Genomic DNA, 107,721 nt, shown 5'->3' with positions numbered 1-107,721 from the left:
CAATCTTAATTTTGATTAATAAAAAGACATTTTAGGAGTTAAACATATCTTCCGAGTAAAAATTATCATTCCATATTTTGCTTCCATTGTTGTTAAAGTACAGAGAGGCGGGTTGATAGACTTATAGACCAGAGTCTATTTTTGAAATTCAATTGTAAACGTAGCATACTATTTTCTAAAGCCCGAGTTTCTGAGGTATTCGAAACTTACGGAAGTTGTGAATTGCATTTTTTTTTCTGGCTTGTCGAGACTTACGGAAGTTGTGAATTGGTGAGTTGTGAATTATTTTTCTGCCTCATCGATGCGAATATAAAGATATAGAATAGATAGTGAACTGGCAATCGGTACTATCTCAATTTAGACAACTTTACAGGATGAAGAAAAATATTGTTTGCGTCAATTGTATAGCATTTCATTTATGAAATAAAAATACGTATTTTTAAATATTTTTAATTCACATACACTACGTATTTTTATACCAGATGCTATATAAATTACGCAAACAATGTTTTCTTCATAGTGTTAAGTTGTCAAAATTGAGATAACACCGGTTGCCAGTTCACAGTCGATATCTAAAAGGTAATCTTTAATTGCAGTACCGAATTGACAAGCGAGAAAATTATGACGTATTAATACGTTACAAAAGTTGATAATACAATTCTCGACTTCCGCAAGTCTCGAATGGCTCTGAAAGTTGAATTTTATAAAATGCTATATATTCACTATGGAATCTTAAAAATAGATTGTCAACAGTTATTTTGCATTAGTCTAAGTTTTAGAACTTTTGACGTGACATGAAAGAAACACGAAATTGATTTTAAGACTTTAATGATTATTCATTAAATGGTTATCACTAATTACAGGTCTCCTTTCACAGCATGAGTTATTTTTATTTTCCCGATGTTTGAGAACGGTTATACGCTCCATGGTCACGGGTGGACCGGCCAACGTCACCTGACAGGTTTAAGAAACTACATATCTGTCTATAAGACACATAACAGCGCAAAAGGGTAGACATTATATGTTTGTTCTTAAAGCCATCTGCAGCTAGGTAATCAACCCGTGACTATAAAGTGTGTAATCGTTTCGAAATATCGGGAAAATAGAAACAACTCATACCGTGGTAGAAACCCGTTTAAATACAGGTTTTTACAGCTTTTAGTATGGAATATGAGTCTATCACTTTTGTTACTTAGCCATCTCTCTACTTTTAAGTATAATCTTTCCAGTAAGTACGAATCCAATGTGCATTTAAGATCTCATCATTCCTAAATTGCTTTAAATAAACACATTGTCACTGTTCCCTCGTTTACCTTGAGACCATCATGCTCAATTTTTGTTAAAGTATAAAAAAAACGTCACGTTTTACGTATTATTTTGTAATATATTTTTTAATTTAGTATTTTTTACTAAATAAGTTTATGAAACTTCTGCCGATGTCGTGAAACTTCGCCTACATTGTAAATATTTTTTATTTCATTTTTTAAATATTTAATTAAATGAAAATGATCTTCGTAGGTTTATTTAGGTTTTTTTGTAGTTGTAAGTTTCTCTGTGTCATCAATATGTGCCAATGAGCCAAATTGAAGGAAAAAAACACTCAATTTTACCTATTCATACATTGTCAACAAATTTAAATGTAGTGATAATTCGCGTAATTGATAGATCGGTAGACGTAAATTAGGGTACAAAACCGTGCTTCCTTATATGCATTCTTAATATAATATAAATAAAAGCTATAATATTGTAAGATCAGAAATTTTAAGGGACCATTACTTCGGATTAGAGTACAAATTTTTCTCTTTAAAAAATTATTCAACATGTAATATCAAATATTTTTTTTTGAATTACTAAAAAGAAAAATTAAAAAAAATTTGGGGCCGCCATAAATTAGGAATTTAGTTATAACAAAATTTTCTTATAACTTTAATAAAGCATACGACGTTACGTACCTAAAATTTTAATCAATAAGTTTCAAGTAAGTAATGCATGTAAAATCGGCACAATGTTTTCAAAATCCATGATATTCATACTTCCTTGTGCCTTTAAACAGTAGAGTTAAGATATAGGGAACATTGTTTGTAAAGCTTCAACTTTTAGCTCTGATGATCGACTAGAGAATTAAGTTTGTAAATACATTCTATCATTATCGTAATGAAATGCATTTCTTTGTAAGATTCTAAAGTTTTGAGGAGAAATTTTAAATATTTTCCCCGTAACTGACAATAAAGGAATAAATTTAATTATTTTTTTTTTTCACTTTAGATACATGTTATCACAGAATTTCGACCCGAAACCCAATACTAGTAATGGTTTGACGTGTATTTTTTAAATAAATCAATAGTTATAGGATCGATGACCATCCAGACATAATGCCTGTACATAACCCCGAATGCTACTTCCATCGTCATTGTCAATATTGCCATTTAATTTTTTATTTTATGTACCGCAGTCAAATCGATAACTATTTCCCAAAAAAAAGGCAATTTTTGGATTCCTACAATGTAATACAATTATAAATTAGTTATCGTTGTCAATTTAATGTTAACGATAATAAGAATAAAATATACCAACGGATTTTTATCGGATATTACAATGTTTGACGTAACTTCACTTATGCCATTCTTCCATGAAGGGTGCGAAATAACGTTCGAGAAATCGCGTAGTTGAACGTGTCATTATGTTTTTTTTTTCATCGAATGAAAAAGTTAGGTGTAACGAAGATGCACCACAGTCCATCGTCAAGTTCGAATTTGAAAAACCTTTTCTTTGAATGACTTTGAAACCTTTTGAATGAATGAATGAAATGAAAATTCTAATAAGAAAGACACTCCTTTCCGAGCTAGTGAGGTGAAAATAGAATTTCATTCATTCAATTTATAGAATTTTGGTTGAAATATAATGTTCCCTTTTTGTGTTTAAATAAAGGTAACCCGAAAATTTGTATGATTCCACAATGGTAAGTAAATTTCAAGTTTTCGTTGTACTGACCACAAAAGCAACATTTTAGCCGAAAAATAAAGTGTTCATGTTTTTATTTTACAACCCATTATAAAATGACATCGATAACCCAGAAACAAAAACCATGTTACATGGTATAATTAAAGATATTTTTTTTTCAACTACCGTCATATTATGGCTATTGGTTTTTATATAATGATTGTTTTCTTCCCTATCTATACAAGAACGTTTCATAAATATTTATATCGTTTATAGTTAAGTGTCCATTTAATTTACTTCTTATATTTGTTTTGTGTTTTTCTTTCTTGGTTCAAATTCACTATTTCTTTGAAATTTTCTATCAGTGACTCGTTTGTGACTATGTGAATGTTTTAGTGTTTCTTGTTTTTTAAATCGAACAGAATAAATATTTATAAGATCGTGGAAACAAGTAAGTTTATATTTCCTTATTAATCTATCTGGCGGGTGGCAGTAAAAATACCCATAAACAACTGGGTTGTTATTCCAGAAATTATTATTAGGAAATAAGTCCCAATTTATAAAAAATATATTTATTTTAAAAGAACAAAATTACAATTGAAGTCGTAGGGCACACTCCCCTGGAAGAATAAGAATTTGAGACGCAGTAGAGCTTTTTGTGAAAGAGTTCATCCAGGGAACTAGTGCCACCTTACCTACTTCTGCCGCCAAGCAGCAATTTGAGCGTTACTACTTTCCAGTTTTGAAGAATAGAGGTGCTGGTGAAATTACAGGCACATGGGACTTGTCAACTCAAGTCGAAAGGTGAAGGGCGCAGTGCCGGTACCCATCAGATCTTTGCGCTTTAAAGCTCAGAGTGGCGTTGCAACTGTTATGGACAGGCGTGTCGCTTATCGCCAGACTCACGACTTGTTCGTAATAAAAACAAATAGAAGTTCTAGGAAATGGAAATTAAACTATTAAATATGGTCATTGGTCAGCCATGACATGGCCATGACCTATTTGATTAGGTATTTGTTCACATAAATTTGTTATTATATTTAATTCGATATATTCATCACTCCCTTACATTTTTACCATCTAAGTATAGAGAAGCTATATTTTATACAAAAGTATAACTTCTCCATACTTTCTTTTCACCATGGTTTTGGCCTTCGTGAATGGTAATTTTGTAGAAATACAACAGCGTTTTCAAAATCTTATTTTAGGATCTTATAAGTTGCCCCGTACATGAATTTGTGACTTTATGGAGACAACTGTCAATAAAAATACATAACTTTGTAGAAAAAAACCGACCTGAAAAGTACGTGGAATTACATCTAATTGCCAAGTTTTATTGAAATCGGTTATCGGAAAGTGCGCGCAACCTTACTCATCCCCTAGTTTGCCACCCTTGAAGGTGGAATATTTTCTTCAAATTTAAATGAGACCACTCCTGAGGTACCCCCTTTCCAACAAAACTAGAATCATCAAAATCGGTTCACAAATTTTGGAGTTATCTCGTAACAAACTTACAAAAAAAAAACAATCGAATTGAGAACCTAAAGAAAAAGTCGGTTAAGAAATTTGTGCGTTGCGTTACAAAGTTGATTACATTACGCAAGGAAATAGTCTCGTATTAATAATGCGTGTATGAATAGTGATTCATTTTTCATGATAAAAATTAAAAATTTCAATTTATTTCATGTACTTTGTATTAATGGAAATAAAAATGTATAATAAATTAAACGATCAATTAAAAAATGAACGACGTGATAAAATTTTGTATAAAGTTCTAAAGCAATTTCTGCTAAATAAATGTTTTTGCTCCTTGGAAGAATATTTTAATGATTGGATATTATTGTATTTAATAAAATTAATAGGTTAGTAGGTAATTATATTGAATAATTATATTAGATTAAAACTTCGGTCTGTATGTCTTCATACATTGCCACGCCCTTCTGGGTTTCATATGTTTGATGCCTGTACATAGAATATTACATGTGAATTGCAATAAAGAAAATGAATGAATGAATGAATGAATTATTTTCATGACTGTCGTGTGCTAAAACCACTTTTGATGTATAATTACATCTGGCTTTATTATATCTAGGAAGGTACGATGTACGAGGGTTATTTCCAATTACAACGTGAAACCTCACAACTTTATATTAGTTTGTCATCATAAATTTTGTGTAAAATCTACAAAACCTCCAGCCAGTGGCCGAAGTGTACCCCCGTGGCGATATCACTCTCAGCTGGGTGGCTGCCGCGGCCGCCATGCTCGTGGTCACCGCGACAACCATCGCCGGCAACGCCGTGGTGCTTGTGGCGGTGTGGCGTGCGCGACGTGCGCCCGCGCATTATCCGTTGGCCAGCCTGGCTGCGGCCGATTTATTAGTCGGATTGTCAGTCCTGCCCGTAGCCGCTGCGAGGGAGCTTATCGTTTTTAATTTACGCAAGTATCAATTGGGTTATAAAATTATAATCACTCGTTTAAACGTCGAAAAAAAAAACATTGTGCCCATCCATACATATAGGAGAGAAGTCACAAAATGTTGTATGATTCAGGGTCAACCGTGACCATGGGACCTTTAAATGGACCGAAACGTTGGTTTGTTTGAAAAAAAAAACAAATATGTCTATATTATAAGTATATTATAATGGCTTAATACAACAACACAACACCACACAAAAAACAGTTCATATACAAATAATTATTTGACATATAATTACAATTAAAATTAAAATAAACATACATAGTAGTTAGTCCGGTATGGTCTGTGTTACAGCGTCTAGTCATGCCAACACGGGACTTAACTCAGCATGTGCTGCAGTAACATACCACAAATACGTGATTTAGATTCGAAAAAATAGTTTCATTTCCATATATATGTACTTGATTATGTACTAGCATGAAACTTTGGGAGTAGACCCTTCGTTGAACAGGAAGCGGAAGTAAGAAAAAATAAAGGAAGTAGGTAGGCATATTTATTAGTTTACCACTAATAACATCGCAAAAGAAAAAAAAGAAAAACATAATGAAATCTTTCAAACGTAAAATATAATTAAATTATTACAAAATAAAAAATAAAAATAAAATTAAAACACAACTATTCACATAAAAAAAGGACACTTACTGTAAAAATACTTTATGTGGTGCCAGCTGCGGTAACAAGAGGGTCTAACTCAGTATTTGCTAAATAAATAAATATTAGACAACATCACATACATTGCCCTGATCCCAAAGTAAGTAACTAAAGAACTTGTATTATGGAAACCGCAAACACTTAGACCCAAGACAATATAGAAAAGTTAAGTTTCTGCATTGACCCGGCCCGGAGTCGATCCCAGGACACAGAGATGGCGACACCATGAGAACCGGAACAAGCCACTCGACTACGAAGGTTGATAAAAAAACGCGCAATATTCTCATATTAATTCTAAAATCTTATTATTAACCGTATTTAAGGAACTGAGGCCCGGCGCCAACAGTGGAGGGACTGCTCGGCAGGGAATCCTTCGGCATTCCTACATGCAAGCGTACACTGACGGCAATTATGCCGCGGTGTCCTTAACAAGCCGCGGAATCTCTTATGTACGACGCGGCGTCCTTAAGCATGCTGACGTATCCTTAGGCATGCGGAAGCATTCCGTTGCGACATCTTGCTCGTTGTTGAAGAAGTCGTCCCATGGCTTTTCGCCTCGCATACGTAAATATTTATAAAGTAACGTTTAATTTCCCAGCGTGGGCGTTGTGCGCTTGCTGGAGCACGCTGGACGTGCTCTGCTGCACGGCATCGATTCTGTCCATATGCGCGTTGGGCTGGGAGCGCTGGTATGGCATTACCGCGCCGCTTGCCCGAGCTAGAAGAAATCGACGTGCTAAGGTCGTGTATAGTAAATTTATTCTTTCTTGGTTACTCAAGTTGTGCATTTACAACAAGTGCTTCAGTTTACTACTACTGTCTGTTGGAAGGATTTTTATTATGACAAACTAGAGGAGGAATTTCACTAAAAATAAATTAATATCATGGTAGTAGAACATCATAACATTTTTTACAATTTATACAGCGACGTCTCTTGTCAACCTCTGGTAGCTGTAAAGATATCTCACAGATTTCTCACAGATGGCGCTACGGTATAAATCCATTATAACAAAAAATATCGATCTTTGATATTTCAAACCAAATATGACCACGGTAAAAAGGGTGGTTAGCTAGACGAGGAATTCTCGGATGCAATTCCCTATAGAATCAATATCAAAGTAAGGAAATTTTCCTTGTAATAAAATTAAAAAAAAAACACTTGTCTGTCACTTTTACAATTCGTGAATATTTTAGGTATCAGCGCTGCTTGTGTGGCCGGTTTCGACTGTAATTGCTCTACCAGCTGCGTTTATACCTTCGCCAAGGCACTACTTTCTTGGAGAGGCGCCCAAGGCCTGCACCGTTAACACCAATGTCGGGTATGTTACATATAGTTCCCGTTAACTGTACTTTTAACATATTTCATAACTGTAAATAATTAATGTCTTAGCAGACAAAATTATTAATTAATTTAGTTATAGTCAGTTATAGTCAGTGTCGTTACAGGGTTCCTGTGCTGGAAACTTTTGTTTTCAAAGACTTTGAGTCAAATAATCTTTATTTCATAGGCATTTCGTAGGTAAGCAAATTACACTTGAAATCGTCATACTGATTAACTCTACTGCTCATTCGTAACAGATTTTCCTGAGAAGAATGAGCAAGAAGCTCTAGGGGCTGCTCTTTGTTAATATACATTTCAATACATTTATCATTACAATATTTAATTTAAACATCTTATAGACCACCTGCAAGAGCTAAACGGGTCACTACCACGGATTTTTGTCATTCAAGTACGCAGAAGCTGCATAAATAACCTTTCGTAAAAAGGTTTTGTTTCACAATAGTTTTAAATTTCTTAACTGGCATATTTTGAATATCAATCGGAATCTTATTACAGAAGCGTATAGATTGCTCCATAAATGAATTTGAGACTTTATAAATACGACTGTCAAGAGCAGTTAGTTTATTTTTATTCCTCGAATTAATGTTATGTCTGTCACTATTTAAAAAAAAAATTCCTAACATGAATAACATTTTCATATATGTACTGTGGCATTAGGTTTTATGTAACTCCTTTGGCAATCCACATGAAACAATGAGTAAATTAATTATGAATTATGAAAGTAAATTTACCTTTCCAAATAAAGAAAAAAACAATACCAAGTCAGCTAAACCTAATTATGTGTCGTAGCTATTTTCAAAAGAGCCTGAAAAAACCTTTGTCGATGATTTTATTGCAGCTACGTCTTCGCCAGCGTATCCTTCTCGTTCTACATTCCGGCAACGATCATGATGTACCTTTACGCTTACATCCTTCGGTCTCTAGCAGTGCCCATACCGATTCGAGCCCATAGAGGACCTACGTCCAGTAAACAGGTGGTAAGCGTATATTAACTGACTGGTAGCGAATTGTGTACAAGTATAAATTCCTTCCTTCCTTCTTTTATTCATATAATTCCAGTACCACCTCTCTCTCTAGACAGCATGTAAAGTTAGTATCGTCTTCGAAAGGAGAGGCTCTCATGAAGAAGTTTCATTTTGCTGCTATTCAGTCTGATTTGATTAATGGCATGAGGTCAATGGAGAGAGCGATGCTCGGTATTTCCCTACGTGATAGAATCAGAAATGACGAAATCCGTAGGAGAACCAAGGTAACCGACATAGCTCGAAGAATTGCTCAGCTGAAGTGGCAGTGGGCGGGGCACATAGCTAGGACAACCGGTGGCCGTTGGGGCGGAAAGGTTCGCTCAGTGGGTAGGCCCCCCACCAGGTGGACCGACGATCTGGTAAAGGTCGCGGGAAACCGATGGATGCGGGCAGCGCAGGACCTAACGTCGTGGAGATCGTTGGAGGAGGCCTATGCCCAGCAGTGGGCGTTGTATGGCTGAATGATGAGTCTGATTCTTTCCTATACCACGTCGATCTGGTGGAAGCATCTTCATTCACGTAGTTTCGCTTATGTACTCCGCTCTTCTCTGTCCGCTTAGTTCAAAATTGTAATATTCTGTTATACTGCGTTATTTGTATAACAATAAAAAATATATTTGTATAACAATAAAAAAATATATACCCTGCCTTTGTAGGCAGGGTATATATTTTTTCCTGACTCGGTTCTTCTTGCAGGCAAATAACAATGCGCAAAACCAAAAGGAAATGGCAATGGCTACCCCGATACCGAAGCAGAAAACTTCAACAGTTCAGAAATTAACCACGTAAGTGCTCATTATCACTTCATTAAATAAGTGGGATAAGCTAAGCGGTAAGGGGAGCTTTACTGTGGTCCGATTTTTAACGGTAAGGGTACTGGATAAATCACAGGCACTTGAGACTTGTCAACTTATAACTGTCAGCTCAGAGCGGCACTACAACTGTTATGGACAGGCGTGGAGTCCGGGGAGGCTCGAGGTTAATGTTCCCACGAGCCCCCTCAACACCCCAGGCTTCCACCAAGGTTCGCGCGCTAAAGAGTGGGGAATCGATACATTGTGTTGACTATCCATTCTAAATAAATACGCAGTAAGGGCCGGGCACTGGTGTGGGACGCCACACTTGCCCCATCCCATCTCCAGTACAACAGCAAGAGGGCTGGCTCCGCAGCTGAACTGTAATAAGTACTAGGATCCCGGCTCCGACTACCTATTTACAGCCTTTGGAGTCGAAACCCTTGGCCCGATTGGATTGGACTTGGATGGAAAATTAATAGACTGTCTGGGAAACCCAAGGGCCGGCAGATACCTTGCTCAACGCTTTAGCATAGCCAAACAATTTTATTCATATAATTTAAAACTCCTAGCTTTACTTTCTAGTATCAGCTTTTATTATACCTTACCTGTATGTTATCAAAATAAAAATATCATAATAATACTTATTAAGTAGTGAAGAAAACTGATATCATTTGTAAGAAATAGTGAAATAAATTTCTGTATGAATTTTTCAGATTTATGACCCCAAAGCGCAATCATTTAGCAGTTCCTAATGCGCCAGGACAGGAACATATACCGTCACCATTGAAAACTTCAAATTCACCGTAAGTACCTCGTAGTGAGGTAACCAGACCATTACTGTACCATTTGTAGAGCTCCTTGTGAAAGAAGTCATTCTCCCTACCTATTTCTGCCGTCAAGCAGCAATGTGAACACTATTGTGTTCCGCTTTTGAAAGGTACGGTTAATTGGTTAAATTGCAGGGAAATGGTATTTGTCAGCTTATGTCTCAAGGTGACGCGCGCAGTGCGGTCCCTCTCAGATCTTTACAATACAATACAATACAAATAAATATCCTTTGTTGTGTGTTATTTACATTGACTTACAATTATATGGACGTCGGGTCTGCGCTAAAAAGTGTCCGAACTTATAGGGCGTTAAAATCGTATACAGAGCGTCATTCACAGTTTAGTCTTCGTTTGTTCGACTGACAGCGAAGCAAGCAAAATTAGACAGTACTGCGATGACATTACAATTTAAATTCAACGTTTTAGCTTTTTCATATTCCTTTACATGTCACTACGTTTAAATAGGTTGACTTGGGACATTTTTTCGTGGTTTTTGTATTAGACCCGTCGTCCATTTATTTGTAAGTCAATGGTTATTTATGTCAAAACATAAATAACGTGTTCATCTTCTCTGTTCTGTATTAGAGGAGGAATAATCCCTCGACAACGCAGAGCCACCCGCACGATTGTAATGCTGATGTCTCTGTTCCTCATTTGCTGGACGCCTTTCTTCGTCATGTTGCCTGTTGGTGAGAGTGATAAAACTAACTACATATGACATAATAACGTTATAAAGAGAATTTTTACTTTATGCTCCAGTAAATTCTGAGTATTACATACCTCTATAGCTAACATTGTACTTGATCGCTATAATCTTGTTTATATTTGTGAAACTTTGGATCTAAATTATTGTTAGTGATGTTTTGTATCAAATTCACTTTTTATTTTCATTATTAACTGGCTTCTTGATTCGACGATCCTTTTTTTTGTTAAATAAGCATTGACTTACAATTATATGGACGCCGGGTCCGCGCTAAAAAGTGTCCGAACTTATAGGGCGTTAAAATCGTATACAGAGCGTCATTCACGCCTTAGTCTTCATTTGTTCGATTGACAGCGAAGAAAGCAAAATTAGACAGTACTGCGATGACATTACAATTTAAATTCAACGTTTTAGCTTTTTCATATTCCTTTACATGTCACTACGTTTAAATAGGTTGACTTGGGACATTTTTTTCGTGGTTTTTGTATTAGACCCGTCGTCCATTTTTTTGTAAGTCAATGTAAATAAGTAACTAAGTAGTGGTGCCATTCGAATTTAAAGAAAATATTCCACAAATTAGGAGTTTCTTAATTCTTTGTTTTTTTCAACTGATGTTCAGTTAATAAATTGTAATTTAGTGCGTATTGTGTACTGCATCCGATTCTTTTTCTTTCTGAATCTGAGAACAAATCTAAAAAACCCGGACCCACTTCGGATGTCGCTTGTGCACTAAGTCTTATTCGAATCCGAGAAAATACGGATATCACTGGTGCACCAAGAAATAAAATGATCTCTGTGACATTTCGGATCGTCATTTCTCGGATTGGGAGCTAATATGAATTGGAGGTTGTATGCAAGGCGCAAACGTTCCTAGAAGTGGAATATTTTTCTTAAATTTGAATGGGACTTTACCTACTGAGGTACACTTCTTCTCTTGAAGTGGGTTAGAAAAATACAAAATGAAACTAATAAATATTATATCATATCAAACACTGTGTCATCTTTAGTAGATAGTAGTCAAATGCCATACTTGACTGTTGCCACCAACGTTATTTTCTTTTTAATGTAATTTTATCACCCCCCAAAAATGTTACTTATTGTTTTGAGTGATAGGTACCTTTAGGTACCTATATATTCGTCTGTTTAAAGGTAAAACCACATTAGTGACATGTACCACTAAAAATCTTTAATTTATATAGCTTTGGTAAGAAAATCACTATCTTTCTGCACGTGAAACTCAATAACGAAAAAGCTATAAACTTAATGAAAGTTTTATCTGTAGAAAGACGGTGAATTTCTTACAACTGGTACATAATTTTGGAATTTTTTGTCGAAAATGTCACTTATGTGGTTTTACGTTTAAGCAGACAAAGGTACATCACCTATCACTCAGAACAATAGGTAACATTTTTGGGGGGTGATAAAATTACATAAAAAAGAAAATAATGTAGGTGGCAACAGTCAAATATAGCATTTGACTAGTACCGAAGATGACACAGTGTTTGTTAGAAAATCCTGATTCCAATTATTGCAGATTCCCTCTGCGAGTGCGTGCGTGACGTAGCCTGGCAATGGTGTACATGGCTTGGGTACGCGAACTCCTCTCTCAACCCCCTGGTCTATGCAGCAGCCTCCCCTAGCGTCAGACGGGCGATACGAGCCTCCCTCACGACTAGCAGCTCTTCAAGAACCACTGACGTCAATACGAGGACTGACGTGCCGATGATTTCTAGGAGAATTTAAAAAGGTATGACTTCCGTGAGCCTCTTGGGATACCTTACGTGCATTGCTTTAGGTACTATAGAGTTGTGGTGTTATTCTTATAAAGTGTTATTTGTATATCAAGTATACTTAAATACAGTGTGATATAAATATCACTGTCCATTTTTTTCCTGTGCATAACATTTAGTAATAGAACACATTAGTGAAATAAAAAAAAGCCCATTTTTTTATGTTAATATTTCCCAACAATTTCTAACGCGTGGTTACCTCAAAATAGTAAATAAAATTAAACGATCGGTACCAAGTTGTCTAGACGCCTAGGCGCCAGCACGTCTTGTCGCGCGACGACAGGCCTGCGCTAATTCATCGCGCGCGTTAGTGTAATACTTGGTTGTCTGTAAAATACATAAACTCGAGCGCTGACTCCGCTAACTGCCCCACACCGTTTTCGTTGCTATAGCAACGGCGACAGACGCTGATATATAAAACTTGGAGACGTAACTTATTTATTTGTTAAGTATTTGAAAAAAAACCCGCACATGTATTTTTATTCCCATTATACAGTAGGCTCCTTTAAAATGACGCATGCGCCGCGTCGACGGTGAATCGGCAAATGTGGTTAAAAACACGATCGCACAAAGACGACTCCGCGTTAAATAAGTTTGTTGACAACAAAAAAAATCCACTTTACATATACACACACAGACAAAAGATTGTGTCGGAGCTTAAAATTATGGTTTAACATTAAAGATACACTCCGATGGTAATTTGTAGTTCAGAGTGGTTACATTCGGTGACTCTTAGCAGCGATGTCAACGCGATGCAAACGACGCAAAACAAAACAATGTGCATAAACCTATACAGATTTGTCGTATTTATAATTCACCATAAGCACCTGTACGCGATGCAATGCAATTTGTATCGATGCAGTCGCGCCTTTGTATCGATGCAATCGCCTATGAACTGTAAGTGCAGCGATGCAGTTTCGTGTAGTGTGTAACCATTCTAAGTGTCGTATTCCAGAACTCTACTCAATGCTCAAGTCAGGATTGCACTGGAAACACAAGCACTGGAAATACGACCCTAATGGCATGGACTTGAGTGTGATTTCGAGTGCTTTAAACCATACTCAAATCCTGACTTGAGCATTGAGTAGAGTTCCAGAATACGACCCTAATTTACACTTTAGATCCTTTAGGGTATTAAAAGTTAAACAACTTTTTATTCCTATTTAAGTAAATAGGTAAATTTTATTTAAACACATTCATATTAATATGTGTACATTTCTTTGGTATGACAACTACCCATTTACGATAAGTTTTACAATAAAATTATTATGTTCAAAAACAGTTCAATAATAAAAATTGCACATGGAAAATACTGTTCAAAGAATGTAAGATAAAAATGGAAATTATTTAAGTTAAGATTAAATTAAATTAACAACAACAAATAACAATTTTAAATTATTTACAACTTAAAATAAAATTTGAAATAATCTACAACATAACAACGACCTATAACTAGCTTGTGCAAGATATGTAATTCTACATCATTTATCGTGGAATTGAATAACATTTGACACTGACTTGTACCATGGGACTAGGTACTCACTATATTATTATAATACGAAGAAACAACTACATTTTTTTTACGATTAAATATTTCGAACGTATTTTTGAATTATGCCATTCGACCACTAAATTTGCCGATTCGGCCTGTATTTTGATTATCATTATAATGATTATGTTATCACGTTTATATATTTGAGAAAAAGTTATTAACTACTCGTATATTATTGGTTTTAGGATCACCTGGTCTGAACTGGCTTCACAAAAATTCTTCGTACAACAAAACGTGTTGGAAATATAGGCGTAACACCACAGCCGCTTTATGTTATAGGTTTATAAGCCAACTTATCTCGTGGTAATGAGTTGGCTAGAAAAAACCTCGGAAATTAAAGGAAGAAAAGACCGGAGATAAAAGAGACGATCCGTGAGAGGAAAAGGTTAAAAAATGATGGGATATGTCTTAAAACGGAATATCAGAATAATGACGCATTATGCCAAACAAGATGGTGTACATTAAAATGGCGGCTAGTGTCTTAAAATGGCGACTGTTGCAATAATGGCGGCGATGTATACAGGCGGACGGGAGATGGTGCTAGCGCCTCCAAAAAAGTCTTTTGCGTCCGGGGAACAGTTTTTACAAGTGCAGATACCGTTTAAACAGTAGCCAGGTTCGTCTTCTTCTGAGACACACTCCTGAAAAGAAATAAAGATGTTTTAGTTAATTGCTAGTATTAAGTTTTTTTAGATGAATTTGAAATGTAAATATTGTATAACTGGACTGTGTGTAATATTAATATGTATTGTAATATTTGTTATAATAAACAGTGGTCTTCTGTGAGTCCTTGTTTAATTACAACGTGTCTGGTTAAATTTACTAGGGAAGAAAGGTCGCGGAAAACACATTATCATCTTTGTTATTCGAACTAAGAGGCTACGACTATATCTCGAAATTTCTATAGTGAATATGTGGTTTAAGTAAACACATTTAGATACACAAGTAGTGTAGTACAAAATTAAATATATCGAGTTCTCTTGGGTTGTCGCGATTGTTTTTTTTTATAATATCAAGTGGTGGGACGAACAAGACGTGCGCCTGATGGTAAACTACACGCCTGTCCATGACAGTTGCAGTGCCACTCAGCTCTTTAAATTACAAAGATCTGAGGTACACTGCCATAGCGCCCGTCACCCTGTGACGTAAGTTGACAAGTCCCATGTGCCTGTAATTACACCCTTACCCTTCAAAACCGGAACACAGTAATGCTGACATTACTGCTTGGCGGCAGAAATAGGTAAGGCGGCAGTACTTCCCTGGACGAACTCTTTCACAAGGAGCTCTACTAAAAACATTTTTAGTATTACATTTTCATTTTCTACGTGACACATTAAACTATTTTTCGGATGTACATTGCTTATATTTTATTTTTATTGAATACCATGATTTTACTGCAATGATATTTATATATTTTTTGTGAAAACATAAAGATTAAATAAATACAAAGAAAAATTCTTTTGATTGGCTGGATTCGAACCATCACCTGTTTGCCATACCGGCGCTAACTCGCTTATATTTCTTTTTACAGACCACAAACCATATAAAACGTTTCGAGTCCTTTACAGGTCCCATGGTCACGATCTGTCAGCCATCAGGGACCTATAAAGGGCCTGAAAAGTTGATTTGTTTGCTAAATAAACATATGCCATTTAGATACGAAAGAATAGCTTCATTGTTAAAAATAAAAGAAGGCAATTAAGAGGCCTAGAGGCTCACAGTTATTTCGCTCTATATATTGATATACCTTAGCATTGCCATACAGAGGGGGAACGCTGCCAGCATTTTGGGGACCCTGTCGCGGGGACCCAATAACACTCTAGTTTTCGATGGTTAATATATTAGATTAACCAAATTTTTAAAGTTCCTTACTTAAACCAGGTACTAAAAAAGAGACTTATGGAGAGACTTCGGTGTTCGCCTATACATCACGATAGGTCTATTCAGAAATTAGATGAGCTATTGACATGAAATTTGGCAAGCTTCTTATTGTTGATATTATTATCGGCGAATGATTTATGGAGAAATTTCCCAACTTCAATAATAAAATGACGCCATTCAAAAAGTAAAATTGTTGAGAAACAAACTAAATTAAATAAAAAATTACATATGATTTTCATATCAAATAGAAATGACATGTTTCACATCAACCTACACACGTTATTTTTTTAATCAATCTCGACATTTCGGAAACCATCACTCTTACCTACACGGAACACGGAATAAGCTAGTCAGAAAAATATTGGTTCATACGACATGGTATAAATGGTTCGTACGACACAGGTCGGCAACGAATCTGCTTCGGCGATGAAGCGGTCGTGTCGACGGCGAATCGGCTACGCACGCACGATTTTTTGCTTTAAATCGATTTTTTGGATCTTAGCGGATCATATGCCTTTGAATCGATCCACAGACCGGATCGTATGCTCTTGAATCGATCTCATGAAAATCGATTCAAAATTAATTTGGATAAAAAAAAAAGACGTTCAGATGGCGCAGAACTAGCGAGACTCGCCAAATATTGTACACTTATTGTACTTAGATGTTGCCAAAATGCTTTTCTTGCAGGCCAATATAAAATAGGGGTTCAGAGACTACTTTGTTTCAATTATGAATACGACCCAGACGATTCGATTCGTCTAAATGAAATGAATCGATACAAATATCGCTAGATCGTATGCATTTGAATCGATCTTCATAAAAATCGAAACGTAATGTGCATCCCTAGAATCGGCTTAATACAACAAGTATGGTAAAATATAAAGCCTATTGATAAGTGAGGTTCTTTACGTCACTTAATTATTTTAAGGGTGTAAGTATTTGTAGATTTTTTAACGGATAAGTAATAAGAAATAATTCAAACTGATTTATATTTTACTATAACAAATTCAGGTGCTTTGTTTACCTCATCCACTACACAGTCCTGACCAGGCCTCTTCCTCTGCCAACATCGCTCAGGCGTACCAGTTGCGCGTGCACTGTAGGCGCATTGACAAACACCACCTAAGCATAAAGCAGCGCCAGGAGATCTTGCCTCCGGTTTTCCCGATAACGCATCGCACTGGACATCGTATTCGCATGCCTCTCCCAGATGATGCACAGCTGTAAAATAATAACAATACAAGAAGTTAGAATAAAACCAGTATTGTACGACATAGTTTCTGTACTAAGAGTGTATCACATACTAAGCCATACAGAGTGTAAGCCATACAGGGTGTAAGCCATACAGTTAATTATGACTTATTATCTCATTAGGAACACAACGTAATATATTTGAAAAATTATTTGTATAATTTAGATCCTATTGAATCTAATCTGTACCAAATTTCATTTCAGATTCATGATAATACTATAGAATAAAGCATAAATCATCATGGGTCGGGATCACGACCCCGAAATGATGTAAGGTACAACAAAGAATTACGACCAAACCTAGGATACGCTTGGGCTGTAAAACCATACAATTGTTTTAGTACTGTGGTAGGACTTGGGGTAATGAGTGTACGTGAATATGAACATGATTTTCGTCCTTTCTAACTAACATTCTCTCTATCTTCATTCTAATAAATATTCTAAGTTGTTGTATAAGCATGCTTGTACAAGAAAGCGAACATCCCTTTGCTTCGTCAACAGAAATATATTAATTTTAAAGAGAAAAAATACTACAAAAGCAATAAAATAAATTAACTTCTTACGCCACTACATGGAGCATCAAAGGAAGACTAACATGAGGAATCTGTGTTCATCTATTCAAGTTTATAATGACGTATACAAGGAGTATATGACGTCGGCGTCAAAACGGTTTAAACAATCACTCTAGAATAGTTTAATATGCAAAGGGGGCCATATTTTCAGAAACTCATCACTATGTGGCTAATTTCATGCTGAAATATTGACTTGTTTTCGGTAGCAACTATGGATGCAAGATTTTTTGCTTTGAATCGATTTTTTATTGTAATGTATCATATGCCTTTGAATCGATCAACAGATCGGATCGCGTGCTCTTGAATCGATCTCGAAAATTAATTTCGAACAAAAAAAAATTTTGACACTGTTTTTGGCTTCGTCGTTTACGACTTTCATTTAGAGTGATACTAGCCAGTGAGAAATGACATTTAGATTGCACAAAATTAGCGATAACCACTAAATAATGTAGAATTAATGTACGGACAACGGCACACCAGACTACACATTTTTGTTCGAAAATCGCCTCCAGTGCAACGAAACAAGATACGTCAATGTGTAGCTTGATGTGCTGGGGTGTGTACATTAAGTCTACATTATTTAGTACATAGATGTTGCCAAACTGCTTTTCTTGCAGGCCAATAAACAATAGAGGTTCATAAAGAGACTGTTTTGTTTAAATTATGAACATGATCTAGGTGACTCGATTCGCCCGATTCGATATTGTTGGATCGATTTACTTAAAAATCGTATGGAAAGGAATCGATACAAAAAATCGCTAGATCGTAAACACTTGAATCGGTCTTCATAAAAAACGAATCGTAAAGTACATCCCAAGTTGCAACCAAGTGTAACGTACGACACACTGAAATAACAAATGCAATTGAAATAAACAGGATGTTTTTAAAATAATAATGTAACCTGTTTCCATTTGAGCCTACTAAGTAGCAGCAATGATAGCAGCAAAAAGTTTAAGTAATTAATTTAATCATGTTGCGCTTGATTCCATCAAGAATTCTGATAAGCTCGCTTGTTTAAAGTTCTTTTTCACCTCACTAGCTCGGAAAGGCTTTCTCATTATAAATCTGCGCGTAAAATCGTTTATGCGCTAGCGTGGAAAAGGTTTTTCGAATTCGAACTTGACGATATTGACTGTGGTGCACCTTTTTTAATATAAATCCGTTGGTATATTTTATTCTTAATAATTATTGACATTAAATTGACAACGATAACTAATTTTGTTTATTAAAACTGATTTGTTATAGTCCAACTGTTTTTTTACATCTACCATTTTCCTCACTATAGGGAGGTGAAAAGTTGTGTGTTTCGCTCGGCAGCAAAGTTGTTTAACGTCTCGTGTCTTGAAACCCTCGCTACGCTCAGAATTCTACTTTTCATTACATTTTTTTTTCGCTTGCTCATGTTTCAATACAACAACTTTACAGCTTTGCATAACAAATAACTATTTGTGTGTATACAAAAGATATCACTTTTTAGATGTGACACTAAAATTAAATTATAGTCCATGAATTGCATGCTGAAGCTAGAAACGGGAATAAAATAAAAATCAGGTCAAGAGATGCCTTAGTAACTACTCTGTTTAAAGTACCGTACTTACACCGTATTTCGGTATATTTCCTTGGCTTATGTTGAAAAAGAAAAGACAAGTTATGGTCAAACCCCACTTATCATCAGCGCTGCAAAGCGACTTATACACCAGAAGCAATTTTACACACAGTGGCGGATTTGTCCCAAGTCCCAGTAGGCCCGGGCCTAAGGAGACCAGATTTTAGGGGCGGCCAATTGTGAGAAAAAATTCACTGATGATAACAAGAAATAACTCAAAGTACCTAAAAATATTCTAAGGGCTCACGCACATTATAGCGGGCCGCACTGCACCTCATAGTATAACAATGTTCTTTCTAAATCACTTTCTTACATTTTATATATATAAATAAAACCTAAAACCGTTTTAAATGTTTTATTTAAATCTGAAACCTCTGAAAATATTAAAAACTAGCAGCTATTACAGTTAATTAAATTTCTGAATAGATTTCGATAAAAGTTGGCAATAAAGTTAATTCATTATGTAGTCTACCGGTATATGATGAGTGCTGAAAAAGCGGCGGCTGGTACTGACTACGTGGACTGGGGCCTAGGGTGGCCACGACTGCAAATCCGCCACTGCGTACGCAATGAGAAGACCTGCTTTTAGTTTAGACACGACGCTCATTCGTGCCGATAAGGTGGTCTCTGATTTAAACATTGTTAGTTTATAAATACATAAGCTGTCAAATATTGAATATATACATACCTTCAACGCAAATCTTGCTGTCGTTGTGGGCAACCCAGTTTTTGCGGCATTGGCATGTTCCTTGGCACTCTAGACCTGCCCCGGCGCACTGCAGCTGGTCTTCACAGGGCCCGCCAAGTCCAGAATCTCGGACGCATCTGGAAGATTTAGTATATTTTTATTTTATGATATTTAACGGACTCAAGGCCGTTCAAGAGGTAGCTCAAAACAGAGAAATTTTGGGGATTGATAGGGATCCTATAGGCGTTTGTAATTTATTTATTTCTCCTAATTATGTGATTTAGTCGGCGTCGGTTAAATAGTTTCAGCTAAGTTTAATGTATGTATTGCTTGTGATACAAAACTGGGGTAATATCGTTGAGATAATGGTAGCTCGAATAACCGTCTCCTAACAATTACGAAAAAAAAATTACGTAATTTCACGGATTCCTAATAAAGAAAACTGCTGCTCTACTGCCACTAGACTAGCAGTGGCGAAAGGTCCATTTAACGCAATTTTTAAATTTTTTTTTTAACGATACAAGCGTACATATCGTCGCGTCAATAAAAGGTCGAAGCGACACGCCTGTTCATAACAGTTGCAGTGCCACGCAATGCTTTAAATCACAAAGAGGGACACTGCCACTACGTATGTCACCTTGAGACATAAGTTGACATGCCCTGTGTACCTGTAAATTCACCAACACCCTTCAAAATAGAAACGAAATAATGCGTAATTCATAGCTTGGCGGCAGATATAGGTAAGGCAGTACTTACTGGACGAACTCATTCACAAGAAGCTCTACGGCTACTGACTTTAATTCGGCAAGGCATTGACTTACAATTATATGGACGTCGGGTCCGCGCTAAAAAGTGTCCGAACTTATAGGGCGTTAAAATCGTATACAGAGCGTCATTCACGCTTTAGTCTTCGTTTGTTCGACTGACAGCGAAGCAAGAAAAATTAGACAATACTGCGATGACATTACAATTTAAATTCAACGATTTAGCTTTTTCATATTCCTTTACATGTCACTACGTTTAAATAGGTTGACTTGGGACATTTTTTTCGTGGTTTTTGTATTAGACCCGTCGTCCATTTATTTGTAAGTCAATGCGGCAAGGTCAAAAAAATTCTTCCCTAACTTAGTACTACATATTTGAAAGGGACATTGATTGCAATGCAGCATTTGCTGCATACTTTCAACCTGGGTTTTCCTTTTTCAAATATCCACTTTTCGTCACTGGTGCAAGGTATATAATTATTTTGACGGCCTCTGTGGTCGAGTGGCTTGCACACCGGTTTTCATTGTGTCGCCATCTCTGAGGTCCCGGCTTCGATCCCTGGCCGGGTCAGTGTAGAAAACTAACTTTTGTATATTGTCGCCGGTCTGGGTGTTTGTGGTACCGTTCGTTGTTTCCGATTTCCATAACACAAATGCTTTAGCTACTTACTTTGGGATCAGAGCAACGTATGTTGTCTAATATTTATTTACTTATTGTAATAATACCTAGTGCCATTGTCTCTCGGGCTTGATTGCAATGGACAAGTGCAGTATCCTCGCACGCAATAAGCCACTTGTTCCGGTCCAGTTTCGCCAAGGTAACAGTTTTGATCCACCGTGCATCTCTCACCCACCACTGAAAGGAAAGGGAGATGTGTTAGGTTATTAGAGCTCTAAAATTGAACCATATGTCACGTTAGCAATAAAAAAGTGACTGTTCTTGACAGTAGTCTCCACAAACGTCGGAAATTCATTTACAGATAAGAATATTAAATGAGTTATAGTGATATTGAAAAGTGGATAATTTCATTAAGTATTAATCCAAAGGCTATTATTACAGCTTTTATGTGCTTGAGTTCCATCATATTGTCGATTTTTTTGTTGACCGCAAACTAAAACGTGACAATTTTTGAGATATTATCATAAAAAACCATACCCCAGTTTTAGAATATGGAAACCGTTTAATGATATTTGAACTACGCATCGTTAGGGTAAGTTCCGATAAGTCGAAAACGTTAACTAATTTTAACTGTTCAAAAAAGAATTTTGTCCTGTATCATTTGACCATTTGCCATTTAGCTGCGTTCTAGTTAGTGGACGGCAGTCTTTGTGCGGCCTGATAATCGAACTTTACTTGAGTATTCATATTCGCGGCTTGATGAGGAGTATTTGGGTTGGCACTCCCAGTAAAACTATTGTCGACTGTACAAGGGACTGTTCTGGGTTAAGTTTCTGAAATTAATTTTATTAATCCGGTACTTATAGCACGAGACATCGTTTGAGATCAGGTTATTTGTGTGACTGTTTAGCATATATGATCGTCTTTTAGTTTTTTTTTTCAAATTTCCACTTCTATCATGCCCTGAAAGATGAATTTAGATTTCTGAAATGGGAGAGGTGGTACTCGTTCCCAATAGCACAGCCGACCGGGTTCAGGGACTAAGTTTGAAGAACCGGCTAAATAACTTTCTGCACTTATACTGAAAGCCACGCCACAAAAATCACGTCTTTAAGAGTGGAGTGGAGCGATTTATAGGCGATTGCATCGATACAAACGCGCGGCTGCATCGATACAAACGCGCGGCTGTACCGATACAAACGCGCGATTGCATAGCCGCCTAAAGTCGAGTGTAGACGATTAGCTACTGTATCGCTACTGCATTTTCTTTAAAAAAGAATCATGATGACAATTAGTTTATGTTATTGTGGATGCATGTAAATTTCAAGATTGAATTTATTGATTTATAGGCAATACACTGTGTGGTTTCAGTGCATCAAAATTTGAATCGGAATTAGACCTACGGGTTTTTTAAAAATAATTATAATAGTGACTACTTACGTGCGGTTTCGAAACAGCGAACATCCCAATGGGCCGTGGGAACACAGCGGCAGACGCCATGCTTACACTCCGACTGTGTGCCTAAAATCGCTTGGCACTGGATATTGTGGGTACACTCCTCGCCGAAGTTAGCCTCTGCAATAAAAATACACTTTTTATTCCGTTTTATACATAGACATCTAGGGTTAGATCCCGTATGTGTGTCTTATTTGGGATAGACCATAAAAAAGTGAAACGCTGAAAGTCAAAGCGCAAGCGATTGCCCCTGTAATACCTACATTCGAATGTAACGTAATTTACATTGTTTATTTTATAATGTTAAATAGCATGTATATTATTAAAATGATAATTTGACAGGTGAAAAACCATAAACAACCTAATGTTTTACGAGTCTGAAAACTTACAGCGAATGTTAATGAACGAATTTATTTTTCGAACACGTTTTGAGGGTTGTTATAAAGCCGTTAATTGGTTACCGCCCAGGGTTGCTTATACGGAACAATTTGCTTTCTCTTGTAGGTGGAGCATTGTCTCAATCGTAGTCGGTGTTAAAAAAAAACTGTCCACCAGGGATTGCCAAATTCATTTAGTTTGTGCCATAAGTGTTGTTTTAGGTTTTATATTTTAATTGTTATTTGTTACTACCAGCTATTTAAGCATCATTAATCCAAGGTAATTATTATTAAATACAATTGATTGGAGTATGACCATTATTAATACAAAAGTCGAAAAAAAAAATATTTCGATCCCGCTGGATTTGAACCAGCGTCTTCCAGCAAACCGTGTCAGAAGCATCGAGCATATCGAGTATGATCGATTAAAAAAATGGCGACTGGCAGCGGCGATGGAAGGGCATTCAGGTGGTGTCATTGCGAGGTTGCGGAGCGAGCACAAGGGTGATTTGGAGTGCTTTCGAGTGATAATAGTAAAAGTGTGTTGTCAAACGTTGTATTATTTTAAAAACATTTACATTTGTGTGTATTTGTAAATTTTTGGTACGTTCTTAATCATTTCGGGTTTTGGCAGAATAAGCCGGGGCTATGTATTCCGTAGTTCTCTGAGTTAGATCTCCATTTCCTTTTCGTAACATTCAGAGTCAAATAAAATGTTTTTATTTCTATTTGTTTGCGAAGTACTTTTGTAGCTATGTTTACACTCATCGTTGAAACAATGAAACACAATACATCATGCTAAAATCTCTTTGTTTAACGCAAAGTACATTGCACTTTTTGCTTTCATATAACTGAACAAACATTTACCAGACTGTGATTATCAAACAACACTCTAATCCCTTAATCTTTTAACTAATTTAAACTGTGTCATAACACAGTTCAAAAACATTAAATAAAATAATTAATTCAGAAGTAGATGATTCTCATATGGGGTATAGCGGCAGATGTATAAATCTTACTTGTGTTGCAAAAACGAGCGATTCGTTCTGTATATCGTTTAGAGTCTTGGGCTTCTGTCAGAGAAAAGTTTTAGGAGACTGGTATCATGACTGAGGCATCACAGAACATTTACTCAAATGTCTTGTGTGCCATTAAAACATACACATAATTTCGTTAAGAAAGAAGATGTCCTTAATATTAACCTCAGAACTAAGTCCAAAACACATGGTACCACGATTTCGTTTAACTAAGGGTTTCTTTCCATACATCTTTATCTAATACGTAGTCTTCTATTTGTAATATTTAAAAAAAAAAGTTAAAATGGTTTTAATGTAAGTTTTAAACTTAAGAAATGATAATCTTAATATTAAGTATCATTTTCACCCACAACGGGCGCCAGTCACTCGTAGTCGAAATCACAAAATTTTTTTTCCATCTATAGATTTAATTAGCTCTTATGTAAAAAATAAATAAATTTATCAATTAAGAAATTTTCAAATTCTAACTTCTCATTTCAATTCATAATTTTGAGTGAAGCAAAAATCTTTTTCACACTTTAAGTAATTCAGCCTAAATTGTTTTTGTTTTTGTTAATTGTAACTTCATGACTTCTCAATATTGTCCCCAATATCAATTTCAAGTTTCAATTCAAGCAGTATGGCGCTCACTTAAACTGGAAGCTGCATAAGGAGAAGCAGGTGTAAAAATTTTGTTTACATTCTATTGTGTAAAGTAGTTCAAAATAATATTACACTATTTCATTACTATACACCTTGTTAAAATCTCTAGAAAACTCCATACTTTCGGACCCTGTTAGTCGGATAATAACAGATGGAGTAAAACGACCGCCAATAAGTGGTTACAGAAACGTGGTACGTCCTGTTGTGACATGGATAGACGACATCGACAAAATCCCGAGCTGAAGACAATAGCAGGCTTTACACAGACACTCTATCGCGCGGGATTAGCAACCGTGCGCGATTGAGCGCGCATGTAAAGATGTTGGAAGGAAAAAGGAAAGACGATTAGCCTTTACACGGACGCTCTATCCGTTGTAACAAAAAAGAATATGAGCAATCGCGCGCGAAAGAACGTTAGTTTAACAAAAAGTAAGAGAATGGACACTCTTCGCCCCTCCCTAGATTTAGATACCGCACCACGTCCCGCACATTGACGGTCACATTGACTCAACGACAGCAAGGCCGTCGGCGAGCCATTTTCGCGTCAAGACGGGTTTGATATTTGAATATAGTTTTAATTTATTCATCACGAAACTTGTACGTTAATATATAACATCATTGTACGTTACTATTTATAATGGTCGTGAATTGTGCTGTGTACGGCTTGTACGAGAAAGTGATGGGTAACCCTGTCACTTCATGCACATATTTGCGCGTGTGCAGATAGCGCCATGCTGTATGTAGTAGTAGTAGGTAAGTGACTTTCGACCGTTGTATGGAGTGTCCGGGGTGTGCTACGGGAGAACAATAGCCCAAGTCAAGGCGGATCGAAGCATTTTTTTTTTGAGTTTGTATGACTACAACAATCTAATCAAGTATCTTCACATAAAAATATATTTTTAATAATTATTTAGATCATTTTCGCACTAGGTCCGATTCATATCAGTTCCGAATCCAAGAAATATCACAGGCATCATTTTATCTCTAGGTACACCTAGTATTTTCTCGCATTCGAATCGGACCAGTGCATAAGCGACATCCGAAGTACTAACTGCCTCTGTGACCGAACGGTTACCATCGACTGCATATTTGTATAGTCTACATTTATTTCTCTCGTGAATTTAGGTGTAATTTATGGTTGTCTATGTGTGTGTCCATGGCACCCGCGACACAGGGTTTCCCTATTGCGGTTTTCTAGATTTGATACCGTCAATCTGTCTGATAACCGCTTAATTGTTTCAATAACCTACAATTTGTCCCAATCTCGCTGAGGCTTCCAATCTTGACGTTCGTGGAATCATCGCACTAAACGACAGACCCATATCCACACAAAACTTGATTTATGAATTTTAAGAAGTCGTACCGTGGTAACAAACTTTAGTTGATAATAAGCTCCCTTATAACTTTCAACAACCAACAAGTTTTAAAAGCAGTAGAGCACCATGTCAAGGTTCGTAGAAGTTCGTGCAGGGAAGTACTGTCACCTACGTACGTCCCATTTCTGCCGCCAAGCATGTCATGTGAGCATGCGTTCCAGTTTTGAATGCTAAGGGTACTGGTGAAAGTACAGACCTGGGTTTTGTTGAGGCTGTTACGCATCAGCGGATGCTGATTTTATACATAGCGATTGATGTACATCCTTTCTGAATGTATATGACAAACCTTTCTATTTTCTTTGGTATTGTAATAAAATATGTATTACTTCCATGATTTGGTGACATTTATAAGAATAGAATCAATCTTCATGAAAAATCGTTGTGGAATTTTATCAAAGTTATATTTTAATAACAACAGCAGACCTGCGTTTTCGGCTTTCAGTTTTTTTCTGGAAGTTTTGTGAATTATTCCAGCGTGTCGTTTACATTTTGTCACTACTAGAACAATAGCAAAGAATGTCAGCATCGATGAATGCGGATGCTGGTGCGGATGCGGATATCGTAATTTATACAGATTATCCGATTATCATATCAAATAAAAAACAATTTTCAAAATCAGTCCGCAAGTGACGGAGAATTGGTGACAATGGGACCACCTCGTCCCTTTCAACCAAAGAATTTTCAATATCGGTCCACAATTGACGGAGAAATCGATGAACATACATACAATCATAAAATTCAAATTGTACAACTGTATCAATCGACGTTACGTCCATTTTTGTGTAAAAAATCACGAAAAACAAACCTATACAGCTGTTGAAAATCTCCAACTATTAACAACATACTTTTCACAAAAAAATCACTAAATTCCCTGCATAACAGAAATTCGTAATTGATTGGGAAGCCAGTTCTCAGAACTTGATATACTGCACTAAAGCTTTAGGCGTAAGCTTATTAACAACCCCCTTTCCTCCCGCCTCCCTTCCGTGTTCAAAGCTCAAAGTTCTGTCAAAGCGAGGATAGTATAAAATAAAAGAATGTTTAAAATTTGCCATTTCTGTCACGAGTAGTTTCGATGGCAGGTAAATTCGGGGAAATCTTTTATGATACGAAAGTCCAATACGTTACACTTAAATTCACAATACCGTAACAATTTAGATTTATATTTTTTTATACCTACAGTCGTTTTCAAAAAATCCTATGTTTTGTATCTTGCGTAAAGTTTCGCAATGAAAATACAATAAGTAGGTATGTTACTTCCAAACACAAATATCATAATGCAAACAATGTAGAGTTACCAAAAATGGGAGGCGACTCGGCATTGATAATTTTAAGTCCCCAGTTGTTTATTACAGTGCAAATAGATTACCGGATTTCTACCTAGTTTTGATATATCTAAAATGCTACACATTCATTTTGTGGTGAAAATTGCATTACCTAACTGCCGCTCTAATGGGTCATGATCCATATAATAAACTTCTTCGTAATCAAGGTACGACAGTCAGTTCTGCCACAATGCTCCAGGATGGGCAACTGCAGGGCGAAGTGCCTTGGAGTGCCGAGCTGCTCAGGTCTTCAGCAAACCCAGTAGGGTGCTGAGATTCTTGAAAGAGCTTGGGTGGCACGAGTAGCACCCTGCACCCAGCACACGCAAAATGGGCGCCTGGATGTTGAGTTGTGGGCATCCGTTATACCATATTTTTAGTAAACTTTTAACAATGAACTTTACCAGAATGTTGCTACTGACAAAAATACCTTCGTACCAATGTATGATCCCAAACAGAATTGACATGAACTGGTTTCTTATTTCCCATTATAATCTGGTAATCCTTTTATAAAAGACTACAAATAAATATTCAGACATTTTAAGAAAATCTCAGAAACGAGCTTTTGAAAATGTTCAACAAATTCTCTACAAATACGCCATGTCCATAAAATGCAATATGAGCTTTGCACCTAGGCGGTCGTCATGGAAATGGCCTGGGCTTCAATCAAGCCTCCCCCCTTCCTCCCTCAAAACCCCCCTTTTCCAACAATTTCATCGTCCATACTATTCACCTACCTTCACTGCTAGTGACACCCCCCTCACCCCATTTACTTTGAAGCATCACTTTGGTGTAAACTCCCCCGTATCGCTTTATGAAATTTGGTCGTCCCCCACCTGGATGCACCTACATCCGCCTCTCTTTGAGTGAACTCTATCGCTGTATCTATATGCTTACCTCCCCATGACCCATCTACCTCTCTTGGTACAGCGTGCATTCCGTTTCAGAGTTTAATTTGTGTTCCAGATACTATGTACTCCTATTCAAACAGGTTTCCAATTAACTGAGAACTTTCCCGTATTTTCAGACTGCAGTAGAGTATTTCGTTGAGTTTGCAGGAAATCATTTTGCTTTATGAACTATCGTTGCTCTTCAAAGCAACGTAGTTTGAAAATTGGAATGGTAAATTGAATGAAAAATAAGAACGTCAAGATCTGAAGCTGTAGAGAGCGCTTGTCGGCTTAAGCAATTGCTTTTCTTGCGTAAAATGCATTTATATATTAAGCATTTGCGCTATTTTGATTAAGCAGATATTGTCAACGATTGTAAATTAATCATTCTTCGAAACTTTATTTATGTTACCAAATTCCCCTGTCTTTTTACCGACTGAAAAAAAGTAGGAGGTTCTTATTTAGACTATATTTTTTGTGTGTGTGTGTGTTACGCGATTTCTCAGATTACCGCATTTGTAACCGATTTCGATGTTTATTTTTTTATATAGATTTTAAGACTTTCGTGGTTATTCACTAAATGATTATCACTAATATCAGGTTTCTTACCACGGTATGGCTTTTTTTTTATTTTCCCGATATTTCGGAACGGTTGCACGCTCCATGGTTACGGGTTGACTATTTGATTTTTTTTTGTTGGAAACAGGATACCTCAGTGTCGGTTTCATGTAAATTTGTAGAAAATATTCCACCTCTAAGGTTCGCAAATTGGTGGCGATTTCGCGCACTTTCCGGTGGCAAATACATGTTTTTCTACGAACTTTTGAGGTCGGTTTTTTTATATAAAAGAAGCTATAATTATGATAATAATTTTTTCATTTGCTCGTGTTGCTTGACACTCGAACTTGGACGTGAAGATTTGTCTTTAATGATTGAACAATAAATAACACATTTGACAAAACTAGCCCCAAGAACATGGTCGCTATGAACTATCAAAATTTACCCGCCCTTTTAATGGACAACCCTACATGTAGACATTTGGTCACTTAGTCTCATTATTTATTTGCGCGCTAGTGTTTTCGCACGTATAGAATATGTTGACATCCGCTTCTTCAGTCCCTTCGAGATCATGGACGTTGCATTATATCCGAAACGTCGAGGTAATTAAAAGATATTTCAAGCATGATTGAAACCCGAACTAAAAATCAAATAATGTGTGAAAATCGTGGAAGTTTAAATCTAAGTTCTTAATTTCAAACAAACCAAGAGTGCGTACTGAAACTTAGACATTACTAGTCGCATGGTCACGGCTGGCTGAAATGGTGTTAGTCGTCAACCAGATACGTGGAATGGAACCACCCTATTCTGAGCTATAGTTAAATTGGTTGGCATAATTACTTGATGACAAATACCATCGCACTCAACCGTGACCGTAGACCCGCAAAGAGCTCGACACGTTGGTTGTATTTAAAAAAAAGCAATGTAATCTTCGTCCAATAGACAGGCTTTATTCACAGTGCGTTCTCACCTTTTAAACACGATTTATGAGTGCTGTTCACGGCTGTATAGACGTAACCTTCCTTGCAGACGCAGTAGGTGCTCACTCGGCAGAAAGCGTTGTCGGGACAATCCATATCCACCTGGCAGTTGTTGCTCGTTCGTCCTGCAAAAATTTCAATATTCGCTTTAATGAGGTTTCGGGGAAAATTTTCAGTTAGTGAACAATATCATTGCTAAATTAAATGTACCTGTTATGTTACTATATAAAGTTTTTTGGCTAGTCCATTAGTTAAACGTTTCTCTCAAGGATTAGATTCGAAATGAGGTTATCCGACAGAGAACCAAGGTCATCGACGTAGTTGGTAGAATAAGCAAACTGAAGTGGCAATGGCATATCGGTTGAAGAGCTGATAATCGACGGGGAAAGCGAGTTGTTGAGTGGAGACCACGGCTGGGCAAACGAAGTCTTGGACACCTTCTCGCTAGATGGAATGACGATTTGTGAAAGACTGTTGGTAGCAAATGGATCGAGGAATGAAGACCGGGCAAAATGGTCCACATTGGGAGAGGACTATGTCAAGCAGTGGACTGTAGCTGATGATGAAAATTTAGTTACGTACAGCTTCCGTGAAAGAGTTGTACTGCTACGGAATATTTATAATAATAATAAGACACATATTCATAAGCACTAAAGCGGACTGTATAAATGGGATTCGGGTGAATTGAAGAGTGAGCAAGACCAAAGGGAATGGTAAGTACATTGGTTGGTTCAGAGTAAAGTCGTCGTGTGTAACCACTCGTACAGTTACAAGCCAACAGGAAACAGTAATACCAATAGAAAGAAAAAGGCGCCAAAAACAAGTAGGTACATTTAAATTTAGAATTTCAATATAAAATTAACGTGCTAAAAAGACTAGTTTAAGATTTATAGTGACTGCTGAGGTTCGCTACAAGCACATTTACAAAAAAAATGGTTAACTAAGTACAATTTCGAAAATGTAGTGGAATCTAGTGCTAATGATAAGTATGGAGCCCGAGCATTACATGATGTTGTTATACCTACCCGTCATGTTGTCGTGAGTTGTAAATTTTGTTTCTTTACTTTCTTGAGATCGTGGATGAACGTACGCACCTACTCATTATGTGAGAGAATAAGTACAGAGTTGTTTTTTAAATGCTAAGGTTTGATATTCAACGTTCGTTAGACGGCTTTGTTAACTTTGAATTGAATTTAGGTAGCGGTAGAGGTCCTTGTGAAAGCATTCGTCCAGAGACGTATCTAATGCCATTTTATCTACTCACGCCGCGAAGCAGTAGTGCTCAAATTCCTGCGTTTTGAAGGGTAAAGTGCTTGAGAAAAGGCTCATGAGACTTGTCACCACATTATCTCAGGGTTACGCGTGTAGTGGCAATCTTTGCGATTTTAAACTCTTAGGGTAGGCCAGTTTAAGGGATTAAACTAGGCAAATTGATTGTTTTCACGCAGATTGATTATTTTATTAATAAATGTCATAAAATCATGGAAGCAATATTTTATTGCAATACCAAAGACAACAGAAAGCTTTTTCATGTAAACAGATTCAGTAGGGATGTAGGTTTATTTTTGACCTTTTTTTAATACACAAAATCAGCTTCCACTGATGTGTAAAAATCTGCATCAGCGACGACCCTGCTTTATATCACCATTTGGACCTACTTTTCACATTATTTTATGCAAAATTAAGAAGCAAACTTTTATCAAAGTGAAAAAGTAGTAATGTACAAAAGGTTCAAAATGAAATGGTACAAAACTAGCGAACCATAAAATTGAATATAGTACAAACAATACCTTGTTAAATTGTATACTTCTCATTGTCTTTGTCTGAATTTAAACAAATGCGTTCAATTGTTTTCAAACTAGACATTTGCGTACGTACGTATATTTGTTTAGTATTTTGCAGTAGTTGTTTTACGATAAAGAGTTGTTATGCGGAAGGTTGAAGAACTACACGAGTAACTTCTACCTATATTTGTAATTCTCAACGGTATTAAGGACTCTAGTCAGTTTTAAGTGATAAAAACTCAATAATGACGAATGACGTCATCTAACGAATTTGTTGACTAAAACATTTATAGTCCACATGTATAATCCATAAAATTAACATTAGAACTAAGTCCAAATTCATGGTACCACGATTTCGTTTGAGATTATTGTTTCTTAAGTCAAAACTTACATGAAAATTTTAATTGAAAAGCCATATTACAAAATGTAAGACTATATACATGTTAGATGAAGAAACCTACATTGAAACGACATGGGTGGTTCTTCTCCGGGAAGTCAGCACAGTGAATGAGCAGTAGCTTAAAAAATTACGTTTTCAGGTGTAAATTTATTTTACCTACGGATAAAATGTTTTTTTTTTAACTTTGACTGTAAAACTACTGCATTTTAAGTTTTTTTTTCAATGCCAAGCATTGACTTACAATTATATGGACGTCGGGTCCGCGCTAAAAAGTGTCCGCACTTGACACTACACTCCGCTTTAGTCTTCATTTGTTCTACTGACAGCGCGATACTGCGATGACATTACAATTTAAATTTCGAATAGGTTGACTTGGGACATTTTTTTCGTGGTTTTTGTATTAGACCCGTCGTCCATTTATTTGTAAGTCAATGATGCCAAGCTTTATTTCAATCGATTCTCGTGTTCAAAGTGCTTACGAACAAAAGATCGTGTCGGCACTGAAATTTTTATAGATTATTAATACAACCAAGATAACCATGTTTACATGCAATTAAGTGTACATTGTAATGATAGAGTGCAAACTAGTTACCACTTTATATGGCCCGTCAGTGTATCTATGTATATTAGCGTGTGTTGAAGGTTAATTTTAGTGGGTCGTTTTCAAGGCTGGACTATTATTAAAACTGGTTAGTTAAATTTTTACTTGGCATTTAAATTTTTGAGTGTTATTTTCTTTACCTTTTCTTGGACTCATTTGGGATTCAAGAGTGCGGCTTGTATCTTGGTACTAAACTAAGTTGATAATTATGATCATAAAGAATATTGTGTAAAAAGTTATTACCTATAAATTATTTATGTATTTGGCACATATTACGGCATTAAGAACAGCATATAAAAATTAGCTTAATAAAAAAAAAACTGAGAATATAAAATAGTAACATCTATATTTAAATAAATAAGACATGAAGTAACAATTATATTAACACCTTTTAACACGCACTTACAGCCTTACTCAATCTTAATTGAAAAAATCGGAATTAAAATAAAGCAATTTTTTTTAAATTTTGTCGCGAAGCATAAAGCCTGAAAATTTAAAAATTGTGACACTAATTAAGTGAAAATTTAATAAATAATAATTAGTTATGCGACTCTGCAAAGGTGTTGTTGGACGCGGGTGCTTGCATTGAAACCTGAGCATGCGATGGAATCTAAAATTGAAAAAAATTTAAAAATGGAATCCTTAGCGTAGCGAGGGTTTCAAGCCACGACACGCAAAACAACTTTGCTGCCGAGCGAAGCATACAACTTTTCACCTCACTGTACCGAGGAAAATGGTAGGTGAAAGAAGAACAGTTGAACTATAACAAATCGGTTTCAATAAACAAAACTAGTTATCGTTGTCATGTAAACAATGATAAGAATATAATATACCAACGGATTTATATAACTTAAAGAATGTACGACAAATCACGTAGTTGAACATCAAATGTTTTTTTTTTCATCGAAAGATAAAGGTAGTTGCACCACTGCACCACAGACTATCGTCAAGTTCGAATTTTAAAACTCTTTTGCGCGCAGATTTCAGATTTACCTGTAATATACATTTCTGTACCTAGCTCGGGCACCAGTCTCTCACAAAACAGTTTGACTAATCTTCGTTTTGTCCGCCTGTTTTGTGAAGAGAAAATGAAGCCACATTCAATTTAATTTCATTGCTAATGGGAAAGCAAGACTATCCGAGCTAGTGAGGTGAAAAAAAATTTGCACAACAAGTTTACGAAATTTACAAGTATGCAAAATCAACCTCGAATAACTCTAGAAACCTGTATTAGTAGGAAATAAAAACAAATGTATGAACAAAATGACAGTAGATTAAAGTTTTTATTTCCAAATTAGACCTAAAATGGAAGAGAAAATAAACAGCCAGATCTTTGAAAAAACTCTGCATTATTTAGAGTATTGTAGTAGTGTTCCGCCAGGGGTACATTAACACATATATACGGCATTAGCGATAAAAAAATAGATAAATAATATTCAATTTGATTATCACTAATTACAGATTTCTTACCGTGGTATGAGTTTTTTTTATTTTCCCGATATAACGATTACGCACTCTATGGTCGACGGGTCGAAGAGCCTATGCACACGACGTCTTTATACGCGCCGACAGAAAGAAGAAAGAAAGAAATCTGTTTATTACACAAGCACAAGCACGTATGTAAACAAAAGAACAGAGGAACAATAATAATAATAATAATACAAAATTAAAACAATTCACATAATTATGCAGTACATAATTCACCGTCATGTGTGTCGCAACTGGTGCAATCGGAACCTCCTCAGCTTTAGTCACAAACGGTTTTTTTTTTTAAAACCGTTTCGTGGCGCTGATTTTGAGCAAGCCCCTATGTTCGCGCATTTTGATAAGACATAATTTTAGTTTTGTTTGTTAATTTCGGTTAATTTTTGAAATGAAGCAAGCACGTGAAATTATAAGTGTAAACTCTAGTGGACTATATAAACTTCTTGCTTGCAACGCGATGTTTGCACGTGTTTGAATCTATTCGACTGTTTACGGCGCCGTATAAAATTCGCCGCGTTTATAGGCTCTATGACACTTAATAGCGAAATAGTGTAGACAGATATGTCTGATGTTAAAGCCATCTGCAGCTAGCTAATCAACCCGTAACCATGGAGTGTGTAACTCATAACGTGGCAAGAAACCTGCAAATTAGTAATAATAATTTAGCGAACAACCACAAAAGCCTTAAACTCTAATATTCTACTTAGCTTTAACGACACAAATGTAATTATTACCTATCTTTAAGTATTGTGGTTGTTTCCCTGTTTCCAATTTTCCATCAAGCCGTTCAATGTGTGCGTGAACAGATTAGCAATGTCGAATTAGCACGGCGAATGGATTCTTATTCTAGAATTCTATACCTAATGACCATATTAGCTATACTAGTAATTATACGATAGTTAATTATACTTCGCAAGTAACATGTTGGCTGCGCTGTAGGTGAACGCGTCGTGCAAACGTAGTAACTATTTATTGTCTTGTGTTGGGTACAAGCAACCAGAAAATGTGTGCGTATTTTCATACAATAATTAACAATATATGAATTCGACCAGAAACAGATTGATAATAAAAAGTTTTCGATGTAAGACTAGAGAGCCTGATGCTGATTTGGTTGATTTCTTAGATTTGGTTAGTCTTTTTTTATGAAAAATAAGTGCGCATTTGATCTCCATGTCACCTGATGGAAAGTGATAATGAGGTCGATGATGTAGAATGCACACCTTAATGCCTATTCACTCTCGCCTTGAAAAAATCCAAGTTCCAACGCTCGGAGAATAAGTCCGCAGGTAGGGAATTCCATTTTCTACCCTCTCGCCATATAAATGTGTAAGCGAAACGAAGCGAACGACAGCGCGAATCCTGGGAATATTCACAACATATGGGTGGAATCTCAGCCCACGTCTAGTCTCCGATGATGGAAAGGGGAAGCGGAATCAAATAATGCAATTCCATCGCACTCTCTCCGTAATATATCTTGTAGTATACCGATAAGCAGGAAACTTTACGGCGGTGTTCAAGGCTCTGCAGCTTCGGGGTCGTGCGCCTGGTGGTAAGCGACATCCGACCCATAACAGTGCCACTCGGAACTTTAAATCGCAAAGTCTGAGGGACACTGCAATTGTTCCTTTCACCCGGAGACAAGTTGACGAATGCCATGTACCTGTAATGTCAACTGGAACGCACCAATGCTTACATTACAGCTTGCCGGCTGAAATAGGTAAGGTGGCAGTACTTCCCTGGACGAACTCTCTCACAAGGAGGCTCTACTGCCACTAAAAGTAAGTATTGATTGGCGACGTTGTCTGCGTCGAGGAATAATCACAATCAGCAAGCAAAATAAGTGTTTCTTCATTGACATTCATCGTGACACTGACAGAACACTCGGGAATCAAGTATCGAAAGAGTGTTGAGAAAAAATCACTGTTGACTGTCTCCGATTGCCGTCACCGGACACAGTAACCACGGTTTCCTGTGATGGTAACCTTCGTCGGTAATCAAAAGTGTCTACGTTTGCACAGCGCGACAGGTTAGGAATTTTACTGTTTTCAAACTAATTTATGGTGTTTTTAGACTGCTTTGATCATTCAAAGCAATCTAAAAACACCATAAAATAGTTTGAAAATAGTTTGAGGAAATTAGCCAAATAGAAGCATTAATTTTAACAAAACTCAAATACAAATCGTACACTTGAATCGTCATATTGATTAAACTCTGCTGCTCATTAGTAAGGCAGATTCCCCTGAGAAGCACGAGCAAGAAACTCTAGGGGTTGCTCTTTGTAAATATAAATTTGAATACATTCCTATTTACAATATTTATTTGAAACATCCGTATGTCGAGATTACCTGCAAGAACTAAACGGGTTTCTACCATGGAATGTGTCATCCAAGTACGCAGAAGCTGTATAATAAACCTTTAGTACAAAGTTTTTGTTTCACTATAGTTTTAAACTCGTAAATGGCAAATTTCGAATATCAACCGGAATCTTATTACAGAAGCGTATACATTGCCCCTTAAATGAATTTCTTATTTAGTGAAGACGACTGTTAAGTAGTTTATTTTTAACCCTGAACAGCCTCCGTGGCTGAAAAGTTACCATGCCAGGCTGCCACGCAGAGGTCCCAGGTTCGATTCCTGTGCCGGGAGAAAAATTTGTATGGCCTACAAGTATTTCTCTCGTGAGTTTGGGTGTAACTTATGGTTGTCTATGTGTGTGTCCATGGCACCCGCGACACAGGGTTTTCCTACTGCGGGGCTATGTTGAGTGTGTGCGTTATTATTATTATTTAAAACAATGTAGTAATAATATCATACTGAACATATGCTGAACATAGACCCCCCCCCCCCCCCAAGATTGCCAGACTAGCCGGTCGGACGCAACGTGCATCCATCGGTTACCCCCGCCCTTACCAGGTCATCCGTCTGTCTAGTAGGGGGCCATCCCACTGAACGCCTTCCGGTTCGTGATCTCCATTCGAGAACTTTTCAGGCCCAACGGCGGTCAGTTCTAAGATCTATGTGCCCTGTCCACTGCCATTTCAACTGTGAATTTCGTTCTTCTACGGATCTCCTCATTTCTGATACGATCACGTAGAGAAATGCCGAGCAATGCTCGCTCGTGACTCGTTGAGTGATTTTCAGCTTTATAAGTGGCAACCTCTCAGTTCTCATCGATCGCTGGCAACACGCACTGCTCGAAGACTTTTGCCTTCAAGGACTGCGGTATTGCGGACTAGAAGAAGTCCCGGATCTTCCCGAAAGCTGCCCAAACGAATTGGATTCGACGATTGACCTCTTCCTCGAAGTTGACTCTTTTTGATACTCGTCAATAACTTCGATGTTCCCATTGTTAAAGAGTAGTAACAATATGCAAAAAATATTTTTACTGTAAACTGTATGACATTTAGAATAAGGTTATTTATGATAGGACTGGCACGTTCTCTAGAACAAGAGACCTAAAATTAAATTAAGATTTTAAAAAATATCTTGGATCGGCGAAACGAGATCTGTAACCACCTCTAATATTTTTTTTATATCCTACTTAATTTCATTGTTAAGCAAGGTCAGCGTAATCGACATGTTCCAAAGGAAAAACATTTAAGTGCCAATATTTCGAAAGTTGCCAATATGTAAATGCGGTAGTTATGACAAGGCGAACAGTATGGGGGTAGCAGATGGGTTATAATAGCTTTATGATAATAGCTTTTCATAATAGCTTTTCATAGGAAAAGAAAGTAAGGGTTAGCGTAGTTTCGATTTTCCGCAGTCAGGTACACAAATGCGGGTCGAATCGATTCTTTGATCGATCTGGTATCGTGAATCGATTCGCGTTCGAATAACGGTAACATTATGAGACTTGAGGTACGATATTGTTGTCATTAGTGATGGTTGTTTTGCGTAAAAGGAATCCCAAGGTTCATTTGCGATAAGAAAAATGGATTGTAAATAGATATGAGTTTGGGAAATCGGATCTAAATCGACTTGGTTAGCCATGACCATGGTAACATGGAACATGTAAAGGCCCGAAAGGTGACCATGTGATATGGAAATGGCCCGAAACCTTGATTTATTTGAAAAAGCAAATATACAAGTTTTTTTCCGGAAAATATTATTTCATTATTTTAATTTTCAAAAACATTGTGTGCTTATACTTCACTCACTAAGTCTATAGACTTTTGTAAAAGAGACTCCAAAGCTTCAGATTTGTTTATAATTACACGTTAAAACTTTTTTATCACCCAGACCTGATCTAATTTAGAAAGCTCGTTGCCCAAATCCTTTGGGCAAATCCGGGACCTCCTTATCTACTATCCATAGTGCAGACCACTAGGCCGCTGAGTTCGTCAACATATTTGTAATTGTAATTTTATTCTAGATAGTAGAAGAAAAACGGAAATGTTCAATAATGATGTTACAAAAGCAGACATCTTTATACAAAGGGCCATCAATTTTACGAAATCAGGCTTCATCGAGTTTGAAATGATCAAAATTGTTACGACCGCAATCAAAATTGCCCAATTGTATCGAGTAGCTGCATGATGGTTCAAACGTGAACAATGAATGACAGACGGAATATTGGAACAATAAGGACTAACAATGCAGCTTTGAAGATGGCGTTCTAATTTGTTAGCACTGTTCGGAATGCGCATTGACACAATGATATCGTATAAAGATACAAGGGGCTGAGATATATCAAAGGCTTGAACACTAGGACTAAAGCTAAGGTGATCAGTAGCAGCAGAGCTCTTGTGAATCGTCCAGGGAAGTACTGCCGCCTTACCTATTTCCGCCGCCAAGTAGTGACGTGAGCATTACTGGGTTTTGGTTTGCTAAGGGTACTAGTGCTGGCTTGAGATTTGTCAGCTTATGTCTCAGGGTGACGGGCGCAGTGGTAGTGCCTCTAAGACCTTATTAAAAGCTATTTAAAGCTGTAAGTGGCACTGCAACTGTTATGGATAGACGTGTTGCCTATCACCAAGAGCACATTCATATGACAGTTTTAGAAGCCTTTTGGTTATCATATTCTAACATTTATATTTATTTTTTAGATTCGACTTCGGATCATTTTTCTTCTTTACTAGTTTCATGTAGTACGTCGTTCAGTTATAAGTCGTTTTTCCTGCTAATAGAATGGACAAAAAATTCTTTTGACCGTCGCGTTTAGACAAAATTATTCAGAAAATAATGATAATATTATGCACGCGTTGATTGCTTCTTTAGCTCAGACTGAAACGGATGTTTTCTTTTGAATTTTTAGTATTGTTCATTCAGTTATTTGATAGCCTTACTAACTTAATATATTTAAAAGGCTTTAAATAACTTAACAGCATAGTATAATGAGAAAAGCATATATTATTATCGTACACAGCGCAGCTTGTATGAGTGCGATCGATGCAAACGCGCGTTCGTAAAACGCGAGATTACATCGCTACACTTGCTATTTACAGGCGATTGCATCGATCCAAACGCGGGATTGCATCGATACAAATGCGCGACTGCATCGATGCAATCGCCTAAAAATCCCAAGTGTAGCGATGCAGTCTCGCGCTTGTATCACGTTTCTATCGCTGTTTAAAATCGCGCGCGTGTAGGTTGACGATTAGCGACTGCATCGCGTTTGCATCGCTGCTAAGAGTCACCGTGTGTAACCGGTCTTATGTGTCTGGTGGTTTGCAGCAACGTGACTTGCTTTCATTGTAAGCCACCTTGCAAACCAAGGCTCCCTATAAGGAAATCTTGAAGATGTATTGGAACATTGGTGAGTCACAAGTGTATTGCGATTGTGAAACCAATAAAGACAGGTTTTCACTTGGCGAGAATTGATGGGAACACGTGTTGTGCGTTATGTGGCAAAGTAGTGCGACACTTAATGGTTAAACATTTTTTTCACACAATTTTTTTTTTCTGAATATTGGATCTTTGTATTAATAATTATAACAAACTAGTGGTGGAGTAATTTCACATAAAAAGTAATTGAATATCAATTTAACAAAAATTTAAATACAATGAACGACATCTCGAGCCGGGGCTGGTAGCTATAAAGGTATGTGGGTGACGAAATACTTTCATAGATTTCTCATAGATGGCGCTACGGCTAAAAAGTCGTTGAAAAACCAAATCTAAAAACACGACAACAAGCACATAGAAAAATTCGTGTGGTCCGCTGGTTCGTTCCGTGGCTTAGTTGGTATAGCGTCTGACACGGTATGCTAGAAGACTTAATTTTTTCTGAGTGAATCTTTATATTAATAACAACAACAAGCTTTTTGTTGTCATATTGTGCAACACATGGGCCAATAATTCTAGGGGAATGCTAGTTTTCATACTACAGATCGTAATACTGAAAAGGTCAAAAACCCGTCTGAATGAATTTGCATGAGCTACTTTCTGAACTATTTTCTGAACATTGACATTGCCATGTATATCAATAGATGGCATTGGGTATTACAAAGTAATTTATAAATGAATACTTGCTAATATAGGCAGATGGCGCCAATCCTAAACAAAATAAAGTAATAGTATTCATAAAAATATATGCAATAAGCGCCATGGAGTTGATTTGTTTGTTATCACTACAAATCAGCGTAACTTTCGTAAATTAGTTTCAAAAATAGGTATTTGGTACTCGTCGCGACATCTGATGTATTAACGACGTGTTAAAAATATGAACTACTAGAAAATCAATTGATTTTGTTGGAAATTAAACTAGTTTTTTGGTCCAAATCGCTTTATAAAATATATAGATTATTAACCTGAAATAAATTTTACTTTAAACATGCTCGAAAACGCAAGCAAATTCGTTTCTAGTTTCCATGTCTGCTTTTCATATAGGTACTAACCTAAACTACTAAAAGCGCATATTACAGGTAAGGGTGTACATACTTCGTAAAAGTTATCTCAATGCCAATTATAACATGATTGTAATATAAAATGCTCTTTTAAAATGTGAACATTATTTCAAACGAGAATTATATGAAATTAAGTTATAGAAGAAAGTTTATATGTGTAAGAAAACTATATTAAATGAGCGTTACATCTGTTAAAATTAGTTTATTTGATTTTCATACAAAAGAGGCGCATCTTATTAAAGAAAGCTATAACACAGAGTCAGATTGTTATCTGAAAGAACAAATAAAAAGCGTACTAATTTCGCTAAACCATATCATCTCTCATTAGGCCCATTTCACACTCTCATTCTCAATTGCGTAAGTGTAACAACCTTTGTATAACCTACATTAAAGTACGTGTGCCCTTAGTTAACACAGTTAACATACTTACATGCGTGTGCGCAGCTAACGTGACCTCAATTTCTGCCGATAAGGTACTCTAGTAATGAGGCTTAGCTTTTCAAAATTACTTTTCAAGTTTATCTATTTCAACGAGTAAAGAATTCTAATGATTGGCTGTTGACTTTTAATTAATTGTTATATTTTCTATGCCGTAGAGAAAAATCTGGAAAATTTCAATTGTAATAGGTTATGCGAAACGAGAGATGTTGAAGAAAGACGCCCGAGTCTCCAAATGCAATTTCGACTTTTATTCACTTAGGTGTAAGAGCAGTTACACACGGCATCTTAAAGCAGCGTTGTAAACCGATGCAAACGCGATGCACGCTTCGAATTAATTAACTAATGTATGTCATGTATTTATTAATAGCACTTTTAAGTTTACAATTAACAAAACAAAACAATGTGCATAAACCTTTATAATTTTTCGTACATAATGATTCAACATAAGCGACTGTATCGACGCAGTCGCGCGTTTGCATCGATGCAATTGCCTATAAACCGCAAGTGTAGCCTAAATTCTAAAGTCGCCGTGTGTAATCACTTTAAGATTGACATAGGAGGCGTACTCATCCTCGAAGTCAGCTCATCGTCATACGAGGTGGAAGTGGCAACCGGCAATCGATGGCAAGGAACGACGATTCTATGAGCTTTCATCGAAGTATCCTAGCAGGTGGAAGTACTGGAATGCCACTCATCGGCCCTGTGGTTCGATACAAAGCATTTTCTTTGTGGCACTGGCACTTAACAATTGGCCGCTGATGGCCTTGACTGCGCCACCCGATAAAAGGGCGAGCTGAAGGCTCTTAACCTATTAGAAACATAAAAAGCCTTTTTTCTGAAGGACACTTTGCAGCTGGCCACTACGGCCTTGACTATGCCACCGGATGAAAGGTCGTTTCCTTTTACAATTTATATGGCAATTTAGTGAACACTTCGATAGCACGTTGTATTTTGATCCCAACGCCATCTAGCGGCAAGGCGAGGTAACTAATATTTGTTGGGTTGTGGTGTTACGCGATTTTTTTTATGATACCAAATGACAGGACAAACAAGTCGTACGTCTAGTGGTAAGCGACAAGCCTACTTAGAATATAACTCAGCTTGAAACCGTCTTTTTTTTTATTAATAATTTTGGCTTGGATACAAGTCCTTTGAGCCATGTCTTCGTTTAATTATGTTTCTGTAAATATGGCCGCCACAAAGAGGATAGGTAATTTGATGCGGCGTGCTTGGATTAACTCGGGATTCCTTAGAACGGGCCGATACGGGTATTTTAGTTCGAGATTCGTATAATTTCGCGTTTTAATCTTCGATTAAGGCACAATAGCACTATCCTATTCCACTTTAAGCTAGATTTCACAAAATAATTGAAAGTCAAAATAAAAACGACACTTTTCCCTCCAAAAGGCCCAGAGCGAATCTGAAACCGTCATGACCTGACACTGACATAGCATCTGTCACCCTGAGTCATAAAATTGATAAGTTCCCTTTGAAACGTAGTAATGCTCACATTACTACATACTTCTCTGTACGATCTCTTTCCGAAGCTCTAGTTTTACTAATTCTAGTGGCGTTCGAATAGTACATTATGTATTTACGAAGGATAAATAAGAAATTACCAACGAGAGTTCGTTAGACACCCGAAGCCGGAGGCAGAGGGTTTTAATGACTCGAGGTTTGTAATTTTTACCGCCCGTGCTACATACAGTGATTTTCATAACATTTGCGAGGAAATAGATATAAATATAATTAATTTGTTGTACAAATAAATATGTTCACAACACAACATTTACGGATTTTGCAAATGGCGGGATTGTCGTTTTTTAACCGATTAAAATATAAGAAATAGTTAAATTGCAAATGTTTAGTATTTTTAACCGACTTCAAAAAAGGAGGAGGTTCTCAATTCGACTGTATGTTCTTTTTGTTTTTGTATGTAGGTATGTTACGTGATAACTCCGGTATTTGTGAACCGATTTTCATGATTCTTTTTTGTTGGAAAGGGGGTACTTCCATAGTGGTCCCATTTCATTTTGAAGAAAATCATCCACCTCTAAGGGTGGCTGTTCACGCATGAAGATTCATTTTTATAAATAGCGCCTAATTTTAATTTAGGAGCAATTATTTTAATGGTTGATTTTGCTATTTCTCCAATTCAAGGCGTTTTTCTCTCAATATACTTTGAGTAGTGAGAACCGATTTTTATTACCTCCAGTCAGTTCTGCATAGTGGCGAACTAGGGGATATTTCAATAAAACTTAGCAAATAGACGTAATTCCACGTGCTTTTGAGGTCAGTTTTTTAGTACTCTGTACTGAGATTATTATACTTCAAGTTTATGCGGTATACGTTCAGATTTTCGAATATAAAAACTTTTTGCTTAATCTTGACGTAAAAATACATAAGGCGCTAATGTAATGAAAAAGCCCGTGGGCATAATTTAGGACATTACGGTCGACTTTGCCTATATCATGACACTGTTTACGAGCAAGTGTGATGTGAAAAGTCTTTAACCTCACGTTTACAAGGCAAGCGATCTCCCAATGGACTTATTATTGCTATTCCATGAAGATAACAATTCAGGGACCTTGTATTAGATTACGGACTCGGTAATCTGCATTTTTATACGTTAAGCTGTTGGGCAATACAACGTGACGCAATTCAGGCATAATTCTATTTATGGCTTGAAGTAATACAGTGTGAAGGGTAATTAATCGCAATTAGATGCCCTAAAGTCACCTAATGTGGCTATTATATAATATATAATAGCCTTGTATAGTATACAGTTTTCACTTTTAAAAACACTTTAAAGTCAACGGCTCAAAGATGAATTTTGCATATTGCATATTATTATGATGCAAAATTATATAGTGAAATGCTAACGATTCTATATTGTCTCGGGTCTGAGTGTTTATGGTGCTGTCGTTATTTCCATTTTCCATAAGACGAGTGCTTTAGTTATTTACTTTGTGTTGTCTAATATTTATGTTATATTTATACTATATTAATTAACCATAACTTAATAATTTAATGCATAATTCCTGTGATCCAAATTTATAATTAATTTTATTTTTAAAATAAACAACGACGTAAGGAATTGAAAATATAACAAAGGCTAAGGCTCCTCTACATCGAGTAGACTTAATTGTTTTAATTGTGTTTTACTGTCCTGTATAAATATTCTCCGATTTCTAATACTAATGGAGCTCCCTGTGAAAGAGTTGGTCCAGGGAAATACTGCCACCATGCCCATTTCTGCCACCAAGTAATGAAGTTAACATTACTGCGTTCCGGTTTAACCGGTGAAGCGCTTGGAACTTGTCAACTTGTGTCTCAGGGCGCAGTGGCAGTGCCCACAAATCTTGGTATCATAAAAAAACAAAATTATCGGAAATTTCAATGGTATTTGATAGTAAATTAATTATAATACCCTTTAAGGTCACAATATAGGATCAGAAGGCGTAGGCTGTAAGAATCTAGTAGAAAATATTAATAACAACAACAACAGAGAAATCTCATACACGGTGCTCTATTAACAAAGTGATTGAAGGTAAAAAACAATGGAAGATCGGAAATGGGAAGTCAATAAACTACTCTCGAGTAATTCGTGGGAAAACAATGTAACCCAGTTCTTTTTCTTTTTTTTTCTTTATGATGATGGGTAAATATAATGATGACTGATGGACGAGTGTTATTTCTTGACTGATGATATCTTATTTAAATATGTAATTTGTTGATTAGATCTGTGAATGTTATCTGATAAAGTTGTACTGTTTGTTCAATGCCCTTGGCTGACGTTCTTGGTAGTTTAAACGTTTTAAACATTCAAGACGGTCTTAGAAGGTACTTAAACAATCGTAAAAATCAGTTGAATAGTAGAAGTATTTTTTTTTATAACTTCATTTAACGCCTATCCATAACAGTTACAGTTAGTACTCAGGCACTGCCACTGCGCCCGTCACCCTGAGACATAAGTTGAGAAGTCCCATGCGCCTGTAATTTCACCAGCACCCTTACCCTTCAAAACCGGAACACAGTAATGCTGACATTATTGAAATAGGGAAAGTGTCAGTACTACCCTGGACAAACTCTTTGATAACGAGCTCTACTGCTACTAAATTGTATACTTGTGTCTAAACATTTTTTTTTTATTTATATACTCACGCCCTTAGCTTCCCATTTGGGGCAGGCAGAGACTATCGTTTCCCACTTAGCATGATCCTGACAAACCTCTCTTGCTTCACTTACATTAATTATAATAATAACGCACACACTAATACCTCGACACTAGGGACACCCTGTATCACGAACGCCATAGACACACACATAGATAATCACAAATTATACCCAAAGTCAGTTGAGAAATGAATGTAGGCCATATAAATATTTATCCCTGCCAGTTGGAAATCGAACCCGGGATCTCTGCGTGGCTACAGGCAGGCAAATTACAGGCTTAAGTCTCAGGGTGACGGGCGCAGTGGTAGTGCCCCTCAGATTTTTGCGATTTAAAGCTGCTCTGAGTGGCACTGCAACTGTTATTAACGACTTTTTCGTCCTGGTATTAGATTATTATAAATAAAGAAAAGTACCAGCAAAACTTCTAGTCGCATAGTAAATTATACAATTGACATTATTTTGTTTACACATTATGCAAAAATGATATACACCAAGACAATAGTCTAACTGTCTCAGTGGCCGAACGGTCACCATGCTAGACTGCCACGCAGGGTCTCGAATTCAATGCCCGGGCCGGGAGAAATTTTTATATAAATATTTAAATAAATGTTAGTATAATAAGAAAAATATTGCAGGTAGTTTCGATCAATGATATTTGTTTGTTTTGATGTTAATTTAGAAAGTGCAACCAGAGATTCTTACTCATTCTTCTCATGAGAATCTGCCTTACAGCAGAGCAGTAGAGTTTACACAATATGACGAAACAATGACGTCATTTAAGTAAACATATTTTGTAATATACACTTCATGTAACAGTATCTTGCATTTCCGATTCTAGTAAAGTACGCATGCTGCTTAAGGCTTCAAATATGGCTTCAATAATGCACGTGATTCTCAAGTTACATAACTTAATAATACGGTTCATTTTACTGTGAATAACAGGATTTTGTTTGCAGTGTTCAAATTATATACATGAGTATCATTATTTGGTTTCAACCTTCGTGCTACTTCTAAAATGGAATAACAGTATAATGCTCTAACTTTTTATGTGAAAGAGTTTGTTCAAATTCATATAAAAATGGTTATGTCCAGGTTAGCTTTCTCTATCTAATTTCGGTGGCAAAATTTATATTTGAATATTCGAAAATGTTATCATGAATTTAATATTTGAGTGTGGTATCCTGAAATATTATTTAATATTTCTATATAATAAATATACTTGAATACTTTTATAATAAAAAGTGCCACCAAAATTAGGTAGAGAAAACTAAACCGAAAATCATCCAAAATTATATTTGCAATACAAGCAAATTGATTACGATAACACGAACAAAAAATCTTTTCTTTCGCTTGTAAAGTAGAAAAAAAATTCCTTGTCAATCTATAATTTACACACATCAAAAGTGTTAGAGGATCACGTTTTTGTCAATTACTGAAAATTCTGTTGTTTAGTTTTTTTTTTTTTTCACCAATGGTTTTTTTATTAATTCAAATAATTATAATTAAATATTTTAATCAATTGAAATAGATATTTTTATTTCATTTTAATATGGTAATCAAATATTTAAAAATATACCTTGATCCCTAAACAATTTTGACGTGTGTATTTAAATAACTTAATATTTCTAGCGCTTAGAATAAATTATTCTGATTCTCTTAAATTTATAATTCAGTAATAAATAAAATTGTGGAACGAATACTCACGTTTTTCCTGGCCCTGTACAACAACTAGACCCAAAAGGGCTATAAGTAACACTTCGCGACCTCCCATCATGACGTCACTGGAACTTCCTCAAATCTCCTGGACACCTGGTACTCCTGGAGAGGTCACGCGCGCAGCGGCTCACGTCTACGACAAAAAAGCGTAAGTTAATTGTACCGCTTCAATGTATGTATATTGATAAGATAGTAGAGATTTATCTATGGCGATTAATTAAGTAGGAAAATCACCATAGTCACGAGATTTCATGATGGTGGGGAGACACATTTTGCATGGCATAATAGTAATTTTCGACAAGGAAAAACACACCTTTGTCTACAATTTGGAATAATAACACTTGAAAATAATAATGACACCCAACCAAGGGTCAAAATCATTCATCGGAAAAGGTTGTAAATAGCATTCATTGAAGAAAAAAAATCTTTAAAATCAGATCGTAGGATAAGCTGGCTGTGCGTGTGCGTTAAGCTTTAAATAATCCATGTCCCTTACAATTATGACACAAGTGACACCAGGTGGCATCAGAATCACTCTCCTCCTTCTCGTTTTGGCAAACGTACAAGAAAATAATAAAAAATCTGTATATCTGGAAATTATTTTGTTTACAATCTAGGTGTAAAGACTATCATAAATAAGGATAAAGTACATATAAAAATTGACTTTGGAATGACATTGTTTGTACTTGTTAAACCAGTACGTATAAGATAATTTATAATGCTTGTAAGTAACATTTGCTTCTTTATTAAAATAGGTAAGAATTTTATAGCACTACTTTGTAATAATATATGTTGAATATCATGACGATATGATTATCCAAAGATCGAACACTCAGAAAAAATTCTTTCGATTCGGCCGGATGCGAACAGGGACGTCTTCTAGCATACTGTGCCAGACGCTGTACCAACTAAGCCACGAAAGGAACCAGCGGACCTCACGAATTTTTCTATGTGCTTGTTGTCGTGTCTTTGTAGTTGGTTTTTCAACACTTTTTAGCCGTAGCGCCATCTATGAGAAATCTATGAAAGTAAAGTAAATTTAACAAACTGGTGGGTTTGGGGGTGGAGAAAAATTTAAATATCATGATTACTAATTCTTTTGTGAAATTACTCCACTAGTTTGTTATAATTGTTAAGACCAAATACAAAGAAGCTGAAAAAACCCAACACAAAAAATCTGTAACAAACGTCTGTAGGGCTAGCACGACAGGGCGCGACCATAAATATGGATAGATGGGCGTGGCATGCGTGAGAGCGACGTAAAGCACGATATCTCTATACGAGTTGTTCAGAAGGTCTGGCTGTCTCGACCTGTCGCTCGTTGCTAGAGTGGTAGCCCTGGTTTGGCACAGGCACAGGTCTTGTCAGTCGAATGAATTTTTTTTCGTGTTTGATCCTTGTAATCGTAACCTAACGGTCAAATAAGGCGTCATAAACAAAATTACATGTCTACCTCCTAAGGAAGTAAGGGTGTCCCTCATTGCTACCTATAGGCAGGGCTGGGCAAAATACATGCTACATCTTAATTGAAATACAAATTACAAAATACTTCCTTAAATGTATTTAAAATACAAAATACCAAATACTTTCTTGAGGTGTATTTGAAATACAAAATACAAAATACTTTCATGGGGTGTATTTAAAATACAAAATACAAATACAAATTACAAAATACTTTATTAGTATACTTATCGCGACATGTGGAAACCAACAATTTCCTTCAAAGGATTTCCTTCCACAATACATATCTTGAAAAAGAAGTTTTAAATATTCAGTTTTACCAGAAAAAAACTGTTAAACCAATACCACCATACTTCAGAGCACGAAGTACGTATAATTATTATTAATATTCCTATACATGTCGAATACTGTATATACGTGTAAATGCCATTCATAACATGTTCACAACACAAATTATTCGCTCACGCGATACGTTATCCCTATCTACTGGGCCTATAAAGGATGCAAATGTGCAATTTAAACCAACCGCAAAATGGCGGCTATAACCCTAGAACCCTGCTACTCTAAGTTATAACCGCGAAAAGATGACTTTGACGTCTTTGACAATACCATGCACTGTTGCCACCTGCAAATGTGCTTCTACTGCATTGAATACGAGTATTTAAGATGTCGTGAGTGTTGTGTGTCGGTGTAGTGAGAACCCTAGTGCACAAATAAGTAATGAAGATAAAGTGCGGGTAGTTAGAAAAACTCGCACAACTGGAAGATGCTGACACCCGCCTCTTTAGTCCTTGCGAGACCATGGACGTTGCAATATGTCCGAAAAGTCGAGGTAAATAAAATATGTTTATACGTGATTAAGTCCCGAATTAAAAATCAAATAATTTCATACTTCATTTTTTGAACGTTCCGCTTTACACAAACGGACGCACGCACGCACGCACGCAGGCACGCACGCACGCAGGCAAGCACGCACGCACGCACGCACGCACGCACGCACACACACGCACTCACACACACACATATACACATACATACATATAATAGATGCTCTTTGCAAAAAAGTGATTGATCACTTGCATTTACTTCGTCATTTACAACGACTTCAATCTAATTACATATATTTTTTGTATGTAGTTCTTCACATATAATACCACCACGAAGGTTGGGGGCTCAGATAGGGGCTCGATTAGGGGGTCCGGTTGGAGGTCGGTTAGGTGTCGGTAGGGGGTCGGTTAAGGTGTCGGTTTGGGGATCGGTTAGGTGTCGGTAGGAGGTCGGTTAGGGTCCGGTTGGGGGGTCGGTTGGGGACCGGTTAAGTGGTCGGTTGGGGTTCGGTTAGGGGGTCGATTAGGGAACGGATAGGGGTCGGTTAGGGGGCTGGTTGGGGATAGGTAGGGGGTCGGTTAAGGGGTCAGTTAGGGGGTCCATCCCTAAAGGGCCCCTAATCCGCCTCTGACCCACTCCCTAACCAAACCCTTAACCGACCCACTAACCGATCCCCTAACCAGCCCACTAACTGACCCCAACCGGCACCCTAAACGGCCCCCTAACCAACTCCTAACCGACCCCCTAACCGCACCCTAACCTACCCCCTATCTGACCTCCCAACCGACACCCTAAACGACCCCCCAACCGGCCCCCTAACCTACCCCCTAAACGACCCCCGAACCACCCCCAGCCGACCCCTAACCGACTCCCTAACCGACCCCTTAACTAACCTCCTAACCGACCCCCAACTGACCCCTAACCGACCCTCAACCGGCCCCCTAACCGACCCCCTAACACACCCCAAACCCATCCCCTAACCCATATTCGTGATGACACTTTTACTTGATAGTTTCGGTTTTAATTGTTAGTTTCAATTGTTTCTTAGAACAACTAATAAAATTAATCTAATTGCAATTAAAATCAATTCAATCGAAATCAGTTGCAATTGAATAGATTTTTTAATCTGATTGAAATTTAATTGATTAACGTACTTGCTTCGGCAGTACATATACTAAAATTGGAACGATACAGAGAAGATTAGCATGGCCCCTGCGCAAGGATGACACGCAAAATCGTGAAGCGTTCCACATTTTTTTGAGCCCGGTCGAACCGCGCGAAATAAACGTAATTATACGTAATCTAAAAAATAAATACAGCTATGGAATAGACGAGATACCATCCGCGCTTATAAGGGTATGTGCAGACGAATTGACGTTTCCGTTTTATACGCTTGTCAATCAGTCTTTTGCCGAGGGTGTGTTCCCGGATCTTCTTAAACAATCCCTGATAAAACCGATCCTCAAAAAAGGAAGTAAGTATGATCTGAGTAATTACAGACCGATTGCATTATTGCCCGCGGCTTCGAAAGTATTTGAGAAGGCAATGTGTAGCCGCCTATACTCTTTCTGTGAAAAGTACAATATATTTGATGAGTCGCAGAATGGTTTTCGGAAAAATCGTTCAACTACACTTGCGACTTACAAATTTATGCAAAAGATTCTGGATACACTAAATGAAAAAAAGTATGGTATCGGTATCCTATTGGACATGTCAAAGGCATACGATAAAGTTCGGTATGATATCTTACTGGATAAACTTTACGGAATGGGTATACGAGGTAACATTCATAAATGGTTCGCATCCTATTTAGAAAACAGAATCCAGTATGTAGAAATCGAGCATTATAACTATGAGACAGGGGAAATAACTCAAGTCAGATCTGAGCCCCAAAACATGAACAATTCGATACCACAAGGAAGCGTCATTGGGTGCATACTATTCCTGGCTTATATAAATGACCTCCCAAACGTACCTAATAAACGATTCATGTGCTCTTTTCGCTGACGACATCTCAATATTAACCTCTTGTAAAAATAGTGACCACTTAAATCAAACCCTTCATAATACACTAACTACAATTGTAACATGGATGAATGATCACAATTTAGAAATTAACTTCACAAAAACCAAAATTATAGAATTAGGGTCTAAATTCAAAAACCATCACTAAATATTAATTTTTCGTATAACCAAATACAAATAGAAACCGTCAATACATTTAATTTACTCGGAATAGATATCGATACAAATATAAATTGGAAGCAGCATGTACAAAAAATCACAAAAAAGCTATCTAGTTTTACTTACGCCTTAAAAGAAATAAAGAAGTCAACAAATTTACAAACAGCCCTAAGTGCTTACTATGCATACGCTTATGCATGGTTATCATACGGCATCATATTGTGGGGCAATAGTACAACTGTAAATGACCTCTTTATTAAACAAAAAAACTGCGTAAGAATACTAGCAAATATATCAAGAACAGAGAGCTGTGAACCATTCTTTAGAAAATACAAAATCTTAACCCTAACATCAATTTACATTTTGGAAGTTTGCAAATTTATAAAAAAGTACCCACAATTTTACACTAAACTGCGAGACGAACCAAGACACCATCCCACAAGATACGGAAATAATCTTGTAACACCGTTCTCAAAATTGGAAATGCATAGATCGAGCCCATAATCAATGTCGATAAAAATATACAACAAACTACCGGAGCATATAAAGCAAGAAAATAAAACAAGTATTTTCATAAATAACTTAAAAAACATTCTTTCTAATAAAACTTACTATACAGTGCAACAATATCTTGATGATAAATTGCTATAGCGTTGATCTGCCTCATTCCTATTTTGCTGTCCATTATTATCATATCCATATTACAGGATTCATATGTCTTTCATTGTACCTATGTGAATAAATAAATAAAATGAAGTAGATAAAATGTTATATAATGGAGTAAATGCAATGTTATTATGGTCGAATTAAAACTAGTACTATAACACATAATTGTACAATTAATAATATGTTTATATATATGATAAGAAATATTAGGGGTTAAAGTATGAAATTGCCGTTTTATTGCAATAGGTTCTTTGAATTTTCATAGAATCTTCATGGTTTGAGGTTTTCGAATGAAACTTTTTTCAAATGGTTTCTGTGATTTTCTTTTTTTTTAAATTTGAAACATTTGAATATCGACTTTCAATTGTTTTTGTTATTCAATTTAGACAAGAAAGATGGATACTGCGAAAATTTGAGTGATTTTTGAATACGAGTTCCGACGCGGAACTAACGTGGCAGAAACAGCCCGCAATATCAATGCTGCGTTTGGAGAGGGGTCTACTAATGAACGCACCGTGCGATTTTGGTTTAAACGCTTTCGTGATGGAAATTTCGACTTAAAGAACGAGGCACGAGGAAGACCGCCCACACAGGTGAATAACGATGAATTAAGAGAGATAGTGGAAGCCGATCCTAGTCAAACTACCCAGGAATTGGCGGCATGGTTTAACGTTACCTTACCCACAATATTGACGCACTTGCGTCAAATCAATAAAATAAAAAAATACGAAAAATGGGTGCCTCATGATTTGACTGATCTGCAGAAAGAAACGCGTGTTGAAACTTGTGTTGCCTTGTTGAACCGGTACAGAAATGAAGGAATATTGGATCGAATTGTAACATGTGATGAAAAGTGGATTCTTTATGATAACCGGAAAAGAAAAATGCAATGGCTGACCCCAGGTCAAATGCCACAACAGTGTCCTAAAGCAAAACTTACCAATAAAAAGGTAATGGTAACTGTTTGGTGGTCTCAGCATGGTGTTATTCACTATAGTTTTCTCCGATCTGGTCAAGCAATAACGGCAGATGTCTATTGTGCCGAACTCCGAACCATGTTGACAAAACTAGCAGTAAAACAGCCCCGACTCATGAATCGATCTTCACCATTATTGCTCCACGACAACGCGAGACCTCACACAGCACGAGAAACCATTTTGACCCTTCAGGAACTGCAGTTAGAAACCATTCGTCATCCTCCGTATTCACCAGACCTTGCTCCAACGGACTACCATTTTTTTCGTGATTTGGACAATTATCTACGTGACAAGAAGTTTTCTTCCCAGGAGGCAGTACAAAATGCTTTCACACAGTTTGTGCAGTCTAGATCGTCGGAGTTCTATCGCAAAGGCATTAATAACCTTCCCATTAGATGGCAGCAATGTATAGATAATAATGGCAACTATTTTGATTAAATAAATTTGTTAAAAATTTAAAAAATAAACAATTTAGATTTTCAGTACAAATCGGCAATTTCATACTTTAACCCCTATTTAACTGCCTCCGTGGCCGAACGGTTACCATGCCGGACTGCCACGCAGAGGTCCCAGGTTCGATTCCCGGGCCGAGAGAAATAGTTGTATGGCCTACAATTATTTCTCTCGTGAGTTTGGGTGTAATTTGTAGTTGTCTATGTGTGTGTCCATGGCACCCGCGACACAGGGTTTCCCTAGTGCGGGGCTATGTTGAGTGTGTGTGTTAAAAAAAAAAAAAAAATTATAATAAGAAATTTTGTAATAATAATTATTGCTAAGGCTTGAAATGTAATTAAACCATATTATAAGTTTTTATATTGCTATGCCCTTACAGTATATTACATGTATACGTAATATAGTGTAAAATTTGTATTATTTATATTATGTAAACTGCAATAAATATATTATCATTATCAATGCCCAACACTTATATAAATCTATGCACGTCACAAAATAGGCTGTACATTGAAAAGAAAAAAGTATTTTGTTGAAATGTATTTTGCAACGAAAGTATTTGAAATACAAATTACAAAATACATTACGGTCAGGTATTTGAAATACCAATTACAAAATACATTTTTAGGGAGTAATTGAAATACAAATACAAAATACGTATTTGTATTTTAAATACGTATTTCAAATACAAGTATTCAAATACTGCCCAGCCCTGCCTATAGGATTTATTGTAGTTATAAATAGCCTTAATAGAGACTTCCTGACCTCCCAGGACACTGTAGTATCCACTCCTACAAGTAACAAGGTTAGTAACAAGGCTTGCTTTCGCACCACCACGTGATTATTTTTAAGATGAAAAAATAACGTGTGTAATAAATTTCCTTTTTGACAAACCTGAACTTAACTGTGTTTTGCGGTGAAGATTAAAATAATAGTAATTTTACTAATATTTTTAAAATCAACGATAAGACATTAACAACTGCATACTACCCTTCTTTCTTTCTTCTCAGTAGACCAGTAAAAAAAATGTATGGCATACGGTAAGTGTAATTGCACATGAAATTTAGGATGTCTCGCTCTGCTGGCGTCGGGCGCTTCTCACGCCGGCCAGTGTAGCGTTAACATCAAATAATATCACTTAGATGATATACATGGTAATCTTGTACGTAGTTAGACGTGTAAATTGAATCGACATGTTGCTATACACATACAGAGGGACACACAGAAGGGATGTACTTAATATTTTAGCGAGAAAATATCGGGTAGGGCTGCTCATCGATCCTTTTCGTTAAAATTTTTTTAGTTTTTTTATACAAAAAAATACGTGCTCATTTGACCTCCATCTTACCTGATTGAAAGTGACAACGAGGTCGAAGATGGAGAACGCAAACCTAAATAATGCCTATGCTACCTATACGCTTTAGTAGCAGTAGAGTTTCTCGTGAAAGAATTCGTCCAGGGAAGTACTGCCACCTTATCTATTTCTGCCGCCAAGCAGTAATGTCAGCATTACTGTGTTCCGGTTTAAGGGTGCTGGTGAAATTACTTATGTCTCAGGGTGACGGGTGCAGTGGCAGTGCCCCTCAGATCTTTGCGATTTACAGAGCTGAGTGGCACTGCTACTGTTATGGACAGGCGTGTAGTTTACCATCCACGACCATCGCTTGACGAATTATAAAAAAAGTTTCTGTTTATTTTTAACAGACTTTAAAAAGGAGAAGTTTCTCAATTGGATGGATTGTATTTTTTTGTGTGTATCTTACGTGATTACTCTGACAGTTTGTGAACTGATTTCAATGGTTCTTTTTTGTTGAAAAAGGTAGTGGTCCCATTAAAATTTAAAGAAGATATTCCACCTCTAAACGCGTTTGTGCACTGCAACCAAAGTTTTCGTTCCGAATCCGAGTATAGTCTCGGAAAGTAAAGTCTAGAAAACTCGGACCCACTTCAGATGTCGCTTGTGCACTAAGTCCGATTGAAATCCAAGAAAATACGAATATCGCTTGTACACCTAGAGATAAAATCCCTGTGACATTTCGGACTGTCATTTTTCGGATTCGGAATGGCTACGAATCGGACGTAGTGCACAAAAGCTCCAAAAGGAAAGCAAATTAGAAGATGAATCCAGTTTATTGGATTTAAACCACCTCGTAAAGCAGTAGAGCTCCTTGTGAAAGAGTTCGTCCAGGGAAGTACTGCCACCTTATCTATTTCTGCCGCCAAGCAGTAATATTAACATTACTGTGTTCCGGTTTTGAAGGGTAAGGGTGCTGGTGAAATTACAAGCACATGGGACTTGTCAACTTATGTCTCAGGGTGTCGGGCGCAGTGGCGATGACTCTCAGATCTTTGTGATATAAAGGTCTGAGTGACACTGCAACTGTTAGGGACAGGCGTGACGCTTACCTCCAGGCGCACGACTTGTTCATCCCGTCATGTAGTATTATAAAAAAAACTTCATCATGAGAAGAATCATCAAAATCAATTGACAAATGCAGGAGTTTTCGAGCAACATACGTGTACAATACGGAGGAATTGAGAACCTCCTCCTTTTTTGAAGTCGGTAGAAAATACAATACAATGCGCTCGTAAATTTGTAATTATAAGCGATAGCATACCACGATGCACGGTAATCTAGTATTCAAAAAAGGAATTGTGCATGTGCTCATAGAGAGTATGGAGAATCCAGGTGTCGGACGCACGGAGACGGCTAAAGCGTGAAACACACAGGGCGCTGACGCGGGTCGGGCGCGTGTCGGGTCGGGAGCGAGGTGGGTCTAATTCCGTGTATTTATATGGACGACAACACATCGAGTGCGGGCGCGAGACTAAATAAACGCAATTAAATACGACCTGCGCTCCGGACCAGACACGCGCCAGACCCGCACACTCGCCCTCTGTGTAGTTTCACGCTTTAAGACGTGACAAAATCCGCAACGACGAGATCCGTAAAAGAACCAAAGTCACCGACATACCTCGTTGGATACAACGATTGAGAATTCTTTCAACTCTTTTAATCTGTTTATCTAAGCCATAACTAAAGCGGTATTTCCAAACTTTCATAGATTATTTAACGACAACTGGGTGGTCGCTTTTCTTTCGTTCTTTTTATACCTTAATCTCGCTTTATTAGACAGCCAATGAACTTCGGATTCTTGGGGGACATTTTTTGCCTGTTACTTTCGAATTGATAGACTTAAAATTGTCTCAAATATATAGTGTAGTGTTATAAAACAATTATAGTTTTTTATAAAACGAAGCTTAGTAGCAGTAGAGCTCCTTGTGAGAGAGTTCGTCCAGGGAAGTAATGTGAGCATTAGTGTGGTCCGGTTTTGAAGGGCAGGGTGAAATTACAGCCACCTGAGACTTGTCAACTTATGTCTCAGAGTGACGGACGCAGTATTAATGCCCCTCAAATTTTTGCAATTTAAAGTTCTGAGTGACAATGCAACTGTTATGGACAGGCGTGTAGTTTACCATAAGGCGCACGACTTGTCAGTCCTGTCACTTGATATTAAAAAAAAATAAAACCGACCTTAAACTTTTGTAGAATTACATCTATTTGCCAAGTTTTATTGAAATCCGTTAAAGAAAACTGGGTGAAATCCATTGACTTACAAATAAATGGACGACGGGTCTAAAACAAAAACCACGAAAAAAATGTCCCAAGTCAACCTATTTAAACGTAGTGACATGTAAAGGAATATGAAAAGGCTAAAACGTTGAATTTAAATTGTAATGTCATCGCAGTACTGTCTAATCTTGCTTGCTTCGCTGTCAGTCGAACAAACGAAGACTAAAGCGTGAATGACGCTCTGTATACGATTTTAACGCCCTATAAGTTCGGACACTTTTTTGCGCGGACCCGACGTCCATATAATTGTAAGTCAATGGTGAAATCCAATAAAACGGATACTTTTCTTACCCTAATTTGCTACCCTTAGAGGTGGAATATTTTCTTCAAATTTGAATGGGACCAATACTGAGGTACCCCCTTTCCGAAACAAAAAGAATCATCGGAATCGGTTCACAAATGTCAGAGAAAACCCGTAACATACACACACAATTTTCAGCAACAGTAAAGCTCCTTGTGAAAGAGTTCGTCTAAGGAAGTACTGAAGAAATACTACAGTAAGCATTGAAGAAGCGAAAGACAAAGATTGATGTTGTCACATAAATTTTTTTACTATTGACATTTTGTCTAATAATAATAACATGCGACGCAATTACATCAATTGCAAGTACAGACGTTGTGATGATGTCATAAACTCCAGTGAACATTGCAAATTTTTAGCGGCAGTACTGGTCCTTGTGAAAGAATTCGTCCAGGGCAGTACCTTACCTATTTTTGCCGCCAAGCGGTAATGTCAGCATTACTGTGTTCCGGTTTAGAAGGGTAAGTAAGGGTGCTGGTGAAATTACAGGCACATGGACTTGTCAACTTATATCTCAGGGTGACAGGTGCAATGGCAGTGCTCCTAAGATCGTTGCGATTTAAAGCTCTGAGTGGCACTACAGCTGTTACGGATAGGTGTGTCGCTTACCATCAGGCGCACGACTTGTTCGTCCCGTTACATGGTATTATAAAAAAAACACAAAACTACAGTCGAATTGGCAACCTCCTCCTTTTTTTAAAGTCGGTCAAAAATAGTCAAATTTAGCTGTAACTGTAATAACAATGGATTGTAGAAATTATAACATGCCTCTGTTCACTAACTACCTTATCATTTTAGGGAGGTACCCATTCTTATCGACAAGGTATCTCATTAAGCCGATCAGAAAAAGAGATGTCTATGTAATAATAGCGAAAAAGCCGTTGTTTGTTTCAATAGATCATTAAATATAAATTATGACACATTAAAATAACAATTTAAGTGCTCAATATACTTAATCAAAAAAACATACATACATAAAGCATAAGCTCACGCCCTACTCTGACAGGAGTGTAGCCAGAGACCACAAAACGCCACTTTATCCTGACACAACTCTCGGGAAAAGGCTGGGATCCGAAGTGACAAAAAAACATATACAAAGAAATTAAAACTATGTAACACAATTTAATTCTTGTTTCTGGGTTATCAATCTATTTTTCTAATAAAGTAAAAACATTAAAAAAATCTTTTATTTCTCAGCAAAAACTTCGCTTTTATCGTCAGGACAAAAAAAGATGAAATTTGCGTACCATACAGAAAACCTACAAGTTTTTGGGTTGTTATTATTATAGAAAGGTGTAGATTTGCGAGATTATCTAAATACCACTATGTACCTCTAGTTACGCAAACAGGTAGCCATTTAAATACCACTGTCACAAAAGCAGAGTTTCAATTTAACAAAAACCAATACTGTGACACCACCAGAAGATTTTTCAATATTTGTTATAGTATTGTAGGTATAGTATAGATATATAGTATTTGATATAGTGTTATAGAATCAGAATTACTAATAGGTTATTGAATGAGTCCCTGACTTTGCTATTATCTCAGAACACCGCCTATTAAAATTCAAATTTCGTCTTTTATGAAAAGAGAAAATCTAAAAGTAATAATCATCATTAATGGAAATAAGTACTGCACAACACTAATAATATCTAAATAAATACACAGAACATGCAAAAATATAGTATAGAATAAACTTAAACATATTTCTAATGGTTATGTTTTGAATACAATCGATAATAAAGGAACGTGTGCTCATAGAGATTTCAAAATCTCTTGACACGTATCTAGTGGTATCGATAATGAGATTATTTGAACACTTTATAAAAGACATATTTTTCTACACATTGAGGATGTGATATCATGTCGAAATGTGAATTGGTCTCCTTGTGTCAACAAAGCAAGTTATACAATTTTTTTACACACAGACAGAGTTTTATATCGCAAAGACTTGAGAGACAATGCCACTGCGCCTGTCACACTGAGACATAAGTTGGTAAGTCTCATGTGCCTGTAATTCTACTGCAGTAGCAATTAAAAACTAGCAATTTTCACTACATTTAATGACGTCTTCATAACATCATTCACTTTGTAATTGGTGCAATTGCGTCGCATGTTATTACTATTAGACCAAATGTCCACAACCATATATTTTTGTCTGACAACATCAATTTTCGTCTTCCGCTTCTTCAATGTTTACCTGTAATTTTTCAACTGTCCACAAAAACAGAGGTATCATTATTAGAGATCGGAATTGGCGGAGTATATTTACTAATACATATATAGAGTGGATAATACCTCCCTATGAAATTCCGAAATATAATCAAGTGTCTCTGATAGATGAATTTAAAGAATTTAACATTCTTACACTGGCGTTATAATACTTGAACATGAACATAAATGTGGCCACGTTGCGGCAACTTACACTGGTGCGTGATCAGTCGGATCAATAATCAATATAAACGACCTAAGTATACTGTGACAATGTGACCACCTTCATCGTCGCCCCATCTTTTTATCGCCCTTTTCTCTGGTTCCTGGCCACTTAATTTTGAAATTTTGAATTGTTCCCTAATTCTTTTTCTTCGTCATTCTTACTTACTTCGTACCCTTGTCATTGCCATCAAAATTCTCGGACAGAAAAGACGTGTTCTTCAATCATAGAAACTACGGTCGAAACACAAAACTGCGACTTCGCAAAGCAGAAAAATGCGACGTGAATTGCTGCGATGCTGCACTGCCACGATTCGGGTGATAATTCCTTCGACGACCTTCAACCGTACTGAACGTATTTTTTAAACTAGGTAGCAACAGGGATCTTAAAAAGAGTGTTGCACTGCTGTTATTGATAAGCAAAAATAGAAAAAAAAACACAAAGAAGATTAACATAGCAGGAATGCGCGATGCGGAGTAATTCGCAAATACTTGCGATGCGTCGAGCGAGCTCGTAAATTTATTATGTATATAATATATATAATAAAGCGATAAATATAGCGATAAAATATAAAATAATGCGATAATAATAGAGCGATAAAATATATATAATATATATGTAAATAATTTTGTGTTTCGATCCTAACTGCTTAAAAAGCAGCAGGAACAAATTAATGTAGTATTTTCACAAAAACATAAACGAATAGTAAAAGCATTATGATATTCAATCAAAAGAAATATTGCAACATCATGATTTAAGTTAAGGAGAGTAGCAAATCTGCTCATGAAAAATACTGATGGATATATTCATTCAAGAAATGGAAAAAAGAACCGCTTGTTCTTAACAGTTCATGTCTGCATCCGTGGCCGAATGGTGACCATGCTGGTCTGCCACGCAAAGGTCACGGGTTCTATTCTCGGGCAGGGAGAAATATTTATATAACCTACATTTATTTCTCTCGTGAGTATGGTTGTGATTTGTGGTTGTCTATATGTGTGTCCATGGCACCCGCGATACAGGGTTTCCCTAATGCGAGGCTTTGAGTGTTTGCGTTAAAAAAAGTTGCCTTTAGAAAGTCCTAAATTCATTCAACTGGCAATATATCATAATGTACGCTTCTACAATAAACCGGAATGATAAAAAAAGGCAAAAAAATCTAAACTTTTCTACTAACACAATGCCGTAATAAAGTACTACTACTTGTAGTAGTAATTAATAACATAAAACAAAATAGAATACAATAATTCCCGGCTTTCCGAGAGGGATTTTATCCACTCTATATGTATTACTTATAAGAAGTTTAGATTTATCGAGTTCTTAGGTTTTCGCGATTGTTACACATAGGAAATGAAACTATTTAAGTTTAGATTTTTTTAAATAATATCAAGTGATAGGACGAACAAGTTGTGCGCCTGGTGGTAAGCGACACACCTGTCCAGCAGTTGTAGTGCCACTCAGTGTTTTAAATCACAAAGATCTGTCGAGTACTGCCACTGCGCCGGACACCCTGAGACATAAGTTGACAAGTCCCATGTACCTATAATTTCACCAGCACCCTTAACCCTTCAAAAACGAAACGCAGTAATGCTCACATCATAACTTCTTGGCGGCAGAAATAGGCCCTAAGATTGTTACAGGTGGGACTTGTCAACTTATGTCTCAGGGTGACAAGCGCAGTGGCAGTGCCCCTCAGATCTTGCGATTTAAAACTCTGAGTGGCACTGCACCTGTTACGGAGAGGCTGTAACTTACCATCAGGCGCACTACTTGAACACGTCACGTCACTTGACATTATAAAAAATTAAAAAAAGGTACCTTACCTGATTCTGATCATTTCATAGTACATTTATGGAAACAAAAAACTTAGGTCTCATTATTTTCAAGTGTTTTGTACAAAAACCATGAGTCTTTCTGTATAACAAATTGCAATGCCTAAAAACGTGGTAATAATTTTTCTATCAACAGGATTGTTATAAAGTTGAAAGGCTAATGTGGCCTCCGTAACCTCCACAGCCTAGACACATCAAGCAAGCAATTGATCAGAGAGTGACGACAGAACGAAACAAAATGAGAATGTCGAGGCATTAAAGGCAAGGAATTAAAGAACAATTCAAAATTTGAAAATAAATGGCCAGGAACCAGAGAAAAGGTGATAAAAAGGTGAGATGACGATGGCTGGAGGTCATATCGTCACAAAATGGCTTCTGATCACTTGCTTTTTTTCGAGAGCCAGGTGGCAAGCGACACGTCTATCCGTAATTACTTGCAGTGCCATTCAAAGCTTTAAATCGCAAGATCTGAGGTTCACGTCCAGTACACCCGTCTCCCTAAATCGACAAGTTCCATGTGCCTGTGAATTCACCAGCACTCTTCGAAACTGGAACGCAATAAAGAAAGAACGATCTCTTCCACAAGAAGCTCTACTACACTTAAAATTTATTAAAGTCAACCGTGACCATGGGACCTGTAAAGGGCCCGAAACGTCGGTTTGTTTGAAAAAACAAATATACGCGATTTAAATCCGGAAAAATAGTTTCATTCCTAAATTTATTAAATTATTCATTTATTTTTCAAATTAGGGAATTTACCAAAAAAAAATATTAATAAACAGCAGTGTAGTAGCCACACAACAGTGTAGTAGTAGTAGAGCCCTATGTGAAAGAGTTCGTCTAGGGAAGTAATGCCATCTTACTTATTTCTGTCGCCAAACAGTAATGTGAGCTTTACTGCGTTCCAGCTTAGAAGGGTAAGGGTGCTGGTGAAATTACAGGCACATGGGACTTGTCAACTTATATCTCATGGTGACGGGCGCAGTGGCGGTGCCCATAAGATCATTACGATTTAAAGCTCTGAATGGCACTGCAACCAGGCGCACGTCTTGTCCGTTCCGTTATTTGGTATTATTAAATAATCTCAGTACAGAGTTATAAAAAACCTACCTCCAAAGTACGAAGTGGAATTACGTCTATTTGCTAAGTTTTATTGAAATATCTTCTAGTTCGCCACTCTACAGGACTTGACACTGGAGATAATAATAATCGGTTCTCACTACTCAAAGTATATCGAGAGAAAAACGCCTTGAATTGGAGAAATAGCAAAATCAACCATTAAAATAAATGCTCCTAAATTAAAGTTAGGCGCTATTTACAAAAAAGAATCTTCATACGTGGACAGCCACCCTTAAAGGTGAATGATTATCTTCAAAATGAAATGGGACGTACCCCCTTTCCAACAAAAAAAGAATCATGAAAATCGGTTCACAAATACCGGAGTTGTCACGTAACATACATACAAAAAAAAAAGAAAAAAAAGGACATACAGTCGAATTGAAAACCTCCTCCTTTTTTGAAGTTGGTTAAAAAACCTAATTTTCTTTATTTGGCATAAACTTGCTTGATTCCTAGACACGATGTGTGTATAAACATACACCGCAAGTCATAAATATTTACATAGTTTTTTTTATTTTTACTTCGGGACGCATACGTCTGTCACTCACTCGCCTAGGGCCCATTGAAAACCGGCGTCACAGCCTAGTCTTGGTTGCGACTTTAGCTAAATGGAATCCTTTTGCATACGCCACAGCCACACACATGTCAGTGTAGTATTATGTGACTTGTTGTTTAAATGTTGTTACGCTGTTTTTTTGTGTTATTTCTGTTTTTATTTATGTTTGTCTTTTTTGTGCCTTTTTTTATATGGTGCCGTTTTAATGAATGGTTTCTATTCTATTTTATAAAGAAAAAAAACACGCGAGGGGTAAATTTCTGATTTCTATTTACATAGGGAACCTGGAACACTTGCAAAATAATGAGACTTATGTTATAAATATAGCTATCGGTGGTTGGCAGTATAGCCTTTTCTATATTAGTACAGCTATATAGTCAGTAAATATTCACTGACCACTGACAGACAGCAGAGCTAGTGGTGGAAATTATCGATCTTTTAACCGCCAGCGTAGGTTTTTGAATATTAACCCCTTAATGGACGGCACCAGACAAAATGGCGCACATTTCGAGATCTACATTCGAAAGTGGATGGAGTTAACCAGACACCAAGTAGAGTGATGGCATCAATGATCGACATTGTAAGGGAAGTGTGTCTTTAAATTTGAAATAAGTTTTTTGTTTTGAAACATATATCAATAGCGATTACTTTACTTTTTAGATATAATCCTCAAGAAAGATTATGCTGTAGTATGTTTCATAGAAAGCTATTATAAATTATTACTAAAAACTCTAAATTACAATTTCCCTGAATCTCCAGTAATGAACACCGAAAATCCACTAATTAATTAACCAGTAATTGATACTCGCCAATAATGAACACCCGGTAATTTACCTTACTTATAGAAAACATTGTCCTAAATCATATTAGAAATTAATTTTTAAAAAAGAAGTCGAACACTGGTGCTTGTCGGTCACTGACGCCACTACTAAATATTTTAATTACCAATTACTAAATACATTTTTAGGTAGTCATTGAATTATATTCAAAAGACGCCGAAAAATCCGTTCAAAAAACCCAATACAAAGATCAGTACTCTCGTTCTTTGTCTAACGTTCACCCGAAACAATTACTACGTAAAAAAAACGAACGAGAGCAGATCCCCGGTAACAAACAAGTAAAGAAATTCGTAAATTCTGATGACTCCGTCCGTGGTTGATCAAGAGTTATAGCAAGTTACGGCAACAAACTAGTGAAACATCTTCACAAAAAAATATATGAAGACCATCATGACATTCAATAAATACTTAAGCTTACACGCATCCACTGCTGAACATAAGCTTGAGCACGCCAACTCTCCCGGTTTCTCTGGTCTCGCGATCGTTTTCCTTGACGTGGTCGCTACTCCAGACCAAATCTGGGGGTCTACTCCCGTAATCTTTCGGACATCCGTACTAAACAATTACTGTCAAATAATTAATACTCGACGAAATTAAAAGATGCATCGCATGATGCGATTGAAGCTTCATACTTGACATTTTCTTTTAATTGTTTCGGACAGGATGTCGAACGAGAACATGAGGAGATCCACTGCTCCATCCACCATCAACTCTCCTGCAGATATGTCCAATCCACTGCCACTTCAGGTTACTGATTTTGCGACCTATGTCGGTCACTTTAGTTCTGTGATGTATGACTTCATTAGGAATTCGGTCTATCATAGAAACCCCAAGCGTGACTCGTTCTACGTCTAGTCTTGATTACCTGAAGATGTGGCTAAGCTTCCCGTATTTAAAATTCGTATTACAATGAATAGCAACATCTCTAGTCGGGGCTGGTAGCTGTAAAGGTATCTAACTGGGTGACGAAATATCATAGATTTCTCATAGATGGCGCTATGGCTAAAAAGTCGTTGAAAAAACCAAACATAAAGATACGACGCAAGCACATAAAAAAATTCGTGAGGTCCGCTCGTTCGTGGTTTAGTTTGCTTGGTATGCTAGAAGACGTCGGTTCGAATCTGGCCGGATCGAAGGAATTTTTTATGAGTGTTCGATCTTTGTAATCGTGGGGAGTGGCACAGAAATTTGGAGGCCTATACTCAGCAGTGGGAGAAGTCAGGCTGTATATGATGATGATCACGTTCGATCTTTGTATTAATAATTATAACAAACTAGTGGAGTAATTTCAAAATAATTGAATATCAATTCAATAAAAATTTAAATACGTATTACTGTTAGAACTAATTAAAATACTGTCCAAACCTGACACAGATCAACAAAAATCAGCCATAGTAAGTTACGCAATGGATCGGGTTGGAACAAAAAATGTGTATCACGATAGATCGTGACCAGCGATATGCGTGCGCGCTGTTTCTCTTACCGCGCCTAGTCAAAAGCTACGTCTATTGGCTAGCGACCATCGTCACGTGGTTTTTAAAAATAGAATTCTAAGTTCAAAAAGTCTACAGTTCAAACAAAACATTCTAAAATCAAGGACGCAACTGAGTTACATAATATGCCGAGTAACCCACCAACCTACATATACTGTTTAAAAACTATTGAATGCTATCTAAATAATTTTTTAAACATCTGTCGTTCATTTGTTTATATCGCACATTTGGTACAATAAGGACACATCGGCAAAATGTCGATTGTTTAAGATTAACGGACGAAATTAGTTGATAACTTTTTTATGCTTAAATAGGGAAGTTATACAATTTCACAAACTTATACATAATTTGTTTCATAATAGTATTAGTATTATTTTTATAACGAGAGTACCTATTTCTGCGGCCAAGCAGTAATGTGCGCATTACTGTATTTCGGTTTTGAAGCGTAAGGGTGATAGTGAAACTATGGGCACATGGGACTTGTCAACTTACGTCTCAGGGTGACAGGCGCAAAGGTAGTGTCCCTCAGACCTTTGCGACTTTTGTGACACTGCAACTGCTATGGACAGACGTGTCGCTTAACACCAGAGGCACGACTTGTTTGTCGGTATCATAAAAAAAGTCAAACTTGGAGGTACGTAAGCCGTGATCCCTGGTTAGGACCGTGATTGATTGTAAATTAATGTGCATTGTCAACAACGCAAACTACGCAGGTACAGTAAGAGTTCTCTCCATACGCTGCGCGGGCGCAAGTGACATTGTATTGTTATGCAAATCTGTGAGTCATGATTACGAAACAATTGTCAACAATCGATCACAATTAAGCACATTGTGAATATGAATTAGAGAAATTGATTTTAGTCTCTTTGGTGCACGATTATTTCCGTTGAAGGAATACGTTCTGTGGGTGAGAGATCTATATTTTGGAATTTATGTATTTTTACAAACATTGCTTTACAATCTTAGAATAATAACGCATGGAATGATAGTTTCATATCAAACGAACTGTCACAAGTGAGGCAAAAATCAAATTCATGTAGGCTAGTTTTAGTAGTAGGTTAATTTTCGGTTTTAGTGAATGTTTATATAAAAATACAAGTTGAAACGCGTTACTTTCTTGTGGAATGTGATGTTAGTATCTATTTTGTTTGTCTGACGTATTTTTACACTCATTTACCGCACATTTCGTCATTTTTAGCTAAAATTCTTGATCTGTTCGCGGTGCAAGTTGACCTTGAGCACTGAAGGCCCGCCCGCTCGTGTAGGCCCATTGGGCGCGCTTCAATTTGCCTCACTTAGCGTGTGCGGACTAGGTTTCTATGCGTTATTATTCTAAGTTTACAATGATAAAAACCACGATATGGTCAAAGTTAAGTCAAATAATCTTTATTTCATAGGAAAAGCAAATTACACTTGAAATGTCATACTTTAATCATAGTCTACTGCTCGTTCATTCGTAAGACAGATTCCTCTGAGAAGAAGAAGGGTTGCTCTTTGTAACAATACATTTATCATTACAACATTTAATTTAAACATCTTAGATCGAGACTATCTGCAAGAGCTAAATGGGTCATTACCACGGATTTTTATCATTCAAGTACGCAGAAGCTGTATAATAAACGTTTAGTATAACATTTTTCTTTCACTATAGTTCTAAACCTCGTAAATTACAAATTTTGAAAATCAACCGAAATCTTATTATAGAAGCATATGCATTGCCCCTTATGTGTTGAGAATGAAAATGAATTTGAGACTTTGTGAAGACGACTGTCAAGAACAGCTACTTTATTATTATTACTCGTATTAATGTTATGTCTGTTTTTTCTATTCTTCGTAAAAAAAACAATTTTCTTAACGTGAATAACATTTTCATAAATGTACTATGTATGTTTTAGTGTGAGAATGTTAATCTATTTAAACTTATCTCTCAAAGACACTCTGGGACCCAGATTGTATATTGCCCTAAAATATTTCTTTTCCTAAAATATTTAATCATTTATTTGTACACGATAGTCGCTGCAACAAATTGTGTTTCTTTTATTTTGTGTACTTAATTTAATTTCCATTGTACCTTCACAATTTTGTTGTCTAATAAATAATTCTATTAACATCGGCGGCATTACCTCAAGCAAAATGCTGTGTGTGATTAAACTGTAAAAGTAGCTGAAGTAAACCAATCTAGATGTTTCGACGTCAGAAAGTTTTCGTATTTTTTTCACATTGTCATAGGAATAACCTTTAGCCTTTTAACTTTGAATAATAAGGAAGTACCATCAACAAACAATACTGTCTCATGTTATGTAACCTCCACGAGGCTAGGTAAGTCATTAATGTCAACTAAAAACAAAAAAGGACCTAGAATTTAACCTTGAGGGACTCCAATGCTAATGGCAGACCCTGACGATCTTGTACCGTTGACATCGACCCTCTGTAAAAGACATGAAGTCCTAACCTCGTTAGTTTTTCATTTAAAGTATTTTATTTAACCTTAAGATGTTTTAAATGCCTAAACAAGAGCATCATTGTCTTTAAAACGCTCTGTAGTAAAAATTACTTCCTAGCACTTAAGTTTCTTTGTACCTAACCTATAGAGCTGTGAATCTACATCAGCTTATAATATACTCTGCTTCTGGACGAAGACTGCCTCAGTTACTAAAGGTTTATAATAAAATCGCAGTGAAATGGAATCGTGGAATGTCACATTAAGCCGATTCGCTGTCGACGCGGCTGTTTGGCCGCCGTTCAGCCACCATTTCGAGTCGAGGTGTATGAAACCTTCGCATCTTCGGAGTCATTCGGCCGTAAACGTGGCGGGCATTGAAGCTACTGTTCGCGTCAACGCGCCCGTTCGCGGCCGCTGATCAGCCATCGTCGACTGCATAAGGACGCAATCAGAAATTCACAAGAAACTGGCCCTATACTCCCGTTCTCCGTCCGATATCCGTCAGAAACAATTACTGCCAAATAAGTAGGTAATTCCCGACCAAATTAAAAGACGCCTGATGCGAATGATACGTGACATTACCTTTAGATTTGTTCGAATATTACTTATTTGACAGTAATTGTTTCGGACGGATGTAGGACGGGGAACGAGAGTAAAGGATGATTCATATTAGACCGTGCCGGGCGCGAGCCGTGTCCGAGTCATCCGAGCCTCGGAAGCCGTGTCTAAGGCATCCGAGACTCGTACGTGTCGCACGATCTTAAATTAGACAGAGTCAAACAGTGTTCACATTACAACAAGCCGAGGCGGGCCGGGCCGCATCCGAGGCTCGGACGAGTTCGGAAGCAACTCGGGCATCGCTCGTCCGTGCCACGGACGCGGCACGTTAGAATGTGAATCACTTCATATAAAATGTACGCAACATTTCCAATCCGAGTCTCGTACGTGGCTCGGCTCGCGCCCGGCACGGTCTGATGAGTATAGTACTAAAACCCGTAGATTCGTTGCCGACCTGTATAGAACTGTGTCATAGGAGTCGATTCGGAACACACTTTAAAACGTCTTTTCATTATTTTTACATGGACATTAATTTTTTCTGTCGTACTTGTCGATATTTGTTTTCCGTGTTGATAAGTGTAGTGACTCATTGGCATACAATGTATTGAGTTCGCAGAAAACATTGTCAGGAAAAGCAAGGCTATGACGCAAAAATCTTGAATATCTTAACAAATGAAAATCTGGCCCACCACGACAAACTTAACAACTCCACTCGTCATGGACTTTGTGACGTATATTCTACATCGATTTCTAAATTCCTAATCCGCACGTGTAAGTTAGTAGTGTAAATCTCGTATGCACTGACGAACACCAGCTCGGGCTTGTTTCACACAATCCTTCTTTTGTCGGCAATTAGCCACCGTGACCTGTACGGGTGCATGATTGGAGCGTAATATAATTACGTAGCACATGTGTGAACACACATTCTAGTATTGTACAGTGCAGTTATATAAAATACGAAGTCTTATCTATAACACATACAGACATAAGTAACAATTTTGCCAAAAATGACATCGATTTGATTTTGACAAAATACATTTTTTTAAATAACAATTTCGCCATATTATTGTTGAGAGTGCAAAATATACCCTTATATTATGGCTTTAAAAAACAAATACTCCAGATTAAAAAAACTGAAAAAAGAGGTATTTCAGATAAAATAATTAAATAAATTTAATATTGGTTTCTGTAGTAGGAAAAATGTTGTAGTAGGAAATTGTTGTTATACCTATGACAAACAGGTGGATAAAGAATTATAAACAACATTTAAACGTATATCACACATTAAAATACCCTCGTGAGAGTGTTCAATACAAACTCAAAAACTAAGAAGGTATCATAAAAATGTTATTAAATTCAGAACGTAAAGAAAAACAGATTTTGAACAAGTTTCTAATTGAAAAAATCGTTTGTTTTCATAAGTATTATCCCGCCTTATTTGTTCTTTTTTGAGTCAAGTTAGTTTCTTTTGAGAAATACCATAAGTTACGATAAGTACTTTAATCTTTTTACATGAGAAGGTGTCGCTTACATTGAGTGCATCTATCTGCCAAGTTTTATTTAAATCCGTTAAAGGAATAGTATTTATGAAAACAAACGATTTTTTTTATGAGAAACTTTTTCAAAATCTGCTACTATAAACAGTCTGAATTTGGTAACATTTTTGTGACACCTTGATTTTAAGTTTATATTAAACACTGTAGCCGGTTTTGTAAGTAGGTATTCTAGTGTGTGATATATGTTTAAATATTGTTTATAATTCGTAGCAAAAAAAACCAACTTCGTTGCGACAGAAGTCGAGATCTCACGAGCGTAGGTTGAAAGTCAACATCAGGCATTGCTGCGTAGGAATCGGTTCTTCGGTTCAACGATCCGGGATCAGTTTACTTTTCACGGGAATTGTGAATTGAAGTTGAGATACTTGAGACACTTTAAAACTAAATAAACTCTTGAAGGCATAGAGATACTACTTACTTTACTGTGCTTGTAGATGTAAGATTTCGGTTGTGAAGAAAACTTGTTACCAATCCATCTCAGTCTGCTGTAGTCTTAACAATTAAGTGTATCAATAAATATCTAGTTATTATGAAACGATTCTCGGATCTAAATCTTTTTTTTTAAACAACCCAACGTTTCGGTGAGCCGTGACCATGGGGCCTGTAAAGGGACCGAAACGTTGGTTTCTTTTAAAAAACAAATACACGCGACTTCGAAAAAATAGTTAAATTTTCTATTATAACATTAAAGTTCACTATAATTTAATTTTTGTAAATTTTCTATCTTTTTTTTGAGTAATTTCTGTCTCGGGTTCAGTATGTTTTTAAATTTTAGCTGTGGTGTGGTTCACGGCGCTGATTACATAGTTCACATAACAAATATTCGCCTTCTGTAGTGCCTGGGTCAGAAGTTCTCTTTTTTTTTGTATGATACGAAGTGGCGGTACGAACAAGTCGTGTACCTAGTGGTAAACGACACGCCTGTCCTTAAAAGTTGCAGTGCCACTCAGAGCTTTAATCGCAAAGATCTGAGTCACCCTGAGACATAACTTGAAGAGAGAAATTACAAGTGGATGGGGTACTTGTAATTTTACCAGCATCTTTACCCTTCAAAATCGAAACGCAGTAAGTAATACTCACAACTTACTGGTTTTTTTTAACTGCCTCTGTGGCCAAACGGTTACCATGCCGGACGGCCACGCAGAGGTCCCAGGTTCGATTCTTGGGCCGGGAGAAATAGTTGTATGGCCTACAATTATTTCTCTCGTGAGTTTGGGTGTAATTTGTGGTTGTCTATGTGTATGTCCATGGCACCCGCGACACAGGGTTTCCCTAGTGCGGGGCTATGTTGAGTGTGTGCGTTATTTATTATTATTTGAATAAATAAATAAACAAATAAATTTATTTACTGCTTGGCGGCAGATACAGGTAACGTAGGTGGCAACACTTCCCTGGACGAATTCATTCACAAGGAACTCTACTGCTACTAAATATGTATTTTATAAATATATTGGTGATAAATCCTGCTCCTGTACGTATCCCATATTAATTCCTATTTGTTTTTTAAATTAAATGGATTTGCTCACGACCTAGTTCTGGAGCAATTATAGGATCTACGATGAGCAAGCTCGCCCAGAAGATGCCTATTCAGTCGCATCTTGAAGGTCCTCGGCTTGTATGTGCTCGGAAACATAGTAGCAGGCAGGGAATTCCATTCCTGGGGTGCGCGCATAATAAAAGATGATGAAAAGCGCTTAGTACGTCTAATGGGAATATCGACCAAGTCCAGATGTCCGATGGTAAAAGGGGACGGACGGGATGAGCTAATGGAACTCATGGGCACACTCACCGAAATATATTCTGTAGAAAACCGACAGACAGGCAACTTTGTGCCGGTGGGCTAAACCATGAAGTTTAAATTCGAGCTTATAATCGTTACTAATGAGTCTCCTGGCTCTGCGTTCAATCAAGAGCCTCAAGTTGATACTTCGCTGAGCCACAGGTGACTGCAGTACTCCATGCAAGATCGGACTTGTGCTTTGTTTTTGTTATCTCTATCAAATTTCAATTAATCCGTATTTCATAGGTAAGCAAATTACACTTGAAATCATAAAATTGATCAAACTCTCACTCAAAAGGCATATTTTTCGAAATATTGAGTAAGGAACCCTGGCGTTTACTGTTTGTAAATAAACATTTCTTCGTATTCATCTTTTACAAAATTCATTTCAAATGTCACAGATAGCAACATACTGAAAGAGCTAATCACCTTGTTATAATCATTCACTTGCTATCTCTTGATTATTTGTGTTTCACAAGTATCGATAAGGTAAACAAACTCTTGATCTATTCTTGTAACTCTATCGAATCATCGCTGTACTTAACGAAATCAATCAAAAATAAAAACAATTAATACGAAGTGCACGCTCATTGTTAATCAATTAATCAATCAATTACAACTCCGTTACTGATTAATTTCAACTAAAAGTTGAAATATAGTTTTGACAATCAAAATTTCCTCAATCGGAACGACTTCCTGTTCCGAATCGTTTGGGTCAAGCGGCGGTACCGTGTCATATTGTAACTGAGTGTAAAATAAAATTGAAGATTTGTAAATTTCTCCAATGGAGACTTTCTAATAAATTTTCGGGCTGTGGTAATGATATTTACGTGATTAAAATAAATACATTTTAATTGTGATGAATTTTTGTTTCTGTCACACGAGAGATTTCTTTTTTTATGATAGGTACTAAGTGACAGGACGAACAAGTCTTGCGCTTGGTGGTAAGTGACATGCCTGTTCATAAGCGCCCGGTTACACGACGCGAAAGTCTTCGCGCGGCCGCCCAGTTTCCACGCTTTCACGTACATTAATGGCGAATCTGAATCCTATTTACTAGTCAACAACATTTAAATTCCTCGGAATAAAACAACCACACGGCCGCCGCGTAGACAAGAGACAAGGCAGGCTCACGTTAAAACGTAAAAAGGTAAACAAATAGAGCGTATTTTGCCATAACAGTTATATATACGCGGTCGAATAAACGCACCCTAACAGTCGCAGTGCCGCTTAGAGCACCATCATTATCTTACACGCATCCACTGATGGACATAAGCTTCCCCTTGAGTACGCCAACTCTCCCGGTTTTGTGCCTCCCGCATCCAGCCGCTGCCGGCCACCTTTCTCAGGCTGTCCGTCCATCTTGCCGCAGGGCGTCTCACACTACGTTTTCCTTGACGCCATTCAAGAACATGTGTGCTCCATCGGCGATTAACCCTTCTGTAGACATGCGCGGCCCACTGCTACTTAAGCTTAGCTAAGCTACCGCATAGAGCGTTACATTGCAAAAATTCCAGGGTTATTGCACTGCGCTCGTCACCCTTCAAAACCGAATCGCAGTAATGCTCACATTATTACTCGGCGGCAGGAACAGGCAGTACTTCTCTGAACGAACTTTTTCACAAGAAGTTCTATCGCTACTAAATCTCTCTGTTTTTTTAATTAGCCCCTCGACTTCCACAGCTCCGGGTTTGACATCACCCCGTTTGATCTGCCACGCCGCTTGTCGTTCTCCGGCCTCCACCAAGTGGGTGTATGAGCTCATCTCTGTGGGTGCATGCGACAGATATGTCCAACTCCTTCCCAGCTCATATGTTTACTTCAACCTGTACCAGTATGGAGTTTGATATAGGCCTCTCTAAACGAATAATAATAATAATGACCACATCAACGGTTTGGTCTCAAGCCAGGACATTTTCTGTATGACCAGGGCAACTAAATTTTTATAATGCTGCAGTGAAGAAGGTTTTAAAATCTCTCACTGGATGTCACGAGCGGTTCAACGGTCTTTGACAAAAGACACATTGGACAATTTCGACAACTCGGTAACTCGACCCGCAGCTCAGTTGGTAAGAGTAATACTACTGTGCAGTATGGTCGTGGGTTCAAGTCCCATCGGGTCGAAAAAGTTTTTCTATGTATTCGTTCTTTGTATTAATAACCACAATAAAAATTAGTGGAGTTATAGGGCAACAGGACGCTACCCAGAACATTCAGGCCGAAACAAATTTAGAAAGAGTTGTTTCCCAAATTGATCCCACTGAGAATCGAATTCGAGATTCCTAGTGCCTATAGTGCACGCTAATCGCTGGGCCATCAAAGTCGCATGATTTAACAATTGCCAGTGTGGACGCTCGTCTTCAGGATTAGAAATAAAAAAAAGTTTATTTGCCAGAATGCAGTAATTCTACAGATCTTAAATAAAATTAGACACAATGTATTGAACCTGGCAGCAGATGTGCAAATATTAATTGCATTAAATATTTTGGCCTCAAAAATTAATTGCATTTCAAATTAATATAAATTAGTGTTTGTAAATTCTAAATATTATTTATTAGTATAGAAGCAATGTGTCATAAGCCATTTTGTCAATTGTGATTTAAACGTAGGTCCGTGTAGTAATTTCAATTCATTTGATAAACTATTGAAGATCTCTATGCACATGTTGTAGCAGTTACTCTTATAAATTAATTTATGGCAACGAGGTTGGTACAAAAGATTCATGATTTTATGTCTGGTCTGCCTTTGTATCACTTCACCACGTGTTTTAAAATATAGAGGATGAGTGATAACAAATGGCAAAGGTAGCATGTTCAGATTTTTTTAAGATTATGACATTGCAAATGTATACAATACGGAAGTTTTTATCTATTTAGCCATATTAGTGCAACTGCTGTTAGAACTAAGGGGACTATATATCAAGATATAGAGCGGTGAACCAGTTCACAATCCTCGCCGACATTGATTGACATAGTTTTAATTCAAGAAGATCATAATATTGAAAGACGATAATCGATGATCTCGATGCAGAAATAACAAAAATACATCGATAATATGTACTTGCACTATTATACGCATTTTACGGCAACATAAGTTACGTCGATGACACCTTTGATTGAATGTAGAGTACATCGTACAGTCATGGGTGAGGAAATTGTATACAAAGATAACGCATGAGTAAATTTTAATACAATTCGACGCTTTTCGATAAGAAAGAAGGTAGCTAGTAGCCATTGTAGCTATTAACAATAAAAAAATTGTGAATATAAGGCATGCGATATATATATGTATATATATGTCTGATTTTATGAACAATAAACTTATTTCTATGTCAGCATTACTGTGTTTCGGTTTTGAAGGGTAAGGGTGCTGGTGAAATTACAGGCACATGGGAATTGTCAACTTATGTCTCAGGGTGACAGACGCAGTGGCAGTGACCCTGAGATCTTTGCGGTTTAAAGCACTGATTGGCATTGCAACTGTTATGGACAAGCGTGTAGCTTACCACAGGTGCACGACTTGTTAGTTCCGTCACTTAATATTGTATAGAAAAAACTTAAAGATTTTCTTCAATTACTTTATAGAAATATAAAAATAAAATTAGTAAAACGAAACATCGGTAAAAGTAAAGTTTATATTTTTTTCAGCCAGAGAGTAATTATAGCGTGTAGTGTGAAAATTAGCCACCGATAAAATTCATCGGTAACTCATTTATTTGGGTAGTTACGTATAACGATTTCTTAGGTTTTCGCGGTTGTCACACATTGGGAATAAAAATGTTTTTTCGTATCTAAATCGTAAATATTTGTTTTCAAACAAACCAATATTTCGGACTCTACTGGTCCCATGGTCATGCCTGGGTGGTACGATAAAGTCATTAACCAGTTTTGTCTAATTTTTTTTTAATGCCAAGTGAAAGGAGGAACAAGTTAACGCCTGGCGGTAAGCGACACGCCTATCCATAACAGTTGCACTGCCACTTAGAGCTTTTAATCGCAAAGATCTTAGGGGCAGTCCACTGTGCCCGTCACCCTGAGGTATAAGTTGACAAGTCCCATATATAATGCTTTTATTATTGCTTGGCGGCAGAAATCGGTAAAGGGCAGTACTTCTTTGGATGAACTCATTCACAAGGAATTCTATAGCTTCTAAAACTAATGCAAACTACTATTCTAAACTGTACTTATAAAGCGTATTATTTGTTTGCATTACTTTCAAAAAACTAACACGGAAAGTTTGTCATTCATATACCATGCGACTTCTTCTCGGCCAAGGCCTGCAAAGTAAGTATAAAAACCCATTACTGTCCTCTTCTTTTTTTTGTATTTGGCCTCTATCCCACTGAGGACAATTCTGCCAGCGTCCAGGTGACTATCCTCTTCTCTAAACTTATAAATCTACTTAATAATAATGAATTATGTAAAGAGGCCAAAGAAAAAAGAATTAAAAATGTATATAAATGTAATGTACCGCTTACTTAAAAAAAGAAAATAGCGGTAACATTTAAACTAAAGTGTTTTGGAACCTATTCTTTTGTTTTGTCGCTGTTTTGTATTTTGATGCGAGAAAATGAGTGCTAGTCTGAAGAGCAATTACGAAAACACGGTAATAGATATACATTCAAACACATCATCAGAAATTCAGCAGATTACTATTAATGTGCCTGGAAAAACAAGAACATATTCTTTTAGCAATTGTATTGTATACATTTTATTGTTAATTAATATGTTTTCTATTGTACATCTTCCTCTCTTAAGGCTTTTATGATTGCCTCGCATTATTTGAGAAAAATTCTATACATGCCTCGGCGCGAATGGGAATTTCTTGACTCGTATCAATACAAGGCCTCGCTTGTAACTCATACTCCTCTAACAATCCCTTACTTCCCGGCCTCTGCAATAATGTACTATATTTTTGTAATTATTCTTCTTCTTAAACATTCCTCAATATGTCACACACGGTATGCTGAAGGCACTGGATCAAAGGATTTTTTTCTAAGTGTCCGATCCTATTAATAATTATAATAAACTAGAGGAGTAAATTAACAAAAAATAATAGAACTTCAAGGTAGTAAAACATCGTCATATTCAATAGACTTCATATTTTAAATTACCAAAGTAAAAGTCTTTACGAAATTAAAAATATTTTATTTAATAATAGACAGACACCTGGCTTTCCTATCTTAGCCACCCGTGATTATGGATCCTGTGAAGATTTCGAAAACTTGATTTACAATTTACATTTTTACATTTACATCCAAAAATTTACAATTTAACGATGAACCGTCTTTGACATGCCGTTTCATGTCCATCACGTTTCAATTTTTTACTAAATCTTGCAAATGCAAACCGCAATCCTATTCGTATTATTATAATTCGTTTTTGAATCACTGAGTTATTTATTTGTTCTTTTATATTTGTACATTCAAAATTATTTCACAGAAAGTACAATAGCAGAAAATATGAATTATAACGCACACACTCAACATAGCCCCGCACTAGGGAAACCCTGTGTCGCGGGTGCCATGGACACACACATAGACAACCACAAATTACACCCAAACTCACGAGAGAAACAAATGTAGGCCATACAAATATTTCTCTCGGCCCGGGAATCGAACCTGGGACCTCTGCGTGGCAGTCCGGCATGGTAACCGTTCGGCCACGGAGGCAGTCGAATTGTAGAGATTTAGGACACAATTATTAAACTTGAAAAAGTTTGATTCATATTTGTTAATTAATAAAGACGAATCGGTTGAATAGTTTTAAACATAATTTTGGAAGATGTATATTTTCATTTAGGCCATAGTCCACTCAGAGTCCATCCAGAGGAGACCCGTGTACGGCAGTGGAACGTAGAATGTATAAATGAGTTGATGACGATATTCCGTTATCTACTTGAATTAGCACATAAGGTAGCTAATTTGTTAAAACTGTTTGTAAATACAAAAACTGTAATACTCGCGGGTCACTAGTAATAATATTATTTTCTGAAAAAAATATACAAAATATTCTTTAAATAATAATAATAATGTTTAATAAGAAACATTATTCCACTGAAAATTAAATTTAATGATATAATATAAAAAACTAAAAAAATAACATCATAAATAGAACTAAACAAAAATAATAAAAACGCAATTACCCTTACCAGAAAACAGCCAATTTGTTTGCCGAATTTCAATAACCACACATCGTTATTCCCGAAAATTGTCACTATTATTTTTAAATAAACTGAAACTTCGATAAATTGTAAACGTACATTTTGTAGCCGTTCGAAGAAACGCGCGCAGCGATCGCGGGCCGGCGTTACACTGAATGAATCAAACTGGTTATACATAGATGAGTTTCCCATAAACTGTGGTACTATCGTCGTGATATAGAAATAGGAAGGTTTAATTGGCATAGTCATAATGTTCATCTAGTTCAGGGTTTTCTCATTTTTGTGTACACGGTTTAAGCTTAGTAAAAAAAGAAATATAGAGGCTATTTTTGAAATACACGAATAAGTCGTGCACCTGATGATGATGTTAAGTAACACTCCTGTCCATAACAGTTACAGGGCTATTCAGCGCTTTAAACCACAAAGATCTGAAGGGCACTGCCACTGTGCCCGTCACCCTGAGAAATAAGTTGACAATACCCTTGTGCCTGTAATTTCACCAGCACTTCCCATCCAACTTCACAACCCTTCGAAACAGGAACGCAGTAATGCTTACTTTACTGTTTGGCGGCGGAAATAGGTGGCAGTAGTTCCTTGGACGGGTTCTTTCACAAGCTCTACGGCTACTATACATTGTATAGATGTAACAAATTACGATCAGAAAATATTATAGGCATTATAATTAATGAATAAATATACTAATAATGTTTTTAGACGTGCACCTGGTGGTAAGCGACACGTCTACCCATAACAGTTGCAGTGCCGTTAAGAGCTTCAAATTACAAAGATCTGAGGGGCGCTGCTATTGCTTCCGTCACAGGTAGCCTTCTACATAGATAAGATGTGTAAGGGATACTAGTCTAACCCAATGCTACTGCGGTGCTCCTACACAATCAATGCAACACTTGCTGTTGTGCCCTAATACCTGTACGTATGTCCAGAACTCTTTTGATATTGAAACAAAAATTTAAGTCTAAATGTAAATGTCCTATATCAGTGTTTAACCTCGAGTTTAAAACAATAGGTACTAACGTTAATAACGTAAATCATGTGAAAAAGAAACAATAAATACAATGCACAAACCTTATCACAAATCTGATCTTCACCAACACCCAAATCACTTCTAAACAAACTTAACACCTAAAGGATCATTCAAGAACAATAATAACTACTTTAAACTATTCTAAAACAAATATGCAATGTCTCGTATTCAATGCGCGACTATTCAGTTTTAGTATTGAGTATATCCATTTGAAGGACCAACTGATAAAGACGTCGATAAGAAATGAGTCGTATTTGACGAATAATTTCCGGAAATAGTTGAAAAACACAGGTGAATAACAACACTATTTTTAATGAGCAAAGATAATATTTCATTTATTCATTTATTCATTCACACTGGTTTGACAGTATTGGTTTCTGTTTAATAGAGCAGATAGTATTAAGAAAACAGTAGCTATATACCCCTGAAACTTTGTTTTTGTGCTTGTTACAGAGGTTATTTGTCATCAATTTATAGAATTTTACATACATACATACATATCATAACGCCTGTCTCCCACCAGGTTAGGCAGAGACAATGGACCTCCACTTGTTACGCCCCTGACAAACCTTCTTCGCTTCCTGCATTCCCATTAATCTCTTCATACATTTATGCCTGTTCCAGTGCCGTTTGTGTCCGGTATTTATTATATATTATACATAGTGTTCTTTTACATGTAAGAGTTCGTTTGCCCATCGAAACATTAATTAATTTTAAGCATGTCTTATAAATTTAAAATGTAATTCCTGTGATTATTGACAATTGTCAGCAGCGGATGTCCATGTATGAAGGTGAACCTGAAAAGCAGCAGTAGTGCTGAGGTTCCATCCTTTTCATTGGCACTAGAGTACACGTTTCCAATACTCTTTACTATTAACCATTTTATTGTAAATGTGCTTATGAATAAATGTCAAAAAAGTGTTATTATTATTTATTGGTACTTTTAACCCGGCCTTTTTTTAAGGACATCCTCAATCTGATTGAGATATGTTCGCCGAGGTCTACCTCTGCCTACGCTTCCATCCACATTCGCTCTGTAAATTTGTGCCCTCAATCTACCAATATTAATTCTTTCTACATGACCAAACAATAGAAACACCCCTTTCTCTATCCTTGTCACTACATCATCTTTCATACCACAACGCTCTCTTACTTATACTGTTCGGGATTCTATATTTAAAATTTATTTAAGTTGAAATATATTATTGATTTAAAATATAATGTTTTCTTTTTGTTTTTAAACTAAGTGAAACCTGAAAATTTGTACGTTTACTTAAGGATAACAGTACAGCTTCTTGTGAAAGAGCTCGTCCAGGAAAGTACTGCCACCTTACCTATTTTTGCCGCCAAGCAGTAGGTAATGTGGGCATTTCGAAGGGTAAGAGTGCTGGTGAAATTACAGGCACATATCAACAATGTGTCAGATCTGGTCTTTGTGTTTTAAAACTCTGAATGGCATTGTAACTGTTATGGACAGGCGTGTTGCTTACCACAAGGCGCACGATAGGTTCGTCCCGTCAACTAGGGTTATAAAAAAAATCAACTTTTCGTTCTCCTGGACACGAAAGTAAAGTTTTTGCAGAGAAATAAAATGTTTTTATTGATAACCACACTTGTAGCCACGCACTAGGGAAACCATTTGTTGCGAGTGCTATGAACAAACACATAGACAACCACAAATAACTCAAATGTAGGCCATACAAATATTTCTCCCTGTCAATTCAACCTGTTTTTGTATTCCTCTAAATATGTCCATGAGTATACTTAGTGTGCAATCCGTAAACAAATATGGTTAGATGGAGAATTTGCATCCAGTGTAGAGGATGCGTGTGCGCACAACGCGGAACGATAGCGTTGACCTCGCATTGTAGTGTACCAATATATCACTTTTTAAAACCCCGTATTGTAGCTGGAATGCTGGAATTTGTTTCTAAACCTACCGATTTTAAAGATGATTGTTCGTATTTGTAAATAAAATGTATTTATTGGATTTAGTGAACGTATTTTTTTTTTCGATAATTTCGTTAACATTGTTATCAGATATTAGACTTGAGAGAGATTATAAGACTTGAGAGATTATAAGCAGTATATATTTACCTAAACTTCAAGTAATACATAATTATCCCTCTAAAATCTCGGGACACTTAAATGCAAATGGTAAAAATAAATAAAAATACTTACATTTTTACTTACAATTACAAAAATATAGAACATTATAACTTTTTTATTTAAAAAAAACCGACGTCATAAGTCGATAAGCAGTTTTTTTATTGGAATACATCTATTTGCCAAGTTTTATAGACACCGCTTACGGAAAGTGCGCCAAACCAGATACAACCCCAAGTTTGCGTTTATAGGTGGAATATTTGGTTCAAATTCAAATGGTAATATCGAAGTGCCCTCTTTCCAACAAAAAAGAATCATCAAAATCTATTTACATAGCCGGAGCAATGGCGTAAATCCTCCTTTTTTGAAGTCGGTTAAAAATACATCAACGGCATCGCACTTGCGTGGCAGAGATGTAGCTAAGACAATTTGGAAGCAAAAAGCCAACGACACGCTGTGTTCCCAGGCGGTCACCCATCCAAGTACTGACAGCGCCCGACGTCGCTTAACTTCGGTGATCGGACGAGAACCGGTGTATCCAACGTGGTATGGTCGTTGGCAACGTAACGACTAAATTTAACACTCACTTTAAAGAATATGACGTCATCGAAAAGAAAACTGTTGTCTAGTAAAAAATAGTAGAAAAGTCTATAAACAGTTATATTTACGTTTTTACAACTTTTTTGTTAATGTTATAAACAATCACACATATTACCTTTAATTATTAAGTGGCAGTAGAATGCCTTGTGAAACGAGTTCGTTCAGGGAAGTACGGCCATCTTACCTATTTTTGCCGTCAAGCAGTATTGTTATTAACTGCCCCTGTGACCGAACGCTTACCATGCCGGCCTGCCACGCTCAGGTCCCAGGTTCGATTCCCGGGCCGGGAGAAATATTTGTATAGCCTACATGAGTGTGTGCATTGGTATTTATTTATTGTGACCATTACTGTGTTCTGGTTTTTAAGGTTAAGGGTGCTAGTAAAATTACAGGCACTTGGGACTTGTCAATTTACGTCTCAGAGTGACTAGCCCAGTGGCAGTGCCCCTCAGATCTTTGTGATTTAAAGCTCTCAGTGACACTACAACTGCTACGGATAGGCGAGGCGCGAGTTCATGCTGTGACTTGGTATCATAAAAAGACCTAGTTTCAAACTACGGAACTCCTTCCACAATGAATAAATTTAGAGAAGTTCTTTACAATTATTAAACAGGGAAAAGATCCCGGAACCTCATCTAGCTCCCACAGTTTTAACCGCTGGACCACGGAGGTCCATGTATGTTAAATCTCACAATCTTGATCTTAAGAAAAAAGATTTTTGCCTCGTTAAGTAATAAGATTTTATCTAGTTATTATTTATCTATCAATAGTAAGATACGTGAGAGAGTATAGATAGTTTAATAGAGATATAACAAGTTCTGTTTTTTTTATAATTTTATTAACATTATCTTTGAAAGTAATCTTTCTTCAATTTACATAAGAAAATGAATGAGAAAATAATTCACACCATAACAGCCCCGCACTAGATGCCTCGTAAGTACATGACATTTTAGATTTTAATTAATTAGTAATATGTTATAGAATATTCTTACTAACAATAATTTTTTTTATCTCTTACACTAACACCAATGGATCCTGTTATCTGAAAAGAAATATTTTGAATTTGAACCTGAATTTGAAAAAGAATAAATATTTTATAACGTGGCGAAGGTACCACACGTGTCATGAATCACGATAGTTTCCACCATTGGAATTTCTCATGGTATTGTCCTAGAACTTTCATTTATTGCCTCGCAAAGTTCGTCACACACAACACACCACTATAACAAGAACCAGTTACGTTGACATAATAACGTAAGTATGTCATGGCGGACAACACGGAAAATCTACATCTCGACAAGGTCATTGCGAGCAAAATTGTTTACTGATATGTTTTTCCGTCGCCGTGTTATTTGAATTCAATAAAGTGTGATTCAAACGTATCGCTTTAGTGGGGTAGAAAATTCTTATTTATTTATAAGTAATAGAAAGATCAACAACTTAAATTTATATTAAATAATAATATATATTAATATAGACAGCAACTGAAGGCCAAAAATCCTCACATATAGAAAGAACTTTAGCGTACAATTTTACTAACCTATCGCATCAACCTATCACAAGAATACAACCGCAATTGTATGCTTCACTGTTAGACAAACAAATGCCCACTCAGTTCTGTACTTGCCGAAAGCACAATCAAATCATATTTGTTATGTAGACAGCAAACAAGCATACGACCCGCCTGATGGAAAGCGGTCACCGGTCGTCTATGAACGCCTGCAACACCAGAGGCTTTACAAGTCCTTTGCCAACCCCTTAGGACCCTTTTCAAACCCCTTTTGTAGGACATGTATGCATGTAAACACTTTATTGTACCATATAACAAATTACATATTTTAACAAGCAGTTAAATTGTTAGTGTACAAGTGCGAGCTTATCCCATAAAGGGATTTCTTGTAACTAACCTATATATTTTTTTAAGAATATCGCGTTACTGACTGCGACAATTAAAACATGTTATGTGATTGAATTCCAAATTACTCTTTACTCTGTTCCTCATTAGAAAAATGATAGCTTAATTTAATTTTCCAGCATAATATTGAGCTACTGACCTTTTTGTTACCGCAGCTGGCACTACACAAAGTATCTTTATACTTACTGTCTTTGCTTAAGTTTATTAAAATAATTACGAAATTAAGTCGCAAACAATAGGTGTGTGAATTTATTAAATTAGGTTTTTTAAATAATTATTAATACAAAGATCGAACACTCAAAAAAAATTCCTTCGATCCGGCCGGATTTGACCAGACGTCTTATGGCATACCGTGCCAGACGCTGTCTATGTGTTTGTATTTGATTTTTTCATAGACTTTTTAGCCCTTTTTTTAGGTCTTTCATATTTTTGCTTTGGGCCAACACTTTTAACTCCAAAGGATTGAAATAGGTAGTCGGAGCTGAGATCCAGGTACTTATTACTCTTTATTCTTTCCGCCAGTCGTCTTGCTGGCGTGCAGGAACCTCATCAGCTGCGTCCCACATCAGTGTCCGGCCCATACTCCAAGGTATGAGTGTCATTTCATCCGGGCGTTTGCCATCGGATACTAAATTGAATTAAAATATAGAATAATTAATAACAGCTAAATTATTTTTTAAACAATGGATGATAGCGTTTTTTGCCACTTACAATATTTTTGTTATCTCTGTCTAAAGATTTTTAAAGTTTTCAGGCGTTAAAAATATGCAATATGGTGCAACACGTTCTTTGCCACTTTATTTATAGTAAACGACGAAACTGTGTTGTAGTGTGTCGGTTGCGATAACAAGTGGGGTCGTTTACGTTATGATTTCTTAATTCTATCAGTTACGCTAAAATATAAAAATTTACCGACAGAATGATAAGTTAACGACAAACTTAGCTTTTGTTAAAATTGTTGGCAATGTAGACTTTTGCAGTGTCCTCGTCCGTTATTTTTTAAAATATCATTTTCACTTCTCATGCTCTAAGAGTATGTCAATATAGCCTTACGTAACGGGAGTGAAGTGCAACCTTTAATCCCTAGTAAAAAGTCCCTAATATTTTTATTTACTTCGAGGGAACAAACGCAAACAGCCAGTAGTACGCCGTTTTAGTTCCGTGCCTTTTCCGCATAGACGGTGGCGCCATTATATTTTCCCGCGTTTGTTGTATCTGTGTCTGTGTGTGGTTGGAAAAAAAAACCGCGAAATCTTCAGAATTTACGTTCGTTATTTTGTTAGAGTGAAAACGATTGAAATATTTTTTCTCGCAATCGTAATGAAATGTAAAGTTATCACCTCGAGAATAAAATCCAGTATAAACCCTCGGAGTAATAAACACCCTCGATAGAGTTCGGGTGCCTAACCACCTACCTTGTATATCGGCTCGTTTTATTCCCTGGATAGAAAATACACTATTGCAATGAAAAACACTGTTAGACAAAAATGTCGCTTACGATAAGTCGGCGGTCATGGCTCGATATTGGATTTCTCCGGCATTTGAAATCTGTTCTACTAACAGGTAAACTTATTTTTAGTTTAAAATTTTATGCACTTTATAAATCAGTTTCGTAAAACCATTGTTACACTTGACCGAGTAGGAAAATTGTTCCTAATTCCGTACTAACATCAAGTCTCAAGACCCCTCGGTAGTTTGCCAATCCACAATTCAAATTGCTTGCAAGTTTATTTGTTATTCCTCTACGTACAGAGGTCGAACCAATCAAAGTGACCTTAACCAGTCGTATGCAGTTCTGACTACGTGAGTAATAAAACCATGTTTCTTCTGATGACTTTGAATGAATGAATGAATGAAATTGTAACACTATCAAATAGTATTGATTCATATTCAATATATCTTTATTACATTGGAAATCGTGCAAATTTCTTTGAGAAAAATGTCAAAGAAACTTCACAAACAGATTTTTTATGATAAAGGACACCAATGTCCATAGCAGATGCAGCCACTCAGAGCTTTGAACCGCAAAGATCTGAGTAAGTTAAAAGTCCCTTGTGCCTGCAATTTCACTAGAACCCTTACCTTTCAAAACCGGAACGCAATAACGCTGTCTGACGGCAAAAATAGATAATGTGGCAGTACTTCCCCGGACGAACCCTTTCACAATGGTCTCTACCATTAGTAAAGTTCATAAAGTATTGATTAATTTTTCATTTATCATTTCCAATGTTTATTTGGAAACAATATGGTACGAAACTTAGAATAATAACGCATAGAAACCTAGTCCGCACACGCTAAGTGAGGCAAATTGAAGCGCGCCCAATGGGCCTACACGAGCGGGCGGGCCTTCAATGCTCAAGGTCCACTTGCACCGCGAACAGATCAAGAATTTTAGCTTAAAATGACGAAATGTGCGGTAAATGAGTGTAAAAATACGTCAGACAAACATAAAATAGATACTAACATCACATTCCACAAGGAAGTAACGCATTTCAACTTGTATTTTTATATAAATATTCACTAAAACCAAAAATTAACCTACTACTAAAACTAGCCTACATGAATTTGATTTTTGCCTCTCTTGTGACAGTTCGTTTGATATGAAACTATCATTCTATGCGTTATTATTCTAAGGTACGAAATAAGTAAACAAATATACCAAATAGCGTATATTTCATAATATGCAGAACGTAGAAAAAAATGTACCTTTAACCATGTCAATTATAATGGTGACAATGAAAGAGACTTAATTCTTGTTATGTCAAATGACAACAAATAATCTCAGTACGGAGTACTAAAAAAGACGACCCCAAGTTTGCTAAGTTTTATTAAAATCGGTTACCGGAAAGTGCGCGAAGCCAGATCCATTCCCTAGTTTGCTACCATTAGAGGTAAAATATTTTCTTCAAATTTAAATGGGACCACTAGTGAGGTGGGTACCTCACTAGTGGTCTTTACAAAAAAAATCATTTCAAATTGGTTCATATATTATTAGTTATCGCGTAACATACATACAAAAAAAATCATACAGTCGAATTGAGAATCTCTTTCTTTCTTTTGAAGTCGGTTAAAAAGTTCAGTAAAAAAGTGACTTTACAGTGTTATAGTTTTTGAAAATTAAATTGTTAAATATGAAAAAAAATCTGAAGCAATTTTTGAGGATATAAAACTGATGTTTCGTCATTATCTTCTAGGATTATCAAGTCTTTAGTATTTGAAGAGTAGTAAGTAAATAATGTGAAAATATCATAACTTCAAATCTTATTATGTGTATTTCCAAAAGTTGGATTTTTGTGTTGTGTCACTTTCATTCTAAAGGTGTGATATATACGTACGCACTTGTAAGTCCATATTTTATAAATTATTAATAACTAAAGTATGACAGAATAAACAATAAAAAAGGTTTCATATTAACGAATCCAAACACAATGCCAAGTTTAAAATAATCCAATCCAGTTAAGTATTTCACGTATTTTTCACACCATTCATCTACCCACACCTCGAGTCATAGTACAAAGTCCACATACATTCGAATATACACGTACATTTTGTAAGAATAATGTCGTTCAAAAGAATGAATGGTTCTCATTTGATAAATTATCATGTCGGCATAGTTCATTCTGTTAAAAATATATAGAACTGGTGTTTTATTTTTATGATCCGTGCCGTATTCTCCCTATATCCGATTAAGAGAAAGTAAGTTAATTGGGTGAAAATAACACGGATGTGATCTTGGGATATAAAGGCACAAAAAAATCCGTGTTGTCAAATTATACCCCTTTCCTATACCCAGTGACCTGATGAGTTTTAATAATAGAGCTCCTTGTTAACGACTTCGTCCAGTGAAGTACTGCCTTACCTATGTCTGCCGCCAAGCAGTAATGTAAGCATTACTGCGTTTCTGTTTGGTAGGGTAAGGGTGCTGGTGAAATTACAGGCACATGTGACTTGTCAACTTATATCTCAGCGTGACGGGTGCACTGGCAGTGCCCCTAAGATCTTTGCGATGTTCTGAGTAACACTGCAACTGTTATGGATAGGCGTGTCGCTTACCACCAGACGCAAAACTCGTTCGTCCCGTCATTTGGTGTAATAAAAAAACTCAAAGGATTGCAATGTAGGCGCTGGATGAAGAGCGCTCAGTCCAATTCCCGGTAGGAAGTTTTCTATATTAGTCCTACCAAGGTGTTGTGGGTAGTAGTACCTACACCAGAGTAAATTCCTTTGCTCCGGTACTCATAACATATGGAATTCTCTAATTCTTTAATTTGATTAAATTAGACGCCCAAGTCGCCTAAATAAATTGTAAATAATGTGTAAATTTGTAATCGTTCAAACTTAACCACCTTTTACGTTTACTTCAAATTGAAATTGAAATCCATTTATTCATATCAGACAACATAGTCCGTGATAATACTAAAACATAGAATTACATCACATTACTAATTATATTACATATTGGTTACATTAATTATATTTGAAGTTACATAAATTAAATTTGATTCAATTAATTCAAGTAATTAACATTAAAAATTAAATTAATTCATGGTACGTAATAGTGGCATCTTTTGTTTTTGTGTACCATATTACAGTGGTTTACAATACAATACAATACAATACAATACAAAGAATAAAAAGACAGGTACAGCAGGCTGCCTTATTGCTATATAAAAATCTCTTTCAGGCAACCAAACCAAATAAAAAACAGGTGGGTTATGTAGCCCGCACCCTGCGCCCCTAGGAAATGCATCACTTGCGCATTGTTAAGATTTGTTTTAGATCTTAATTATATGTTTATAAGGTTAAGTTCACATATTTGAAAACTTCACTAAGGCAACTGGTAATTGATGTGATTATGTCTGGCATAGTCTGACACATTATACAAATACTTACATACCTATGTAATGTACATAATGTAACTTTAAAAGTCTGTTTATAAAAGATATTGAATGAGAGGCCAAATGTGATTATACTTGAGGCATTATTGTTTACCAACTTTTTGTTCTATCACCTTGAACCGTTCCGTGCGTAATAAATTATTACACCTACCAATAACGTCACAGCTAGCCGATATTATTCATTTTCATACACGTAAGTGCTATAATCATGAGAATGAGACTTTAGAATCATGAACAAATGAACTCTTAGGGCAATTTACAATCTGGATCCCAGAGTATCTTTCCAAGTAATTAAATATTAGACTACGTCACGTACGTTGCCCTGATCCCAAAGTAAGTAGCTAAAGCATTTGTGTCATGGAAATCGGAAACAACGAACGGTACCACAAACACCCAGACCGGCGACAATATACAAAAGTTAGTTTTCTACACTGACCCGGCCGGGGATCGAAGCCGGGACCTCAGAGATGGCGACACAATGAAAACCGGTGTGCAAGCCACTCGACCACAGAGGCCGTCTAACTTATCTTAAGTTTGAAGAAATTAATATTTTTACATTTATGAAAATGTAGGCAATTTATGTCAAGCATAATAGTAATTTTTATCAAAAATGGTGACGAACGTAACATATTTTTTTTCTTTTTATTTATTTAGAGGTTTTGATCATTATTGACACGTTAGCACCATTAGAAAAACAATACCTCAAGAAAACACTTATATTACATAAATAAAATCCAGACAGATAAATGAAAATACTACCTAACCTAATGTGTACAAAACGGATTGAAACCACCCAACATTAAATGTACGGAAACCAGCCTTTGCAAATAACCGCGCCCTGATAGGTTCCGTCCGAACACACTCCGTGAGCAATACGAGAAATAAAAACAAACTATAGTACCGGCACGCTATGATGGCCGTTTTGACAGATTACAGATTAGTGAGGTGAAATCTCAATTCATTCTCGAAAAAATATACAATGAAATGCGAGTCAAATCCGTAAGTTTTCAGATTTATATCTAGTATTGCAAGGGGTAGCTGATTAAAAAGTAGAAAAATGTTTACTTAATATATTTCAATGAACCAAAGCAACGTCAATTCGAAACTCTTTTGTAGGTAAACTGGAGGTAGAAGTTGTACTGGCCAGCGATCATATAAATGACGATAGATTTAATTTTTTCAAATTTCGAACTTCGAAGGCAAATGCCGAGTTGCGGCGTAAAATTTGATTATACATTCCATAAATTTTAATACACGTCACTATTGACAATAATGTACAGCAATTAGGTTCTTCAACATAGTTATGAATTAATACGAAACTTGATGAGAGGACAAACGGCCATCATAGCGTGCCGGTCCTATAACAGTCATTGACAGTCCGGTTGATATTCAAAATATGCCAGTTAGGAGGTTTAAAATTATAATGAAACAAAAACTTTATACTAAAGGTTAATAATATACAGCTTCTGACTATAATAATAATAATAATAGCGCACACTCAACATAGCTCCGTACTAGGGAAACTCTGTGTCACGAGTGTCATGAACACAAACATAGACAACCACAATTTACACCCAAACTCACGAGAGAAATAAATGTAGGCCGTACAAATATTTCTCCGGGCCCGGGAATCGAACCTGGTACCTCTGACAGTCAGGTTTGGTAACTGTTCAGCCACGGAGGCAGTTAAATCCGTGGTAGTGATCCGTTTTAGCTATTACAGGATATCTCAATCCATGATGTTCGAAATAAATGTTATAGTGTGTACAAAATGTTTATTTACAAAGGGCAACTCCTAGTGTTCCCTACTTATTCTTCTCATGGGAATCTGATCGGAACAAATGCGTAGAGCGCAATCAATGACGAATTCAAGTCTACAGGACGTCCAACGACGATGAGACACGAAAGGAAATTACTTTAAATATTGTAGATCGGACACTTTAATAATTTTAATATAAAGGAATGCCATGATTTGCCATTGACGTTGTTTTCAGTTTCTTTTACGAATAAATGTTATAATTGAACGATGTTCCTTCAAATCAAGGTACTATGTAGAGGCAGCATGGGGAAATGGGGATATATCAATCCGACTCAAACCATTGTGTTTGCGGATCCCCCACACAAAGTATGTCACATTTGCTCTCATGCCCACTGTGTACGACCAGCTACACCCGCGAAGACCTGCTAAAGGCATAGAGGTGGCTGCTTACTAGCCTAAAGAAATATAACGCAGGATTTCTACTGGTTTCTGGCATTGACTCGACAAGAAGAAGAAGGTACTATGTTTCTTATAAGGAGTCAATCCTTATAATTTAGAATTATGGTTTTGTAGCAGTAGAGCGTCTTGTGGAAGAGTTCTTGTAAATAATGTAAATAAATGTTAAAAAAATAACCAAAAAATAAAATCCGGCCCTGTCCCATAGCCGTGAGACACCCCGTAGTAGTATACACTCTACTGACACGTTCGTATAGTTACAAACGTGTCAGTAGATTTCTACATATCAATGAAAGTATATCCTGTCAAACTGGACTTTTAAATATAGGCAAGTGACACACGTTTCCTCTTTTAAACAGGTGCTTTTCCAGTCTCATCGTATTTACTAGTAAGAAGTTCTGCCTTCGAAGGCATTTTATGAAATCATTTGTAATAAAACGGAATTACAAAATTTAATGCTAAAGATAAAAAACCAGAGCACAGATTAACGTTTTTATCATCTTAACTATTTATGGTTTATCTGACCGACTAACCTTATAAACCAGACGGTAAGAACGGAATTATACTAACCAATCAAGTCGATGAGCTTGAAAAACAATGTCAGGAATGTGTACGCGCGAAAGTTGTTGACGTATAAAGAATTTTTATGGCGGCCGGTTTTTTGTCACGTTGGCAATATTGGCGTTGTTTACTACATTCACTACAGTTAATGAAATAATTCACTAATTGCTATTTTACAAAATAAAAAAAACTATGACGATTAATTGCAGTGACTAAAAACGTAATATTAAAAAAATCTAAATTTCCAAATTTCATTTTTTTTTAAACAATCCAAAGTTCTTCCAAAACAAATTAAATGTACAATTCACTAACAATAATAAAATTAAACCAAAAATCCCCAACGCTTGCATCCCTGGTGGGGATCGAACCCACGACCTTTGGATTAGAAGTCCAACGCGCTATCCTCTGCGCCACAGGGACGACGACAATTGTGTTGAAATTTCCCTTCAACTTCTATCGACTGATCGAGATGCTCCCACCGTGTACACACTTACTATCAAGACGTGATGGTTAAGAATGTGTGGGTGTGGTAAGTGGGTAAAAGAAACCGGGTTTTGTTGGATAACTATTACATGTTCGGTGTGAGTTGTGGTGAAAATGCACATTGTCGAACACGCAGCCGTTATCGGTGCTTTGTTTGTGTACTAAAAATCGAAATTTACTGTTACTTTTATTATGAACGCTAAGTGTATCGCGTAGGGTACAATTTTGGACAAATAATTTTTAACACATCGCATATTTTAAAGTGTGACCGCCATATACCTTCTTCAGTATGTGGTCATACTTTACTTTCTTAACGACGCACCTGTGTAATATTTAATTTCTGTAATAAAATGTAGAGCACCTTTGTGTAAATTAAATTCCATAACAAGTCTAGAAGTAGAATAAATTGAGGTTTTTAATAAATAACCTTGGAAAATAAACACAAAATTAATGGGCCTTGTGTGTGACCATTTTGAATGGGAAGTTTTATAATGACGCTCGGGTAAACATAATTTAAGTTCATTTAAATAGGAAATTCTTACCTCTAGCGAAAATAAGATTTCTTTTATTTAATTTAATTAAAAAAAAAAGTTTAGAGTTGTCGAATAAGTCGGGCCCTAAAACAAAGACAGCATGCATTTGAACATTTAAATGACGAATAAATGTATAACGAGCTGTCAAATGACAGCGGCCCAAAGTTGTTTTCACGATCATTTACGGCCATTACATATCCTTAATTTGACAGCTGTAAACAAAATGAAACGATATACTGTCATACCTTAAAATTACAGTTGAGATATTTAAATAAAAAATAAGTTGTTCTGTCACCCGATCATTCTTATAATTTTAATGAAATTGTGGCGTCTGTGGATTAATACTCTTAATTATTCCATATAAATTTAGACATGATGCTGTCTAGAGTTGAGAATCTCAGCCACGGCATGTGCTGGCTAGTTTCAGTATCTTTAATTTTAGTTTTAAAAATAAATTAAATATTTTTTATTTTTTAAGTACAATTTAAAATGAATAGTATTGAAAAAAAATTTCTTTCTTGTTTCTTTTTTACTTCAACTAAGCAAAAATGGCCTATTAAAGCAAGTTTTTCGTATTTACAAAACGAACTTTGTCTAAGTTTAAGCAAGAAATTAAATAAAAGTTAGTTTCGAGTTCTTAGGTTGTCGCGATTGTTACACATGGGAAATGAAACTATTTTCCCGGATTTAAACTGTTGAGTCTAAAGGGCCCGAAATGTTGGTTTGTTAGAAAAAAATAAATATTTATATAATAAAAATAAATTTTCGATTTAAATCCGGAAGTTTCATTTCCTATGTAAAACTTAGTTTATTTCGTAATTTCTTGCATAGGCAAAGTTCGTTTAATTGCCTCCATGGCCGAACGGTTACTACGCTGGACTGCCATGCAAAGGCCCCAGGTTCAATTCCCGGGCCAGGAAAAGTATTTGTATGGCTTACATTTATTTCTCTCGTGAGTCTGGATGTAATTTGTAGATGTCTATGTACGTGTCCATGGCACCTGCGATACAGGGTTTCCCTAGTGCGGGGTTATGAGTGAGTGCGTTATTGTTATTGTTTTGTAAATACGAAAAACCTGCATAGTTCGCCATCTTTGTTTAATCGAAGTCAAAGTTTGTTTTGTAAATCTCAGCCTTATACAGCATCGTGTTTAAATTTATAAGAATTATTACAATTTGACAGATAAAAACTAAAATTATATCTCCTATGTTTTATCACGAGAGCGATGAACTGAATATAAACTAAGTTTAGTTTGTTTGTCCGAATAGACGCCATTTTTAATTTTATAACATTTATTTCAATTGGAAGTCTCTTTTTAAATCTTATCTCGTATATTTGGTTATTTTCAAAGTATTGGTCACGCATGGCTGATTTAAGTCCGAAAAAAAAAATAGATTTATTTCGTATGTCAACCTTGGTTGCTCAGCAATTGGCACTTGTCTAAGAATTTTAAGTAATGGAGTAAATTCTATTGCATTACTACCTACTCGCAGTACAGAGAATGCCATAGTTAATAATGTAGTTGTTTGGCATATGATTTACAAAACAGTATTTTACTTAAGAGTTTATACTTGGTTGACTGAGCAATTTTGGCGTATTTGAGCTCTTTGCGGTTCTCGGCACAGAGCCTGCGCCACCCACGCTCGCAAGGACATGGGAGGGGGCTACAGTGCCCATGCACCGACAGAAAATATATAGTAAAATTGGGGATATACACTAATTAATATACGGTATGAAAACACGATTCCTAAAAGTTTTCACGATAGAAAATAAAACACAAACTAACCTCGAAATTTTTCAAGAAAACCGCTTAATTCAATAGGTGCTTTACATGTACCAATGTTTTTTTCTATCAACTGAACTAAATAGAACGTGAATACTATATGATATACATTTTTCAAATGGTTTTAATTGCGTTTGTAAAAAAATCTAAACTAAAGCCAGTGTCCCTGCTGCCGCTTGTCCCATATAAAATAAACCCTATTGTACGGGAATAATTTTTATTCGAGCAGAGGTAGTATTAGTATTAACATGCAAGAATGAAATTTTTACGATCCAATTACAATATTAACAAGAAGCATTTTTAGAAAGTCAGTAAGCGAAATTAATACTTGGATTTACCGAACACCTCTGTGATGTGAGCTTTTAATTAATACGAATAAGAACGCACGGCCACACGTTGTTTATAAATTTAAACTGTCATGTTTCATTATGATCATGAATGTCACCCACGACCCATTTATGGCGGTCACTAAGCTTGTGGTAGTGTCAGTTTTGTTGTTTCGTGCCCTGTTGATTCTGCTCCAGAGCGCTAATGATTAGGCAGCAGCATGTATTTTAGTACGGGCAGAGCTCCTTGTTAAGAAGTACGTTCAGGGAAATGCCACCTTACCTATTTCTGCCGCTAATCAGTAATGTTAGCGTTAGAGCGTTTCGGTTTTAAAGGGTAAAGGCGTGTTCCCATTATATCATAACGTTTTATGTATCGTTGGACGACTGTCGCATCTGACCTGTTCACGACAAATAGTCATAATATGGGAACAGGTTAGACGCGCACGTTAGGCGTGCACGTTTATTTTATCGTTCAACGACTGTCGTGTCTAGATGTTCCCACTCGATCGTGACGACAATTTATCGGTTCACGCCAGCTCGTCGTCTGAAGCTGCGATTATCTGTCGTCACATTTTTATCGTGGCGTCGTTTTTAGCTCACCCCATTGTCACGACAGTCAGTCGTCGTAACGTCAAACGAGTCGCGAACGACAGTTAATCGTGTTGTTCTATGTGTAAATAACTTCATTTTAATATACAAGCCACGACCCTTTAAACTGCACGACCGACTGTCGCCACGACGTAATGGGAACGCACCCTAAGAGTGCTGGTGAAATTACAGGCGCATGGGTCTTGTCAACTTATGTCTCAGGGTGACGGGCGCAGTAGCAGTGCCCCTCAGATCTTTGCGATTTATAGCCCTGAGTGGCACTGCACCTGTTATGGACAGGCGTCTCGCTTACCAACAAGTCCACGACTTGTTCGCCACGACAAGCGGATTTAATTAAGTATAATAAATTCAAATGCAAAACTTTAAAACGTCTCCTATTTGTATTTTTATACACGTACTGCTAAACTTAGTGTATGTATGTATGAATTTCCAAAAATTAACAATTCATATGAATGTTTATTTTTTATTGAATGTCACAATGTTGTACTACCATGATATTCAATCGTTTTTTGTGAAATTACTCTACTAGGCGAAACACTAAGACAAATTCATTCGATCGGGCTGATCCGGGTGCTGGTTCGAATCCTAATAATCAAATACTGTTACGCATGTGTTACGCGATTATTTTGACATTTGTGAATCGTTTTTGATAATAATAATAATAAGGCTAATGCAATGCTGGTTACATTCAAATTTGAAGAAAATATTCCTCCCCTAAATGTGACAAATTGGGGAAAGAGTCCGGTTTATTTGATTTCATCCAATTTTCGTTAACAAATTTCAATAAAATTTGGCAAATATACATAATTCCACAAACTTTTGAGGCCCGCTTTTTCTATGAAAAAGTTTTAATTATTTTCGTATCTATATCGTTTATATTTGTTTGTACAGGGTGTTATTTTTAAATTAGACAGTATCCACAGACCACATAAATACTGGGGAATCCGAAACCATAGAAGATACAAGGAAACTGTTTTAGGAAATGAATGAAGTCTTTTTTTGAGAAAACAATTTTGGCATAGTAAGTATTTTCAGCATTAAAAAAATTTGTTAATTCTATTCATTATGCATGAAAAAGATTTTTTATCAAATTTGACAAACTTTTGCTGTCCCGATTTTTTCGTCCTTATATACTATGAAATCATCCTTATAAGTCTAAATATCTAAATAAGCATTAAAATAAGTTGATTTTATTCATTTTGTATGATAAACATTTTATAAAATTTTACCAACTTCTGCTGACCCGGTTTTTCCAAACTTTTGAGATCGGCTTTTTCTATGAAAAAGTTTTAATTCTTTTCGAATCTATATTGTTTATATTTGTTTTTCCAAAATAAAGTATACTTTCGGGCACTCTGCGGGTCCCATATCCAACAATCAAGTTAAATCAAGCAAAATTAAGAGTAATTGTAAACGAAAAGAACCTAATTAAGAATCATATTGTATCGTAGTACGTGTACGACCTTTATATGAATGAGGCCAATAAATCATTTTCTCTATGATTTTATTCGGACCGAAACTTTTTTCATTTGTACATTTAAATTGGTAGTATAGTAACGGCCAGTCGACAGTCAATTCGATCTCATGACTTGCTATAATCCTTTATTTCGAGAGACAATTTGTATATGATCGATTTTAAGAACGATTTTATAAGGAATGATTGAATGAATTAAATATTTTATATTGCACATTAAAAGTACAATTGTGCAACAGAACAATTAGTTTTAATTTTCGAACTCCTGATGTTAGAGCTTAGAAGTACTTGGTAGTTTTATTCGATACATTCCTTTACTATATGTAATAGGTTATACGTATCAGTGCATGTTGTTCTGCTGTCCCGGTTTTTTCGTCCCATACTATGAAATGATCCCCTCATGAAACCGAGTCGGTCAGCACTAAAAAAATTTTGATCAATTTTATTTTTATTTTTTCATTTTTACCGACAACTCACGCTTGACCAAAAAATTTACCATGCTGAAATTGTTTTTCACAAAAAAAAAAGACTTAATGGCTCCTAAAAGTTTCCATGAATCTTGTATGGTTTTGGATTTCCCCATATTGTCCCATTAAAGAAAACACTGTATAATTTTAATTTTCTACACAAAGTTTACATTTATTTGCAGAGACTGGTGCTTGAATTAGATTCCCTGTATTTCAATTCGCAACATTTTTTCCTCCGTATAAAATTAATAACACTACACACACGCAGGCAAATGCGTGCAGCGCATGTGTATATTAATAGTAATATCATACTAATGTGCCTGACAAACCGACCGCGTTACGCTCTTCGTCAGCACCGACAATCTAGTTCTCTCTGCATCTAACTCGCATGAAGGCACAAAGGTAAATATTCTACGAGGCTCTAGCCTTGATAGAATTCCTAAGTTGGACTAATGATACTGACGTTTTCAAAAGTTCTGAATATAAATTTCTGACATCAGCCAGTTACCTGGAGACGGTCACTGTCCGATAGCCCGGTCTCTCCGTGGTCGAAATCAAGCAGCTTGCTTTCGAACGGTTCGACTCAACGACTTACTTATTTTGATCTTGGCCTCCGATACCAGATTCTGCCACGTCTTTCGGTTCGGACTCTACCCTTTCCACTAGCACCGAGGTACTTTTCTGGACTTCATCGGTACCTACGACCGCTCAGACGTCCGAAGTCCAATCGTACTGCTCTTTTTGCGGCAGGATTCTCACTCATTATCTCCACGTGTTCGAACCAACGGACTCTCGCCTTTAGTTTCTCCTACAATATTGGACCCGGACGTCAGTCTATGACTTCCACGTTCAGTTATTAATATTATTGATGAAAGTTGTACAAAATAAATAAATCGTGATAACGATGTAATTAAATGCCCAAGAATTCACGAGCAAAGTTTCGAATTTCACACACGTCGGTTACAAATTGCATTTTGAATGTTAGAAAACAAAAATCAGCGAACAAACTATAACACTTTCACTTTACAAACGTTATATAACAAGATTTATAGATATAACACTATTAGTTATGTAGCATTAGAGCTCCTTGTGAATGAGTTCGTCCAGGTAAGTACTGTAACCTTTCCTATTTTTGCCGCCAAGCAGTAACACTCACATTACCTACAGCGTTCCGGTTTTGAAGGACAACTGGTGAAATTACAGGTACATGGAACTTGTCAACTCATATCTTAGGTTGACGGGCGCAGTGACAGTTCAACTATGATGGGTAAGCATGTCGCTTATCACCAGGCGCACGACTTGGTCGTTCCGTCGTTTGCTATTATAAAAAAAAGTTAAATACTTGGGTATATCCCAATTTATTAAATTTGATTTAAATAGAAATATTGGAATGAAAAGATCTGAGGTAACTGAATGCGTTCTTTTAGTGAACCTCATAATAATGACAATTGTCAACCCATAACACATTGCACCGCTTGATACGGGGCTCCTCTAAGGAAGGATTTGGGTCATATGTTTTCCTTCATCGTTGTTGAGAAGTATTGTTATAAAACAGGTACTTGTCACCACAGGGAATCGAATGGTCGACTGAGAAGCAAGCGTCCTCCTATAGACAACCACAGCTCTTTAGGACGACCTTTATTTAAAGTCAAAACTTGAAGAACGTTTCTGCTAAGTCGCTGTAAATCAGGAAGTCTGTGATGGCAGCAGGTTACTTTTACACTACCTTACCTAAGCTTAATAAGCAAAATGTAACGCAAATAAATCAAATAAGTGATAAAGTACATTTGTAACGGTATCTATAACGGTGGAGTTAGCAAAAAATTCGACCGGTATGGCACATAAAAATAAAGACAGGGTTGTCACTTTCAAATTAGAAATATATAAATAGCCTTTCAAATTTTCGTCTCACGCGTATCATGCGTTAATTAAGTCATACTTTTAGATTACTGTGTCTTTATAATAATGTTTTTTGATGGCTGACCGGCTCTCTGAATGACGGATAGGAACTGACATAGATACGGCGAGTTCAGTGTAAGTCCATGTAGCGCCCGGATGCAGTCAATGCTCAAGCGCCCTCTAGTAGGCACGCGATCAAAATGGAATACTTAGTTATATTTTCTCAAGTGATCGGAAATTCGGATGCAAATGATGCAATTATAAATAATGTTGGGAAGCGATTGCTAGTTTACTTCGCATGCGCCGCGAGCAGTTTTCGGCGCCCCCTAAGATCCTGCACACTTTGTACCGTGGGTAAAGCTGGCACTGGACGAGTTCTTGTTTTTTTTAATTTAACCAATTATGTCCCTTTCTATGAGCGACTTCACCAGACTGGTTCGATAAAGATAGCTTTGATCCGGACCGTCTAACATTCTTTTCAGTTTTAATGATAAAATGTACTCTGATGCGATTCAAGATAGAATTTACGAAACACTACGGTATTTCCTTTTAAATACCAATTACACGCATACTTAATAGATAAAATTCCAACAAAAGATACTCATATCTACGATTATGAATGTACGTAATGGTAATTTAATTATAAACTAAATGGACTTTTGAGAGGCTAAAATGAGAAAATCTAAAATCGGTGTTTAATTAAGAAAACACGAGAAATAGGCGTGAGGTTAGAAAAGGGACCTATATTTATTTAGTAATAAATAAAATTACCGGGGATATACGGAATAAAATGTCGGGCCGATGGAATCAAGGAAAGGGGCCAATAACGGGTAATGAGTGCCCAAAAGATTTGGATTTTGTGGCAAACTCTATAGTAAATGGTGATTGGTACACATGCAACGATAACAAAAACTAATAGTGCAATAGAACAACTTTACTACCGGTACGTATAATACAAGAAATGGTTAATAAAATTCGTCCTACAGGAGCAATAGAGCTCCTTGCGAAAGTGTTCATCCAGGGAAGTACAGCCACTTAACCTATTTTTTTCGCCAAGCAGTTACGCTCATATTAATGCGTTCCGGTTTTGAAGGGTAAGCAAGGGTGTTGGTGAAATTACTGGCACATGGGACTTGTCAACTCATGTCTCAGGGTGACGGGCGCAGTGGCAGTGCCCCCAGATCTTTGCTATTTAAAGCTCTGAGTGGCACTGCAACGGCTAAGGACAAGCGTGTCGCTTGCCACCAGACAGACACGACTTGTTCGTCCCTTCATTAGGATACTACATAAAAAAGAGAGGCTACGGCATAATAAGCCATACTGCCAGATCTTAGATTTTAATTTTCTTATATGTTTTGGCGGAAAATCGTTAAGTAGGTATTTATTATTCCAAAAGAAATATCCGAGTGGAGTTAATACAAGGTATAGATTTTAAATACAGGATGAAGTTTCAATTCGGAGTGATTCATCAATTCCGATTTAATCCAAATCCGTTCTAGAAATATTTTATAGTAGAACAAAGTTGTTTTTACAATCCCTGTAACGGTACTGTTCGCGAACTCCTAGCTTTCTTTACATATTTTTTCTGTGTTTTTGTATGATTTTTGCTTGTCATTGTTGGTGTCCTATTGTGATTTTTTTTTGTCTTGCTTATTAGAAGTATTTATGTTGCTCACTCTCATTTTATAGTCTATTTCAGTACCACCGAGACTGTTGTCACTATAATACATTTTTTGTACTTTTTAGTTCGACAGCTTCTGAAGCATTAAAAAAGCTATTTTACGAGCAAAAACTCAGAAGTGTAGTCAAAACAACGTTAAGCAAGAGTCATAGAGTTAAATTTAAAAATAATAACTTTATTTGAAGTAAATTAAAATTTTAGTGGATGCTTAAGACGTAACAAACTATAAGTAGGTAACAGTATAAAGACCAAGAATCTAGGACTCAAAATGGTAGACAGTTAATCTCTACTATTTCATGAGTCAACATTTAGTTAAGCACTAAATTTTGGAATACACTAAGAATGGGTTACATATCAGTAGTCCGAAATGACGTTTTCCAGAAATAACGTTTGGTCGAAATTTCATAACCTCGAAATTAATTTTGAGAGGAAAATGTTTTTTCTTTTAAGCCTAACTTAACCTAACCTAACCGAACCTAATCATGTCTTTGCGATAAACTTTCGACATATCCTGAAAGAATATTTGTTTCGTTATAATTCGGTTTTCGGTGTGATGAAAATTCGAACAAAAAAATTTTCGTTTGTGATACGTTACCCTAAGAATGTAGTAATGTTCTACAAATATAATGTACAAATCTTAATTAACAAACATAATGTACTTTTCTCTCTGTATCATCAAAATTTCAAAAAAACAACTCAAAGCCGATGTTTTTGTTACTTATTAGTAGTGTATAATATTTTTAACGTACTTCAAAAAAAAGGAGGAAGTTTTCAATTCGACTGTACTTTTTTGTATATATGTTACGCGGTAATTTGTGATCTTTCGTCCTTCGGGACAAGCTAAGACTAATTGGCCATACTGCAGATTGTAATATTTGTTACTTTAATTTTCTGACATTTATTCGCGGGAACTCGTAATATCTTTATGGTGGTCAGTTAAAAACTCCTATTTTTTTGGATGCATTTTTCGGTCATTCTCGGACTTAGTGTTCACTACCTGCTTTCCGTAGCAATTTTTATTATCTAAGTATTCGATTTTTTATCGTGTAACATTATTTAATATTCGAGTATTGTATCGTGAAATATTATTTAATAATTACACGATAATATACTTGAATATTTATGTAACAAAAATTGCCACGAAAATTAGTTAGTGAATTAGTCCGAAAATGACAATTTTTTCTTAAGTTTCACCTAAGGTTTTCACCCATTTATTCGGATAGATAAAGGTTCTACCATACAGCCTCTTCATATGTTAGTATCTTTCCCTTGTTTTAATTGAGACTTGATGACATGGCTAAATTACGGAGCATCCATGGAGCCTGTTACGACAATAAACATGCTCAATCAAGTATAGTGACCCAAGTACATTTTTTACTTCTTCAGTATTAGTTGTATTCAGAATGTGCAAAATTTTCTATGCTAAAGTTTGAATCAGACATCACGCTTTCCATTGGTTAAAAATAATCACATGACAACCATTGGGCCGATATACTATTCGCCAGCAGATGCACCTGTTTTTTTTACCGTCTACCTGTTGAAGAAGGTGTTCTTGTGATAGGCCGCTATTCCAAAACGCCATCGATGTGTTAAAAATTATACAACTCATAGTAAAGAAATATCCCTTGGTGTATTAGAGCCACGAAAAGGTATGCTATCAGTACAGAAACTGGTATGCTATCTCTTCAGTACCTTTTTTTTAAATTTATTTCATGACCATGGATATTAATTCTTCAGTCGAAATATCAAAGATAATAAACAAGGAAAATATAAAAAATAATAATAGCATAGTAATAAAACAAAATTAATAAAAATTTTCTCCGATTGTTTACGATGAATTTAAATACAACAATGAAATAAACTGGATTTGACTGTAACCACTTGACGAGTCTTCAATAGTGTACCTGTACAGAATCAGTATAGTGTTGCCAATAATCATGGTAGCTAAACGCGTCACTGTGTAATATAATATCATTATCACATTAAAGTCATAAATATAATACGAAGTACCTACATGAAACAAATTACGTAAAGCGCTTAACGTCCAATATCCATTAAAATGTACTAAACATAATTTGCTAATGTTTCTGACCCAAACAAAAACAAGTACGTCCTGGGTTTTGTATGAGTAATATGTTTTTCTAGATACCCTATAGTCATATAGAACATTATGGCGCTAAATTTGAATGTGATACTTTCATTATAATGTTCATTGGGTATTTACGTGTAGTGAACTGTATCAATGAGATTCAGGTGCTATTAAAGAGTGAGCAAGACCAATAGAAATGTATTTACAGTTTTGTTTCAAAACTCCTTAGTATTTTTAATTGTAATTATATTTCATTATTGACGTTGGCTTGCAGATGTATTTCTATCACGTGGTTGAATTTGTGTAGTAGCTTTGAAAACTAGGAATATTTATTAAATTATTTATCAATCATCCAGTCCACTAGTTTTGTACTCTTCATTTTGGGTCCGGCTCGAAGGACCAATTTTATTTAAACAAAGTACAGCTACGAACCAAACAGAACACAAACAAACAAGGACAATAACAACGAAAAAGGCGCCAATAACAAGTTCATTTAAATTTAGAATTTCAATCTAAAACTAAACTGCTAAAAAGACTATATAAACTAAATGTACAAAAAGATTTGTAGTGACTGCTGCGATTCGCTTCATCTCCTATTTAAACATAAAAAAATATCGATTAAATTCGTTCGTGGAAACGTTTAACCTCTCTCTTGGAAAGAGATCAATTTGCAGATAGGTATGGCCTTATAACATCAAGGGTTCGATAAACAAGTGACAATACTTTTGGACAGCCCTGAATAGCTCTACATTTGGCAACTTGTGCGGTTTTATACAACATAGCGTTCGGTGTGGTTGGCACATCAATTACCGCATTATATACCTCCTCTAATTACATACTTATGCATTCACTACCTACTTAAATGCGTTATATATAGTCTTATATCAATGACTGGAATCCTTGAACTGTTTATTTGTAGTTGTTATTTTGGATTATTACACACGGCTTTAAGGTTAAAACTATACCGTGTGTTAGCGTTTGAAGTGTAAATTTGAACGTTTTGTAATTGACTTTAGGCACAATATTCAACAAAGAATTTTGACATATATTTTAGTGCGCCACAGCTTTCAGTTTAATTTGTCTATGGAGTTCGTCTGAAGAAAATGCGTATTAAATATTAAAAAAAAAACAATAAAGGTTACTTTATTGTAGTGAGTTAGTGATTTTTTAGGTTGTGATATTCGAAACAAAGCAAGTTTACTCTATAAACTCTCTTACTTATACGAAAAAAAATACATCTAAACGCAGCATCGACTTCTTAGACTATTAGTAAATACAAACTCAAAATCGGTCCTCCCGGCTTCAAAATTCGAAACGCAATTGCACTGCTCTCAAGAAAACACCAAACGTACGCTTCAAAAATCCTTTTAGAACTTACCATAATTTTAAACATCCAAACAAACAGATATAGCACTTCATAGAACACTCATGTAACGTAGTGTATATTCAATTTCCTTTTTATTAGATGTTTATTTGATTAAATTCACGTCACCATAGCAACCGTAAGATGGCGGACAACGCGCATGCGTACAACGAGCGGGCCGGGCGCGCACAGACTGCTGGTTTTGGCGCCAAGATGTTTTGTCTGAGAAAATAAAACGAACGCGCTTCTCCGCGTTCCTTCCGACTCCGAGGCTGCTCCGGAAAAGTACTCCTTATTTTTTAAATTTCTTTTACTTTTTATTTTTAATACGGACTTTAGACACGGCGGAATGTTTTTTAACTTCGGCTTTTGTTTTTAAAAAGTAAACCGTGCAATGAGAAAAAACAAAAGACGATCATTTAGAAATCAATTTCTTGTGCCGAGGTTTATGTATGGAAGATCGATTTCTATTGTTATTGTGAAATGTCCCGATTTGTTATACAACTGTTTTTAATTACGTTTTTTCTACAGATCATAGCGCCAGGTTTCTCTAACTGGAGACTCTTGCGTAAACTTTAGAACTTACCTAATTAAAGAACTGCAAAGGCTGCAAGTACATTTATTCACAGATTAACATATAAAACTACATAAGTTGTTACTTTTAATTGAAGAAAGAGCTCAAATGTCTCTTTATTTATTATTTATCATAAGCAAAATTTTCAACAGAAATTTTTGAAATACGAATCTTCAAGTGTAGCCAGGTTTATTACGTTCATTATTAGCCTTATTATCGAAAACAATTTTCATTAATAATTAGCGATTATACGTATTTATCTAGTAAGTTATTATGATTTAAAGGATTGCTATTAAATAATCCAGTTTTTTAATGTGTTCTCGATTCCTTTGGAACCGGAACGAATTTCGGTCGTGGGCTTGGGCTTGGGTGTTCATTCTTTTATGCAGTGACCAAGTTTTAGACAAAAATGCCAAAACAACTGAGATCAAGCCCAAAAATCTTATTTGGTATGCAATAAGTATAATAAACAGAAAAAAGAAATCCAGTAACTTAGCTGTGACCGTGGAGTACACGTAAAATAACATTTTACATATAGTGATTTTTACCTATTATGATTAAAAACACATAAAAAATTAACAAAAAAATATATATTTAAGAGCAACGCTTATTGTGTTGTGCATAAGAATGAAAATAAAAGAAACCTTCACCAATTTAATAATAATCTCAGGGTGACGGGCGCAGTGGCAGTGCCCCTGGTGTAAAGCAGACAAATGTCGCATCATCAAGTGCACGACTTGTTCGTCCTCTCGCTTGGTATCAAATAAAAAAAAATCCTGGGACTGTATGTCAAATAGTACCTAACTAATACAAGTTAAAATAAATTACTTTTTCACTTGGCAACGACAGCAAAATAGGCGTTTAAGCCCAATACAACATACAAATCTCTAATAAGAAAACAAATTCAAGAGATCTGTGGCTCAGTTGGACAGGCCGGTGAACCGGCACGACAAGTAGTTCGACGGATTTTTTCTTCGTGTTGTGCGAACTTTGTATCAATAAAATTAACAAACTACAAAAACATTATTATATTCAATAAATATGTTCCGAATTTGGGTTTAATGTAACATATTTTGCTTAAATTATTGCCACCCTAACACATCATCCACGACTTCAAAGTGGCTCAATCGTAAACAATGCGAGATGGATAGTGTAGTGATAGTCAGAACCGGGTCCGACGACATGTGGGCCTGTGCACCTAAGTATATAGCAACCTTTACCGGTCCATTTTTCATTTTGTGGGATGAGAGTGCAATATATTATGGGCTGGTACCATAGCATAGCTGCAAAACTCAAATATCTTTATTTAAAATTTTACGAAACGAATGTCATATACTTTTATGCGAGCAAAAATTTACAACGATGACAAATGTTCTGTGTGAACAAATAAATGATTCAATCACGATGACTTGTTAGAGGTTTCTTACGGCTAACTGTTTATTCTTCTCACGATATTCGGTTACGTGCTCCACGGTCACGGGTTAACAGGTGAGTAGCAGATAACAGTTTTAAGGGCAGACAATACATATGTATGTGACTACCCTCATTTTCACGGTCCATAACGAGTCTTGTTTTAAGGAGCTGGTTTCTCTAGAATATCATTTGTTGTACTTGGTATCAAATGTGTTTTAGCAGTGACACATTCAAAAGTTTTCGGATTTACGGGCGCGTGTACAAGTTTTACTGGTTTTAGGTAAAATTTTGAAAGAAATTTGGCAACGTCTATTTAAAAAACCCAACGTTCTTTTAGCCATTCTATAAGTACATTAAAAACACAATAGAAAATATTCAATGAGGATCTCGAAAATTAAATGAAGACCAGACTCAAAGGACTTGTACTTAAGCCAAAAATCCTTTTAAAAAATAAATTAGTTAATGTCACTCTTTGCAAATAATCGGTAAGGAAAGTATTTATTCAAAAACATGATCGTCATGTTAATTGGCACTTTGCTGTTTTTAAGTTGTTATACACACAATTTAGACAACAATTATTTAATATTCATTTTTTCTAAAGAAAATATAACATTTTACCTAATTTAACAGCGCCACTATTTCACGGTCCATAAATAAAAATATTTAAAAAAAAGAACTAATTAAATTTTTATTGAATTTATATTCAATTATTTTTTGTGAAACTACTCCACTAGTTTGTTATAATTATTAATACAAAGATCGAACACTCAGAAAAAACACTCAGAAATTCCTTCGAAGGAATTTTTTCTGAGTGTTTTTTCTGAGTGTTCGATCTTTG

The 107,721-nt window shown here is 36.3% G+C and overlaps 2 protein-coding genes and 3 non-coding genes across 9 annotated transcripts; 2 read left to right on the top strand and 3 right to left on the bottom strand.

The window, feature by feature from the left end:
* The first annotated feature begins 3,174 nt into the window (after window positions 1-3,174).
* Window positions 3,175-14,407, top strand: LOC113232878 (5-hydroxytryptamine receptor 2A-like). 2 transcript variants are annotated; one of them, XM_026467752.1, is made up of 10 exons: window positions 3,184-3,391; window positions 5,137-5,377; window positions 6,667-6,809; window positions 7,263-7,387; window positions 8,249-8,387; window positions 9,132-9,220; window positions 9,946-10,035; window positions 10,645-10,748; window positions 12,297-12,509; window positions 14,290-14,407. In XM_026467752.1, the coding sequence occupies exons 2-9, from the start codon at window positions 5,200-5,202 to the stop codon at window positions 12,503-12,505; spliced, it is 1,077 nt and encodes a 358-aa protein (XP_026323537.1). In that variant the 5' UTR covers window positions 3,184-3,391; window positions 5,137-5,199; the 3' UTR covers window positions 12,506-12,509; window positions 14,290-14,407. The 2 variants fall into 2 exon arrangements, with proteins under 2 accessions (XP_026323538.1, XP_026323537.1); XM_026467753.1 differs by lacking the exon at window positions 14,290-14,407 and having other exon boundaries at window positions 3,175-3,391; window positions 10,645-10,744; window positions 12,297-12,468.
* LOC113232879 (multiple epidermal growth factor-like domains protein 10) lies at window positions 13,866-105,078 on the bottom strand. 4 transcript variants are annotated; one of them, XM_026467757.1, is made up of 10 exons: window positions 78,838-78,992; window positions 47,565-47,709; window positions 35,130-35,156; window positions 30,116-30,250; window positions 22,926-23,060; window positions 21,593-21,722; window positions 20,103-20,239; window positions 19,407-19,431; window positions 17,010-17,206; window positions 14,696-14,745 (listed from the first exon to the last, which is right to left on the bottom strand). In XM_026467757.1, exons 2-9 carry the CDS (start codon window positions 47,632-47,634, stop codon window positions 17,059-17,061), a joined length of 807 nt encoding a protein of 268 aa, XP_026323542.1. In that variant the 5' UTR covers window positions 47,635-47,709; window positions 78,838-78,992; the 3' UTR covers window positions 14,696-14,745; window positions 17,010-17,058. The 4 variants fall into 4 exon arrangements, with proteins under 4 accessions (XP_026323540.1, XP_026323539.1, XP_026323541.1 ...); XM_026467755.1 differs by lacking the exons at window positions 19,407-19,431; window positions 78,838-78,992 and adding an exon at window positions 104,912-105,078 and having other exon boundaries at window positions 13,866-14,745; XM_026467754.1 differs by lacking the exon at window positions 19,407-19,431 and having other exon boundaries at window positions 13,867-14,745.
* On the top strand, window positions 51,016-51,122 carry LOC113233460. The gene has a single exon (XR_003310702.1). It is a non-coding gene; the product is annotated as a U6 spliceosomal RNA (small nuclear RNA).
* LOC113233465 lies at window positions 82,439-82,557 on the bottom strand. The gene has a single exon (XR_003310707.1). It is a non-coding gene; the product is annotated as a 5S ribosomal RNA (ribosomal RNA).
* On the bottom strand, window positions 92,534-92,606 carry Trnar-ucu. The gene has a single exon. It is a non-coding gene; the product is annotated as a tRNA-Arg (tRNA).
* Window positions 105,079-107,721: the final 2,643 nt, after the last annotated feature.

The sequence above is a fragment of the Hyposmocoma kahamanoa genome, unplaced genomic scaffold, assembly GCF_003589595.1.
Source record: "Hyposmocoma kahamanoa isolate Upper Pololo Valley unplaced genomic scaffold, ASM358959v1 78, whole genome shotgun sequence".
Classification (NCBI taxonomy): Eukaryota; Metazoa; Arthropoda; class Insecta; order Lepidoptera; family Cosmopterigidae; genus Hyposmocoma; species Hyposmocoma kahamanoa.
Note: the sequence above shows the minus strand (reverse complement) of the source record. Positions and strands in the feature narration are given on the sequence as shown.

What these genes read in the sequence shown, in the direction of transcription:
- LOC113232878 (XM_026467752.1), top strand. Translation starts at nt 5,200, where the DNA reads ATGCTCGTGGTCACCGCGACAACCATCGCCGGCAACGCCGTGGTGCTT. An exon ending in ACCGTTAACACCAATGTCGG is followed by an intron (nt 7,388 to 8,248) that starts GTATGTTACATA and finishes ATTTTATTGCAG; the next exon opens with CTACGTCTTCGCCAGCGTAT. An exon ending in CTACGTCCAGTAAACAGGTG is followed by an intron (nt 8,388 to 9,131) that starts GTAAGCGTATAT and finishes TTCTTCTTGCAG; the next exon opens with GCAAATAACAATGCGCAAAA.
- LOC113232879 (XM_026467755.1), bottom strand. Translation starts at nt 47,634, where the DNA reads ATGATGGGAGGTCGCGAAGTGTTACTTATAGCCCTTTTGGGTCTAGTT. An exon ending in ACCACAATACTTAAAGATAG is followed by an intron (nt 30,251 to 35,129) that starts GTAATAATTACA and finishes AAATTTTTGCAG; the next exon opens with GACGAACGAGCAACAACTGC. An exon ending in AGGACTGTGTAGTGGATGAG is followed by an intron (nt 14,746 to 17,009) that starts GTAAACAAAGCA and finishes ATTTCTTTTCAG; the next exon opens with GAGTGTGTCTCAGAAGAAGA.